The sequence below is a fragment of the Homarus americanus genome, unplaced genomic scaffold (assembly GCF_018991925.1).
Source record: "Homarus americanus isolate GMGI-L3 unplaced genomic scaffold, GMGI_Hamer_2.0 scaffold37032, whole genome shotgun sequence".
Classification (NCBI taxonomy): Eukaryota; Metazoa; Arthropoda; class Malacostraca; order Decapoda; family Nephropidae; genus Homarus; species Homarus americanus.
In genome coordinates, this window is record NW_024731852.1 from 2,661,392 (window position 1) to 2,805,570 (window position 144,179).

Genomic DNA, 144,179 nt, shown 5'->3' on the forward strand with positions numbered 1-144,179 from the left:
CACAGGGGTATAAATTGGTGTGGTGGATAGTAGTGTTGATGGGAAAATGTGATATAGTGAGTTGACTTGGGTATTTTATGAAGGTATTTGATCATTTGTCATAAGGGAAACGAATGAGGAGAGTAACTATGATATTTTGGTGTATTGAATAAACTAATATAACGTAAATCATCTAAATCTTATCTTTAATATCTCACTTAATTAAAATGGATTAAACTATAAAAATACACGATAAAAGAAAATAATTCCTATACTTTTATACTTTCTATCTATATTTTGGTGGGGGGACAGTACAGTAAATAAGGTTTGGTGTAAGAATAGTGTTGTTGTAATTTATATTATCTTACTCCTAAGGCTAGTGTGATGACATGTGAGAAGCATGTGGTCACTTGATGCCTCTTATCTCCTCTAAGACTTCCATCGACACACACACACACACACACACACACACACACACACACACTCCCCCCCCCCTCTCTCTCTCTCTCTCCCTATATTTTTCTTTCATCTCTGTGTTGGTGTTGTGAGCTAGGACAGTTTTCCATGTTCAGGTAAAAGTTACACCTCAAACTCTGGTCAACTTTGTTAGTCTCGTAGTTATTTTTATTATGGTGGTGGAATGTGGGGTTAGGGTGGGTGGAGGAGGGATGGGAAGGGGGGAATGGGTGGTGAAAGAGGGGAGGATTAAGAAAGATTGAGGAAGAGGGAAAGATGAATAATAAGAGATAGAGATAATTGGGACAGGCTGAGAGAGACAAAGAGGAGGAAGAAAGAGAAGAATTAATATTAACCCAACCCAACCCAACCCAAGCCAATCTAACCTAACCTAACCCAACCATGAACTTAACTAACATAACTCTGCCATTTCCAACAGTAAAAAAAAATAGGACATATGAAATTAGGTCACTGATAGGGGAGGCAATACAAGGGGGAGTTGTTATTTTTTTCCTGACATTTTCTATGAGTTTATTTCACCAGGTTTTATCTCCCCTCTAGGCATTACTTGGAAAAAAATGTCTTTGTTTTGGTCGATGACGTCAGCACGCATTTTGGTGTTTACAGGTAGCGAGAAAAAGTAAGAGTCACAAATTGTAAACTTTCTTTACTTAATTAAATTAATATGTCTATAAAATCAATTATTTTAACAGTCAAGTGGTAATAAAAGTTGCTCGTTTGATATTGTTATAAGTTTCAATATAATATCATATTTGTATTTATTTCACGAATGAAAATTTAAACAGAAAGACAAGTCACATTACCCCGTCCTTAACTAATATTTCATAAAGTATTCCTTGTTCCTGCACGAATTTTACGACCTGATTTCCTCTCGTTTTGCGTTCCGTCGCCAGTGTTCCAACATTTTGCATCCCGAACTTATTTTTTTTTTTTGCAAATTAGATTTTCTGATCACGGTCAATGTTATCGGGTAATATGCCAGAAAGAGAGAGAGGAAAAAATGAACTGATTCTTTCGTTAAGTTTAATCTTGTCAAGTGAGACAGAGGATGCAAGTGAACACATCTTTACGAGTTGAAGTTAAGAATTGACTCACCAAAGCTACTTAAATTTGTTGGGGGACGAAAAATAAGCACAAAACGAAACAAACTGCATCATAATTAACACTAAAAATACAGAAATGAAAAAAAAAACAAAAAAACAAAGGAAATCAAGAGTGAGAAATAATAAATACGCTGTCCTTTCATTTGATTGAAATAAATTTGCTATCAGCTGTGTAGACTAAAACTGTCTTGTATTTTAAACAGGTTATAGATATTGATATAAAAGTATTCCCTGTGTATGTTTAGATAAGGAACTCTTAACTCCAAACCTAGAAATGTCTTACTTAATAAAGATACAAGTTAAAATAAATATATATTCTCTGAGGGAAATGATAGAGGTCAACGCACAAGGTAAGACTCCTGATTGGTCGTTTCCTTTCATTAACTTGATCCAATGAGGTCATCACGCCACTCCAGGTCAAAGGGGAGGAGCTTAGAGAGTGTCCAAATGCCTACCTGGAATGGCTCTAACGTGACCAAATTGACGATACGCTTTTCTCCTTTGAAGTGACATCATGAAGCACTAAGATGGCTGACTGTGACAACTTAACTAAAGAAAAACATAACATACAACGTCTCAGAAGGAGTTAGTGGTTAGGTTAGGTTAGGTTAGGTCATCATAAAAAATTAAATCTATGAAATCAACGATATTTTATATATAAGTGAATAAATAAAATTTGTATCATTCGTAAAACATCATATTAAGTTATTTTTATTATATATTTTCTATCTAATTATTTTATATACGTGTACAGTTTAATATTAATATCGTTGGGTTGTGAACGTAATATAAATATTTAGCTTACGTTCATATACATACTTTTATTAAACAATTTTAATATTGTAGGAGCTGATAAAATCTCTCTTTAATATAAATTTTCAACATAGGTTAAACTTGATTCATAAGCTCGTCTCCGTAACATATTCGTGTGTGTGTGTGTCTGCAAGAGAGACACATGAACTAGCACACCTCTGAAAACCTTCTCTGCTAAGTCTGCAAAACATGAATGACAATTGTCTTAAATCCAGTGATAAGCGTCCAGGTGAACAGGTAATCATTTGCACCTGTACAAGTTTGTGTCTTAAATGACGTCGTTGACACTGATGTTGATACTGGCTATCTTGTCTGACACTGAAACTGATACTGACTGACACTGAAATTAACTCTCCTGTATGACACTGAGACTGACACTGATATTGACTCTCCTGTCTGACGCTGAGGCTGAGGTCGGTAATGATGCTGATATTCGCTGTCACATTTGGCTCTGGGACGTACACGAGGTCAACACAGCCGCCGTCAGGTAATCACTGCTCCTGACAGCTGCTCGTTTTGTTAATGGTGTTTTTGTCACGGTGAGAGAGAAAGAGGAAGAAAAGAAAGAGAAAAGAGAGTGGAATAAAAGAGGATAAAATAACATTGGTGGTTAATTAAACGAGATGGAGAAATTTCACCTGATTATTTTTTTTTGTGGAGTGGATGATTTTAAGAATCTGTGTCGGTGGCAGTTTTGTGTTTAGAATTATCTCAACGTCATCACAGTCATATTATATAAGATAGAATTCTTCTCCTCCCTGTATTGCTAACTTAACCTAATCTAACCTAACCAAACCTAACCTATCCTATCCTAACCTAACCTAACCTAACCTAACAACCTCACATGATATCAATATTGTGGGCCTCGAAAGCAGCAATTAACTTACATGGAATTTACATAAATATAAATACAGTCAGAAAGTCCATGAATATTTAGTTTTAATTTAATTATGTATTTACCTCATTAGAAAAAAACAAAACAAAACCAAAAAACCTTAACCAAAGGGAAATCTAACCAATCAATTTCCTACAAGACTAAGGATTAAATCTTGTTCCTCTCCCTCCACCCCACCCCCACCCCCCCCCTAGGTAGGCTAATGGACTGTCACCTGCTGAGCCTCCCTAGACATCTTCATTCACTTCTACACCAAAAAAAAACAAAAAACAGTAACATTTCTCTTCCTTTTTACAGTCTGATGAATGTTTTGTCTCTCTGTCTTAGCCCTGTCACCTGTCTCCTGTATAATACCTTCACGTGTACTAGTCTCCGTCTATAGTTATAAGCTCAGCTGTTTCCGTTCAAGGTCGATGAAGTGAGACAGGCAACAACAGGAAAAATATAGAAACGAGAGATAAAAAACAGTGGAAAATTGACTTAGGATATAAATAAAGATGGATGAAAAGGAGAGAAAAGGTATGCAGATAAGGGAAATATCTAGAGGAGAGAAGGAGGAAAAATGAAAAGAAACAGATAAATTGAGGGAGTGAAAAAGAGCATAAACACCTATTTATTTATCTTCGTATATACATTTGTCTCGGTTGATTTAGGTGTGAAATATTTCCCACCTGTTGTTTATATTATCTCCGCGGAAATTAACTCACAAAATAATAATATCTACATAACTAACAAAAATTTATCCCCGTGAGAGATAATTGATAAAGGTTCACTTCCAATTAATTGACCTTACAAAGACTTAACTCCCTCTGAACTAACCCACAAGACGTACCTTCATATTCTATGTTAACAAAATTTAATTCACATGGGATATGTAATGGAGAATTTCCCCCTAGTTATATATTTTAGTAACAAAAACTAATCAAATTTTTATTCAATCAAGTCTGTGTGACTGGCAGGCCGTGAGTGAAATAGTCAGGGAGTGAGTGATGATATTTGGTGTATAGATTCTGGGATGTTAAATGAACTAAAACTCAACGATAAATATTCAACAAACTATCAAAATTTCCTTCTTTATATTACTGTTAACATAATGTATAAATATAAACAACATAAGTAGAGTTCTTAGTTACAACAACACTTACATAAACGACTCCAGTCTGTCGGAAAAAACATGTGACTGAAGAAAAACAAAATTAACTGACTTTCTAAAGGAGAAAATATACAATTACTTTTCTACAGTGAAGTATGAATGACTTAGAAATACTTGAAGAGTCTTCAGAAAGTTCCTCATAAGACGTTAAGGTAAATAGATTGATGTAAGACGGTCATAATAAAGTCGCTTCACACAGCCTTTTCTCTCTCCTTAATGACTCTACAACCTTGAGAAATTCCTCGATACAATTTCAAAGTTTCATGCCCGTATATTAAAAGTTTCAAATAAGATCATCTCTAATATATTATCGACGCTGGAAATATCTCTGAACTGCATATATATATATATATATATATATATATATATATATATATATATATATATATATATATATATATATATATATATATATATATATATATATATATATATATATATATATACATTAACAGGTAACATGGAATAAAACAGGTAATAACAGGTAGTAGTATGGTCGCTGTTGTACCACATTTTCTATTAAATAAACTTTCATAATTACGAAAGTATTAAGAGTTTTCATCTCACAAAGCCTTAACATCCTCACTTTTAATAAAGTTTTAAGTGCACAACTCTATATAAAACACATTCAAAATATTAATTTTATGTTTAATTACTTGCCACAATTATGTAATTATATAAAAATAATATTAGATAAAAAAACGATATAATACATTTCCGTATAAACCTTCCTGTAATGCAGTGGTTCTTGACCTTTTTTGAGTCACGGACCCCTTTGAGAATCTGGTGAAAGCTATGGACCCCCTCCCTAGAAAAATGCACATAAGCACATAAACACAACTTTGCATGCAATGAATATACTCTATTTTATTGAAAATTCATTGCCTCATACAGTGTATGACATACACAAAGTATAGTGAATATAAATGTTAAATTTTTATCTGACCTTCACGGACCCCCTGAAGCCCATCCATGGACCCCAGGTTAAGAACCCCTGCTGTAATGTATATAGTGGCACCCTCTATCATAAAAAGTAAGAAATTATTAAACAAATAATTATCGAACGTAAATTAAAGATAGAATGTATATAAGTAAACCAAGAACTACATAAAATAAACCACTTTCTTAAACGTTAAAATGTTAAAATAAATTCAACAAACGTCAAAAGCAAAAACCTCAAACGCTGAACAGTGTGTCAGTACAGTTATGAACACGAGAGACACACTAAGAACAATTGTCCATTTCACGTTAGATTAACTTTCCGGACATTAACCTTTACTGCAGCATCTGGTAAATATTTTTATGTTATGGGATTATATAACTTTTTGTGCTGTATGTTCCGGCTGGCGGCGTGTGGCAATTATATGTAATTAGGTGTGGCCCTTTATGGAAAATTTTACTTGAATTAATTATTATACTCATCACGCTGCAAAGAGCTTTTCGCTATTTTGGTAATAGTTACGTTACCTGAGAATTATTATTATTATTATTATTATTATTATTATTATTATTATTATTATTATTATTATTATTATTATTATTGCTAGTCAGACTAATTTCTGGTTTCTTTTATCTTTACACACACACACACACACACACACACACACACCTAAGTTACGAGTGAAATTCAACTAAATATAATTAGGGATCTCATTTACAGGTAAGTGCAGGAAGTCTCCCCGACCTTCAACAAAAAATGTATTAATTCACAAGAGTTCTTATTTTTCCTGAAGATTTACATCGTTGAGTGGAGAGAGAGAGAGAGAGAGAGAGAGAGAGAGAGAGAGAGACCAAAATCCTAACATAAGAAGAACTAAAAAAATATTAATTGTATAGATAAACCATAGAATAAAATAAGTTCCACTGGTAAAACAAAGACCTCTAGCCATTTCAAGAAGGTCAGGTAAGAATAATTATACTGTACTCTACCAGGTAAAACAATAAGAGTTCACCTTAACCTGAAATTCATTGGGGACATTTACGTTCCTCTAACTATTGTACAGCTAACCACAGAGGTAAATAAAAGTGTGAAAAAAACCCCATAGGAATAGGAAAGAATATTAAATAAGGAAAATAAAGTTAATAAATAAATCCACAGCTATATATAAATATTTAGCTTTAGTGTTTTGTGATAGCAAAGGTTTATTATTTCACTACAGCTATGATTTTAGTTCATATATATCAAGATATATTGAGTAATTTGATCCCATATATAGGTTAGGTTAGTGTTACGACCTTGGCCTCTTAGGTTGTAACAAGGCAATTGAAATTCAACTTTGTTTTATTCTTAAAGTTGAGTTAAGTCTAGCATAATGGTTTTCTTTGCATCGAAGGTCCAAGATATAGAGCCCACCAAAATGATCACCTCATTACTATGGGGTGTATTGAAACTCATGAAGTAAATTTAATTACATATATTAACAAACAAAAAATAAATATATCAGTTATGTACAAAAATAAAACAAAGACAAACTAAACCTGATCAAACAAGTGACTCAACCGAGTGACAAAATAATAATGATAAAAGTAATGACTCAACACTTAAACTACCGTGGACAACGAGGTTATCCAACACACCTAACTCATATACAGGTAAGTTATTTTACCGTGGAATTCTGAAATATGACTATCCACAATCTTACATATAAATCACTATATAATACTTGGTGTTGTTAAAAGTCGAGCAAGGTTTACACGTTATACCACAAGAAATATACAATAGGAGAGGAGATACTAATCTTAAGACTGCCAGCCCAATACTAAAATCAGTAGTACTGTCACCCGACTCTGAGAGGTAAAACTAAGCGACCAGAGGTGGGCGGAAATGATGTCATAGACAAAAGACGTTCAAGTTGCGAATCCGTAAATAACTAACAAACACTCACTCATTCATTAGTGTTCGAGACTAATACAATAAACATTACTTTGTTTCACTAAACACATCGAAACTAATGTTACTATATTCAAGTATAACATATAATATCTAAATTTTAACTGCTATCAAACTACCTCAAATAAATCAATGCATTACTTTTTATGCTTCAGTGTCCACACAACGAATCATTCCAAGCTCATGTGCCGACCAGTAATCTATTCATTAGTTCTTATTCCGACACTCGTAACATTAGGTTAGGTTAGACTAAGTTCTTTTCTAATTCCTTCTAAGGTTTAATTCCCATCACCTCACTTAATTAAAACTTTCATTACCAATTTAATTAAATTTTCATGTCTAAAGTTCTTATACGGTTTAAACTTTTTTCCATACGGCCAGGTAATGACTGATGTCTCTCTGTAAATGTTCAACTTGGCCCATTTCGTCTAGATAAATGGCTAGTTTAGATTTAGTGGCCATTTGGGGGTGATGGAAGTGCTATCTCGAAGCGTCACATTCAAATCACGGCGAAAAAAATAACATCTGTGAATGAGTAAGTTGGGTGCACGATGGATGGATGGATGCATGTTTGTGAGCTAGTTGCGTGCACGATGGATGGATATATACATGTATGTGAGCGAACATGATTGATGGATGGATGGATGGATGCATGTATGTAAGTGAGCTATTTGCTTGCACGATGGATGGATGCATGTGTGTGAGCTAGTTGCGTGTACGATGGATGGATAGATGGATGGATTTGTGTGAGCAAGTTGCGTGCACGATGGATGTGTGTCTGCATGTGTTTGAAAGTGCATGAGTGAGTACTCTAAGCAAAATAGGATTCACAGCGTGCCTAAATAAACTGTTTTAAATCACAAATACACACAGACAGATTCAGCGGTAAACACATGTCCCTTATATCAACAGGAGAGGGAGTGTCGCTGTTATGATGAATACGCCAACAACTGTAGTAACTCACACTGTATAAACTTCACACAAGTTTTTTAAATCGAAGTTATGGCGACTGAATAATAGCGACAGTGTGGGTCTCGCTGCCTGGGAGAGACACCGGCTGAGAGAGATACTGCCTGGGAGAAACATTGACCTGGGGAGAGACATTGCTTGGAAGAGAGACATCATGGAGAGACATTGCTTGGTACATATCAGGTACACAATGTGAGTCAGGGAAGTAGAGCCTTACAGTTTATTAGACTGAAATGACTGTATGCACCTCGGGGGACTGTCTCTCTCACTCCCCTAACCTCAGATAAAACTAATAACCTTCCTCTAAACACCAAATTAGATCTGAAAATAATAATAACAAGAGAAATGAAGTCCCAGACAATACTACTATTACTACTTTGCTGTCACTCGGAATCGAGTATGACGATCATCCAGCTATGATACAATGATATGAGTTATTAAGGATGTCACCTAGGTTGGTGATTTCTGAGGTGACTAAAGAGGCCGATACGGGACCGGAAGAGTCGATCACAGATGTTGCACATATGGGGGCTACATCTACTGCGGGAAGGGAGGCGGCAGCATCTTTCCGGCGTTGGCGCTTGTCTGTCTTGTTATGCCGTCGAGCTAACTCGAAAGTATTGACATTTTTTTGTGTGGTGATCCTCCAAGCATTACGGTGTGGAATAGTCGACTACCAGGTGAAGGGGTCGATTTGGCACGTTTCAGCTTTGTCTTAAGACTATCCTTATACCTTTTCAGTTGCCTGCCAGCGTTACGTTTACTATTCGTTAGGTGACTGTAAAGTAGCTGCGTTGACAGTCTACTGTCGTCCATGCGGGTAACATGGCCAGTCCAGCGTAGTTGTTCATGAATAATGGTAGCCTCGATGCTTCTGCAGTTGGTGTCAGCAAGAATACTGGCATTCTCTTGTATTCCCAGTGAACTCAGAGGATGAAACGTAGACTACGTTGGAGAAAAATTTCAAGTGCCTTGATGTGCTTCCTGTATGTGACCCATGTCTCGCTGTCATATAGCACGGTGGGGAGGACCACTGTTCGATATACGTGTAACTCAACTCTGTAGATAATTTCAGCTCCCTACAGCTGAAGAGACGGTATCGGATTCTGCCAAAGGCTTGAGATGCACATCTGATCCGATGCTGAATCTCTTTGTCGATGTCTGCGGTGGTGGACAGGTAGGAGCCGAGATACCGAAAGTGGGTAATATTAGAGAGGGTAGTACCGTTAAGCTGGGTGGATAGTGAAGGTGTGGCTGAACCAGGGACAGGCTGAAAGATAAATCTGAGTCTTACGTACATTCACCTCAAGGCCGAAGTGTGCATATGCATCTGCGTAGGTATTCAGAAACTCCTGTAGGTCGCGTTCAGTGTGAGCAACAAGGGTGAGGTCGTCTGCATACTGAAGCTTAGTAATGGAAGCTGATGACACCTTTGTTCTTGCCTGGAGTCGGTTTATGTTGAGAAACAGGTACATACACCTTGTAGCTACACCATACACATTACATTGTAAATTCAAATTTACATACATTCTTACATATCATGATGGCCCTTCAGGTAATCTTATAGGAAATGGACGGTGTCTCCTTACAAAAGAAACTCATCGCTTCGAGTGGGAGTCGTCTTATGTCAAAAAGACCCTCATCCGGTACTTGATGTCCACCCCGCAGGCTAAATTGACGCCGGCACGAGTAAGGAAGGCAGCCAAGAAAATAGAAAAGAGATTTGGTGCAAGTACACACCTCTGTTTAATCCCTGTTTAGCTGGAGAAGAACTCAGACTGGGTGCCGTTGTGCGGGACACTGCCGTTCATGCCATCGTGGAGTTGCCTCACAATGTCGATGAATTTTGGTGGGCAGCCAAAACGGCTGAGGGTTCACCAGAGGGCTTCCCTGTTGACCGAGTCGAAGGCCTTGGTTAGGTCGATGAAAGCCATTTACAGGTCATGACGCTGTTGTCTGCAGTTTTCCTGTATCTGGCGGGCAACAAAGATCATGTCAGTGGTGCCAAGTGATGGTCTAAAGCCACATTGGGATTATGGGAGGAAGTTTTCCGCCTCAGGGAGAAGTCTGTTTAGGAGGACTCAGGCGATAATCTTGCTAGCTACGGGCAGCAGCGAGATCCCGCGGTAGTTGCCACAGTCTGACCGGTCTCCCTTGTTCTTATAAATATTGACGTTGGAGGCGTATTTAAGAGTATTGGGGATTTCTTCCTTTTCCCATATATTCTCCAGAAGAGAGTGGAAACGGCTGGTAAGCAGAAGTCCTCCTGCTTTATACACATCGGCTGGGATTCCGTCAGGCCCTGAGGCTTTGTTTTTTTTTCATTTGTTTGATGGCAGTAGCTACCTCATCCAGGGATGGAGGATAGCTGAGGGGGGTCTGCTCTGGATGCTGATGGACCTGCTGGGTAGTCAGGACATCCACATCGGTGTTTCGGTAGAGCAGTGAATGGTGGTGGTGCTCTTTCCAGCGCTGAAGGAGGCCTTCATAATCTTTAATTATGGAGTTACCGTCAGATGAGCGGAGGGTGGCTGAGCCACGAGTGATTAGCCCATGAAATGTTTTTGTGGAATTGAAAAATTCGCCCATCAGGTGCTTTATCTGCAATTGTTTTGTGTTTCACATGTTTTATTTATCCAATCGTTCTTCAGATTGCGAAATTCCCGCTGGGCCGCCGCTTTCTTCTTGCGGAAGGTATCAGCTATGGTCCGAGACTGACGGTTGTTCGTCCAGTCAGTTAAAGCAGCACGTTTATCATCGACGAGTACATTGATTGTCGGGTCATTTTCATCAAACCAGTCCTGGTGTATTCTTTCGATCTGGCCGAGGGTCTCTGCAGGTTTTTATCATGACAGTGTCGAGAATATTTCTTTCGACACTGGGATTTGGATTGTTTGTTGTCGGGTTGTTTATCAACCCAAGTTTGAGCTGCTCTCTGAAAGCATGTGCAACCACTTGATCCTCCAAACGCTTAATGATCAAACCTCTTCTGGAGGCTTCCTGCCTTTGCCGTTTAGGGGCAACGTGAAGTGAGATCTTAGCTCTGACGAGCCGAAGATCAGTGTCACAGTGGTCTGAGCCACGCATGGCACGGGTAATGAGTACATCTGAGCGATCTATTTCTCTGGCAATGATGTAGTCAATAAGATGCCAGTGTTTAGATCGTGGGTGTTGCCACGAACCCTTGATCTTGTCGGCCTGCTGTTACAACCCTAGGGTAGATCATTACACAAACACAATTCACCTAAGTCTTTCAAACATATCAGTATTTAATATTTATTCTTAATCCCAAGTTCTCCCATCAAGGTCAAGTTAATAGGTCAAGACCTAAACAAGTCAATAAAAATATGAACCTTTATTAACTGATTCCCACTACCACATATGTACATAAAGTTAAATAAATAACAATCATAATACGATAAGATGTTTGAAAGTGGCTGAGTAAGGACTGAAGGTCCAACAAGATCACACAAAATCAATATCAAGCAAAACAAATCTCAATAGTCAAATGGCAACTCCCAAGACACCAGAGAGAGAGAGTATACTACTTAACTTAAGACAGCTGTGCCTAGACTGACTACCGACTACCAGCCGGTCACAGACGTCACCTCTCTACTGCCAAATACTGACGTATCATATCCTGATTGGTCAAAACGTAAGCTTTATATAAATTACCCTACTAACATTAATTCCACTTATCTAACCTATATAAAATCTTAATACAATCCAACAAAATACAATTAAACATAATGCAATAAATACACAATGTAATAAACAAATTTAATACTTAAATGATGACTCAGTCAGTGTGGGCGAGTAATGAGCGAAACTGCGCGAGCCAACCACACACCATCCGAACCAACGTATTTCATACCCAAAACAGAAACTTATGGCGGACACTCGTAACACTGCCTAAATAAGGTATTGGTGATAGTGAGATTGTGTGCAGCACACTTGCTGAGGAGGAGTAGGCCGTTGGGATTACACTTGCCTAGTCCATTTCTCCCAATGATTCCCTGCCAAATGCCAGCATCTCTGCCTACTCTGGCACTGAAGTCACCAAGGAGCACAACCTTATCTTCTCTGGGGATAGAGGTTAGCACTCTGTCGAGGTCGGCGTAAAAGGCCTCCTTGACGTCATCCTCTGCATCCAGTGTTGGGGTGTATGCACGGATGAAGAAGGCATGTCGTGAGTGATTCAGTGGGTCTCGGAGCGTCATAAGGAGCTAGCTGATCCCAATAGGTATTACAGTTAGCCTGTGTAGGATGCGTTGGCGGATGGCAAAGCCAACTCCATAAATGAGGTTTCTCTCCGCAACAGGCTTACCCTACCAGAAGAAGGTATATCTACACCCCCATTCTGTGAGTTGACCCTCGTCTGGGAGCCGGAACTCACTAATGGCTGCTATGTCGATGTTATGCCTAGCCACCTCTTTTGCCACAAGGGCGGTTCTTCATTCAGGACGCTCATTTGTGCCAGTATCCAGTAGGGTTCTGACATTCCATGCAGCGACCATAAGAGGTTGTGTAGTTTGTTTTTGTTTGGATCTGTGATTTGGGTTGTGTTTTCGACCGCATAACGATGACCTTACTGTGTGCAGTTGCCCATTCAGGTTGGGTTTTTAGTCAGGCTATGTTTAGGACACCTTTTCTAGCCCCCTCCTTAACCCTTTCACAGCGGGAGGTTACCCTAAGCTGTAAAAAATCGTCTGGCGGTAGCTAGAATAAAATGGCCTGGCGGTAGCTAGAATAAAATGGCCTGGCGGTAGCTAGAATAAAATGGCCTGGCGGTAGCTAGAATAAAATGGCAAGTGCGTGCCAAGTGGTGAGAGGGTTAATATATGAGTGTATATATATAGCTCACAGCTGTCTGATAACACGTGGCTGTAGCTTTTTGTTCTTTTCTTATATTTATTTTTTTCTCCTCCTCCCTCGTTTTTCTTCCTCCTCCATTTCACCAGATGCGTTTCCTTATTATTATTCTTCCTTTACTCCCTCATTCTATGTAATATTTTCTGATTATCTCGTTTCTTATCGTCATTATTTTAGCTTCTCCCTCCTCTCATTCCCTTTTTCCCCTTTTCTTCATCTTCTTTATCTCGCCCATTTTAATATCTTAAATTTTACGTATTTTTATATATTTTTTACTATCCTTTTTATTTCTCTTTCCACTGTTTTCTCTTTCATTCTATATTCCACACTTCCCTCCTCTTATTTTCTGTTCTTTTATATAATTTCATTAATTTTAATTAGACTTCCAAACATTCTTTATATCTAATTTTTCCTTTGTCTCCCTCTCTTCGTTAAAATCTTTATGGTAATTTTTTCCTCTCCATTCTGATTATAATTTATCATTTTTACCATCTCCCATTTTTATCTTTCTTCTCTTTTAGCTTATTTTCTATTTATTCCTTACTAAACTTGAGTAACTGGTAAGTGGAGAGGCCTCCTTTGGGACTGACCTGCCACCACCATACGCCACGCCTCCGAATCGGTCGCCTCATTGCCATTAATACCGACATGAGCAATGCAACTACAATCCCACAGAGCTCAGCCGTAAAATAAATGGTATTTGGTGTTTGTTTATTGTGACGATAACTGTGCTGTCAGTGTGGACGACCTGCCTGAGGTATGATAATGAGGTAAGCAGAATAAGAAAGCGGGTTCGTCAGTAAATAAAGTAGGTTTCATTCTTTCTCCATCATTCTCTCACCCACTCACTCCTCTTCTTAGACACTTTCACCAGCTTTCCCTCTAATACACTCTCACCCACTCTTCCTTCTCTCACCCACTCTCCCTTCTCCTCACCAGCCACCTCTCTCATCCGCGGCGACACAATCATAATAAAATTCAGTCAAAGATCTTCCTCGGCAGTGTCCTATCAAGGTGGAGGTCCTTTGTGTGTGTGTGTGTGAGAGAGAGAGGGTCATTGTTGTTTGATCTGAGTTTTCTGTATGGTATGTTCCGCCTTTGTGCATTAATTAACTCATTATTTAAGTTGTTGTGGAACTCGTCAACCTCAGATCTCGTAATCAGGTCATTCTCAACCGTCAAGTCTCCGGGTAAGGAGAGGTCGCCCTCTGTTGGTACATTGTGTGAGGTCACCTCATGTGAGATCATGTAATTCACCCACAAGGGTGATAGCCCTTCTATCTGCTGCCTCTTCAAACTATCAAAGTTTGCCCTTCTGAAATCTGGGACTTCAGTGTAATTTTCCTTGCGTCTGCTCTGAAATTCTAACTGGAATCTAATTTCTTTGTGATCGCTGTTAGCAAGTTCGTTCCCTACCTCGACATTAATAGTGAGGTTTTCTCTGACACAACTAAATCGAGTATATTATTACCCCTGGTGGGTTCGGTTATATGTTGGCTTATGAAACAGTCCTGAATTGTTTCAAGAAAATCCTCTGATTCTGAGTTACCCGCAAGGTCAATCCAATCTATTTGGTTAAAGTTAAAGTCGCCTACTATACAGACTTTGCTATGTATGGAAGCCCTGCTTATTTCATCCTAAATAAGTCGCTCATAAACTCTATCAAGATTAAGAGGTCTATATTACTCCTGCGATTATTTTTCCCTACCATCGATTAATTCTATCCAAATTGTTTCTGTTTTCCGTTCAGATTGTATTTCCTTATTTATTTCACATTTCAGATTATCCCTGACATAGATTGCTATTCTGCCTCCTTTCGTAATCTGCTTATTGGTAAGGAATAATTTGAACCTGCAATTTGGTATTCAACAGGTAACTCACGTGAGTCTCAGTTTATCCATGTTTCGGTGAATGCTATTATATCGATTTTTTCTGTACATACCAACGCCCTGATTTCATCCATTTTGTTTCTCATACTTCTACTGTTTGCGTAGTAGACATTTACAGTAAGTTAATCCTCTTATGAGTCCTCTCTTTGTCGCATTTCGGTTTTAACACCCTGCCTAATTTAGTTTTGTCATAATTCCTAGCACTATTTCCCTGTAACCTTTCACTTTGTTTACCGGCTCCCACTGCAGTCTCCTCCACCCCCGTGCTTATATGTTCCCCTAGCAGTTTAAAGACTTCGACATCTTTTGAACTGCCCTCTCGAGAGAACCAGCCAGGGTTGCCGCCCCATCCCTAGACAGAAACACCCCATCCCTAGCATAAAGGTCCCTTCTGCCATAGAAGTTGTCCCAGTTGGCAATGAATGGGACTGATATTGACTTGCAATATCTGTCAAGACGGCCGTTGACACCAACTGCTCTTGACAGCCATTCAATGCCAACTCTCCTTCTGGGCAGGACACCACATATGATAGGGATCCCTCCCTTCGACCTAATACGTTCAATAGCTGCCTTGAACTTATCAAGAAGCTCCTCACTCCTACACAGGTCAATATCATTGCCTCCTGCACTGAGGCAGATAATGGGTTTATTCCCATTACCATACAAGATATTGTCCATCCTGTCAACTATATTCCCCACCCCAGCTCCTGGCAAACACACCCTCATCCTATTTTTGTTTTTACAACAAAAAGCTCTGTCCAGGTTCCGTACCGGGGAATCGCCAACAATTAAGGTTTTCGTACCTTCCTTGTCAGCCTTGTCCCTGACTATGCTAACGTCCAATTCGTCTATCAAAGGACTGAAAGAGGTGGTACACTTAGCTGTTGTTGTCGTATCCTTTGTGTCTTTTCTCTCCACCAGTTTGGTCGTCCCTCTCCTCACAACCTTCCATTCGCCTGAGTTTTCCTTGTCTCGTTTCTTCCATCATCCTCGTTATCACTTCCTTGAATTTCAAGATTTCTTTCTTGGCCCTCAAGTTTTCTTCCTTGGTCCTATCTAACTCGGCCCTCTGAAGGGTACACCCCTGTTCGCAAGTAGCTGTCGCCAAAACAACAACCACACCCTTGGTTAACGAACTGCATGATCCAGTGTCAAGGAATAGTCAGAGAAGACCGGACAACTCGCCGACTGCACTGGTTAACCATTACTCCGGAATACGATACGCAAATCGATTAACATCCAGTTTCCCAATTACTGCCGGGTAGACAGAGCCAAATGTCGTAAAGAAACTTGTTCATAGTCTCACCCTGCCCGTGGATCGAAAGCGGGTCCGCTCGCTTGCGAGGCGATCATGTTGGCCATTACACCATAGGTCAGCACAAAGAAATGTAATATACATGCAGACACACACACGCGCGAGCGAATGCACTCATATTAATCGTGGTAATAAATTCTACGCCAGGCCTCATCATAATTTTTAACAAAGTTTCATTTAAATTTTTCAGCGAGGCGCGTGATGTATGGCTCTTCACTGTTTATAATTACTCTACCATAAACCTGAACCTCGAAGTTGTTTAATAATACTTAAGCAGAAAATAAATATTTTTATCCATTAATGGATTTAGTAAAGTGCAAGGCCGGGGTGAAACTGAGCCTTGAGCCTCACACTTACCAGCAACTTTCTATGTTTTTCTGCTCATAGACAAAAAACTAAATTGACAGATTCAAGAGGACGCAACAAGTCACTTATTTTTCAAATGAATGCTTTCGAAGATGTCCACAGATCACCACGAAAACAATGAAATAGACAAACCATATAAAATTATTCTCTTGTGAATAACTTCAGTGCTGTACTAATGTGGTATACAGACTGTAGGGTAAGCTCACGACTGTAGGAGGAGACGACAAGTCACACTTATGTCAACAACTCGGTCTTTCAGGTATACGTGCACAGTATTAGGAAGATCGACATAAATGGTAAACTCAACCGATTGTTTAAAGCCATTCAGCTATTCAGTAAGATCGTGTAAAAATAATGACAATATTTCAGTAGTTCCAGGAAGTCCCTGAATGAAACTTAATTACATGAAATAACTGAAGTTTTCAAGGAGAGAGAGAGAGAGAGAGAGAGAGAGAGAGAGAGAGAGAGAGAGTGTGTGTGTGTGTGTGTGTGTGTGTGTGTGTGTGTGTGTGCGTGTGTGTGTGAAATAAAGAGATAAGCAAGAAAATCAATAGAGAAAGGCTATAACAGATGTCCACACAATTCACATAAGAATCTCAACACTCTTTTCTTCTCACTGTTTGTTGTCTCTGTGAACCTTTGCCTGAGAGAATGTTATATTAATGAAACTTTAAAGAAATCTGTTTTGTGAGGATTTTTAGTGAGAGTAGTAGTAGTAGTAGTAATAGTAGTAATAGTATAGATCTGCCGCATAGATCTGCGGCTCAACTAATTCAACACAGCTAGGGTTGCTACTTATATATTAGGATATCTAATTTTAAGGTAATAAAATGGCGGCGAAGGTGTGGCTATTGAGGGAGGCTGGAGGCCACTTAAAAAAACAAGAGTAGTAGTAGTAGTCGTGGTGGTGTTGTGGAGGGAGGATAGTGGTCATGATATCTCAGGGTTTTTCGTCAAAACACCGGGGTCTTAATAGGGACAACCAGCCAGAACTACAGGAATTGTTACTTGTGAATGTGTAGTGCGTGAAGTGATCACAGTGTCATCCACCTGTGGTTCTCCTGAGTGGATATTGGTGATAGTTATTGGAGAGCTAGTGACTGTATGGCAGGTGGTGTTGGTGTTGGTTAGTGCCATGTAGGCTGAATTTTTTTACAGATTGCCCCGGAGGGGGCTAGTTTATTGGGCACCCCCTTACATCCTGTGCAAGGTGAAGCACAGAAGCGTTTAAAGTGCCCAACTGGGAAGCATACGGAGTTCATGCTTGCCTTTATGACTCATGCATTAAGGGCGTGGAAGCCTGAAGGGTCATGGGTTTTGTCAGCAAGTTACATAAAGTGACAGTATGATGAGTGTGTGGGGGAGGGGGAATTCCCGGTACATTTCATCTGTTTATACCAAAGCGTGGCAGGTCCCTAATAATGTCAAGTGCCAGGCCTGTGACTAGGAGGAGGGATATCTGGTCAGGGAGGGAAGAGGTGTTGGTAACGGCTGGGGACCTGTAGGAGGAGGTCATAGGGCAAGTGAGGATGTAATGACGGAGGGTGTGAGAGTCGGGTTGGCCACAGTAGCCATGCACAGTAGGCCGTGGCGTGTAACCATAGCAGGTCAAGGGTGGTCACGGTCGCCCCGTCCCCAGCCCTGGTCAGTCCCGCCCAGCTCTGCCCCGCCCGGCCCCGCCCGGCCCGGCCCCGTCGGCCAGTACACCAAAACTGACCCTCTCTCCCTCCCCTCCCAAACCACATACCTCCCCCACTGCTCTCTCCTTCCCAGGTCGACATCATGGCTGGCGGAATAAGAAATAAGGCCCTTAAAACTTGGAAAAAAAAGTAGCTATAGCGCAGGAAGTGGGCACCTCGAACTGGTTAACAATGTTACCGATAAGGGCAAAAGGCTTCATCCTTAATAAACAAGAATTCACAGATGCCATTGCTCTAAATTACGGTAGGCCAGTACAAGGTTTGCCCTCCCAATGAGTGTGTGGCTCATCCTACGACATCGACCACCCATGGTGTGCAAGAAAGGGGGCTTCGTATGCATGAGGCATGACGAAGTAAGGGACCTAACAGCAAATTTACTGAAGGAAATCTGCCACGACGTCATGGTGGAACCGCCCCTACTTCCACTGGACGGTGAGATCCTCCGTAACATGACTTCAAACACTTCCAACGAAGCCCGTGTTGATGTCAGTGCTCGAGGATTCTGGACGCGAGGACAGCGAGCCTTCTTAGACATAAGGATTTTTGATCCCATGGCCGCATGTCACCGAAATCTACCTCTCGATGCTGCTCACAGGAGAAACGAGAACGACAAGATTAGGACATATGGGGAGAGAATTCAGAATGTTGTTGATCAGGGCAGTTTCACTCCTCTGGTGTTCACAACCTCTGGTGGGATGGAACCAAGTGCAAGATGTTTCTATGCCAGACTCGCGGAGGTGTTATCTGAACGGAAGCAGTAGTCCAGAAGTTACGTCGCAGCCTGGTTGAGATGTCGACTGTCCTTCTCTCTGCCTAGGTCTGCATTACTCTGCCTCGGGGGAACGAGAGCATCGGCCTCAACGCCGATAACGGTCGCAGATAATGACTTTGAAGCAACGGTCACTGAATGCCGCATAGATCTGCGGCTCAACTATCTCAACACAGCTAGGGTAGCTACTTATGTATGAGGATATTTAATATTAAGGTTATAAAATGGCGGCGAAGTTGTAGCTATTGAGGGAGGCTGGAGGCCATTGTAAAAAAAAAAAAAAAAAGTAGTAGTAGTAGTAGTAGTAGCAGCAGCAGCAGTAGTATTGTAAACATTAGTCTCTCTTCTTCGTCTCCGTCAAGGACACAACTTTGCACCTTGTCGTCGTCACTTCCACCTAATTAACTGACTGTGAGGCAACTTTTGGTCATTAGTCGCCAGTGCCTTCTTAAGAAACTGCCTCCCTGCCAAGTAAATGGATGGTTCTTGAATAAATAAATACTCCTTTTAAGCAATTACTGGCACACAACATAATTTTAGCTTCTGAAAATAGAGATATGACAAATTTTGAGTCACTGGATCTCCCTATAACGACGTCATAGTCTTTGTCATTTATAATGACGTCATAACAATGCTTTCATTGATGATATTATAGCCAACATCCCATTAATGACGTCACAGTCAAGTTCGCTTTAATGACGTCACAGTCAGCTGGTGTCATCATCATTACTGGTATTATTTGACTGATAGAGATGTCCTTAACAAGGCGACTGTGTGTTTGTGTAGCAGTGTAGGTGTTTGTGTGTGTATACGTGAATTTGTAAGTCCATTAGTATACATGTATGAATGTATGAATATGTGTGTGTTTATGTGTGTGTGTGTGTGTGTGTGTCTTTGTATATGTAGATGTAGACAGAGTCAAATGGCGTAGAGAAACTTGCCTCTGTCTACCCAGCAGTAATTGGGACCTGGATGTTAATCGATTTGCGTGATTGTGTTTCGGAGTAATGGTTAGCCAGTGCAGTTGGCGAGTTGTCCGGTCTTCTCAGACTATTCCTTGACACTGGATCATGCAACTCGTTAACTCAGGGTGTGGTTGTTGTGTTGGCGACATCGTCTACACTTAAACAAATTCACGCCTAGGAGGCCCTAGGACCGGCCATGCTCGTTACACGAGAGGCAACCATTATTTGTATATGTGTGAGAATATGTAACTAAGTATATATATGTATGTGAAGTGTGTGTGTGTGTGTGTGTGTGTGTGTGTTTTCCATTTTTCATGTACTCAAACCACCCAAAACTCTCTAGAATAAAATACCATCCAAATTTATATTCTAAGTTATTTTTGACAAAACAAAAACATGAAGAAAAACCCCACGAAAACCTAAAACAAGAACAAGGTGTAAGTGACAACCATAATCTCGCGTAAAATAACGTAAAACTTCTCTCGAACACCTGGAACCACCAATCAAAACTTAGATCCCCGGTAAAATCCCACCTAATTGGTTAGTGATCGCACAAGAAAGATGGGATCTGCCAATCATTGCACAAAAAGGTGGTCATTATGCTTCTTACAGGGCCCTTTATTATGGTTCATCAGCTGAGAGGAACAGATGTCGAGTGGAATTAGGAGAACAGGTGTACAAAGAGGCAGGTGTGGCGCGTTAAAATGACAGGTAGGAAGAGTAACAGGTATGAAGTGTTGGATGGACAGGTGTGGATAGTAGCAGGTATATGTGAAGAAATAATAGGTATTTATATAAAGAATTAATCAGTAGTTTCACCTTTCTCTCACTCTTATCTTATGTCAGGTTTTGGGGGAAAATACTTGACTAATCCTTCGTATTACCTGATCTAAGGACTCTGAATGGTGGAAGATAAGCTAAAGATAAACGCTGATAAAACAACAGAATCAAGGACATCAATACAATAAAACATCATTATAATCTTCATATTTTCTGATTCGGTTTGGTTAATATCTGATTTATAATGACATTGATTTATGTCGAGTTGTCTACGTTTTAAAGATATCAAATACTATGAATATACTTTTATTATTTGATATGTATAGTTGGTTATTCTATTATCTCTATGTTCTTAAAATCTCTTTGTATTTCATGTCTCTAAATTTATCTTAATTTATCTTCGTTATTGCTCCTCTACAAGACAATGTTCCTTTCAACATCTTCAGGATATTTAAGTTCAAGTATTGTTCGCGTTCTTGTCGTCAACTGCGGCTTAATGGCCATCTTGTGTCACCTCAACAACTCTCACCATGGCTACACAAAGGCTGGATGTTATGTTTTCCTTTGTATCAGAAGACGAGAGTGTTCCTGATTACAGCATAAGAACACCACAATATAGACGCTAAAGAGAGCCAATTAGGTGAGGTAATTAGGTCATATCTACCCATCAAGAGACGTTGGGGAAAATAATATGACTTAGGAACCTTTGAGAGTCTGTTTTTTTTTATTTCTCTTTTGGTGTTTGTTTAGGATTATAAAGGAGGAGGATTAGAACAACAGGACCTGAAGGGAAGTGTCGCCCACATCAATTAACTTTAGCTTCATTGTTTAGAAATTTGTGTGTGTGTGTGTGTGTGTGTGTGTGTGTGTGTCTGTCTGTCTGTCTGTATCTGTCTGTATCTGTCTGCCAGTTGGTCTTATAAATATACAACAGACTGTAGTATAGGTAATGAGGCTTATCTCCAGCTCTTGGTCTGACCAGCAAAATAAAAACATCATCATCAAGAAAGTGCTAAACTTTACTCTGGGAAGTTGCTGGACGTTGTATAATGTTGTATAATGTTGTATAATGTTGTATAAGTTGGTCGGCGATGGCTTCTTACTGCCTGGGTAATAACAAGACGGATATTCCTCAAGGATTTGGAATTTCTGTATTTTGTGATAATTTTGATAATTTTTCGCATTCTTATGGTACATTTATGGTCTGAATACACTATTTCAAATTGTTAATATAAATGATAATAGGGGATATATGAGGAAGAAAGAGAGAGAATGAGAGAGAATGAGAAGGAAAGAACAAGAGAGAACCAGAAAATCGATAGAGAGAGAGAGAGAGAGAGAGAGAGAGAGAGAGAGAGACGTTCACACAATTCACATAAAAATCCCAAAAGTCTTCTCGTCTATTTGTGGCTTCCAACATTCTCTCCAATACTCATAAATAACCACCACTTCACGAGACGACAAAAAAACTCAATACAAACGCGCGCACACACACACACACACACACACACACTTTGAGAAACCTATTTGACAAGGTTACCCGGACGAAGGAAGGTATTGGATGTTCTGAAAGCTATTAGACTTAGGTTGAAGGACAGAAGATTGATAGAAAGCCTTATAGTGGTCAGGCTGCTGTCATAAGTCCACACAGTATGATGGTCGAGGAGTGGGGCAAGGCTATACCCTGTCACCATCGATCTTCAACACCTTCGCTGAGAAAATGGAGAGAGAAAACCAGCAAGAGGAAGGAATTGAAGATAAAGTTGAAGGTGAGGCCATGAAGTCTTGAGTTAGTTCACAGTAAGACAGAAAAAAAGTAGAAGTCAAGACATAATGCAAAGATGTATAGGTGTTGTGATTTCATTCGCGGACGTATATAAAAAAACGAATGGATGTGAAGAAAACGCTACTAACGACATGTAGAGATTAAACTACTACATTTAATATTTAAGTCAACGGTGAAGAGTTTCAACAGGAATTTTTCACCTACTTGGATGTATTTTTTTCAGAATCTTTAAACGTAATTACAAAAAAAAAATGGTATAGTTTCATCAAAGGGGACGTAATGGTGAAGGTGTTAGTGAGATGCTGGTATTCTCTGAGGATGTCTTTGGTAAATAATGCAGATCATAACATCGTGGACTACACACACACACACAACACAGACATCACACACACAATCTGACTGAGGCTGTCTTAGTCAACCTCCTCTAGAGTTATATTAATGACAAATGTCGTATAATAAATTGATTCCAGGTGTACGAAAGAGCCACTAAATCAGCATAATAGCCCAGGGCGTCACCTCTATACTGGCGGAGGCGGTCCAAGTCACCAGATGTTAGGTCCTCAGACTGTCCCAGTTTAGGAGTCATTCTACCCTGGTATTAGTGAGTAAGGTGGTCATTGTTATACTGTTGACCTGTGATTATTGAAGGGGTGGGCGGATATACTCTTGACATAATTATTGATGAAGCCAAACTCATCTGTTACACTCTTGACGGGGCCAGGTGTCAGGTGTCATCCGATAAGACAGGGAGAACAATATTTTGTACGTATCATCTACAGATAAACAAATTGAGAGTCCAAAGTGTGTGTGTGTGAGTGTGTGTGTGAGTGTATGTGTGTGTGTGTGTGTGTGTGTGTGTGTGTGTGTGTGTGTGTGTGTGTGTGTGTGTGTGTGTGTGTGTGTGTGTGTGTGTGTGTTTGTTTTATTTAACATTATTGTCAAAACAGAAATAGGAGCCAACCACCAAAAATAAAAATAAAACAATGCCAAGGTGTAAGTGACAACTATAATCTCACGTGAAATAACCTAAAACTCTTCACAAACACCTGAAAACACCAATCAAAACTTAGATCCCAGGCAAAATCCCACCTAATTGGTTAGTGATCGCACAAGAAAGATGGGAGCTGCGAGTCATAACACACAGGTGGTCATTATGGTACAGAAAGGTACAGAAAAGGGCCTGCAGAATCATGCTCGGCGCAGAATACTTGGCTACATCAAAGCTCTCTCCACCCTGGAAATGCCACCCCTCAGTGACCTCCACCACCAAGCACTGGAAAGGTTTGGCAGCCAACTAATGCACCACCCTCGTCATCGCCACCTCCTGCTACCGGCAGCCCCCCACCCACCTCGAGCAGTCCGCCACTACAACAGCTCGGCCAGTTCTTCTTTTTCAAGATGTTCAATCTCGGTGTGGGAGATGACTCCCAACACCAAGTTGTCCTCTGTGCGAGCTTCCACTAGTATCTGGATCCCGTTAATTTCTGTTATGTTGGCTATTTGCTGGGCCTCTCCCCATTCCGCGAAGGTGACGATAAGGCCACCACTGTCTCTGCGGACGACTCTTGTTACCCCCGTGATTCCCGAGGAGTCAAAAAACTTCCTCAGGACAAGGAGGTTTAGTTGCTTGCGCGAAGGGCATGTGACTGGGTACAGTCTTACGACCTTCGCCTGGTTACAGGTGAACATCGTCAGGTTCACGTAGTACCTCGGGAGCAGAGAAGATCTTACCTCGCCGAGGTGCAGTTCTCAGAGGGGACAGGGTAAACATTTTCTTTCTTATATACCTCATTGGTCAGTCTATCAGCACGGTCATGATACCTGATTCCAACATGGGACGGAATCCACACAAATTTGATACGAAAGTTGTTCTCATTGGCAGTTATCACATTCCTTTTAATATCACATACAACTTTAGACATAGAACCTGACGGGCTGTTCATTGATTTCAAAGCACTTTGAGAGTCACAGAATATCACCCTACCTCCATTTTCTTTAAGGTAGTCTGTGGCTAAGTAGATTCCAGTTAGTTCAGTTTGTGTTGTGCTGGACCAGTTGTTCAGTCATTGATTGTTTGACACTATCATCTCTTTTTCTTTATATATTACAATTGCACAGCCTGTTCTACCTGTGTTTGTCTGCACAGATAATTCTTTTTATGGTAGTGTTAGAATGGAACAGTTCAACAGATAGGGACATATTTTTATCAGCAATAAATATAGTGCTACAAAAGTGTGTTGGTCTGCCCACCTGTGTATCAAACTGAGTTACTGTTATGTATGGGAGGGAAATATTGTTCTGTATTTTGTCCATTGATGTTTGATGTGATGTACAGGACGCCAGTAGTTGTTTATGTATAGCCAATGATGTTTGTGATGCAGGTATTCGTTGTGTTAGGGACTATTTTATTTCTGTATATCCAAGTAGATTTTAGCGAACTTTATTACATTATTACATACGAGGAAAACATAATAATCAAAGAAAGTCGACTAATTCAAACCTCTTAATACACACGACTACAATGATGCTGAATTAAGACACTGTCAGTATACATTAATTAATCTGACTCTCTGCCTCATTTACACACAATTGCAGGGTCTCAATTGTTTCTCTTACTATTGACAACACAACATACATATATTGTTTCTCACTTTTTATTTTTCCTTTTTGGGGGCTTTATTATTATTATTATTATTATTATTATTATTATTATTATTATTATTATTATTATTATTATTATTATTATTATTATTATTATTATTATTATTATTATTATTATTATTATTATTATTATTATCATTACATTCTCGCCCCCCAGGCCCCGATGTGGGTCAGTGACCGATGCCCAGACGAGCTAATCTCCGTAAAAAAAAAAGATAATAACAATAATTGATAACGATAAATATAATGTAGTAACTCATCATGAAATAAAACTTGTTAGTTCCCGATACAAAAAAAAAGAATCTTGTAAATTAAGAAGATTCGGTCGTCTTAAGTTGCTGCCCCACACACCAACCCTTGACTAAAATACCTACAACTTCGGGCCAACACAGTACTAAGACCCAGAATGCTTTAAGGTCGACAGTCACACTTTGCAATCAGGAGGAATATGGTCCTTATCCACCAAGGGACGTTAAACCTCTCACCCCTTTTAGAGTCTATTAACACGAAGGACAGAGAAAGACATCCCCTCCTCCTACTCCTTCACTCTCTTGTCTATTATCTTTCTCATCTACTTATCTATCTCACCAAATCTCTCTCTCATTGTCTCTTTTCCTCATTATTACTCCCTATCATAATCAGCCTTCAATTACCGCCTTGTGCCGAGTAATTCATATATGTAATAAACTTCTATACTCTACACTTCATTGTGGAGGTAAATTTTACTGAGGTGTAGTGAGCTCGTTGTTGGGAAATAACTGAACTATTATTACCTCTCATTAAGCAAAGGTAACTAACGATAAAATCTTGTTCACAAATTCAGACGCAATAGTGGCGTTAGTTCAGTGATAATTACCCATCGTTGAGGTATAATTAGCAATACTCTTAGTGTAAATATAAGGTGCATATAATGAATGGTTCTTTCTTGATATATTCCGTAAATTATACAGTAAATGATAATTATATACTTAAGATTTATTATAATGACATGATATATAAGTATTGTGTAGCAACTGTACCAGGCCCCAGTAATGCATAAAATAATAGCAATCATCTTTTTACCTGTTGCAAGTTGGACATCGAGTCTCCCAGGAACATCCAGCCAACATATGAAGAGAGCAGACAGCAACTAACAGTAAACAACAGTGGGACATCAGACAGCAGACTACAGGTTATATCCAGCAACCAACGACACTAACGGGTGGTTAACGAGCTTACGAAGGTAGTCAAAGTATAACGAGCTAGATAACATAGCTTCAACGACCTGTGAAATTCCTGTGTTAAGAACCTTCTCAGTAGTGTTTTCTTATTTCTATGACAAAATGACTTAATCTGTTGCAGCGCTTATGAGATGTATCAGTGGTGTTGATTCTCGTAAATAAATGAAGCAGAGTTGATGAGGGAAGGTTTGTCTTGAGTGTTATTACAGGTTCTTGGTACACAAACACAAGCTATGATATACATCTATAGATATAATATAAAGGGGTATTAATATAACGTGTCCATTACACCTGAGAAACTTTATCACAAGTTATTATTATTATTATTATTATTATTATTATTATTGTTATTATTATTATTATTATTATTATTATTATTATTATTATTATTATTATTATTATTCAATTCTACTCTTTACCAACAAATATCTACTCTTAAGAAAAAATACATTTCAATGCAAACAATTAAAGAAATTGTTTTTCATATGTTGTGGAAAATATTCTCATCATCACTGTCGTCTCATATTTTTATTTAGAAACTATGTCGTGAGATATATGAAACTGACAACACCCGGATAGTGCCTCCCTTATATTAAATACTACAATGTATGGTATATTTCATATATATACATATATATATATATATATATATATATATATATATATATATATATATATATATATATATATATATATATATATATATATATATATATATTGTTTTAGAGAGAGAGAGAGAGAGAGAGAGAGAGAGAGAGAGAGAGAGAGAATGTGACGGGCATGCAGTAGGTAATGTTGAAACTAAGATAGAAGCAACAAGACAGTCAAACATGGAAGAGACAGAAATAAGAGATTAATTATAAGTTACCGTCTGACAGCCACTGAAGGTGAGGTTTGTTCCTGTCCAATTATATTTTTTTAATGCAGCAGGTAATTAAATTTGTCATAAAATGTAGAGAAAATGTTAATTACCTCATTCAACACAAATACCAATCATGTAAAGTTGTGTAGTTAATTAATTTGGGTTCCGCAAAATCATTACTAAGTTAATGAATGCAAGAGACATTTTGTTTGGCGAGAGATGGACACATTTCTGATTCGAAACAGAGGTCATAGTTGTAGTGTATATATAGAGAAAGCATTAATGTTTCTCAGTATATATAACATCCACAAGTAGAAATTCGTCTGGGTAAAGTAATGAGTGTCTTATAATTTAAACATTATTTCTCGTTTTATAGAACTGAAAAAATCCGGATAACTGAGAAAATCCGGATAACTGGGGAAAATCCAACAGACAGAAGGAAGAAAAAATCCGGAAACTAAGAAAAATCCAACAGACAGAAGGAAGAAAAATCCAGATAACTGAGAAAAATCCGGATAACTGAGAAAATCCGGATAACTGAGAAAACATCTGCATAACTGAGAAAAAATCCAAGAGTCAGAAGGAAGAAAAACCCGGATAACACTATATATATATCTCAGCCTTGTCAACAGAGAAGTCTTAAGTATGAGATTTGAGAGACCAAGAACCACATTGTCTAGGATCATTTGTCTCTCGGTATAATTCCTAAATGCCAGACGGTGACGAGAAAGGTTAAGTATTATAAAAAAAATGACATGATAGGGAATGCATGTGTGTAAAGTCTATGATCTTGTCTCCTGATGCGTCCCCGGGTGAACAACTGCACCAAACACAGCTTGTAACCACGTCATCTTAAAGTAATTGGGTGATTAAGAAACTGTTATGTGAGATAATCAACAAAGGTGTTTAGATTCTGCCTCACTTTACTGCCTCAATACGTTGTGTGTGTGTGGGGGAGAGAACTGTGAACAAGGTCATCCAAACCATGTAGTTCAGAGGTAAATGGGGGTAGTTATACCCACAGTAATGGTACTATTATCACGAAACAAAAAACTCCCTGGAACAAGAATGTGAATATGACCCTGAAGTAACGAGCCTCTGTTACAGTGTTGATGTTCTCGTAACCTGGATAACGCTGCCTCCACGTGACTAGGATAAAGAGTGTTACTTTGTGTCCAGGAACATAGTAAATATCTGTTACTTTGTGTCCAGGAACAAAGTAAGCGTCAAGCGTCATCAACGACTTATTTCTGGTGAGTATAAAGTGTCATGGCTTACGTTATTGGATACAGGTCTTATGTGTTTGTCGCTATTTTAACCAAAGCTTTTATCTTTGGAGAACTTAATGTGACGGTGAAAGATTCTTGACAGTAAACTATTTCACGAAATGACGTCCAGAATGTTTTGTTTTATTCCAGCGAGTGACAGGAAGCGAAATGTTTTTCTCGGGATACTTGACAACTTTGTTTTGACATATTGTTTATTTTTTCCATCAGCTGACTTTCATGGGATGTTGTTTTTGTTTTGTTTTCAATCAAGTAATACTCTTGTAGTGAAAGTACTCTTGTGTATGTAATTCAGAGGACCAGGGAAGTGTATCATAACTCTTACATATGAACGTATGGCCTTTTATTAAAACATGCTCCAGAAATATCAACATGAAGATACTTTGTTTGATTTACCACCATAAACACAAACAAAGGTACGGAAATTTGTTTATATAGCTGGACCTCCGACTCTGTTTTTATAATGATCCGTATCAAAAAAATATGCGGAAGGGAAAACACCCGAACCATTGTTTCCATTATTTTTACACTGAGGCTTAATGCTGTTGTTTCCTGGGAAAAATAGACATGACCGGAAACTTTTTTGTTTTTTAGTTGTTTAAGGACAGTGGCCATGGCTAACAGATGTCATGTTCATTATATAAAAAAACCACGAAAAAACTGAGTAAAGGAATTGGTGAATTTTACCCACAATGGACGGGAAAACTTTTAACATCACGTGTGTTTGTGTGTATGAATTTCTATGCATGGAATTCCACATTATACTATATATAAAAAACTAAATCACTAAATATTGTTTTTCTGATAAGGCAGATTTTTTGGTTCATTACGTAAGGTCAAAGGTCATGACACAAGATAATGTTTATAACTTATATACAGACCAGTTCACAACAGGTCACATACATGTTAAAAAGGTCAAGGTTATCGCAAATAGTCAAAATCATGCAAGCATTTACCTGTGTGTACAACATGCAATATCATCACAATGTCAACACACACAAGTCATCCACCCATCACTAGAGAGTCGTGTCATTACACAGGCGGATTCAATTTAGACTCCAAATACGAACTGGTCGAGTGAACGTGACCAAACACCTCCATCCTACACGTCATATCAACATACACACACCTGGGATATTACCTGTGTTTTTACCCAAATTCCTGGATGTAATTACCGGACGGGTGGTGGAGTTATCTTGCGTGTAATACCTGGTGTCCTGCCTACGTCCAATGTTGTGTTGACATTGTTAATATTGTTGTGAAATAAACGATCACGTGACCTCGAATGACGCAGTTATCTGGTGTTTTTATGGTAGTGGTTCGATAGGTGGGTCTCCATTCAGTTTATCCCCCACCCCTGCAACAATCTCCTCCCCCTGCACCAGTCTCCTCCCCCTGCATCAGTCTCCAGTCTCCTCCCCCTGCATCAGTCTCTGGTCTCCTCCCCCTGCACCAGTCTCCTACCCCTGCATCAGTCTCCAGTCTCCTCCTGCATCAGTCTCCTTCCTCTGCACCCAGTGCACCAGTTCCAGTCTCCTCTCCCTGCACCAGTCTCAGTCTCCTCCCTGCATCAGTCTCCAGTCTCTCCCCTGCACCAGTCTCCAGTCTTCCTGCACCAGTCTCCTTCCTCTCCTGCACCAGTCTCCTTCTCCCTGCACCAGTCTCCCCCACCCCTGCACCAGTCTCCTCACCAGTCTCCTCCCCTGCACCAGTCTCCCCCACCCCTCACCAGTCTCCCCCCCTGCACCAGTCTCCCTTCACCAGTCTCCCCACCCCTGCACCTGGTCTCCCCCACCCCTGCACCAGTCTCCCTGTCTCCCCTGCACCAGTCTCCCCACCCCTGCACCAGTCTCCTTCCCTGCACCAGTCTCCCTCCTCCCCTGCACCAGTCTCCCCACCCCTGTACCAGTCTCCTTCCTCCCCCTGCACCAGTCTCCCCCACCCCTCCCACCCCTGCACCAGTCTCCAGTCCCCCACCCTGCACCAGTCTCCCACACCCCTGCACCAGTCTCCTCCCCTGCACCAGTCTCCAGTTCCTCCCACTGCACCAGTCCCCACCCCCTGCACCAGTCTCCCCACCCCTGCACCCCCCACCCCTGCACCAGTCTCCTCCCCTGCACCAGTCTCCTTCCTCCCTCTTCATCAGTCTCCCCACCCCTGCACCAGTCTCCTCACCTGTACCAGTCTCCTCCCCTTCATCAGTCTCCCACCCCACCAGTCTCCTCCTGCACCAGTCTCTCTCCCCCTTCATCAGTCTCCCCACCCCTGCACCAGTCTCCTCCCCCTTCACCAGTCTCCTCCCCTGCACCAGTCTCCACCCCTGCACCAGTCTCTCCCCTGCACCAGTCTCCCTCCTCCCCGCACCAGTCTCCCACCCCCAGCACCAGTCTCCCCCCACCCCTGCACCAGTCTCCTTCCTCCTGCACCAGTCTCCCCACCCCTGCACCAGTCTCCCTCCCCTGCACCAGTCTCCAGTCTCCTCCCCTTCACCAGTCCTCCCTCCTCCTGCACCAGTTTCCTCCCCTGCACCGGTCTCCCCACCCTGCACCAGTCTCCTCCCCTGCACCAGTCTCCCCCACCCTGCACCAGTCTCCCCACCCCTGCAGCAGTCTCCACCCCGGCACCAGTCTCCTCCCCCTGCAGCAGTCTCCCCCACCCTTGCCAGAAGCTCCCTCTCACAACTTTCTGAATTGGAACTTATTTACATCCCAGGGACTTCCATCTTGAGAGATCAGGCATGAGATGGACTACACTTGTAAGATGTTTACGGCCCTCGTGTTCTGCTGCCTGGCTGTGTGTAATAATAATAATAATAATAATTAACGGTTTATTGAAAGAGCATGGCAGCCAGAGGCTGAAAATATACAGTTACATATTTGGGGAATGGGTTACGAATTACAAATAATATACAAGTAACATAAGTGACACAAATAAGACATATAATAACTTAGATGGGGATCAGCTCAAACTACAGTTCATTTCAACATAGTGACAGTGTAAGGAGCAGTGTCTACCGGGAGTGAATACACTGATTTATTACATGTTATTGATAATTTTTACAATGGTTGGGACTGGGCTGTTCTTATAGCGATCAGTTCGTGCACGTATGGGTTGGATGCGGTTGTGGTGTCGAACAGCAATTCTCGGACAGGGGATCTCAGGTGGTAGTAGGAGCCGGTGTCGGGGATGGTGCAGAAGCTTCTTACCAAATTTGCAGATGAGGTCGTGGTGATGGTCAGTGAGAGTCGAAAGGGTCAGTGTGTTGAGCGCTTCTTGATATGTGGAGTAGGAAGGGGAGAGAATAATCTTGCATGCCCTCTTTTGTGTGTGTGTGTGTGTGTGTGTGGAAGAATCACTACCCTCGGCACTGCCACCCTGGGAAGCTGTGTCAGTCTGTAATCAAGTAACATTAACACTGAGTAGCGTCAACATAACATGCCTCCTAAAGTTAGTAACATCTTGTTGGGTTATTGGTTAGCTTGTGTTCTTCTCCCTGGACTCTGGTGGTGATACTGGGGGAGAAGTTTTAGCACCGTATCTATAGTTTGTGGTCATTGTTACCATAAGGATAAAATTATACGAATGAACCACATTGAGTTAACAATGTGCGTAACAAAGTCGAGTTAAAATTTATAGAGAAGTTATGAATTATTTCTTATATCTGATGTAAAATAAATATATTTAAAAAAAATAGCAAAGAAAAAAACATAATTACAGATTGAAAAGGTGAGATAACTCCAGGAAGGAAATAAAACAACACCTAAAAAACCAGATAATTTACACGGATGAAAAAGAAATATAGGTGACAGTAAAATTAGATAATAAGAGAAATATTAACACGAAGGATAACGAGGCTACATAACTATAGATAATGACAAGACAGGAGAGATGACAAACGAGAGAATTTGATGTTTTATGTGGTGAGGTGAATGAATGGAGGAGATGGGAAGTGGAGGGAGACATCGGAGTGAGGAAACATAACATCAGCAACATCAACACGAAGCTTCACAGAACACTAAAATATGAAGTTATTGTTATTAATATTTTAACTATGTATACTGTACTCATAAGATTCAAACACACCGAAAGAAATAAAGTGCATGTTTTTAATTCGATCTAAAAACACAGAAAAACATTTGAAATATAATTATAATTTGTAATAGGAATTAAAAAAAAAAGTTACAACTAATAATGGCAGAAAATGGATAGAGTTTCACGATATAACGAAAATTATACTGGAATATTATGGGTTTTTTCTTTCAGAGGTAAAAATCCTGAATTCAGTGACTTATCAAACCGAATCTCTCACAGTCAGGCTTAGCAGGTGTGGCCCAGTGGATCACTCAGACAAGTGACGTGATAATGGAAGACTTTAGATATGCAAATTATATCATGTAGGAACACTAATGACAAAGATTATTAGGAGAGTGTTTGAGATGGCGTGAGAGAGATGGAACAGAGATATGAATGAGAGATATAATACCTATTTCTCTCTCTCTTTTCCCCTACTACAGACACCTCATTTCTCCATTTTCCCTCACCTAGAAACATTCTCCACCATCCTACTGTCTCCCTCCCTCCCTCCCTCTACCTACTTTCTCGACAGGTCCCGACTTAAAACTCTCCCAAATAAACACTCTCTAATATGGAAAATATCTATACGTCACCAACAAGCTGTTACGAGTGTCCGCCATAAGTTTCTGTTCTGGGTATAAAATAGGTTGGTTCGGACGGTGTGTTGGTGGCTGGGGCAGCTTCGATCACTGCTCACCCACACCGACTGACCCCTCGTTTACGTATTAAATTTGTTTTATTACATTATCACTTTGTGTATTTATTAATGCAACAATTGTCTTTCATGTGATATTGAGTAGTACGTCTGTATATAGGTAAGATAGTGGAACAAATAATAGTAGGGTCATTTAGGTGTTTTGTGGAGTTGGCATTTGACTATTGAGATTTGTTATTGCTTGATATTAATTTTGTGTGATCTTGATGGACGTTCAGTCCTTACTCAGTCACTTCCAAACATCATAATATTATTGTTGTTTATTTTATTTTGTGTACATATTTGGTGGTGAAAATAAGTTATTTAATGTTCATATATTTGTTGACTTGTTTAGGTTTTGACCTGTTAACTTGACCTTTGTTGTGGGAACTGGGAATTAATAACAATAAATAACACTGATATATTTGAAAGACTTGAGTGATTTGTGTTTATGCAACGATCTACCCAAAGGTCGTAACACAAGCTCAGAGGAGATGATTCCCCAGGAGCAGAGGGGCCAAAGGAGCCACCTTTCTCACCCTCACAATATCACAGTGGCTGAGGGTCTGTTGTGTTGTCCTGCGTCTGAGCATCAACACCTACGTCCTATACCCGCGATAACTCTCTCTCTCACCAACAACATAAAAAAATCAATAAAAATCAATACAAAGTTAAATTACACATTAAATTAACATATTAACCCAATAAGACCCGCCAGCACATTATAATATTTGATGTCTTCTCCCCAAATAATATATCATCATCATCTGAGACTTAATCTAGCGAGAGAGAATAGCGATCCTTTCACCGCCAGACGTTTATCCCGCCAGATATTGAAGGTGGGAAGACTTGACTCACACAGGCCTACTTTCACGAGCCATTTCACCTATTATGTGTGTAGGCAAATCAGCGTCTGGCGTTTATAAAGGAATTAATAAATTGTCCGAACGAGAGACGCTGCTTACTGGGTTTAAGGGGCGCCTCGCTGTGGTTAATTTTGTAGTTTGTAGGTGAGGGTGTGTGGTTGTTGGTGTATGAGAGAGAGAGAGAGAGAGAGAGAGAGAGAGAGAGAGAGAGAGAGAGAGAGAGAGAGTATCTAAACCAAAGACATCATCATAAGGTGTTGAATCCTCTAAACGATAATACAAAAACAAATGGATTCTTGCTGTTCTGTCCTGTCCTGAGCTCATCATGATCAAGGACTCTCACCATCACACACTCAACTCGGGGAGGACAGAGAGTGAGTTCATTCAGCCAGTCAAGGAGGAACAATTCAATAAGGAAATAGACTCACAAGTTTCCTCTCTCTCGACGCACGCACACACACACACACACACACACACACACACACACACACACACACACACACACACACACACACACACACACACACACACACACACACACAGTCACCTGGAAACTTCTTCAACATAATTTACTTTACATCAATTGCTTCCTGACAGCAAAACTTTATATCGAATGAGTTTCTAAGAAGAAATAATAACTTGTTTCCTGTGGCCTTAACTTTATGATTTCGTAGATAAAAAAAATAAATCCTGAGAGAATATCTTCCTTGAGGTACGATCAAAGAGGAGATATTACCTGTAGATAGGCCTAAGTTCAGGTATATAGGCCTAAGTTCAGGTATATAGGCCTAACGTTTGATCCTTCAGACTCCCCTGGGTCCCAAAGCAGTAATGAACAGGAGAACAAAGTGTAAAGTTAGAGGCACTGGTGAGGAGGAAGAGGAGGAGGAGGAGGAGGAGGAGGAGGAGGAAGAGGAAGAGGAAGAGGAAGAGGAAGAGGAGGAAGAGGAGGAGGAGGAGGAGGAGGAGGAGGAGGAGGAAGAGGAGGAGGAGGAGGAGGAAGATGAAAGATTATCAAGTCGTAGATTTATGTATATACTTCATCATGGTAACTCATCACTCATACAGGTGTAAATATGTATACTGTATATGTATACTGTATATGTATACTGTATATGTATACTACTACCCTGAATCTGTCTCTTTCTCACATTCTCTCTCCTTTATTTACATTCTGAATAACATAACAATAAACATACAAAAAATATCATATATTTTAGTCGAGTTTCATAATTCAACTAAATATAATAGAAATATGAGAATTACAGTTTAATGTTGAGGTAATAAAGTTAATTAACAGACGGGAAAAAATAATAATATACTTTTATTTATTTTATAGTCAGTAATTTCCCTCCAAACATGCAGTGCTGGAGAGTATTGTGATATTTTACTGAGAGATAGAATAAGTTATATATTTTATCATAATTTAAATAAAGGTTTTCAAATAATATTCTTTTAATTTACCGAGGAACAAATTTGTTTTCGTCGAATTAGAGAGAGAGAGAGAGAGAGAGAGAGAGAGAGAGAGAGAGAGAGAGAGAGAGAGAGAGAGAGAGATTTTCCCCCGCGGCTGTGTACTAACTACCCTGGATAAACGATTCTCCTAACAACGAGAGATTCGAGTCATTTTGTAGTTAACTCAATGTACTACTTATACATCTATCACCTCATATGGCAGTAATTCCCTTTTGTAGGAGGATAATGAACTAAACCTTAATCTCAAGGGGCACTACTCAGTCAAGTGTCCTCACCTGTAGCTGGCGGACGCTCGCCCCACAAGGGGTCACAGCTCAAGATTGAAGAAGCCGCAAGTCCAGAAAACTGTGAGGGCAAACTTTTTCGGAGTGAGAGTTGTGAACTCTTGGAACAGTCTGCCAAAGAATGTTGTGACGTCACCGAGTGTGAGCTCTTTCAAGACCAGACTTGACCAACACTGGAGCGGGTTCAAATACATTCAGGAGCCGGTGCATGCCAGGTACTTGCCAACAGTGTGTAATAGAGACGTAACCTAACACCCATGTGGCTAACGAAACGATCAGTGGTGAAGAGAATAAAAGAATGAAAGTAAAAGTTAACCTTGATGGGTGACAGACTGGCTGGAGTAGTTATGTAAACATTAACCAAAGTGTTGAAACCCACATCTGGTTGTGTTCACTTGTAGATAATTTCACAGGTGTTTGGTACCGTTCCAACATTTATTCCAATAAGTTTGAAAAGGTTCATAGATGATATAAAAAAGGGCAAATAATTTAATAAGTGGAAAGTACTTGAATAAATCATCACACAAACTTTATTTCTTTAGTTAAACTTTAAATATAATTATAATATGTATTTAAGGCTGGCAGGTAGTCTTGCTCGCTAATAAAACAGTTAAGTATTCAGCAGGTGTTTAAGCTGAAAAATCATTAATTAACACTAATGACCACCATAAATAAATCCCCTTTGGAGTCTTTCACAGCATAAATAATCCCCTTACCTTCTCTTGTCACCACAAACACACCGCTTATGTCACTCAGCATCAGATTCCAGGTATTTTTCACACTCGTAGGTCGACATCAAAGTGATTAACCTGGTCACTGACCTCCTTGGCACACAGTTCACTCTCACCGTCACTCTAACTCTCTCCCTTGTGCCAACTTAACTGCTTCGGTGACACAATTGCATATTATAACACCTGCTCATTTTAACAACAACAATAAAGTGTAAAACTATATTTCTATTTATAAACAAATCTACGGAATTTTTTTTGTTGATTATTTTATATATAGATTTTTTCAGGTAATATGAGTGGCAGGTGTGACCAGTGGAGGTGAATATTGCACGCACACACGCACACACACACACACACACACACACACACACACACACACACACACACACACACAGGTAAATAACTTTATCCATTTGCTTCCTTTTCTCATTTCTCCTCTTTTCTCTGTTGATTATTCTATGCTTGTACACCTTTTCTTCTCCTCCAACTTGTTTCCCTCTCTCTCCTTCGTTATCCTTCCCTATCTCTCACTTCGTTATTTCTTTCTCCTCTTTTTGTTATTCCCAGTTCATGTTTATGTATTTATCGCGTTTTACTCCTCTTCTCAATCCCATTTTGACTTCCCTTTTCTTCATCATTTCCCCGGTTCACGGCAGGAATGTGATCCCAAATAAAACAGTAAATATTGGGGTTTATTTACGCTTCACGTCAACTGGACTCTATAAACCCTTTGTTCTTATCAGGATTTTTTAACACAATAGTTTAAAATGTTTAAATAAGATCTTCCTAAATGGTTATCCAGTAATAATTTTTATATATATATAAACGTTTCAACTTTTAACGTTTTACTATTTTAGTGATAAATTTTATATGTTGGTTGCTTCTTGTGTCTGTGTCCTGAAGCCATTAAGTGGAACAGTATTGTGGTCATTGAACACATTCTGGGGTAATGGTTAGCCAGTACAGCTGTCCGGTCTTCTCGGATTGTTCCTTGACACTGGATCATGCAACTCGTTAACTTAGGGTGTGGTTGTTGTGTTGGCGACAGCTTCTACACCTTAAACAAATTCACGCCGAGGTGGCCTTTGGGCCGACCATCCTTGTTACACGAGGGACATCCATTACTATATTTATTTACCTAGAGTCTAAATAATGTTACATCTTAATTTTTACTTCATCTTATGCTACCTATTTGTATTTAAGTTCCTGAATTATTTAACTTTCGTGTTTAGTGTCCCATTAAACTATTTTATAGATATTAATTAGCAAAGAGGATTATTACATGACAACGCCATCATATGAACATGGTTTTGTAAATATCCCCATTAACCAAGTCTGTTCAGACACCCAATACAATATTAAAAAATGGTCACATAAAATCACACGCTATCAAGTTTTAATAATGACATACGAGTATACTATTAAATATATACATTATAAACTGGATAACTGCATCACTGTGTTAGCTCTTGTTCCTGTTGAATAAATAATACGTTTACCATGAAAAAAAGAGTAAATAATTCATGTACTGTTTATGTATTTTTCTACACGAGGAGACAGAAGGGTTAAGCTGCAGTTCTTGCTGTTATTATGGATATTGAAATTGAAATTCTTATGGTTGTATATTTTAGTTTTGTATTTTAATTAGTTTCTTTGTTTTTATTAATAGGATTTCATTATACATTAGTCGATTATTAGTGTTTGTGGAATTGTACATTATTATTATTATCTTGCAATATTATATTCTTACATTTATGATCCCTTAAGATATCGGTAAATGACTTTATATCATTATATCATCACATTATTACTGCATTTTTCCTTAACATTTCCCGATATTACATAATTTCAGGATTACACTTCACCCCCCAAAAAAATCCTTGCCATCAAAACTTTCTTGAAACTAAAACATCAGAGGCTGTTCTCTCTCTCTTTCTCTCTCCAGTTGTCAAAGAATGTTTACAAAATCATTCAAAGATTACTGTATCAACCTCGACCCTCATCTGACCACTTGGGGACGACTACTTATATAATTCCTGACGACAACTGCATTAAAGGAGACACTTATTTAGACACTTAATACGACCATCTGAGATCTATTGTGTTTAAGTACTTACTAATATGATTATCAAAGAGCTGTTGTATTAAGGCAAGCACTTACATGATCCTCAGAAAATTATTGCATTAAATCAAAGGTTCATGTGAATTTTATAAGTCTCTAAGAGGTACTGTATAATAACTTAAGCCTTATATAATCCCCTGAGAGTTATTATACTGCATTAATGTAGTCTGACATATGTTCGACCTAGAGTATTATGAATAGGTCCAATAGTGCGTGTAAATATTCACCTGAAGGAAGACAGAGTATAATGATATTTTTCTTCAGTGAGAAACCAAATGGCGAGATTTATATTGATAAGAAATGATGGAGAAGAGATTTAATATAAGAAACGCACGCACGCACACGCACACGCACACGCACACACACACACACACTATGGTTTCTAAAATGATTCCCACATAGAGTCTTAGTTGTAGAGGGGAGTCATTAATATTCAGGGAAGTTCCCCCGACCTTTTATATAAAGTATGATTATCTGATTACTGTTAAGTAGGAAAGTTCCCTAAACTCTGGGAACCTTTATTATCTGTCACTTCCCTTCAGAACATTTCTTCCCCGGCCTCCACACTCGGGAGATGTCACCCTGTCATATTTTCCCCAAACTTTACCCGAAAGAAACATTTTTTCCTCAGATGGCTAGACACAAATATTCTGAGTGTGAACAAAAGCGACTTCTATAATTTCGGGATATATTTCATTTTTTTTTAATAATCGTATTATGTATTAACACTCAGGGGATATCTTACAAGATCTTATAAGAAAGTCATTGTGAGCAACGCCAGACGAACGCTCTCCCACCCTGACACATACACCACTATCACTCAAACATAAGATAACTTTAGAGTCTAAGTTGATTAATGAGCAACACAATATCCTGGACTATAAGCGAGAGATTCGTTTAATCTGATGTTTTCAATTAATATCTCAGCTTTCTTACTCTTCATTGTTCCGTAAATAAAACAAAATATAAAACAAAACAAGAAAAACAAAACATGAAAAGATATGAATGTTTCTCACTCTTCCAAATCCACTTGTCAAGGATGAGTGACCAACTGAGGCCTCTGAATCATCTCACTTAACCACAAGTTGGGTTCGAAGCTTCGACTCTTTTTAAATTCGTTTCCCAGAACTCAATTACGTCAGAACTGAGACTCGTGAAGCTCCCCCGAGGACCTTACGGTGGCTTAGGTGGTTCATCTCTTACCTCACCTTACCTACATCACTTACCTTACCTAGCCCACTCACCTAGCTTACCTCACTTACCTTACCTAGCCCACTCACCTAGCTTACCTCACTTACCTTACCTAGCCCACTCACCTAGCTTACCTCACTTACCTTACCTAGCCCACTCACCTAGCTTACCTCACTTACCTTACCTAGCCCACTCACCTAGCTTACCTCACTTACCTTACCTAGCCCACTCACCTAGCTTACCTCACTTACCTTACCTAGCCCACTCACCTAGCTTACCTCACTTACCTTATCTACCTTACCTACAACACTTTCCTCATTTATTGTGTATCCTTCCCTTATTAACCTTACCTTCCCCACTATATGTATATATTTTTATTCCGCACAATTAGTCAAATAAATACTGAAAATTAGGAAAAAACATTTAAATAAATTTGCTCGTCGTATTATTTAACTTCAATTTACTTAAAAAAAATACTGACATCCTCTATTTTTTCTTTTCAAATTCTCTTTCATTGACAGAATAAGTTTTAAGTTTTCCCCTCCATCATATTCTATAACATTATTGAACACGTTCTCGGGAAATCCAATTTTGTCGAAAAAAAAATCAGAATGTAAAATGTTGGAACACTGACGACAGCATACAGAACAGGAGGAAACTGTGTCCTTAGATTCATGAGGGTAACTAGCAACACTTCATAAAGGATTACGTAAATACAGTAAATGGTGGATGTAATTTTCTCTCATAATCATCAACCATGTTTTCTATTACTGCACATTCAACATTAGCTAAAATATAAATATGAAGGTAAGGCAATCATTTTTACTCATTATTTAGTATTGTTTCAAGATATAAAAAAATATATCAAAGGACTTACATTATGTACGTTCGAGTCTGGGAAGGTTGAGTATAAACGAAAAAAAATATAGACGAATTAACATTATCAAGTTATATTGGTTTAGAAGGATTTGGATAAGATAAAGAGAGAGAGAGAGAGAGAGAGAGAGAGTCAATAAATATGTTAAAGAAACTAACATATATATATGCCATACCAAAAAATGTAACTTAGGATGATAATATAACTAAAGATTCTGGTCAGCATTATTAAGTTCACATCTGAAGTATTTAAGTTTTTCCCTTTAGGTTCCAGGACACGAAAGGCATTAGGACAAGGATGGTATAAGTTTTGATGACTCCTAAAAAAAGAAGTAAAGCTGTACTGTGTTTACTTTTGTTTGTGGTCAATAAGTCACCGAAGAAATAATATTATTATTTTTGTTGTTGTTACTGTTGTTATTGCCAGTTATTGTTATTATTACTATTATTATTATTATTATTATTAACACCCCTAATACTTCTTACTACTTCATTTTACAGCTTTCTTTATCACGGAGGACATGTAAGAATATCTTGTATCCTTTCTGTCTTACTCTCATATTCACACTGGATAAGAATCACTCGAAATTTAAAACAATGGAATACCGCAAAGTGAAGCATCAAAAACACAGAGAGTTGGTTACCTTGTCGGGAGTTTCGTTCGGGCTTCTCCGTGTTTAATGCATTATAGACTGGCTTGTCGTCCATAAGTGAGTGCCATTGGGCTATACAGTAAGTCTGTCTGGGATGCGGCTCTTGGATATTGACTTTTAACAGACACCTTAACTTTCACTGTCTGTCTGTCTTTCTTCTCTGTCTGTCTGTCTGTCTGTCACACACGCACTAACATACTCTCTCAATCTCTATCTCTATCTCTGCCTGCCTGCCTATTTGTACTTTCTGATTGCTTATGTAAAGTTTTCGAATAAAGTTACAAAAAGATCAATCGATTAACATAATAGAGTTGTTCAAAAGATTATAAAACTCAAATCACAAAAAAAAACATAAATTTATAACAACAAAAGATCTCGCTCGAGCGGCATAAAAGTTTAAATTAAAATGATAACTTTCACACTGAGTTCACAAACCTCTCTAACTCCTCCGTGTGTGTGTGTGTGTGTGTAAGTGATAAAGGTAGAGATAAGAATATTACCTAAACATATACGTTAGAAAAAACAAACAAATAAAGTTAAGGAAGCGTAAAATACCAAAAAAAAAAATGATCGTAAAAACTGAAATAAAAAAAAATCCTAACAAAACAAACAAAGAAACAGTATATGACAAATAAAGTGAAATATATCATAACAAAAGAAGAAAACTGTATAACGTCTGAAAAATATTGAATGAGAAAAGAGGGAAGAGAAAGTGAAAGAGACGGAGAACAATAGACGGGATACAACTTGAATAGACAGATATCAGGTTGTACGGCTGCCTTAATAATTGACGAGTTGTGACAGGATAGGAAGGGTGTGTGTGTGTGTGTGTGTGTGTGTGTGTGTGTGTGACAAACTTTATAACGCATATAAAGGAAGAAAAAAAAATTGCGATAAACTTTCTATCTAACTTAAATATCGAATAAACTTAAAAATGTAATTATCAAAAACATCCTCACAAAACATTACTAACATTATATAAATATAACTGTGAATAAAAGAAATAACCAAGAACAACAGAACAATGAATCACAGCATAAAAAATCAATCCCAGAAGTAATCACACCTGGGAAACGGTTGGTGATTATGACTCTAATTGCTATCATCATTATAGTCATCATTCTAAAGTAAGCTAGACCACGAATATATGTAACAAGTGTCAAAAAAGGGTAAAAGCGACTCTATAGTGAAGGGAATAAGGGTAAGAATTATGTACCAGTGAATTTAACAAGCGGTGAGCCTTGTGTAAAGTGTCAGTGCTGTTCGTTTTACCTAAAAAAGAATATATATACAGTTTATATATATAATTTTTTTAGGCGAAATCCTGCTCCATTGTGTTTAGGTTACGAGAGAAACAAATTAACAAAATATTTTTCAACAACAGCCGTTCACTGATATTGTGATACTGAGCTCTGCAATATGTTCAGATTGATGATGTTGCATAAATGTTGCAGAAATCGTAACTAAACTTGAAACATCCTCGTTTGATATTTCTTAGAGGATCTATCGTGTTGTAACAGAGGTCAACGATCGTCAGGAAGCAATAATGTAGAGTGGTTTCCTTTCCCTTGTGTTATCAAAAAATTAAATTGACTTTTTTTTGCTTTTCACTCGAGTATTTTTTTCTTTCGTTATGTTGCACAGTGTCATGGCTGAAAGGAATATTGTATAACCGTATATATCATTTTTATTTACTAAAAGTAATTAGCTGGAGGTAGTCGGAAAGCAATTTTTTTTAAAAATATATATGAAGCAATACTGATTTCATTACTTCTGGAGAAAGGAAAGCGAAGAGAGAGAGAGACTACATCTGATAACTCGACAAAGTAAAGATAATTGAAATTTTTTTTTAGTTAATATTCAGTTCTTAATTATTCATTTCGTAACAACATAAGTATGTGATAGATAATGATGTTAGGTGAATACATCAGCTATCCTGTATGTTGTCACCTGTGGTTTAATTAAAGAAACACGGTATTGGTATGTACAGAAAGTCGCTGGTGATAAGGTTAAGTCTTGGTTCACACTTATGATTGTCGTGTGGGTGATTCGTGACTACAGGCAGTTCTCTGAGGGCCTTCACATAATTCTCTCTACATTCCGGATAATAACTCCCTGTAATGTAAGTGTCTCTGAAGTAATTATGTGTTGACAGATAGCCTAGCCTGCGTTACTGACTGTATAGAAATTTGTTTTTATTATGGATCAGGAGATTATGTCCGTGTGTGTATGTGTACATTTAAAACATTATTCCTCCCCCTCACCCGTCACATTCCTCTCGTCACAATTCTCCTCTTCACCCGTCACATTTCTCTCACCCGTCACATTCCTCCCACCTCACTCGTCACAATCCTCCCCTTCACCTGTCAAATTCCTCCCCTCACCCGTCACATTTCTCCTCTTCACCCGTCACACTCCTCCCCTCACCCGTCAAATTCCTCCCCTCACCAGTCACATTCCTCCCCGTTACAGCGTCACACCCGTCACCAGTACCAACATCCAGTCATAACTCGTCCTGTTAATGAGTTTCTGTCTGTTACTCTACGTGGCGAGACATCCCGGGTAACGTCACGGTGAAATATTGCGGCCATTAAACGTGCCAGGTGCCGCTACCTTGTCTGTGGGACAGTTGGGGCCATCCTGCACCTACCTGTAATTGGGCCAGCCTCACCCATTTACCTATTTGGTGTGAGGAACGAGTTATGAAGACCCATTTACTACAGCTTGTGAGTAGTAAGTCTGATCCTTGTGCTTATAGGTGGTGGTAGTGGTGTGTAGGTGGTGGTAGTGGTGTGTAGGTGGTGGTAGTGGTGTGTAGGTGGTGGTAGTGGTGTGTAGGTGGTGGTAGTGGTGTGTAGGTGGTGGTAGTGGTGTGTAGGTGGTGGTAGTGGTGTGTAGGTGGTGGTGGCCTAATGAAACAAATATTAATCCCTGATACTCATTTGTTGTTTACTGGAGACAAAATACGTCGCAAACATTAATTTTATTTTGTTTATTTCTCCGTCTCTATCTATCTCTCTGTGTCTCTCTGTGTCTCTCTGTCTCTCTCGTCTTCTTTATCATTGTGAATATTCTTATCAATCCACTGTGGCTCAGCAGATAAGATAGAAGAGGAGACTATGCGAAAGATGATTAAAGATAAATAGTTATGACACGTAGGAAACTCTAATGATCACCACTGACCTGAGATGACCTGCTGTGTTAACAATGTATACGTTACTATGACTTTTAAAAGGTTAAGACTAGATCATTAAAGAGTGAAATAGTTTGGTTATTCACACAGATATCAGAAATCAACACAAGGAGACAACAAGATAATGAAAACAGTTAAGTAGATAGAAGACTTATGGTGGTCGCTGGTAATTTTTGGGGTAAACAATAGTGACGTCATCGATCTTCAGTGTCTTGAGTTCAGTTAATAGGAAAGAGTTATTTTTGTTTTTGTTTATAGTTACTTGACTTGTTAACCCTTAATCACAAAGATCTTCTGGTTGTCGCGAGTAACACAATAGAGTCATTAACAACGTCACAACACACCGAGAAAAACGTCAAACTAAGAATATAGATTTTTCCCAGACGGTCTGAGGAAACAAAAGAGCTGTGAAGGAAGTCTATAAAGCGCTTCTAAACCTCACTATTGTGTCCTTTTCATCAACACGGAATTGGTTTCTGCTCGACTCTCTCGCTATTTTACTGAACCAATCACCAGTTGTGTTGTATATACGTGTGTTTCCGTCGTTCCTAGAGTCCACAATAGAGAACTAAAAGACACAATCTTAGAACTATTTTTTCTTAAGCTGACGGACGTTGGTTCGATTCCCGGGCGCTCCAAGGTGTGTGTGTGTGTGTGTGTGTGTGTGTGTGTGTGTGTGTGTGTGTTCAGTATTTCCTCACAATAACTGAAGAAATTATATAATACCACATAAATTATAACACTTAAATCCCCCCTGTTTATGTATTTTATAATTTACAGTTGAATCTTTGTGTTCTCATATATATATAGTATATATATATATATATATATATATATATATATATATATATATATATATATATATATATATATATATATATATATATATATATATATATATATATATATATATATATATATATATATATATATATATATATATATATATATATATATATATATATACACTACTTTTTTTCTCATGTAGATCCACAATGGAAACGTGGATACGATAAATCTTGATAAAATCACACAGGGAAAAGGAAAACAATGGAGAACCTCAGCTTTCGTCTTTATTCACGACATCTTCAGAAGCAAGCTAAGGTTCTCCATTGTTTCCCCTTTCCCTGTGTGATTTTATCAAGATATATATATATATATATATATATATATATATATATATATATATATATATATATATATATATATATATATATATATATATATATATATATAATGATAATAATTAACAATGATTATTATATACACAATTTTGGAAACAAAGAATAAAAAATAATATTTGACTGAAATATTTTTTTAGCGGATATTTTAACCTGCCATATACACTGTGCAATATATTTCGTGTGACTCTATATTCGCCCATATAGCTGGCGAGGAATTCATTTTATTACTCCATATATTTTGTGACATTTAAATGAATATATATTTGTGTGTATGTGCGTTTATCTGCTGCCGTTTGTTCATTGTGTGTTAGTGTTTATGTATATATATATATATATATATATATATATATATATATATATATATATATATATATATATATATATATATATATATATATATATATTAAATCCACAATGAAAACGTGGATAAGATAAATCTTGATAAAATCACACGGGAAAATGGAAACAACGGAGCACCTTAGTTTTCGTCGTTATTCAAGACATCTTCAAAGGCAACTGAAGATGTCTTGAATAAAGACGAAAGTTAAGGTGCTCCGTTGTTTCCATTTTCCCGTGTGATTTTATCAATATATATATATATATATAACTTCAGCAATGGACTTGTTACGTGGAAAGCGTAGTTTTATAACGAAGAGGAGAACCAGGCCAGTTAATCACACAACCACCACATTCAGCTATTCGTAACCACGCCCATCAACATGACCACCCGTTTTCGCCGTCCGATTTCTCAGTTCTTGGCAGGAGCGACTTATACTACTCTGCCACATAATCTGAAGTGTTTTGGTCTGGCAGTACTGTAACTATTTCATGGGTCCTGACGTGAGGTGTGTTGATGTTATTTATCTCTGGATCTGTGAGCCTCAGAAGCTGTCTCTGTCTGTATGTATGTCTTTCTGTCTCTGTCAGTCTCACTCAGGGGTAGTACAGAAAGAGAGATTCCTCATACCTTCCATGTATAAAACCGGCCGGAATTGCACAAGAAATAGAATATAAAAAATGGAACAGATGAAGAATTTTTTCCATAAAACAATCATTCCAATTCACTACAGATGTTAAAAAATACGGGGTTTTTTTCTTTACCGAAACTACTAAAAGCCAAGTCTTTCACCCACGACCTCAGAGTGTTTTGTTTACTTGCTGAAAAACAATACTTGACTTCCTCTTTAAGAACCTCAAGGATGTTTTCATATTCGACTAAGCTTCTTAATGACTTGCGATAATTACTCGTACATGAGCAGTGCAGCAATCATTATAACTACATCACTCTGCAATACGGATTAAGGGGACTCTACATATGTTCTAGTTAAGACATAAATGATTTATTAATATAAACATGAATATGAAGTTTTGAGTTTGAATTAAGTTTTGTTAGAAATAAATTTGTATTTGTAATTATAAGTATAGAAGAAGTTACTTGAGAAAATATAATGGGAAAAAGAGACGCACAGACATATTATACATACATAGTACCTTTTAGACCTCAAATTATTAAATACCAGTGGTGTTGAAGCTAAAAATTTCTCTCTAATGCACTGTTTTGTGGGCGTCTGTGGCATGACATGTTAATACCCAGAAATAAGGAGGCACTTCCCACAGTAATTCTCTCGAGGCAAGAATATAACTCTCCTGGTGGTAAGTTTAGGGCAAAAAAGCTTAATCTATTACTGACGTTTGCACTCCAGGTATAATGCTCAGTGTTGTGTCTCTTAATACAACGTTCACTGCTTATTAATATACAGTAGTGTACTGTTGATGAAGCTACACTATCTTTTAAAAAAAATTTGAAAATAAATGATATGTGTATAAAAGAACGAAAACGATAAGGATAATAAATAAAAAATACAAAAAATATCGATAATTATGGAAACATTGTTAATACTGTAAAGATAAATAATGCAATAATGTTAATAGGTTAAATGGTTTATGGTAGTGATTCAAGATGGCTCAGGGTAGTTCATGGCAGTGGATCAAGGTGGTTCATTATAGTGGAACAAGATGGTTCATGGTAGTGGTTCATAAGGATTTTTGTTACTGGTTCATACATTATACTTCGTAGCAGTGGGTCATGCATGATGGTTTGGTGCAGTAGTTCATCATATTACATGGTAGGGGTTCATTAGTACGAGAACTGGTTCATGCAGTGTCACACATACCTCAAGGAGTAATTAAGGAATTATTCTCAGGTTCACGCGATCTTAATATTTGTTACTCTAGCTTATTTTTAGAAAGATTTTTACCAGAACAAAATATATTATCATGCTTTCCGGTAGAAACGCCAATTACTACGATCTGCAATCAGTAATATATTATCACGAGGGTGTTTCTTATCGGCTGAAATAACTAAACTCAAGATATACAGTACAAATACAATATAGTAACAAATATATCTTCTGTGCCACAAATGGGGTGAGAGAGAACCCTAGTGTGGGTCAAAGGGGTGAGAGAGGACCCTTGTGTGGGCCAAAGGGGTGAGAGAGGACCCTTGTGTGGGCCAAAGGGGTGAGAGAGAACCCTTGTGTGGGTCAAAGGGGTGAGAGAGGACCCTTGTGTGGGCCAAAGGGGTGAGAGGGACCTTGTGTGGGCCATGTGGGCCATAGGGGGCCTTGTGGGCCAAGGGTTAGAGAGGACCCTTTGTGTGAAGGACCCTTGTGTGGGCCAAAGGGTTGAGAGAGGATCCTTGTGTGGGCCAAAGGGGTGAAGGACCCTTGTGTGGGCCAATGGGGTGAAGGACCCTTGTGTGGGCCAAAGGGTTGAGAGAGGATCCTTGTGTGGGCCAAAGGGGTGAAGGACCCTTGTGTGGGCCAATGGGGTGAAGGATCCTTGTGTGGGCCAATAAGGAACAGCAGCCAGAACCATAAGTCAGGGGTAATGGGTGGGTGTTGAGGCGGGCCGCTTGCCTAAGACTTCTTTACATATATAATGCATGATGAAGGCCCCGGAGCCCCGCTCAACGATGAAGGATTGTTCCACTATCAAAATCCTTCCTACATCACCTGCTTATGTGAGAAAGGCTGACGCCACCGCCGGATGACCTCCTCTTATCACCTATACTGAGATATTGATGAGCTTTATCTTACGCCTTATTAAGGCTTCAACATGTCTACTTTATCATCAAAACTGGGTCATGGTAACACCATCACTGTTATACCGTACAAAGTTACAAACGATTCCTGTAACACGTGAGGATAGCTTCTAGATCAGCTGATGGAGGCAAACAATAAGTGTTGTCAGTTGTCTATATTTGGCCAACACTGGACACAAGATATTCTCTTGGCCCTCAGCCTCACACCGTCACGCTAAACACTCGATGCAATATTCTTCCTCATTACCGAGTAACTCTGAGGCTCCTGTGCCATAACAGATGAAAAATGGAAGACATTTTGAAGCTAAATTGACGGAGAGAAAACGAAGGAAGTTGCCAGAGAGGGAATGTTTGAGACAAGTCTTGATAAGTGAGTGGATTACCGCGATTTATTTAGACAGCATTAACAGTCTGGATTGTGGAAACATTTCAAATTAAGTTGTATGAAAATATATGTCTGTTTCATGTTTACTCGAGTTGAATTGTGAAGCGTATCAAAAACACGTAAATATTTCAGCAGTATACATATCTAATTACCTACCTGTAGCACTAACATTTCCATCTACCTATACAAATAATAATTTAGTCATGGCTTTCCCTCTCCCACTCTACAACTCTTTCACATTCTCTCTCTTTCCCCCTCCAATTATTTCTTCTATTCTCTTTCTCACATTCGTTTTCTTCCCAATGCTCTCTTCTTCCTTTCTTTTTCTCACTCCTTTTTGCTCTCTAGATATATTAGGTTGACGTGGGCATAACAGTTCGACGTACAGGAGGAAGAGTGGATGGTAAGAAGGGTCAGGAGGAGAGAACGAAAGTAGGAAGCAGAAGGACGAAATTTATACCACGAACAAGGTCTATCTCTCTCTCTCTCTCTATCTGTATCTTTCTTTGACTCTGCCTATCTCTCTCTCCTATGTGTCTTTCTCTCTCTTTAACTCTCTGCCTGTCTCTCTCTTTATTCTCTCTTTCTGTCGTCTGCCAATGTCGAAACAACGATCAATGGGGAGCGAAGTCCTTGGTGTGCTGCTGAAATAGTGTTGGTGCCGGGGTATTTGTATTATGATATAGAGTTTTGTTGTGGCAGCATACACTCATCCCGTTTTCCTCCATCACGTTTCTCCTCATCCACTCACGTTCTTCCTCCTCCTCCTCCTCCTCCTCCTCCTCCTCCTTCTCCTCCTCCTTCTCCTCCTCCTTCTTCCCACTCCTCTTCCCCTTCCCCTCTCTTCCTCCTTCCCCTTCTCACGTCCCCCTGGAGAGACACCTGGCCCGCTCATCACCAAATGTAGCACCAGGTGAGAGCAGCGGAGTCTTTGTGGGCACCTGTCACCACTACTCTCTCGGTTCACACGCTCTGTCCTTTTCCTTCTCCTCCTTCATCTCTTCTTACTCCTTTTCTCATTTTTTCTCCATCATCTCTTGGTATTTTTCTCCTTTAATGTTTTCTCTTTTATCATCTCTTTCGCACACCCAAAATAACTCTTGGTCGATATGATAACCACAGTGCAAATAAGCATGTGGGAGTAAATGCTTAGACGTCTTCACTTACACTTAGTACAGTGGCTGGTACATTTTGTGAGATAAGGCAACTCTGTGTTTGTTTACATGGTATTAAAACCCCCGGAATGGCCCTAAGGAACCTCACATAGTAGCCAGATTAAGGATACAAGATAAGCATTCCACAGAATTGCCACATCTCACAAAGCACACCAGCCACTGTACCAGGTATAAGTGAAGGCAACTGTACCTCACATTATCCTCACTTGCTGGGGAGGGAAGAGGATAAACTTGTGTGTCTCACCCTCTCTCTTACCCCTCTCACCCTCGTCATTCTTTTCTAGTGACCACTACAGAGAGTTCATGGTCTGTTTATTATCTCCCCCGACCAACTCAACACTCCTCTTTCCTAGTACGAAGGTGGAGTGTCGCGAGGACACTTAAAGGTATACTGTACCTTGGTAGAAGTTTCTTCTTTGACCAGATGTTCTGTAGTGAGGGAGAGAGATAGAGCGAGCGAGAGAGTGAAGCGACCTTTAAGACCCCATCATCCAGCAGGAGATACAAGGTATGACATTTACAAAGTGTTATAGTCGTTACAAAACAACTTGGTATAAAAGGTCAGTTGCTTCTAATACTACCAAGAATAATGAAGTTATAGAGAAACACGAGGGAAAAGTTTAACATAATCTCAAAGCTTAGTTTTCTTACTGGATCTAAAACATTATGTATTTGTAAGTCTCAGATGAGGGAGAATCATCGTTTACTGTGAATTTAAGATGATATTTATATTATTCTCTCATTGTAAACAGAGAAAATGTATATTACGAAATTTATAGGCAAGAAAACTGGTACATAATAAATCATAACTGCGAATTGTTATGTTTTCCTTCGTCTCTGCATTGGCATTTAATGTTTTATAGAGAAATGAAGCTTTTATTCTACTATGCAGAAGGTTTAACTTGAATGAAATCATAAACTAATGAGTTGTTTCCGCGTTAGAGCTAAGTTCATGTTACTGAAGAAATACATCATCTGTGTTTTATTAAAAAGAATCGTACAGAATTTTTTTTAACTTCTCAATAGCTTTCATTCCTTTCTTTTCCTTCTTACACAATTTCTTTGTCTTCCGCTGTGTGTGTGTGTGTGTGTGTGTGTGTGTGTGTGTGTGTGTGTGTGTGTGTGTGTGTGTGTGTGTGTGTGTGTGTGTGTGTGTGTGTGTGTGTGTGTGTGTGTGTGTGTGTGTGTGTGTGTGTGTGTGTGTGTGTGTGTGTGTGTGTGTGTGTGTGTGTGTGTGTTTTACTGGAATTAGCCCACTCGGTCACAGGTCAAACGACCCACAACGGGGCCTCGGGGGCGAAAAAAAAAGAACAAAGAAATTGAAAATATAGAAGAAAAAGGTTATACTGTGTTAATCTAAACCACGAAGATGCCGGAAAACCAGCTTTTTAAAGTGAGACAGAGCATTCCACAATTTGGCTGTGTGAGGAAAGAAGGAGGTACTATAACGGGTTATTCCCGTGTGACCGACATCCACAGAGAAACGGTGGGCACCGCGGGCAAGACGTGTGTTACGAGCCCACGGCCTTGCTGGCGGTACACAGGATGCCAAATCCACCGAACATTGCCCGTTAAAGTACCTGTAAAACAGAGAGGGTGAAGCAACATTGCGGCGGAGAGAAAGGGAAGAGAGATTGTCGACTAAAGGAGGAGAGTTAATAAGATGAAATGCCTTTGATTCCACCCTATCTAACGGTTGGACAGAAGAAGAGCCACCCCAGATATGAGAGCAGTACTTATATACTTGGAGCAACTGCTCAGGAGTGAAGTAGGGCATATGTACAGCATTCCCAACTTTCGGGAGGCAGCATTAGCTTTATTAAGGATGTGTGATTTCCAGGACATATTGGAGGAAATGGTGAGGCCTAACATATTTATTTCAGAATTTGGCAGAATGATAGCGTCCTATACCCCCAAAAGTCCTATGGCGACGGTCGATTGACGACGGGGACAGGCAGAGATGACTGCCGGGAGTCTCTAGTCACAACTCTGCACATGGGCGGCACAGACAAGATGGTCGTTTATGCACTGGGATCTAGGGAGCAGTGCAATCCGGTCCTGTCTTTGTGACTGAGCAGCCCTTTCGGGGAGCCAGTCTGCTCACCCCACATAAGGAGGGGGCTAGAAAAGGTGTCCTAAACATAGCCTGACTAAAAACCAAACCTGAATGGGCAACTGCACACAGTAAGGTCATCCTTATGCGGTCGAAAACACAACCAAAATCACAGATCCAAACAAAAACAAACTATACAACCTAGTATGGTTGCTGCATGGAATGTCAGGACCCTTCTGGATTCTGGCACAAATGCACGTCCTGAAAGAGGAACTGCCCTTGTGGTATAACATCAACATAGCAGCCATCAGTGAGTCTCAGCTCCCAGATGAGGGACAACTCACAGAACAGAGATCTATCTACAACTTCTTCTAGAAGGGTAAGTCTGCTGCGGAGAGAAACCGCATTCATGGAGTTGGCTTTGCCATTCGCCAATGCATCCTACACAGGCTAACTGAAATGCCTATTGGGATCAACGAGTGCCTCATGACGCTTTTCAGTCCCACTGAATCACTCACGACATGCCTTCTTCATCAGTGCATACGCCCCAACACTGGATGCAGAGGATGACATCAAGGAGGCCTTTTATGCCGACCTCGACAGAGTGCTAATCTCTATTCCCAGAGAAGACAAGGTTGTGCTCCTTGGCGACTTCAATGCCAGAGTTGGCAGAGATGTTAACATTTGGCAGGGAACCATAGGGAGAAATGGACTAGGCAAGTGTAATCCCAACGGCCTACTCCAGCTCAGCAAGTGTGCTGAACACAACTTCACTATCAGCAATACCTTGTTTAGGCAGGCCGAGAAGTTCAAGGGTTCGTGGCAACACCCACAATCCAAACACTGGCATCTCATTGACTACATCATTGTCAGAGAAAGAGATCGCCGAGATGTCCTCATCACCCGTGCCATGCGTGGCTCAGACCACTGTGACACTAATCACCAACTTGTCATATCCAAGTTCTGACTTCACGTCGCCCCAAAAAGGCGAAGGCAGTAAGCCTCTATAAGAGGTTTTAATACTAAGCGTCTGGAGGATCCAGCGGTAGCACATGCTTTCAGAGAGCAGCTCGAACAGGGGCTTACAATCAACCCAACAGCAAACAACGTGAATCCCAGTGCCGAATGGGATACTCTTACTACTGTCATGACAAAAACCTACAGATATACCCTCGGCCAGGTCAAAAGAATACACCAGGACTGGTTTGATGAAAATGACCCGGCAATCAATGTACTCATCAATGATAAACGTGCTGCTTTTACTGACTGGCAGAACAACCCTGAGTCGGACCAAAGCAGATACCTTCCGCAAGGAGAAAGCTGTGGCCCAGTGGAAAGTTCGTAATCTAAAGAACGACTGGCTTAAAAATAAAGTATGTGATGCACAAAATCTTGCAGAACAGCACAAGGTGAGCGAATTTTTCATTTCCACTAAAATATTTTAAGGGCCAGTCACTCGTCGCGCAGCCCCCTCCGCTCACCTGACGGTAACCACATAATTAGAGATGATGAAAGTCTCCTAGCGCTGGAAAGAGCACTACCATTCAGTGCTCAACCGAAACACCGAAGTGGATGTCCTGACTACCCAGCAGGTCCCTCAGCATTCAGAGCTGACCCACCTCAGCTATCCTCCATCCCTGGATGAAGTAGCTACTGTCATCAAACAGATGGAAAATAACAAAGCTAAGGTGTATAAAGCAGGAGGACTGTAACAGCACCATTTGTATTATATAAATATTTACCCAAATGTATAATACCAAATTAATCAACTGTGCCTCAGCTGTTGACGTTATGCATGGCTGAGGTTGCTGTTCCTCAGGGGAGCGAGCGAGGGCAGGCTGAGGTCAGCACATAACAGCAACAACAAGATATCTGACGCGTTTCCTTTTATCACACTCACGAGGCCTGCTTCGCTCTCTCTCCCTTGGTCAGGGAGATGAGACTCATATCACTTGTTACCCAGTGAACGCCTCACTTAAGTGTTCTCCTATAAGTGCCCTAAGACACTTCCCTTAGCAGAGAAGGTACAATATACTCTCAACTGAACTCAGTACCTGTGAAGTTAAACTATATTTTTCTACAATAAAGAAAAACAAACAAAGTGTTTACTTCAGACCTGCCACTTATCAATTCCAGAATTAATATATAAATATATATATATATATATATATATATATATATATATATATATATATATATATATATATATATATATATATATATATATATATATACTTTTACATACTTTTAGTACTTTTTAATACTTTTAATAACTTATATTTGCTTTCTCTTCATTTTCATAATTCATAAATATTTTTGCATTACTCTGAGTGGGCAACGTAGTGAGTCTTTATACAGTGAGTGAAGTGATAAATAGTCCTATACATCTAGTAATTCACAGGAACTAGTGGCAACTGATAGCGAGGAAGAATTACCACAATTTAGCCAAATAGAGTTAACACCTATCGACACTTTAGGTCAGGTAACATTTACCCATTGCCTTCACCTGTTACTAAAGCTAGTGCTTTAACTAACACAACAAAAATGGCAACAGGTGGTTCTACTAACCCACAGACTACATCGGCCGGTCAAACGGTAAGGCTACTTCCAAATAACACTAAGGTACAAGAGTTTACTGCCGAGGATCCTGATTATACTAGTTTAGCATTTTTGCGTAAATGCGAAGATGTTATGAGAAATACCGATGTTACCAATGACGTAGATAAAATTTCATACGTCCGAAGCCTTATCAATACCGGTAGTCGGGCAGCTAGAGGTATCTATGCTTCAGCCATTGACGAAGAAATGGATGATTATCAAACATTTAGGAAGCAATTCATTTCTTTTTTTGGATCAGGCGCCAAAGGAGGTCCACTTACTTGGATTTTTAGGATGGCAGAGAGGACAGGTGACACTCTGCTCGCACATGAAGCACAAGACGCCCAAATTTGTGCAGGACTCACTAAGATAGATCTTAAATCTTACATGGATTCCTCAGATTGGTTCGAAAAAAATGACAACTTGTCTAAAGTAAATTTCTACAGGATTATTGAATTCCTTCAGTTTATCTTGTCATCAAATGAACCCTTACGTACGAAAGCCCAAAAGAAAGAGTTTAAAAAGGGACTAAACTTGTAAAATACGTAGAAGAAATTGCAGAACCCAAGGAAAATATTCCTAGGGAGATGTCAGTGGCACCAGTCACCAGCTTCAAGGAACAACCACAGTCTGTCATGGAAACCAAACCAAAAAAGGTACCTTTTTGCAAAGTCTGCAAACGTAAGGGACATGCCACAGAAAAATGCTGGTTTGCAGGACAAGCAGATAAGTCCCCAGCCAGCCAGAGGCAAGATCGAAGAAAAGAATCTTCGCAGGACCTTAAAATTTCATATAGTCCTGCTAAACCAAAAACTCCAAAGGGACATTACATAGGAAATTAAATGTCTCCAAACACTAAAGGCACTGCAATAAATGGTGTATAGTACATCAGTCTCCATACCACAACACAAAAGAATGTAGAAATATACAGCTTATGAGGCAAGAAATAGAAAATCGACGGGAGACAAGTATACAGCCTTTGGGGGAAGAGGAGCGCGTCCAGCAACACGATCTAGGATAGCGTCAACGGTTCAAGAAAACAACGCTTCCATCACCGGCTCATTAATCGCCGCGTTAAACAAAGTGGAGGTGTTGACTGTACCAGCGAGGATAGGTAACAATCGGTTATCCCTAGATATAGATACGGGGGCCTGTGCCAATGTTATCTCATTAAAGTCGTTCAATGAACTCCAGCGGCGATATCCTCCAAATAAGTGGCCAATAAGACCTACAGACATTCCTCTGTCCGGTGTGTCGGGAATCCAATTAGACACAGCGGGTGTGATAACACTACCAATCCTTTTTTCTGGGTCCGGTACAGCGTTTTTGGCGGAATTCTACATAGCTAAGGCATTTTCTTTGCCAGCGGACGGGTTACTTGGTCTGACCACTCTAAGGCAGAACAACATTAACGCTCAGCCACGAGATCAAACAATCATGCATCATTGTAAAACATATCACGCAATGCAAACTTCACATCCATTGCTTACTTCAGGTGTTCTGGAATTGATAAGTGGTAGGGCTGAAGTAAACACTTTGTTGGTTTTTCTTTATTGTAGAAAAATGTAGTTTCACAGGTACTGAGTTCAGTTGAGAGTATATTGTACCTTCTCTGCTAAAGGGAAGTGTCTTAGTGCACTTATAGGAGAACACTTAAGTGAGGTGTTCACTGTTTAACAAGTGATATGACTCTCATCTCCCTGACCAAGGGAGAGAGGGAGAAGCAGGTTTCGAGGTGTGTGATAAAAGGAAATGCGTCAGATATCTTGTTGTTGCTGACATGCGCTGACCTCAGCCTGCCCTCGCTCACTCCTGGAGAATATATGAGTAAAGGAGGAAATTCCCCAAGCTCTTACAAACGCTTCCATTGTCAATATTTATAAGAACAAGGGGGACCAGTCAGACTGTGGCAACTACCGTGGGATCTCGCTGCTCTTCGTATCTGGCAAGATTATCGACCGAGTCCTCCTAAACATACTTCTCCCTGAGGCGGAAGACTTGCTCCCAGAATATCAATGTGGTTTTAGACCATCACGTGGCACCACTGACATGATCTTTGCTGCCCGCCAGACACAGGAAAAGTGCAGAGAACAGCGTCGTGACATGTACATGGCTTTCATCAACCTAACCAAGGCCTTCGACTCGGTCAACAGGGAAGCCCTCTGGTGGACCCTCAGCCGTTTTGGCTGCCCACCAAAATTCATCGCCATTGTGAGACAACTCCACGATGGCATGAACGGCAGTGTCCTGCACAGCGGCACCCAGTCAGAGTTCTTCCCCATCCAAACAGGGGTTAAACAAGGGTGTGTACTGGCACCAACTATCTTTTCCATTTCCTTGGCTGCCTTCTTTACTTGTGCCAGTGTCAATTTAGACGGCGGGGTGGACATCGAGTACGGGGTGAAGGGGGGTCTTTTCAACAAAAGACGACTCCAGGCAAGAACAAAGGTGTTGGCAGCTTCCATTACTTAACTTCAGTATGCAGACGACCTCACCCTTGTTGCTCACACTGAACACGACCTACAGGAGATCCTGAACACCTACGCAGACGCGTATGGACACTTCGGCCTTGAGGTGAATGTAAGTAAGACTCAGATTCTCTTTCAACCTGCCACTGGTTCAGACACACCTACACCATCCATCCAGCTTAACGGTACTACCCTCCCTAATGTTGCCCACTTCCGGTATCTCGGCTCCCACCTGTCCACCACTGCAGACATCGACGAAGAGATTCATCATCAAATCAGATGTACATCTCAAGTCTTTGGCAGACTCCGAAATCGTGTCTTCAGCTGTAAGGAGCTGAAATTATCTAAAAGCTGCACGTATATCGAGCAGTGATCCTCCCCACCCTGCTATATGGCAGCGAGACTTGGATCACATACAGGAGGCACCTCAAGGCACTTAAAACTTTCGCCAACATAGTCTAAGTTCCATCCTCCGAGTTCTCTGGGAAGACAAGAGAACAAATCCCAGTATTCTTGCTGACACCAACTGTAGGAGCATCGAGGCTACCATTCTCTATGAAGAACTACGTTGGACTGGCCATTTTACCAAAATGGACGACAGTAGACTGCCAAAGCAGCTACTTTACAGTCACCTAACGAACAGTAAACGTAACGCCGACGGGCAATTGAAAAGGTATAAGGATAGTCTTAAGATAAACCTGAAAAAGTGCCAAATCGACCCCCTCACCTGGGAGACTATTACTCCACACCGTAACGCTTGGAGGAGCACCACACTAGAAGGTGTTAATACTTTCGAGTTAACCCGACTGCAATCCGAGGCAGACAAGCACGAACGCGGGAAAGACGCTGCCACCGCCCCTCCCGCAGTAAATGGAGCCCTCCACATGTGCAACGAATGTGAACGACGCTGCGGGTCCCGTATCGGTCTCTTTAGTCACCTCAAAACTCACAAACCTAGCTAATATCCCTGATACCTCATATCATTGTATCATAGCTGAATGATCGTCAAACTCGAATCCAAGTGACAGCAAAGCAGTAGCAGTAGTATGTGTGTGTGTGTGTGTGTGTGTTTGTTTGTATGTATGTGTGTGTGTGTGTGTGTTTGTTTGTTTGTTTGTATGTATGTGTGTGTGTGTGTGTGTGTGTGTGTGTGTGTGTGTGTGTGTGTGTGTAAGTGTCTGTTTGTATGTATGTGTGTGTTTCTAAGAGGTTGCACAAGTGAGATAATAACTGTGTACCGCGTGTCAAACATGAAGGGTCATTTACATACACACAGCTGCCTGGTTAAGGGCACTCTGGTGTGACCCAGCTTTTGTACGTATGTTTGTGTGTTGTGTGTGTGTTTACTTGACTGTAAATTTACAAATTTAATTACTGTACACACACACACACACACACACACACACACGACATCGATGACGGTGGACAAAGTAAATTAGTTTATATTTTTTCCAACTTATTCTCTATAAGTCATGGTATATTTATACCCTGTTTCTGTTTATTCCCGTTTCTCTCTTCACCTGTCACCTCCTTATAACTTATCTGGCGCAGTCTGTTTCCGTCTCTGTCACTCTTGCTATTTCGATCTGTCTGTCTGCCTGTCTGTCTGTCTCCCAGCTTTAGTCATAATTCGGTCACTGCCTCTACTCACTGGTCTCGTCACAAAGGATAATCTCTTGTCATCACTGGTCAATTCACCTCCTGGGCAACATTTCGCTCTAACGCAATGACCTTTTTAGAATTGCATTGGCGGCGACTCCTTGACGACACAGGATACAACACTCAGAACACTCACCTGATGTTGTAGTAATTGTGAAGTAAACAAACCAGACCAGCTACACTAAAGGTGATTATGACGTATAATGTTTATGAGTTCTTTTGTGGACCATATCATATCTCCCATTCCCATACCTTACCTCGTACTCCTCTTCTTTTACTTTACCCCTCACTCATCTGTCTCTACTTAAGATCTACCTGAGCTAAGGAGTAATCTAAGGGTAATACCTAGTTAGGGAAATGTATTAAATATAAGTAATAACACGTGTCCAAAATGCACCAGGTGTATGCAATATCTGGCCAAATATATGTGTCCACTATATGCAATATCTGTTACACAAAATGTTCTGAATAAATACAATACCTAGCCTTTGAAAATGGCCAGATACATACAATATCTGGCTGTCTAAATGCACCAAATACATACAATATCTGGCTTGTGCAATGGACCAAATACATACAATATATGTCCCGCGAAATGGAACAGGTGGACGCGGGCCACGACGAGGTACAGAACTGCATATTGAGTCACCATCTGGAGGGAACATCGATCCTTCCTTGGTTGATGATCCAGTTTACACTCTACAATAATATTGTTCACATATATTATTTGTTGTCATAGATACGAGGGCGAGAAAATATTGTAGCGGATGATAGATGTAGTGACATTATTTTTTCCTTATAGATTTTAGCAGAAAAGTAAAATGCAAAAAGCAGAAAACAACATCACGACACGAGAGTAGTAGAGGAACAGAGGACGGTATCAGGGTCGAGGAAAGACCATGGTACGGAATGAAACGACAACCAGGGGACTCTGTTTTGTACATGGGAATGTACTGGAGTGACCATATGGGAAACACTGTGGACAAGGAGATAGATGGAAAGGGAGGAAGAGAGACCAGATAGATTTTAGTTTCACAGGTGACCTCTCCAAACCCTTTAAAAGAAACATGTTGTTTTAAAATGAGGTGGTAACAAAAGACGAGAGAAGACAAAGAAGGAAGGAAGGAAGGAAGAAGAGAGAGAGAGAGAATCATTATCATCTTTACACGTTTCTCTCCTTTCTTTCTATGCATTATTCCATGTCTCCTGTTATCTCTCTCCAATAGGTCATTCCAAGAGAAGTTTCAGGATCTCTAATTAAATTCAAACAATAACAACATAAACAAAATAATTAAAGCTTTTATTTTTAGTTACGATTGTTAGTACCTGTATGTTAATTCATTTTATCCGTAACGAAAAATGATACAATGGTTATAGATACGATTGAGTCTTAATACAAATGATATGGAATTTTTCAACAACAGCCACAATAATAAATAAAACACCTGGCCTAGGAATATGTAAAGGTGTTACTTGTCAACACCTTCAGCCTGTGTGTTGTTGACAGTGGGCTGGGTGGGGAGGGTAGGAGAGCGGCAGGACAAAGGGAGGGGTGGATTTGGTGGGGTTTGGGGGGGATGGGTACGTTCTGGGGGGTGGGAGAGGGTGGGACAGACGTGTGTTACAGACAGGAGGAGGATACAGCTCAGTAGGGGGCAGTGAAATTTTGCTCAAAGCTGCACTCTTCAGGCATTGTTCCTTATACATATCTAAGACTCCATGCCAAATTTGAAGCTGATATGTCGAGGTTTATTCTGCCGCATTTTCTACTGAAATTTTTAAATTTACCTACAGTACTAGCCAAACAGCCGCTGTGGCGGTGCAATGTTCTGTTCAGTGTTTATCAACTTTTTTTTCATATCTCTTATGGCATTATCACAAAGGATGACAAGAGTCAGGTTATTGGACCACATAAGCTGCGGGATGCGAGACAAAAATACCGATTTAAGAGGCAAGAAATTGAGATGGCTAGTTTAGATAATTTGACGTCACTCTATTTTGATGGTAAGAAGACCGCCACTCGTGTGATGATAAAGAATGAGAAGACCGAGAAATGGAGTTCGAGGATGATGGTGAAAGATCATTATGTCATCATGGTTGAGCCTGGCAATGAATATCTCACACATGTGACTCCCAAGACTGGACACGGAAAGCAGATTGCCAAAACTATTCACGAGTTTCTGGTGGAGAAAAATCTAACCCAGCAGCCCATTGTGTGTGTTGGTTGTGATGGAACCAATGTAAATGTAGGATCAGAAAATGGAGTCATTCATCATCTTGAAATGTTACTTGGTCACCCGCTCCATTATTTCATATGTCAGCTTCACGGAAATGAGCTGCCTTTCCGCGCAGTTTTTTATCACTATGATGGTAAACCAAGTGGTCCTGAGCATTGGCGTGGTCCCATTGGAAAGCAGATCAAGGAGTCTTTGTCTGAGCTTCCAGTTGTCGCCTTCCAGTCAGTCAGTTTCCCTGATTTCCCTGTGTTTAATGATGAAGTGGAGAAAGATCTGTCCTGGGATCAGAAATACCTGTATAGGATTTGTAAAGGAGTTATCACAGGTGTTGTTGAAGATGACTTGGCTGCTATTGAGCCAGGTCCTCCCTGTGTGTCAAGGTGGAACACCTTATGGAGAAGAATCTTCACGCTGTATGTAGCAACATCAAGACCCAGCCATGAGTTGAAAAGAATTGTCATTACAATAATAAAGTTCAGTGCTCCAATGTGGTTTTACATCAAGATACACCCTTACGTAACACACGGCTCAAGGAACGTATTCCAGTCCCTGCTATATATGAAACACCTGAATAGTGAGGAGGAGACGATAGTGAAGAAGGCTGTCCAGAGAAATGCATACTTCGCCCACACAGATCAACTTCTTCTTGGTATGTGTGCAGATGAGGACATGACTGTTAGAGAAAAAGCTGTCTCAATGATAAGAAAAATTAGAGAGGAGAATCAGCAAAAGGAAGAATGCACTGGCAGATCTGAAGAGGAGAAGGAAGATTCTGATGCTGCTGTTGACGAGAATTTGTTAAACTATACTGATGAGGAGGGTAAAGATGGAGATGGGAATGAGGATGTGCCTCCTGTAGTCAACATGAGAAAGGTGGTGACTCCGAAACTAAAGTGGCAAGCAAAAAACTATCATTCCATGATTAACTGGAGGAATGAACTCAAGACTGAGCCTCCTTACATTGCTTCTCTGTCAAATCTACAGGTTAATGACATTCTTGAGACACCATTAGTGGTGCCCAAGTGGCCAAACAGCACTCAGGCGGTCGAGAGAGGCATAAAAGTGATGACTGAAGCTTGCACTGAAGTGACGGGATACGAATCGAGAGATGGATATATTAGGCAAAGATTATTGTCTAGGAAAATGATGCCAAGGTTCCGCACAAAAAAGAATTTCAATATGAACTTGTAATGATTTTCTATACGGTGTACCTGTAAAATAACATGTGAATTAAATCGATGTCACCCATGTAAAATTTATCATTATCCTGGAAAACATTAAATGACACCTAATTTTTGGTATACACTAAAAGTTGACAAAAAGTCGTTCGCGATGCGGCAGGGTAAGTATGCATGAAATGACATGAAATTTTGCACAGGTGTTTGTTACAGCCATACAAACGATGCCTGAAAAGTGCAGCCTGCAACTCAAATAAAAGTGTTTTTTCCCTGCCCCCTACAGCTCAGTGTATCTGTCCTTCAGTTATAACTCAAAATATACATCTTTCTCTCACCTTTACTGACATTTCATCTCTATTTCCTTCTCCCCATTTCTCAATTTCCGCCCCTCACTCTCTCTCTAGTCTTCAATTTCCTCTTCTCGCCTCCTCGTTACCTCATCCTTTATGTGTGTACGTTATGATGAAGACAATTGTTCCTAGGTGGAGTTAATATTTTGAATTTGGTTTTAAATATAGTATTTTACTCCCTGTATGTATAGCTAACGAGTTGCCTGTTATGTTGGTCAGTCGCACAAATGATATTCGATGTTAGAAATATTTATTAATAAGTCCTGAACGTCGAGCACTGGCAATACTACTGGTGAAATACTTAAGTCGAATATTAAGAAAGCTCGTTATCAAACTTTCATTGTTCTCCATTAACAATATTATCTGTGGAAACCTAAATTATTATATTTTGTAAAGTTATTCATCAAACACAAATCATCGAATATCAACCACAGTGCTAACCATCTGGATGTGGCTAAGGTCCCAAGTGAGGGAGATCGTCACTCTCATAGAACTTGACTCTAATTGCTTTGTTGTTTTATGTGATTATTAGTAGAAGTTATAAAAACGAATGAATAAATAAATAAAGAGTTTATAGAAGTGGAAAAAATTCGTCAATAATACAATATAAATATACAGACACACTACACAACTGTGGTGTTCGTGGTGCGGCATAACGCTGGTTAGTACTCTCAATGTGCCAAAGACCAGGTATATAGCCAGGAGCCGCGTTGAATTAGCCAAGTCCCTCGCCATTATTCACGCCACACTGGCTACTTTATTGCGCTAACCCGTCGCACCAGGATCACACTATGATTAATGATAGTTCTCTGCTCTGTTACGTCCACCAGGGCAACTCTCCACTAAAGGGCCTCAAATAACACGCTTTTCTACCTGGTTGGGGAGCGTCATTCTTACTAATAGTGACGTTGATTGCAGTTTATCATAGTCTCTGTTATTACCAAAGTCGTGACCTGTATCATAAGACAATCTCTCTGTCGTTCCCAATAGTATGTTTCTCAATCTTCCTCATATCTGACACATCTGAGAATCATAATATTTTATACCTACCGTGAGGTATAGATTGATCACGATACATCATCTTGGTGAGTGTTTCTTTGACTAACAAAGATTTTTTATGTAAGGAAGGTCTCGAAGAAAGGAGGGCAGTGGTGTATGTGTGTCAGGTGTGGTCGGTGGTGACCTGAGATGTGAGTGTGGGTGCTTCTTGAGCGTTGACATGTACTGTGCGTCTTTTTCTTTGTCTCTTCCTATATGTCTGTACTCTCCCCCCCCTCTTTCCTTATCTTAAAAGCGCAACAATATACGTTCCCATGACACAAGATGACCTCCTCCTCCTCCTCCCCCTCGTCAACATATTGGACAATATTCCCATGAACTACTCCGTGGAATCCAACTCAAACACAGGGGCTCAAGGGGAAGATTGAAGGCTCTCGCGAGGCAGTTCAACTGATGGATTGAGTTAGTGAAAACACTTGGTTTGTCTCTCACCACCTGGAGGACCACCTGAGAGAGAGAGAGAGAGAGAGAGAGAGAGAGAGAGAGAGAGAGAGAGAGAGAGAGAGAGCAGTAAGTGTGAATGAATAAAAAAGGGAGTAGAGGAGAGAACAAGATGTTGTGGAAAAAGAAGCGTTGAATATCATATAAAATGAAATTTACACTAAGACAAATATGACAGGAAAAAAAACATAAGCAAATAGACATACAGACAGACAAGTAAACTAAGAGAGAGAGAGAGAGAGAGAGAGAGAGAGAGAGAGAGAGAGAGAGAGAGAGAGTAATTCAGCAGAGGGACTGAATAATAAGAAGAGTCTTATGGACAGCGTGAGAGAGAGATTTACAGAAACAATTTGCGCCAGGAAGAGACTTTCCTGGAACACTTTGTATTCGAGGTTTTCAACATCCTCGGTAAATGAAAGCTTTCCCAGCCACTATAAGTAAGACACTGCTTTAGTCAGGGCGTTCCCGAGCTCCTGTCTAGAGTTTGTGTATTATTACAGTTGTCTAATTCAGAGCCAATACTTTCATCGTGTTGTCTACTACAGAACTAATATATTACAGGTATCGTATAAACTGGAGTCAATATATTGCAGGTATCGTGTATACTAGTCAATATATTATAGGTATCGTGTATACTAGAGCCAATATATTACAGGTATCGTGCATACTAGAGCCAATATATTACAGGTATCGTGCATACTAGAGTCAATATATTACAGGTATCGTATAAACTGGAGTCAATATATTACAGGTATCGTGTATACTTTCTATTGATTTATGTCTATGTATTTATCTATTCTATCATTTCCTGTTCCCACACACTAACTTAACCTCACTTGTTCCATTATTCAGTCCAGCTTCAGAGGATAAAAGAAGGAAGATATTTGTACGCAACATTCCAGCCACATTGCTCCTACGTTCTTTGTCCTGCGTTACACATGAGCCCCGTCTTTGATCTAAATCCCATGACTTGGTGCACCAGTTAAGTGGCAAATCGTCGACGGTGGAACAGGAAGCCCAGAGACCTAACTTAACCCTTGCTCAGTCGTGGCGGTGATGACTTCTGAAAAATATTTTACCATAGTAATAAACACGATCTGGTTCACTGATCATTGCGAATAGAGTTTGGAATCATTTGGTTTACTTTTGTTTGGGCTGTGAGGGTTTGTGTGTAAACCTTAATTTTTTAGAGGGAAAGACAAGTCAAGGTGTGTTACTGATTGATTGATAATACCGTGTAGATGATGGTGAATATAATGCTGTACAGAATAACTCAAGGAATGTATCTATAGTTGGTTTATGAAACAGATGATCGTTTGTGTACACTAGTTCTGACATGATTAATATAATTTCAATTAAACTTAGCAGCCACAACCAACGTACCTGGCGAGACAACAACAAAACGGTAGATACTACAGTAAGCTCTCCTCTCCTCCAACCCCCCAGCCCCTCCCCCACCTTCACCACAGCCTACCTCCTTCCTAAGCTCTCCCCTCCTCCAACCCCCCAGTCCCTCCCCCCCCTTCACCACAGCCTACCTCCTTCTAAGCTCTCCTCCTCAACCCCCAGCCCCTCCCCCTCCCACCTCCTCCTCCGCTCCCTCCTCCAACCCCCCAGCCCCTCCCCCTTCACCACAACCTACCTCCTTCCTAAGCTCTCTCTCCTCCAACCCCCAAGCCCCCCACCTTCACCACAGCCTACCTCCTTCCTAAGCTCTCCTCCTCCAACCCCCCAGCCCTCCCCCACCTTCACCACAAGCCTACCTCACCTTCCAGCTCTCCCCTCCTCCAACCCCCCAGCCCCTCCCCACCTTCACCACAGCCTACCTCCTTCCTAAGCGCTCCCCTCCTCCAACCCCCCAGCCCCTCCCCCACCTTCACCACAGCCTACCTCCTTCCTAATCATCTTACGAGTTGATCCCCAAGATGCAGAGGCTCTAATCTACCGATACAAGCGTCTTAACTCTGTCAATCCTTTAGCCGCGAGACACATCCAGCGCCTGTATTGTAGACAGCTCCTCCCACCTCATAACAACGACGGTATATGACGCCAGGATGCTAATGAATTATCTGTGTTTACTTATTTACTACTGATCTTCTCTTGCTGTGCGTATGAATGTAATATAGAAACAATACCCGACTGTGTGTGTTTGTGTGTAATAATAATAATAATAATAATAATAATAATAATCAACGGTTTATTGAAAAAGTTCTGCAGCCCGAAGGCTGAAAACATACATTGGACATAAATGACTTAATACATACATTGGTGGTTTAACAAAAGCCTTCATTAGAGAAAGGTAAAGGAACATACAGTGAACATACAGATTAATGTAGGCGTTAAACAGCAAACACGTAGTGTATTAACTCCCTCCCAGATGGTGTTATGAGGGATCTCACGTGGTATAGTAATTCCCTCACAGATGGTGTTTTGAGGGATCTCACGTGGTGTAGTAATTCCCTCACAGATGGTGTTATGAGGGACCTCACGTGGTGTGGTAATTCCTTCACAGATGGTGTTATGAGGGACCTCACGTGGTGTACTAATTCCCTCACAGATGTGCGTGTGTGTGTGTGTGTGTGTAAGCGACAACTCGAATAAATACGCGCATATTATATAAATATTATAATATTAGTAGGTAATATAATGTGTAGAGAATGTATGGCTATAAGGGGAGGTTGGAAACTATATTAAAAAATATATATTATTATTATTATTATTATTATTATTATTATTATTATTATTATTATTCTTTGTAGTAGTAGTAGTAGTAGTAGTAATAGTGGTGGTGGTGGTAGTAGCACGGCCAAAGTTATAAGCTGCAGCAACTGATGCTGCAAGTACCAGAGAATTTGAAAAAAAAGTAGCTATAGCGCAGGAGGTGGGCGCCTCGAACTGGTTAACTACGTTACCGATAAGGGCAAATGGTTTCAGTCTCAATAAACAAGAATTTACAGATGCCAATGCTCTAAGGTACGGTAGGCCAGTAGAAGGTTTGCTCTCCCAGTGCGTGTGTGGCTCTTCCTCTGACGTCGATCACACCATGGTGTGCAAGAAAGGGGGCTTCATATGCATGAGGCAAATATGTTGAAGGAAATCTGCCGTGATGTCAGGGCAGAACCGATTCTCTTTCCATTGGGCGGTGAAATTTTCCAACATAGGACTTCAAACACATCCAACGAAGCCTGTGTTGACGGCAGTGCTCGAGGATTCTGGACGCAGGGACAGCGAGCCTTCTTCGACATCAGGATTTTTTATCCCATGGCTGCATGTCACCGTAACTTAGCTCTCGATGCTGCACACAGGAGGAACGAGAACAACAAGATACGGGCATACGGGGAGAGAATTCAGAATGTTGATCAAGGCAGCTTCACTCCTCTAGTGTTTACAACCTCTGGTGGGATGGGACCAAGTGCAAGACGCTTTTACGCCAGACTAGCGGAGGTGCTATCCGAACAGAAGCAGCAGCCCAGAAGCTATGTTACAGCCTGGATGAGATGTCGACTGTCCTTCTCTCTCCTTAGGTCTGCTTTGCTCTTCCTCAGGGGAACGAGACCATCGGCCCCAAAGCCGAGAAAAGTTACAGATATTGACTACGAGCAAGTCACTGAATGCCGCACAGATCTGCGGCTCAACTAACTCAACACAGCTAGGATAACTACTTATGTATTAGGATATTTAATTTTAAGGTAATAAAATGGCGGCGAAGGTGTGGCTATTGGGGAGGCTGGAGGCCACGTTTAAAAAAAACAATAGTAGTAGTAGTAGTAGTAGTATCATCAACCTCACGATCAAACTTTACTTCACATCTAACATACAGTAAGATCCACTCCTATGTTATATTAAAGACTTCACTTTCTTCCTCAGTTAATGTCTACTGTAAATATTTGCTGGCTCCCTCACGTGGGCAGACACTCATGTGCTTTATAGATAATTTATATATTTTCGAAATATTTATTGATGAAACCAGAAGAGCAGACAACTTTGTTTTTTACGATAATATTACTTTGCTCTGTTAACTTTCTCCAGCTTACAGAACACAATATTTAGGTTACGGATGATGAATAAATTACATGTAAAGTGTCGACAGTAATCACTACAGTGTGTTTGTCTCGCTGTTACAGATATGCATTACCTTGACATCACATTCGACTATCAATGAAATACACAATTCTGTATTTCTTACCAACGTTTGTGGCAGAGGTCAAAGGTCGCCTAGGGAGGTGTTAGCAACATTAACACACAGCTTTAAGCCTCACCAGGGAGTGATACAGCTCAGACCGGCTGTGGTAAATATTGTGATGCTGTGGTGCGGAAATATACCTTTGTTTCCTGCCTTAACTCAGGTGTAAGACGAAGTGTGAGAGACAAATCGTGCGTAATAACATCCGGGGAAGGAGTTGCTATAAAACCCGCTTGTAATATAAGATTGATAGCAAGAGAAAGAAAGTTAGTGTTAGTATATACGTGTGAAGAAATGGTTGTAGAGGTATTTATACAAATATTAAAGAATAATTATTACAATTAACCTTTCAAATAGTAATAGAGTCCACAATCTCTCTATATTAATTCAGTTTAATAAGTATATACATAGACAGACTTATGTGTCACTGGCAGCAGTACGGTACAACACAATGCATCACTGGTGGCAGGACAAAATCAAAGTATTTTGTTCCTATCAATACATCATAATGTAATAGATAGAAGGTAAAGCTAGACATATGTCTGGATATACTGTTACACGTTCAATATAACTCATGTCATGGATAATTAAAAATAATGTATTGTAATCATTTTAATTTAGATAAACATAATTGCTCGCGTATCTGCATATTGAAGGCTTACAGGATTTACCGATCGTCTATTTTTACTTCACTCTGAATATTTGGTTACAGGACGACGCTTGTATCAGTTAACCAATATATAGTTGTGGCAGTGATGTGTCCTGGGCCAGTGTTGGGACGACCCACTATGTTCTGAATTATATATTTATTTACATCACAGATATCAATAAATAAATAAAAAAGATTTCATCCTACAGCTTTCGTGAAAATTCATCCATACATCCATACATACACACATACATACATCCATACATACATACATACATACATACATACATACATACATACATACATACATACATACATACATACATGAAGGTAAACTGCTGACTAACACCAACAACAATTTCACATAAAGAATATTAATATCGGACCTTACTGATTCAGGGAAAGATTGAAGGCGGTGGAAAGATCTAAACTTCTTATAAACGAATGATGAGATTAAATCCTTCAGCCAAAAGAGACGAGGTGAAGGCTGGGAAGTACTGGTAGTAACAGTAACACTAACATTATAACGAACTTTAGAATCTGTGAACGTTGTTTCAGAGAGGGATGTTTAATGGATTAGATTAGATTAGATTAGATTAGATTAGATTAGGTTAGGTTAGGTTAACTTTGTTCTTCAACCCGCCACCGTACTTCTCCTTCCCTTCTTTCCTCAACCAAATCCCCCAAAAAGCTCCTCAGAAGCCCTCTTGAACCCTTCGGACACAAGCTGCCAAAGTGAGCCACAATATAAGGATCATTGCTAGACCAACCGATACACCGATACACCAGAAACAAACCGATATTTTTTCCCCTCCGCCGTTACGTCTCAGGCAGGACCCAACGACACACTCACCCAGGGCTACCAACACCCCCTGAACACATCCATAGAAAACAATTACCTATCATCGCATTAAATTCCATGCACTCTTTAAAAAAATACAATAGTTATCACGTAAATACAACTAATTGATATTGTATTCATAAACAAAAACAAAAGAGAAATGTATAAGTAAATGATTATAACAACGATTGGCAGTCCTGAGGCGTAACATAAAAACAAAAGAACACCAGATCAGCTAAAAGTCGACCCAGGAGCCATCATAAACATTACTAGGATATCAAAGTTTAATATTTCTTTACGCCTATTTTAGTATTATTTCCTGTTATAAACCCTTTCTTGTTCTAGAGGTGAAAACACTATTTCTGAGACTAATTTCCTCAACTTAATTGATATCTTTCTACAGGTATGTTATTATTTCCTATTAAACACATTCTCTTAGTGAACGTATAAAGAAGATATAAAAAAAAAGTATTTATTTCGCCCATCAAGTTTATATTTTCTTTCAGCCTCAGCCCTTACAGTACAGAGGACACACACACACACACACACACGCACCACAATACTTTCACTCCCCTTCCAGTTACTAACTATGAAATTTAATGTGTTTTTTTTTAATGTTCATCCTTCGCCTACAATTACGTTCACTACATAGTTACATACACCTCTAAATACCTTGAAATATCAAACCATATTAGTATTCCTAATATTTGTTTTACGAAGTTTGACGCCCAGGAAGTCCAAGAGACGAAAATAAAGACATTCTAGACCTCTGTTCACGACCATATGGAGCTGACTCAATGTGTTTCTCTTCGAACTGGGATATTAATGTCGACACTGAAGACAGGTCTCTCTCTCTCTCTCTCTCTCTCTCTCTCTCTCTCTCTCTCTCCTTCTATCTTTCTTTCACATTCTGTAGCTGATGTAATATTTTTCAGAGACATTCTACGGAACCACTACGAAAACGTGCAACCATAAACCAGTACGAATCCACACACTGTCAACATCACCACCTTTACCGAGAGAGAGAGAGAGAGAGAGAGAGAGAGAGACATCCTACACCTGTCTCACATGTGCTGGAGGCTGGGACGGTCACCTCAGCCTGGAAGTGTTATTGAATATGTGTGTGTGTGTGTGTTAGGGGTTCTCTTCCCTGAAGTCCGCCTGACCTCCCCTAGTTGCAGCTCCTACCTCCCCTAGTTGCAGCTCCTACCTCCCCTAGTTGCAGCTCCTACCTCCCCTAGTTGCAGCTGCTACCTCCCCTAGTTGCAGCTGCTACCTCCCCTAGTTACAGCTGCTACCTCCCCTAGTTGCAGCTGCTACCTCCCCTAGTTGCAGCTGCTACCTCCCCTAGTTGCAGGTCCTACCTCCCTCCTCTTGTTTCTATTGTCGTTACTTTCTTCTTTTCATTGGCTTTAAAAATAGGAATTCAATTGTTACTTCTCGGAGTCGAAATTATTAGTTTTGTTTATATTTTATTTTCTATTATTTCATTATTTTAAGGCTTTTGGTTCATGAATTTGTTTACCTGATTAGTAAATTATTTAGTTGTTTTTTTTTGCATATTTTTTTCGGTTGTGTTTTTATTGGAAGGATTAAATTTGACCATACTCGTATACACGTTGAACCTATGTATATATATGGACGTGTATGTGTGTGTGTGTGTGTGTGTGTGTGTGTGTGTGTGTGTGTGTGTGTGTGTGTGTGTGTGTGTGTGTGTGTGTGTGTGTGTGTGTGTGTTTGTGTCCACTCTAGGATATCTTCATACTGTTAAATCCATCCTACTAGCTCCTGCATTTGCTACTCTAATGTTAACTTTAAAACAATTCGAATTTCCCTAATTATCCCCATTTTTTTATACATCTTATATCTTATTCACCATTTCTTTACGCGATCTTTATCATAGTTCCTTCTTGTTTTCTCTGTTTCAGTATTTATAAGTTTGGAGCTGGTGTTTGTCTGTGTGTGTCTGTCGCTTATTTTTATTAAGGTAATTGTGAGATGGTTGAAGGGTCCACCAATATTTCCACCAAGGCGACTCGGCCCCTGATTGCCTCTCTGAACGTAACGTCACTTGATAAATTGGCGCCTCGCTCTGAAAAGTGAAAAAAAACACGACCAGATTATTCTTAAGTCTAGCAAAATCAAATACTCTTATATAAAAATCTATCCCACCAATGCTGCAATATATCCACTACAATTTCCTCGACTATAGTTAATTAAGTATCAACACAGTACCTTCATGAATTTTATTATTATTACCAGAATGAGTTAAGTTTTTAAGAGTGACCTTCCCCAAGCTCCTCCTCGCCTGGCTTTGCGACTATGGGAGTGACAGATGAGAGTTAAACAAATTAGTTATGCCGTCTAATACCTCTCTACCTTACTGTTTCATTAAAGGTGAACACTATATGAAAGGTCTGTTTTATCCGTGAATTATATATGTAAAATATTGTAATACTAACCTTTATAATTACAATTAAAAAAAAAACGTGTAAAAGTTATATATACCATTGACCTTTAAAATACGAAGTACTAAGTAATGTAAAGGTGCTTAACTATTAATAAAACTGACAATCAGACAAGACATAAATGACATTATTACACTCCAAACAAATGTGGTGAACATATAAAACACTAATAAGACGATGCATAACTTATCAGAATCGCATTACTAGAAATTCTTTACAGTATTATAGTGACGAGATTATGAGGTGAAGGATCTGACAGCGATAAAGACAAACAATATGATAAATATTAGTATCCTCATATAGTCATTACATGGGTGTAGCCTCCGTGAACAGAAGGTCCACACACACCTACAGGTACTACAGGTGTATGTGTGTGTGTGTGTAAGTAGTAGTAGTAATATAATAGGAGTACCTGTAACTATTCGACTTAATCGCACGATCTACCCTATATGCTTCCCTCATATATGTGCGGTCAAAATGGACAAATGCATCTATTCTTATGTGAGAGTTAAGTTTAATTTATGTCGGCGCTATTAAGCGTTTTTTTTTTTGTTCTGTAAAGAAACATTAAACATGTAAATTTATTCAATTAAGTCTTTTAGATCAGAGTCTGTTCTAAAAAGGAATCTCTTATCTTGCTTTATTCTTATTTAATCTTCGGTTATCATCCCGTCTCTCCATTTTCTCTTTCTGTTGCTTTCACACTCATTTTCCCCCTTCTCTTATTCCTTTCCCTTACAGCAGAAAGGACACACACACACACACACACACACACACACACACACACACACACACACACATACACACATCACACCACCTTTGGGATATATGACCTTCACTACTCTCTAAGGAAGGGCAATACTTCGTACACATAAATAAAATAAAAATAGTAAAATAAATTGGAGTTCACTTAACACCATCCCCAGAAATCAATAAGACAGTCAACTTGAAAGGTGAGATTTAGTAGCACACGAGAATTTCCTTCCATGGTTCAGTGGGCGGCTCGCAGGTTGACAAAAATGAATGAATGAAAATAAATAAATAAATGAATTCCAATCACAGTATAACATTGAGAAGCATTTCATGTGTCTTCTGTATCAGAGTTTGAAGTCTTTGTGGAATTCTACAACAGGAGTATAAAACACTACGAGACATCACATTACGGTCATCACTCCTGCTGTATGTCTAAGCAATTATTTTCAGTCTTACATAAATTTTAAACTTTCACCACTAAAAAAAGAAATAATAGAATACTTATATATAATTTGAATCCCCCCCCCCATACCCCTTCTGTGTACATGTTATAATTTTGTTAAGTATTATATAAATATGAAACATTATAGCACCCTGAGGGATTTCCTTACCTGATAACAAACACGAGTATCTCTATATATAAATCCTTATCTTCTATAGCAAAACAACTATGAGAACCAGAGTGTAATATTGTTTACTCTTTATTACTGAGTGAATAATGATGAAGACATGACGTATCTAAAAAAACCAAAATATAGACAGACAGGCAGACAGACAGACGGAACCTAGAGCTAGACGAAGGCACTGTGGGAACCTTCGTCGACAATGGCGCACTGAATGTTAGCGAGTGAGTGAATCTGCACAAAGGGATTCAACCTCAATAGAACATCAGCCACAAAGTAACAGGATTGACGTCATGTTCTAATTCTTCAATATCCCGGAAAATTGAGATCTTCTACTTGTCAGGAGCCATTCTAACTGTTGGTGGAGTGGGCAGGGTGAGGAAAGGATTGGAGGGAGGGAAGGAGGGAGGGAGGGAGGGACAGGCAGGCAGACAGATTTAATATATAGATGGCAACACGTCAGGATATAATTAATCTTGACGTTTTAATCTTCAAAGAGTCACCGGAATAAGTAATTAGCAGGTAAATAGAAACACCAGTGATAAAACCTTTGGCCAAAAATTCATTCCACAAAAAAATTACCTAAATTTTATGCATTGATTAAATTATCAAATTATATAATGTAATGGTAGATAAACAGATAATGAAAGCTATAATTAATCCAGGTGAATTATATCGGTTATAGAGTTAAATGCAAATAGGCGAAATTATATGCCATGTATGGGGAAATTTTATGGGGAAATTTTACTTTTTTTCGTGAATAATTTGATTTTTTTCACAAGTTTCAGTAGATAGTTTGGAAGTAATGACCCTCACGTGTTTACTATAGTCACTACTTCATTCTCCGCCATTTACGCTTTGTAAATTATTATTACTAAGTATTATAGGTATATGACACACACACACACACACACACACACACACACACACACACACACACACACACACACACACACACACACACACACACACACACACACACACACACACACACACACACACACACACACACACACACACACACACACACACACACACTTATTAACATGTATTTACGCAAACACATACGTATACACACATATTGTATATTTTCATTAACATACATTCACACCAAGTACATGCACATACATCTATTTACATTAACATACACATATATACATATACACAAACAACAAGTACACAAGTCTATTTACGTACACAAATAGCATACCAAAATCACTGATTCCAACACTTAAATACAACACTCACCCTCATAACTGATAACAGAAACACAACACAACACAACATCATCTAAGGTATTTCTTCCGGTATATAAAACAAGAAGGAAATAAACAGTATTGGCCAAGTCTTCCCTCTGATGCTTGGCTAAAACTTGGCCAATACTGAGTGCGTCCCAGAGATCCCCCACACACAGGGATCTGGTCACGCTAGAGCCAGAGATGCCCCCACACAGGGATCTGGTCACGCTGGAGTGTGACCTCGAGAGTAGTGGTGACCTGAGAATGTTTGTGTTTGTTTGTCATATACAGGGTTAGTATATATGTTTGTTTATATTAGTGATATGTTTGTTTTGTACAGGCACACACACACACACTCCCCGTACCCCTCCAACACCCCCCCCACACCCCCACACACACACTCATGCCCTCAACACCCCCACACACACACACCTCCCCACACCCCCAGCACCCCCCCACACACACACCTCCCTGCCACAACACCCCCACACACACACACACACTCCCACCCCCTGTGCCAACACCCCCCACACACACCACCTCCCGTGCCCCTCAACACCCCCCACACACACACACTCCCCGTGCCCTCAACACCCCCACACACACCTCCCATGTGCCCCTCCACACCCCCCACACACACACACACATGCCACAACACCCCACACACACACCTCCGTGCCCCCAACACCCCCCACCACACACACACACCTCCCATGCCCCTCAACACCCCCACACACACCTCCCCATTGCCTCAACACTCCCTCAGCACACTCCCATGCTCCACACCCCCACACACACCTCCCCATGCCCTCAACACCCCCCACACACACACACACCTCCCATTCCCTACACCCCACACACCTCCCCCCCTCAACACCCCCCACACACACACCCCCCCATGCCCTCCAACACCCCCCACACACACACACACACACACACACCTCCCATGCCCCTCCAACACCCCCCACACACACCTCCCCACACACCCTCCACACACCTCCAACCCCACACACCTCCCGTGCAACACCCCCTACACACCTCCCGTGCCCTCAACACCCCACACACACACCTCCCCCCCCTCAACACCCCCCACACACACACCTCCTGCCCCTCCAACCCCCCACACACACCTCCCCGTACACACACCTCCCCGCCCTCACACACCCCCACACACACACCTCCCCGTACCCTCCAACACCCCCCACACACACAAAACCTCCCATGCACCTCCAACACCCCCCACACACACTTCCCATGCCCCTCATACCCCACACACACACCTCCCACAACGCCTCCCCCCACACACACACCTCCCTGCCCCTCCAACACCCCCCACACACACACCTCCCACCCCTCAACACCCCCACACACACCTCCCCACCCTCCACACCCCCCACACACATGTGCCCTCCAACACCCCCCCCACCCACACACACACACACACACACACACACACACCTCCCCCCTCCAACACCCCCACCTTGCCCTCAACACCCCCCACACACCACACCACACCCCTCCAACACCCCCCACACACACCTCCCCCTGCCCCTCCAACACCCCCACACACACATCCCCCTGCCCCTCAACACACCTCCCGTACCCCTCAACACCCCCCACACCTCCCACCCCTCCAACACCCCCTCCCATGCCCTCAACACACCCTCCCACACTCCCTGTGCCCCTCCATACACACCTCCCACACACCTCACCATGCCTCCCTACCCCTCCACACCTCCCCCCCCACACACACCTAAGTGTGTATTTTTGTTAGAGGTGGGAGATAAATGGTTAATGGTTGTTTATTGCCAAGACTGCAACTGTGTTTGAGTGTTAGAGGTATGGGAAATCTTTGTGTGTAACGTACATATACCAGTAGCCATACTGGTATAGTGTGTGAAGTTATACACGCCAGAGTACATACGAGTGTTGGTGTTTAAGTCAAGTAGGAACCCTCTTAAGTTTTCCCAACATCAAAGTCCTTCACTAAGAAAGTTTCCTCCACGTCAAGAAAAACGACTGAAAACATATCGTTCCTTTACATAAAATCACGGAGGAGGAAAATCACTTCCTAGCTTTTATTCGTCTTTGTAATCTAATGTCCTGAGCAGCCGGGAAATACATCGAAACTTTGTCAACAGCGATAATGTTGGCATATAAATCTCCAGCGTAAATTCTGCCTCCCTACCCCGTTCCCCCTACCCCCTCTACCATCCCCACTCGTCCCTCTTTCCACCCTTTCCCACGCACCCACACCTGCACTACCCCTACCCTCTCTGACCCTCACCCCACCCCATCCCCATTCTCCACGACACGCTCACGAAAAGCCTGTTTCCAGTTCACTAAACATAATTTTCTCTTGTTTCCAATGGCGTAGAAGTGACAGTGTGAGAGAAGTGGGTCAGAATCTCGTTTCCATACTAATGTAAACTTTTTTCTTCACAATTTTACCTGTTCCATTTGATAGCTTCCAATTTATTTAACCTGTATTCTAGCTTTTTGTTGTATTTCCTTTATAGATAACATCGTTTATTCTTAATTCCGTGCTTACTATTACCTATTTACCTGTTTTCCTTTATTGTTAAATCAATTTACTACCTGTCTAATGTACTTTTTCCTTTAAATAGGTAAACACTTATGCCTCAATCAACCAGCAATACTCACTTCCATTCTCCATCTCTTTTTCCACTTTATGACTTATAAACTTTCACCTTCTATGTCTAACCACAGACTCGTTTCCTCCCTCCTTCCCTCCCTCAATAGTATCTACATATCATTATATCTGCCTATACATTTGTATCTATCCACCTACATACCTACCTATCTATCTACCTCTTTCACCTCCTCTTATCACACTGCACCTTCCTTTCATCCCTTTCTGCTCTGTCTAAACACCTTCTTCCTTCTATGTCTGTCTGTCTCTCTGTCTCTCCCTACCTCCCTATTTACAGCCGTCTTACCCCAGCACAAAGGTAAACACCAAGACACACACACCTTACAAAAGGGCTCTTGAGTCTCCAGCCATCATGTTGAAGAGACTTAGCTCTCTATGTACACACAACACACTTACACTCCTCCTTTGCCAACATAAAAGGGGCAACTTGAAATGTCTTTTACGTAGTCACTGTAGAGGATCTTCATCTAAACTCAGTGATGAAAGTTTAGGTCAGGTTTTTTCGACAGTTAAAAATAAGTTGGTGTTCTTCATGTCTTCCTTTCAAGGGTCATAAGATGATAATTCAGAAGAGCTTATCGTGGATGTTAAAGGGCTGCAATCGTTTACCTCTGTAGCAGAATATGGATTAAACTTTCATTCTGATAAAAGTAAAAACGGGGAATACAAATCTTTGAAAATCTGAACTTTGCCATTGCACTAGGGCTGCCCACCAACCTGGTCTTAAGGCTCACCGATTTCCTGAGTGAGCGTCGTCAGGCAGTCAGGTACCAGGGTTCTGTCTCCACATTCCAACACCTCACCTGCAGTGTTCCCCAGGGGACCAAGATGGTACCACTGTGCTTCCTGATCCTGATCAAAGATGCTCTATCTGACACTCCTCACAGGTGGAAGTACGTGGACGACTGCACTGTGGGGCCTGTGGGGGTTACAGTGGACAACACCTCACAGGACTACTCATCACTACAAGGCACCCTGGACAAGCTACAGGCATGGACTACGGAGAACAAGGTCACCATCAACCACACCAAAACTGTAGTCATGCTCATCAATAACACCAGCATTCCAGTGCAAGCTCCAGCAGTTACAGTGGGTGCCCATCCTCTCCAGTTAGTGCAGTCTGTCAAACTCCTGGGTGTTACCATAGACCACAAACTGGACTGGAAGGCCCATGTAAACAACACAATCAAGGCAGCCTCATACCGACTATACAGGCTACAACGACTCAGGTCACTTGGGGCACCCATGCAAGCGCTGAGGACTATCTACAACGCCTTTATTCTCCCCAAATTAACGTATGCGTCGCCAGCCTGGTCGTCTTCTCTCAACTCCACCCAACAACGCCAGCTAATGAAGGTACAGAAAAGGGCCTGCAGAATCATGCTCAGCGCAGACTACTCCGGCTACAACAACGCTCTCTACACCCTGGAAATGCCATCCCTCAGTGACCACCACCACCAATCACTAGCAAGGTTTGGCAATGGACTACTGTACCATCCTCGTCATCGCCACCTCCTGCCACCAGCAGTCCCCCACCCACCTCGCGCAGTCCGCCACTACAACAAAATTCAGCCCATAAGAGCCCGCACAGATAGATATACGAACAGCACCATCCCATCTATTGTTAAAAAAATAAACAACTCCTGATTTATGTACTGTACAGTCCTGTAAATGTATTGAACGCATATCATTATGTCTAAATCACATGTAAGTTTGCATATTTTCAGCCACCGGCTGCAACTCTAATAATAAACCGTTTAATATTATTATTATTACACACACACACACACACACACACACACACAAAAAGAAGGAAATAGACTATTGTCTTTAAGAGTTTTACCTTCATCAAATTAGTTCATACATCACTGTCACAACTCCCTTATTAGGGTGCTTAGGGCCACTTAAGCCACTGATGAGGACACTCAGGGCCAGCTCTCTCCTCTTCTCTTACCCCTTCTCTCACCCCTTCTCTCACCTCTTCTCTCACCCCTTCTCTCACCCCTTGTCTCACCCCTTCTCTAACCCCTTCTCTCACCTCTTCTCTCACCCCTTCTCTCACCCCAACCCTCACCCCTTCTCTCACCCCTTCTCTCACCTCTTCTCTCCTCCTTCTCTCACCTTCCTCACCCCTTCTCTCACCTCTTCTCTCCCCCTTCTCTCCCCCCAACCCTCACCCTTCTCTCCTCTTCTCACCCCTTCTCTCCTCCAACCCTCACCCTTCTCTCACCCCTTCTCTCACCCCTTCTCTCACCCCTTCTCTCACCCTCTTCTCTCCTCCTTCTCTCACCCCTTCTCTCACCCTTCTCTCACCTCTTCTCTCACCCCTTCTCTCACCCCAACCCTCACCCTCCTCTCACCCCTTCTCTCCCCTTCTCCCCCCTCTTCTCTCACCCCTTCTCTCACCTTCTCTCACCTTCTCTCACCCCTTCTCTCACCCCTTCTCACCCCTTCTCTCACCCCTTCTCACCCCTTCTCTCACCCTTCTATCACCCTTCTCTCACCCCAACCCTCACCCTCCTCTCACCCTTCTCTCCCCTTCTCTCCACCTTCTCTCACCTCTTCTCTCACCCCTTCTCTCCACCTTCTCTCACCCCTTCTCTCACCCCTTCTCTCACCTTCTCTCACCCTTCTCTCACCCTTCCCTCACCCTTCTCTACCTTCTCTCACCCCTTCTCACCCCTTCTATCACCCTTCTCTCACCCCTTCTCTCCCCAACCCTCACCCCCTCCTCTCACCTCTTCTCTCACCTCTTCTCTCACCCTTCTCTCACCTCTTCTCTTCCCCTTCTCTCACCCCTTCTCTCACCTCTTCTCTCACCCTTCTCTCACCCTTCCACCCCTTCTCTACCCTTCTCTCCTCTTCTCTCCCCTTCTCTCACCCCAACCCTCACCCTTCTCTCACCTTCTCTCACCTCTTCTCTCACTCCTTCTCTCACCCTTCTCTCACCCTTCTCTCCCTTCTCTCCCTTCTCTCACCCCAACCCTCACCCCTTCCTACCTCTTCTCTCACCCCTTCTCCTCCAACCTCCCCTTCTCCCCCTTCTCTCCTTCTCTCACCCCTTCTCTCACCTCTTCTCTCCTCCTTCTCTCACCCTTCTCTCACCCTTCTCTCACCTCTTCTCTCCCCCCGTCTCTCACCCCAACCCTCACCCTCCCTCTCACCCCTTCTCTCACCCCTTCTCCACCTCTTCTCTCACCTTCCCCACCCCTTCTCTCACCCTTCTCTCACCCTTCTCTCTTCTCTCACCCTTCTCTCACCTTCTATCACCCTTCTCTCACCCCAACCCTCCACCCCTCCTCTCACCCTTCTCTCACCCCTTCTCTCACCCCTTCTCTCCTCTTCTCTCACTCCCTTCTCACCCTTCTCCACCCCTTCTCTCACCCTTCTCTCACCCTTCTCTCACCCCTTCTCACCCTTCTCTCACCCTTCTCTCACCCTTCTCTCACCCCTTCTCTCACCCCTTCTATCACCCCTTCTCTCACCTTCTCTCACCCAACCCTCACCCCTCCCTCACCCCTTCTCACCTTCTCTCACCCTTCTCTCACCTCTTCTCTCACCCCTTCTCTCCACCCCCTTCTCTCCTCCTTCTCTCCTCCTTCTCTCACCCTTCTCTCACTCCTTCTATCACCTTCTCTCCCTCCTTCTATCACCCTTCTCTCACTCCTTCTCTCCCCCTTCTCCTCCCCTTCTCTCCCCCCTTCTCTCACCCCCAACCCTCACCTTCTCTCACCCCTTCTCTCACCTCTTCTCTCACCTCTTCTCTCCACCCCTTCTCTCACCCCTTCCATCACCTCTTCTCTCACCCCTTCTCTCACCTCTTCTCTCACCCTTCTCTCACCCCTTCCTACCTCTTCTCTCACCCCTTCTCTCACCCCTTCTCTCACCCCTTCTCACCCCTTCTCTCACCCCTTCTCTCCACCTCTTCTCTCACTCCTTCTCTCACCCTTCTCTCACCCTTCTCTCACCTCTTCTCTCCACCTTCTCTCACCCCAACCCTCACCCTCACCCCTTCTCTCACCCTTCTCTCACCTCTTCTCTCACCCCTTCCTCTCACCCTTCTCTCCACCCTTCTCACCCCTTCTCTCACCCTTCTCTCACCCCTTCTCTCACCCCTTCTCTCACCCTTCTCTCACCCCTTCTATCACCCTTCTCTCCCTCAACCCTCACCCCTCCTCTCACCCCTTCTCTCACCCTTCTCTCTCACCCCTTCTCCTCACCTCTTCTCTCACCTTCTCTCACCCCTTCTCCACCCTTCTCTCACCCCTTCTCTCACCCCTTCTCTCACCCCTTCTCTCACCCTTCTCTCTGCTCCTTCTCTCACCCCTTCTCTCACCCCTTCTCTCACCCCTTCTCCACCCCTTCTCTCTCACCTTCTCTCACCCCAACCCTCACCCCTCCTCTCACCTCTTCTCTCCCCACCTCTTCTCTCTCACCCCTTCTCTCACCTCTTCTCTTACCCTTCTCCTCACCCCTTCTCTCCTCTTCTCTCACCCCTTCTCTCACCCCTTGTCTCACCCTTCTCTAACCCCTTCCTCTCTCTTCTCTCACCCCTTCTCACCCCAACCCTCACCTTCTCTCACCCTTCTCTCACCTCTTCTCTCCTTCTCTCACCCCTTCTCACCCCTTCTCTCACCTCTTCTCTCACCCTTCTCTCCACCCCAACCCTCACCCCTTCTCTCACCTCTTCTCTCACCTTCTCTCCTCACCCCTCACCCCTTCTCTCACCCCTTCTCTCACCCCTTCTCTCACCCTTCTCTCCCTCTTCTCTCACTCTTCTCTCACCCTTCTCTCACCCTTCTCTCACCTCTTCTCTCACCCCTTCTCTCACCCCAACCCTCACCTCCTCTCACCCCTTCTCTCACCCCTTCTCTCACCTCTTCTCTCACCCCTTCTCTCACCCTTCTCACCCCTTCTCCACCCCTTCTCTCACCCTTCTCTCACCTTCTCTCACCCTTCTATCAACCCTTCTCACCCCAACCCTCACCCCTCCTCACCCCTTCTCTCACCCTTCTCTCACCCCTTCTCTCACCTCTTCTCTCTCCCCTTCTCTCACCTTCTCTCACCTTCTCTCACCCTTCTCTCACCCTTCTCTCATTCTCTCACCCTTCTCTCCCCTTCTCTCACCCTTCTCTCATTCTCTCACCTTCTATCTTCCTCTCACCTTCTCACCCCAACCTCCCCCTCCTCTCACCTCTTCTCTCCACCTCTTCTCTCACCCCTTCTCTCCTCTTCTCACCTCTTCTCTCACCCTTCTCTCCACCTCTTCTCTCACCCTCTTCTCTCACCCCTTCTCTCACCCCCAACCCTCCACCCCTCCTCTCCACCCCTTCTCTCACCCCCCTTCTCTCACCCCTTCTCCTCACCCCTTCTCTCACCCCTTCTCTCACCCCTTCTCTCCCTCCTTCTCTCACCCCTTCTCTCCACTCCTTCTATCACCCCTTCTCTCCCTCCTTCTCTCACCCCTTCTCCTCCTTCTCTCACCCCTTCTCTCACCCCCTTCCTCTCCCCCTTCTCTCCACCCTTCTCTCACCCCCTTCTCTCACCCTTCTCTCACCTCTTCTCCCTCTTCTCTCACCCCTTCTCTCACCCTTCTCTCCACCTCTTCTCTCACCCTTCTCTCACCTCTTCTCACCCCTTCTCTCACCCCTTCTCCCTCTTCTCTCACCCCTTCTCTCACCCTTCTCTCACCCCTTCTCTCCTCCTTCTCTCACCCTTCTATCCCTTCTCTCACCCCAACCCTCACCCCTCCTCTCACCCCTTCTCTCACCCCTTCTCTCACCTTCTCTCACCTCTTCTCTCACCCCTTCTCTCACCCCTTCTCTCACCCTTCTCTCACCCCTTCTCTCACCCTTCTCTCACCTTCTCTCACCCCTTCTCTCACCTTCTCTCCCTCCTTCTCTCACCCCTTCTCTCCCCTTCCTCACCCCTTCTCTCCACCTTCTCTCACCCCAACCCTCACCTCCTCTCACCTCTTCTCTCCCTCTTCTCTCACCCTTCTCTCCCCTCTTCTCTCACCTCTTCTCTCACCTTCTCTCACCTCTTCTCTCACCTCTTCTCTCACCTTCTCTCACCCCCAACCCTCACCCCTCCTCTCACCCTTCTCTCACCCTTCTCTCACCCCTTCTCTCACCTCTTCTCTCCACCCTTCTCTCACCCCTTCTCTCCTCCTTCTCTCCTCTTCTCTCACCCCTTCTCTCCTCCTTCTATCACCCTTCTCTCCTCCTTCCTCACCCCTTCTCTCCTCCTTCTCTCACCTTCTCTCACCCCTTCTCTCACCCCCTTCTCTCACCCCCAACCCTCACCCTTCTCTCACCTTCTCTCACCTCTTCTCTCACCTCTTCTCTCCCCCCTTCTCTCACCCCTTCTATCCACCTCTCTCACCCCTTCTCTCACCTCTTCTCTCCCCCTTCTCTCACCCCCTTCTCACCTCTTCTCTCACCCCTTCTCTCCCCCTTCTCTCACCCTTCTCTCACTCCTTCTATCACCCCTTCTTTCCTCCTTCTATCACCCCTCTCTCCTCCTTCTCACCTTCTCTCCCCTTCTCTCACCCTTCTCACCCTTCTCTCACCCCTTCTCTCACCCCTTCTCCTCCTCCACTTTACAGTCTCTCTCACCCTTATACTCCTTAGCCTGTTTGACTTTCCACCAGAGAAACGTTGTAGAGTAAACTGTATCTTAAACCTGTTTACTGTGTATGGTTTCGGCCCAGGCTTGTGTTTGTATGGATACACACACACACACACAGCACACACACACACACACACACACACAAGCGCACACACACACACACACACACACACACACACACACACACACACACACACAGTCAAGGCAGCCTCATTATCGTCTCTGCTACGACGGGTCACTGGGACACCCACGCCAGAGCTGGGGACTATCTACAACGCTATTCTCCCCAAACTAACGTATGCGTCACCAGCCTGGTCGTCTTCTCTCAACTCCACCCAACAACGTCAGCTAGAGAAGGTACAAAAGGGGCCTGCAGAATCATGCTCGCACAAGATACTCCGGCTACAACAACGCTCTCACCTGGAAATGCCATCCCTCAGTGACCTCCACCACCAAGCACTGGAAAGGTTTGGCAGTGGACTACTGCACCACTCTCGTCATCGCTACCTCCTGCCACCTGCAGCCCCCCAACCAAGCAGTCCGCCACTACAACAAAATTCAATAAGGCCCGCACCGATAGATATAAGAACAGCACCATCCCATCTATTGTTAAAATAATAAACAACTCCTGATTGATGTACTGTACAGCCCTGTAAATGTATTCAGTGCATATTATATCATTATGTCTAAATCAAATGTAAGTCTCTATATTTTCAGCCACCGGCTGCAACTCTATTAATAAACCGTTTATTATTATTATTTATTATTATTATACACACACACACACTGCACAATCTTTTAAAAAACACATCACTCTTAAAAATAAAGTCGGTAAATCCCCATCCAACATGTACGACCTTCTCTAATCCCTGACTTTTGACTAAGCAACTTGGTACATCTGCAAGTCAAATATAGGAAACCTCTTGCCCCCAGGGCGTCCAGCAGGCAAGAGAAGGACACCTCAGAGGCACCAGTCCCGTCTCAGGTTGTCACAGTATGCTATTACCTGCCTTTCTATGGCTCTCAAGATCAACAACTAAAATACTGAGTAACCCAAATAACTCCGATGATTTTAAGTCCATTTACCTGTTTTAGTTTTGGTTTATGGGTGAATTTATTTGGTTTAGCAGTAGATGGTTTATTTATTTGTTTGTGTGATATAACAGAGGGAAGGTGAGTATGGTGTTATCGGTACTGTGGGAAGTAAGAGTGATGGAAGACTGTCAAGTAGCTCTTCTCAACTTTATCACAGGGAGTGAGGGATGGAGAGAGGGATTAGAGAGAGAGGGAGGTAAGGATAAGGAACAAAGGAAAGGGGAAGAGGAGTAAAGGCAGGAAGGAAAAGAAGAAGAGACTGTGGGGAGAAAGGAAAAGGAAGAAAGGAACAATAGCTTGACGAATGGAGAGATAAAAGGAGAATGGAAGGAGACAGAGAAGAGAAAGAGGAAGACAGTTATGTAATGTATTTATGATTCGGTAAACATGAATATAGTTCTAAGTGGTACAGCAACATTATCTTCAACCACAAACCTAAACTAAATATAAAAATCGTGTTTGTAAGATTAAAAAAATATATATAACAAAACTACTTAAAATGTTAAAACACTTTCAAGAACGAGACAAGAAGCTCTTCACCATCACCGAAGTATTGTAGGTTAGCATCGCTCTATTGCACTCTACAAGTTCCTGTTATTCTGTATCTCGTTATTTTGTTTCCGCTATTCTATATCTCACGATTTTGTTCCCGCCATTCTGTGTCTCGTTATTTTGTTTTCGCTATTCTATATCTCACAATTTTGTTCCCGCTATTCTGTATCTCGCTATAAATTGTTCCCGCTATTCTGTATCTTGTTTTTTCATTCCCGCTATTCTGTATCTCACTATTTTGTTCCCGCTATTCTGTATCTCGCTATTTTGTTCTCGCTATTCTGGTTCTCGCTTCTTTCCTCAATTTTTGTCATAAATTACCTGTTGTTATCCTAAGTTCATCCTGGGTCATACGTCTGTTGTCTTTATTACAGAAAATTGTGGTCTTTTTTACAAATTTCTTTTCAAACTAAATTTTATCTTGTAGCTGTTAGTGTGGAGAGAGGAGGAAAGGTTACTGTGACTAGATTGTGTTAGAAATGATCAGAAGAATTTACTCAGTGTTGGTAAAGCGAAGGAAGTTCTTGCACTGTGTTGTAAGGAGGAGGGAAAAGTTGTTGGTACTCCATGGACGAGAAGATGCTATACTCCGTAGTTGTAGGGTTATGGGGACTCTTTGCCAGGGAGGAGGAAAAGGAGATTGATGTCTTGAGCTACTACAGAGACGAGGTTGTAGTTCTCAAGTGTAGTAAGGTGGAGTTTGATGCTCCATGTGGCAAGGACAGGAAAGTTAGGGTGTCGAGTTGAGAGAAAGATAGTGTGAGACCGAGACAAAAATAAAGAGTGATCAGAAGAGAGACAATTGAGGATTATAATAATACTCTGACAACAAGAGATGAAAATTTAAAATAAACTAACGTACTGAAAAAAAAACTAAATATTTTTCAACTTACAAATAGAGACGTTTGAAATAGACAGCAGGCAAGAGACATAACACTAATAATACGGAGATGAAAAATAACATATAATTTAACACTGATAATATGACAAGGAAAAAAAATGGGGTAACAAGACAACAGAGAAGTTAAAAGTAAAGGTTAACATGGCATCTAAGAGGAAAAAAAAGGAAATGAACTGGGATTTGCTTGACACTCGACAACTAGAGAAAGAATATATTTTAACATCTCTCTTTGACAACTGGGAAACAAAAATATAACATAACAATGGCAACTGGACAAAAAAAAGAAATGCAGCAGTAACACGTGAAAGAAGGAGAAAAAATACATTGACTGACAAAAGAAAAAATAAACAAGGTTACGAGGAGATGATAAAATGAAACATGGAAAAGAGATGGGTGGAGAATATGGCTCAATATAACATCATTTCGGCTGTAACATACTTTTACGATACTTAATACTCTGTTGATATTGCTGCCTCTCCTACAAGGTCATGTCAGGTCATCTGGACACTAACCCAGGACCGAATTAAGTGACTCTCATTTTAGTCCTGTCATATGTGCACTGTATGCACACTGTTAACAGTGACAGGTAATACATCAACATAATAAGGATTTTGATGGTTGATGGCAAGAATAAGAAAGATTAAATAAGCTATGATCTGCAATTGAGCGAACGCAATTAGTCTATAAAATGCGGTACAATATTTCCTTTTGGTCAACAACAGATATTTATCAGTGACAATATATCCTGATGAAGAAACACATAACAAACCCGGTCAGTGGAGGTGAAATGTTGTTCATGAATTATTTACGAAGTTCCCAGGTGGCTAACGGAGCTCTCGCCAATAGATCTGTGATCTATTTCCAACAACTGCACCTGCATTATAAACAACGTCAGCACGAGTAATAATAATATTCGGGTGTTTTCCTCCACTCACAGTAATACACTATCACTTCACTTGACATCAACGAGCAATTGGAACCTTTGCTAAACGTTCACTCTCCTTCTTCCTGCAGCAATGTTCCTTTACGTTCAAAGCATATAAATTCAGTCGCTGTTACTTCCCGCAGTCACAAAAACAAACTAATTTATCAAAGCAAATAAAACTTACTAGAATTCTGCCCCAAACACATACTCGTCATACCTAATACATCAAACTCTCTATTAAGGCGACAGTCGACCAGTGCTGTGTTTTATGTTGCTCACCACGACAACAGTTCACCAAATACTGTTGTTGTTGTTGTCGTCGACCAGAACGTGCTGTCGTGTTTGGAATGCTCACTATGTTGAAATTATACAATAATGAATTTATAACATTAGCCAAACTATGCAATTAGCAGCCACGGTGACATGGCTTCATGAAATGTGTAAAAAAAAATATATATATATGTATTTGTACATCATCGAATGGACGTAAAAAATTTGGCCATAATTAAGGAGAAAAAAATATCTTATCTGTCAAGAAGAAAATGAGGTGAATAGTCGGTGGTGTCGTGTTACTGAGTTACAATATAAACTCAGGTAAACGTATACAAAGACTCTACCTGGATGAAACATAATCAAGTGTAAACAGGTGAGTGTGATTGAGAAACAGATGGAATACTCAATATACTAGGATCAATAATTGTTTACTTGACAGAGGTATATTAGTGTTAATAAACAATAAACAATAAGTATCCCTCATGTTCTATAATGAAAGAGTTACGTGATCATTTACTCACAACTTCCTGTAGATGAAAGAGAAGAAGAATAAATCACTAAAGTATTACAGATGAGGAGAAGAAATACTCCAGTCAAAAAAAAGACGAAATGATAATTAGTGAATTGATTACAAACGACACAGGTGACCCAGACCTTGCATGAGTGACGTGTATTTTGAGAGACCTTTGATGTGGCTAGATAATGAGTTACATGCAACTTGGTAAACTTTCGTTGTGATTGGTGAGTTACATTCAGCTTAAGGAATCTTGGTTCTAATTGGTGAATGTTATTGCTTCAGTAATATGTGAAGGAGAGTTCAGAAGATAAAGAAAGAATTTGATATATGTAAAAATAATATAAATTACACGAATAAATGGATAAAATTTGACGTAAAATGGAATAAAGAAAAACAAAATGTGTGATAATAAAAAAATAAAAAATAACAATGAGTGATTTTACTTTAAAACAAAATTGTAATCTGACGTCACTCGTACATATATGATTCAGTAATGTGATTTAAAAGTTGAATGAATAATAATGAAGCACATGCTGATGATTACGAGAGAGAGAATGCAACACTATAGTCCTCTGCGTTATTGGTTTATGAGCTGAATATGTATTTGTAATTTGGAATGTGTACTAATGAACAATCCTCTAAGCATACATAGACGCACACGCACACACGCACACACACAAACACACATACACAAATGATAAATACATACACAGATAAACAAATATTCATATTCCACACGATTATCAAATCTTTATCAAATTCCAAATGCAGTTATTCATCTCTATAACTCATATTAACTCATTGTAAGTGTAGTAATAACCGAGCTTAACCATTAACAAAGTATCACAACATGCAGAACTAAACCTTAAAGAGTTAATCCACTCTTTTTATTTCCCTTCCTCTCTTAATAAACTTTCTTGTAAGTGTTCGACGAGCTACACCTCACACTAAGATTTAATTAGGTAATATAAATGACAAAAGAAATCAGGTGAAAATGGTTGAGAATTTTTTGCACATTAGAGTTCACTTTAATTTAATTATGATCTCAGCCAGTTATCTTTCTTTTTCTAAAAATATATGTTGTTTTTTTCATTCTTTAAAGGTTGAACGATTTTTTTTCTCACCAATTACCGAGTTTTATGTCGTTTCTTAAATGGAGTTGGATAAACTATATTGAAATGCACTTTTCTTTTATTCTCCGACTCATTTTATTAACGGCTCAAACATTACGTATTAAAATATCTCATTAAAATAGAGGTTTTTCATATGAATTTCACCATGAAATAAAAATATTTGTTTTTGCATAAAATCATTTTGTTTACGTTGTTAACTTTATGAAGGTGACTGGTAAGGTTAATGGGCAGCAGTTTATTACATTTAATTATGGTAATTAACCAAAGGTTATTAACCAACACAATCTCTTCAGTTTTGGACGCCAGAACTTTGATGTCTGGTTGTTTGTCCTAACGTAGTATCTTGTTTGTTCAGGAGACGAGGTGGTGTTTGGCTGTCACGGATTTCTCTATTATACACCCAGCTAAATACCCTGTAATAGATGCCTCTTACATCACGCTATAATCATCCTTGTTGTAGTATGTAATTAAAATCAAACTGGCACGTCACGCCTGACCACCCAAGGTCAAAAACAAACAATACACTCAAGTACAGTATAATACATGTTGTAGTTTGTGGCCAGTATTGGTCCTTGACACACTGATTAAGGATCCGGACAAAGGATGCTATTCTGATAATTAAGTGCTCTCATGGTAGTTAGAAGATTAATTACCAAGAAGAAGAGTAATTATAACGAAGAAAAAGTCTTGACATCCTACAATGTCTTATGATGGAGATCTGAGTGTTGATGACGTCGTATACATGAATCTGGTAATAAAGTCTAATCATTCCGTCATACTAAAGAGTTACGTCAGAGGCTGGTGAATGGATCCCTCTCCTGGTGTCTAGATTGTGACCTATTTAAACCAGAACCCATTTGACCTGCAACTCCCTATTTACTCGTTCAATGTAAATGGTCATGACGCTGTTACTATGTACTGTTATCTACCAGCTGCCATCTCGTTCACTTTAGACTTACCAAAATAACCTGAACCATGAAATTTGTACTTTACTTAAATAATTAAATGTTCCATCACTGAGAAACATTGTATCCCTTGAGGCCGTCACTCTGACCTAATGTAAGTGATAAAAAGAAATTAGGAATACATGTAGCAGTTGAACGTGACACAGTGAGGTAATTCCCCGTAGTGGTCTCTTGGTCTGTTGCCATGAGCTGAGTGACATGATGTTTGTGGTGACAGTATAGGGTCCAATATCATGGCAGGGGAACTCGATTCTCTCGCTTGTGGGATTAGGATGTCACGTTGTCATGCCATGAGAAAAAACAAAACAGCATCAACTCTCCTTAGAATCTAGTGATTTCCTCCACTTTCCATTTACTCATTATGTTAACTACGCCAGACGAACCTTTGCCTGTAGTCTGCCTGCAGTGGCGTTATTTTATGATAAACTAATTTCATCAAGGCCACTGTATTCTTTGTGTTCTTAATTAAACACTCGCTGAGGAAATCTGGGAAATCTTAAGAAAAGTTAGAGGCAGGTGAGCATGTCAGGCTGCGATAGTCATTATCATAAAGATAACAGACAAAGACGAGCACAGAGAACCCGTTGTTGCTGGACCGTTGAATACAATTAAAAGATAATTTTACATCTGCTTTTTATTTTTGGTCTTAATAAACGACTGAAAATTATTTAGTACACTGCATTGTGTGGGCATAATTACCACCTATAGTACTCAAATAATCTTTATATAAGTCTTCTGTCACCTCACGTACCAACAGAAACACGACCAACAAACTGTGTCTTATAACGTAACATCAGTACAGACAGGTGACTGGTGTTGTTGTGATAAATGTTACCTAAAGTGATGGAAAGTTGGAGGAGTGACACACAGCCTCCCTTCCCCTCGTACTAACTTTGCTTCTTGTTTTAGGAGGGAGAGGGTGAGTCAAGAGGCTCTTATGTTTCACCATCTGCAGTGTTGAAATAGTCACTCAAGTCTAAAATGTAAGATGTATTTACCTTTGTGTATGAGAACTATTGTTAGGTATCTCGTGAATTTATCTAGACTCAACTATACACTAAAGCTTAAAGTTAAAAGCTTACAGTTAAAAGCTTAACATTGAGGTAAGATAAAAATGATATCCAAATCCTTCTGAATTTATCTTGTAAAGGTTGTGTTTGCGATAATTATTTACCTCAGTGATAGCAATTACCTTTCCTAACACATTTTAGTCCTACCTCCTTCGCCACTCACCCTCCTCCCTCCACACATAAAAACACGTTTACATAACTGCTAATAATCACAAAATGCACTCAAACTCTAGTAAACTTTTCTCTCGAAGGCTTGGAAGATTGAGGTGACGCTCAAGGGGGAACTTTGACCTTCACACTTCAGCAAAACTCTATTCAAAGTTAGGTCCTGGGGGCAAAATAAACATGGCGCTTAGGTGCTTCTTCTCCATGTTCCGCTTGAGTGCTTGTTGCTGACTGATACTTGGTTGTATACTGACTATATTTAATCCGGGGCTGAACACTGCCTGACGGAGAGGAGGGAAGGGAAAGACAGAGAAGAAGGATGGGAAGGAAGGAGTGATTGAAGAAAGGAATGAAGGATAGAGGGAAGGAAATGTGAGAAAGAGAGGCAGAAAAAGACCTATATGAACAAGAACAGTGATATATACGACACACACCTACCCACCCACTCACCCATCGCCCCCACCACCTCACCTCCACCCCTTCACTTTCTCTCCTCCTTGCGCCTCTCCCAGTAACCTCATCTCCTCTCCCACAACTACACTCACCATCCCACCTCTCCCCTACCCTGTATGCCCATCCCTCCCCACGCCTCTTCCGCTCCCGTCCGCCTCCTTCTCCCCACGCCTCTTTGTCTCCCCACCCTTTTCACTCCCCATTCTTCTCTCCACTCCCTCAACAACGTACTACTCCAAGATGCCATCCATCAACGAGTATTTTCCTCACCGCTGATAAAGTTTATTCCTTACTTCCTCCCGCGGCTTGATAAATACCTTCACATTTATATCAGTACTATCTTGCTCTTCCATCTTCCCAGTAATTTACTTTTTCCTTTCCTCCAGTGAAAAAAAAAAATATTCCACTTTCATAAATACTTGTTATTTTTTTATGGACAAGTATTTTAAATGGATTCTCAATAATTAATCCACATTGTGACAAGTTATCCGGATAATTATTATAAGTTTTAGCCAATATATTGAATTATTATCGATTATCCAGAAAATAAACTACATAGCTACGAAAATTCAGATAATTCATTTAAAACCAAATTATCTAAAAATAATTCAATAAAAAAATTATTACAAAACGCTTTACATAAATCAGTGACGCTAATTTCGTTTATTTGTTACTAGAACATTTAGTACAACTGGTGTAAACATTGAAGGATTTACTCTCTTATAAAATATATTAACGAGATATAAACACGATGAACCAAACAATGAACTTTTTTTAAACGTGTAAAAGCTATTAGATTAAAAAAATATTAATTAAAATCAACGTACTCTAAATACTTCATTAAATGGTCCACTCACAGTACACACACATGAAACATTTGAGTTAGGTTAGGTTAGGTTAGGTGTGTGAGGCTTTAATGTTAACAGATAATTCTTAATAAAATGTAGGGTATTACTTAATATGGTTACATAACTGAAATTTCCAGGTACTGGTTCTAATTATCCAGGTGACACGTTAACAACATGATGAAGTCCACCCTCAAAGATTTATCGTACCTGAAGTGTTCAAATTAATCTCTAATCTAATATTTTAATTGTTTACTAGATACAATATATCACTTGTCAATACAGAACATGCTTGGGTTTACAGCCTCGGAATTACTTAAATTATTGTAAGTGTGAAGTGAAGGAAATAATTTTAAGTAGTTGCAGAAAGTATTACAGTATTATGGTCTTCAATTATGTATCATCCTGGAGTGTTTGAATTAGTTGTTTAAATTGCCTCACGACTTTCAATTGTATGCTTAGAGTAATAATTACATCTGATCCGTAATTAAGTTTTTAAATGTTTTAAAATTTATGGAGTGTTTCACTTAACAGCTTCAGTGTGTATGTGTGTGTGTGTGTGTGTGTGTGTGTGTGTGTGTGTGTGTGTGTGTGTGTGAACATTTAATGGACTACATGAACTACCTGAGCGATTAAATTAAACTGTGGCTGTTTTAAATCAAGCGTTAACCGTACATACACCTGTTATATAGATCAAGTGTTTAATCGAACGGGTTGGGGTAGGAGGAGCTTCAATGAAGTGTTTACAGTGCTTAATTCAAATAATTACTTTTTTCGATGAAGTGTTTGAAAATTAATTAGATTCTTAAGTGCATGAATGTTTAAGTTTATATTCCACAACCTTGAAGAATTTTTAATAAGTGTTTAAAAATCCATAAAGTGTTAAGTGTATAAATGCGTTATTTAAAGTGCAGAAACTGTATATAAACTTGATCCTAGTTACCTCTTAACCATGTATCAGTAACCAGGAAGGGCACCAGCCACCGTTTGTTTCACACAGTTTACTAAAAAAAAGGAAAAAAAAAAACACCGCGAGTTTAAGAGGCTTGTGTGAGACCATCAGCTATACCAACCCCTTTTCTTCCCCACCTGATTCCCTTTTTATAAATCTACTTTACAACACCTTTTTTCCAGGATATTCTTCTCGAGGTTTATCCACAAGGGAAATCAAGAAGTTTGTTTATATTTCCGTTTTTTATTTGATTTACTCATTATTATGTATGTATTTTTTACGGTATTTTTTCTCATCTTTTGTCTTTCTTTCTTCTTTTCTCTTTAGAGTATCTTGCTTGTCTTCTTTTTCTTCATTAATGTAGCAGTAGTATTTCAATGTTTATTATTATTATTATCATTATTATTATTATCCACTCATTTTATTCTTATTATTATTATTGATATTATTGGTATTATAGAAAAGTAATGATGAAAGTAGAGAAAGACAAAGAGAGAAAAATATTAATTTCTCTCACTTAGGCCTACACACGTTTGCTAGTAATTATCATCTGTATATGTTAACAAGCTTTATATTTATATCATTCAGGTAATATTTTTCGTATATGCCTGAAGACGTGTGACGGGCAGCTTATATTGAGACAACATCGGGCTGAATTATAAGTAGCCAGAGTACCACAGTCTTATCACGTTACACAACAAAGTTATTCATGGTTTACACAGACAAAAATTGTAGTTAAGTTATATTGTTTATAGATGACTTCCTTTGCTGGCTGCCTGATTTTACATTCTTCATTTTTATACTTTTATTGCATTTTTCATACATATCTCTCTTCCTCTACAGTGTCTCTCAGTCTCCTAAATACATAATCACACCATGGATAATTGTGTATGACTATTAAGACAAAAGGTCTATTGCAATAAAGAATATATTTAGCATCGTTCTGTTCACTACAAAATTCCTCCATAATGTTTATTGTATCATTAAACCAATACATATGATAAGTTATTATCTTTATGTTAAAAATAACTCAGTTTTGTAGGAGATAAAAACTTAGGATGTTATATAAATTTATTTTGATGATTTCTCTAAAGATTGAGTTAATATACTATTTGAGTTTAGTATTTTTGTTAGCTATTTTAAAAAACTACGTATGTAATAATATCGCTCGATAAACACACACACACACACACACACACACACACACACACACACACACACACACACACACACACACACACCATCTGTGAGGGAATTACTACACCACGTGATACCCCTCATAACACCATCTGTAGGAACTACACACCATGATACCCTATAACACCATCTGTAGGAACTACTACACCACGTGATGCCCCTCATAACACCATCTGTGAGGGAACTACTACACCACGTGATGCCCTCATAACACCATCTGTGAGGAACTACTACACCACGTGATGCCCTTCATAACACCATCTGTGAGGAACTACTACACCACGTGATCCTCATAACACCATCTGTGAGGGAGTTAATAAACTACGTGTCTGCTGTTCAACACCTCAGCACAAGATCTACGTGACCTCCACTGTAAACATTAATCTGTATGTTCATTATTCCCTTTACCTATCTCTAATGAAGGCTTTGTAAACCACCAATGTCAATGTATGTAATGTCATTTATGTCCAATGTATATTTTCAGCCTTGGCTGCAGAACTTTAAATAAACCATTAATTATTATTATCACACACACACACACACACACACACACACACACACACACACCAATAACCATTTCGCACTATATGCCAGACGCCCCGGCTTGACACAACCACTCCCATGCTTACCTACCAGCCCCCTTCCCACTGACTAAGTAGAAGAATTTGAAGTCGCAAAACGCCTGGACAAACTAAAATTAAAACGCATCACCCCCATTGACTTACCAATGAAACTCTTCAAGGAGTTCTCGGAGTTTGCTAAACCCCAATGCTCCATCATCAATGCTTCTCTCAGTCAAGCCAGATGCCCAGCTGACTGGAAGACCTCTTATGTATCACCAGTGCCCAAGTCAACCAGCCCACAATCCTTAAATCAGCTACGACCTATTGCAAACACCCCAATACCCAGCCTAATCTGTGAAAGTTTTGTGTTCGACTGGGCTTATGCTGATATTGCAGGAGTCGTATGCAGGTTATGTATCTATGCTACTGTGTCGAGTAGCAACCTTGTAAATAAGCTACTGTGCTGAGTAGCAATTATATATGTAATTACGTGGCAACACTGCACGTGTTATGTGGCACCATTGCCCCGAGGCTGCCATATGGCAAGGCAGTCTCAGTCTGACTCTGTGGGTCGTGCAAGTCACACGCTAGTCACCACTTGTATTGCTCCTATCCGTTAATAAATGGACTTCAGTGTTACCCGGTGTTTCCCTACCCATCACTGCCTTCTTCAGGGAACACTTGGGACCTTCATCGTAGACCCTCAGCAATTTGGCAATATGAAAACCTCCTCCACCACTCACTGTCTTGTCAGCTTTCTCGATTACATATAACGCCATCTCGAGAAACGAAAAACGTCTGTAGCTGTCGCCTTTATTGATTTCACTTAAGCATTTGACCTAGTCGACCACAATATAATCATCAACAAAGCTATTGACCTCGGGCTTCGGAGAAGTCTTATACCATGGCTTACATTCTCAGTGACCGACACCGCTGTACGATTCCGAGTGGCTGTCTCCACCATTCAGTCACTCACCTGTGGCGTCCCCAAGGCACCAAGATGGGACCACTCTGCTTCCTTATGCTCATCAATGATGCCCTAAGAGAAACCCCTGCTCGCTGGAAATATGTAGACGACTCCACCATTGGGATCAGCGTCAACAATTCTGCCCCGACTATACCGCCCTTCAGGATTTATTGAACAGTCTCCAAAACTGGGCCACCAACAACCACGTCACCATCAACCATACCAAGACCATGGTTATGCACATCAACCTCTCCTCCGACATTGTCCCACCTTCCATTACTTTAGGTCCGAACACACTCCAGGTTGTAGATTCCACGTAGCTCCTCGGCGTCACCATAGATAACAAACTAAATTGGAAACCACACGTCAGTGAAGTTGTCAAATCCTCCAGTTTCCGTCTCCACCTCCTCCGCCGACTCAAGTCCCTCGGAGTTCCTGCACCCTAGCTCCTCAGTGTATACTTAACATTCATACTTCCCAAGCTTACCTATGCCTCCCCTACCTGGTCTTCCTCCCTAAATGCCACACAACATAAACATTCCAGAAAGAGGCATGCAAGATTATTCTCTCCCTTCCTACTCCACATATCAAAGCGCTCAACACACTGACCCTTTCGACTCTCACTGACCATCACCACGACCTCATCTGCAAATTTGGTAAGAAGCTTCTGCACCATCCTCGACACCGGCCCTACTACCACCTGAGATCCCTAGGACAAGAATTGCTGTTCGACACCACAACCGCATCCAGCCCATACGTGCACGAACTGATCGCTAAAAGAACAGCCCAGTCCCAACCATTGTAAAAATTCCGTAAACTACTTCTTGCACTGTCACTATGTTGAAATGCCCTGTAGTTTGAGCTTCTCCCAGTCTAGTTATTTTATATCTTATTTATATCACTTATGTTATTTGTATATTATTTTATTTGTAATTCGAAACCCATTCCCCAAATATGTAACTGTATATTTTCAGCCTTCTGGCTGCCAAGCTCTTTCAATAAACCGTTGATTATTATTACACACACACACACACACACACACACACATACACACACACACAACTATAGCCATATTTTCTACCAACAGTTACGGTGACTTTTTCTCCTGAAAGTTTTCCCCAGAAAGTTTGTAATTTCTTATCTTTCCTTCACCTGTATTAAGAAAAAGTTGGCCAAGCATCATTTTTATTTTCACCGAAAAGAAAGTTAACCTGTGAAAGTTTACACGGGATGTCAGTTTTGCTTGTTTATTGTAAAAGTTATGAGAAATTTAATATTTGTAGTTGTGGTGATGTAGTGAGTGTGTGTGTGTGTGTGTGTGTGTGTGTGTGTGTGTGTGTGTGTGTGTGTGAGTGTGTGTGTGTGTGTGTGTGTGTGTTGAGGATGTGTGTTGGTTACCACTGATAACAGCCACGTGACGGAAACACTTATCAACATGATTTCTTGATGCCGTTATAATGAGGAGAGAATAGGAGAGATAAAAATGAGAGAAAATAAAAGAGGAAACAACAGAAAAATAAAATTAAAATATTGACAGACACGGTATCAACTTACACATGAACACATCCAGAACAGCCACGATTTGACACACACACACACACACACACACACACACACACACACACACACACATCATAATTTCCCTCACTAATGACTATTTGATAGAATTTACCTTCAGTGATTGTTGATCAATTGACCATTAACTCTGATACTAACCATAAAACACTAATCAAGCGGCATTTCTATTCAGTTGTTGTATCTCGCTTTTGTGTCTCTTGAGTAACACTTAAATTCTAAAATCTCGTAGCACTTAAATTCTGAATCTCGTAATACTTAAATTTTGAATCTCGTAACACTTAAATTCTGAATCTCGTAACACTTAAATTCTGAATCTCGTAACACTTAAATTCTGAATCTCGAAACACAAATTCTGAAATCTCGTAACACTTAAATTCTGAATCTGCAACACAAATTCTGAAATCTCGTAACACTTAAATTCTGAATCTCTTGGCTATTTTTGTCTTTCATTTACATAACCATAAAGTGCAGGGGCTATCCTTTACCGGAGCTAATGACGGTAGGACCTTCCCGCCACCCGCCGCGATAAACTATGATAATGTACAATAAACACGCCAGAGCTCGCTAGTTTTTCTCACCAAAGGCCTGACTCATACATCACCTTGGGGGGAAAGTGTGATAAATGTCCACCAGCACTAAAATACTGCCATAGTTGTATCTTCATATCGTGGTTGTATTGTCTCTCAAATTGGTCTTATGTTCTCGTGAGGGAATAGGAACGTGTGATACTTAACAAGTAGAAAATTATGTCAACGGGTGACATAATGTTACAGTGTCACGTCATTATCTAGGTAATAACCATTAACGTAATATCCAGAGTGTGTGTCACTACGGGAGCTAGTTGGTGTACAGCTCGTTATCACTACCATCCAGATATGTCAGATGGTTCCATATTTGTCTATTAATAACTCAGTGGGCGGCAGTTGGCGCCTCTTCGCCAAACAGAAGTATCGGGAACAATTTACAGACTAATTTTTGAAAGTACTAATGACTTCCTCGTAAACACTTATACAACTAGAAATATAATTCCTTATAAACAGATAAACACAATCATTCCTGGATCTTAGATATCTATCAGCATTATTCATGACTTCTGGAATTGATAACAAAAATGATAATTTGAAGGAATAAACATCTTTCATTTGGTCTTCTGTGTTTATGGACGTAAATAAAGATAATATTACAAAATGTTACTTCTATATTAACCATTACAGGAACACAGGTATAATGTGCACATCCTCACTACCTACACCAAGGCAGTAATCCAGCACAGTCACACTAGTCACCAAGTCTTCTGCCACAATGATGAAAGAGCCGTAAATTATAGACTTGTCGGCCACAGTTTGAAATCGCTTTTGGACACAACCATTCATTCCACTCTAATAACCAATGAATTAACTACCGGCATCCGAATAAACCTTCTGATTGTATCTTAATGACTGTTAGTCAACAAGCAATTAGTGAATATAAGCGTTATTAACGTTGGCTAAAAGGGTACCAACTCATCAAAGAATTTACACAACTCAATCCTCGGTAACAAAGAACATGAATATATATGTGTGCTCTCCCTCTCTCTCTCCTTCTCACACCCCCTTCTCCTCTCTCTCTCTCTCTCTCTCTCTCTCTCTCTCTCTCTCTCCTCTCCCTTCTCCCTCCCTCCTCTCTCTCTCTCTCTCTCTCTCTCTCTCTCTCTCTCTCTCTCTCTCTCCCTCAGTAAGTCAAAGCCACTTAAGTCAACAGCAAAATTCCTTCATGCATCTATAACTCTGGCGTTCTCCTCTACCTCCATAACGATACATTAGTGAAAGCTGCGCCGTAGGAAAGTTTGTCTCCTTGTGCTTATATCAGTGTTCCTTTACGTTACAAGTAGTTATGTTAGCTATCTATACAGTTAAAATATTATTGATACACTTACAGTAAATAAACATAACTATCTTTCAATTAAATATAATAAATTGGATTAAATAATATAACTGATGTTGTCCAAGAAGCGGATTTAATTCTTTAATGAAGTAAATCCCATCAAAGCCCCGGATTACCTCTAATATACTACAAGAGAAAAATAACCCCGAGTGAGTTGCTTTATTACTCCTCACGCTGAGTCAAGATAATGCTTCATAACGGGAACATATGGAGACGGAAGACATGGAAGGAAGAGAGTAGATGGTGTTAGAAGAAGAGGAAGAGGAAGAAGAATAGATACAAAATTAACACTAAAAACAAATGAAGAAAGAAATCGAAGAAAAAATAATAAATAAAATAAACAAGCAAAATAGAATGACAAATAAAAGAAGAAAGATTTAATAAAGAAGGAGGAAGAAAACGCATCATATATCAGGACTTTCCTTAATGATAATGTGATGTGAATGAGGGTTAGATTAGGTTAGGCTGGGTTAGGTTAGGTTACGGTAGGTTAGATTAGGTGAGGTTGGGTTAGATTAGGTTAGGTTAGGTTAGGTTACGGTAGGTTAGATTAGGTTAGGTTGGGTTAGATTAGGTTAGGTTCACATATTACCAAAAATATCTACTGAAAATACTATAAAAAATCATGAAATAAAAAAAAAAAAACAATTTTTTTTTTAAACATACAAACTACACGAATTATTCCCATTAAAATTTTCAGTGTTTAAATGTCGTATATAATTATTTAAAGCCGCCAAATTGTCCAAATTTACATCTCAGGGACAAGTTATGTACATTGCAGCAACTTACTGGAAGTTGTTAACAGATATTATTTGTTGAGATAATAAGCTATTATCACCACTGTGTAATTAGTAGATAATGATAAGTCTTGTGTTGGCAAGAATAATATGCACGAGGGAGTTGACTCTCTCTCTCTCTCTCTCTCTCTCTCTCTCTCCTGTTGGAAAGGTGAGATTGTGTTTGTTATTGTTTTGGAGAAAGAGACAGACAGACAGCGCAAGAGAAACAGCCAAAGAGACAGACAGACAGATAGACAGACAGACTGACAGACAGAGACAGACAGACAGACAGAGATGGTAAAAGTACTGAAAACCAAAAAAAAAAATATAAACCAGGGAGGTAGAGGCAGGAGGTTGATGACAAAAATATCGCTGTTATTTCTACCGTCACACTTTTATTCTCAGTTTATTTCTCCGCCAAAGTTGGAGCGAGCATTTTGGTGGGGAATATTAAAGTTTGGTTAAGAGTGATAGCGAGGAGGAGGAGGAGGAGGAGGAGGAGGAGGAGGAGGAGGAGGAGGAGGAGGAGGAGGACATCTGTGGAGGAGAGAACGTCTTAACAGAGGAGAATGGGAGAGGCCTGTGGGAAGATAAGGAGAACATCTCAACAGGTAATGAGGAAAGGTCTTGTCATTTGAAACCGGAGAGAGAGATGGAATCGATATAGTAAGTGAGAAAGAACTAACAACCATTTCACACATACTCAACAAGACAAGTTATCGAGACTTATAAGAGACACAAGTTCGCTCATATCTCTGCAGTGTGTGTGGTGTGTGTGTGTGTGTGTGTGTGTGTGTGTGTGTGTGTGTGTATCTTTGGAAAAGAGCCTCTCAACCTAACCTTAACCTAACCTTACCTTAACTAACCTTACCTAACTAACCTTTATATAACCTAACTATTTGACCTATCTAAAGATTCATTGTTATGTGTTAGGTTAGGCTAAGTTGAGATTTCATTAGGTGAAAGAAGAGAGATAAAGGAAAAAAAAGTAAGAAACAGATATAGAAAAATAAACATTCTTGGTTCTGTTTAGTATTTAACCTGTCCACGGGGGTACACCTGGCCGCCCACACAGCCAGGGGTATATCAAGTACTACCATCATTCATACGAGCTGTAATCAATCACCGTCTCGATATGAAATAAATTATTCCGGCCATTTATGTGATTGATTCTTATCACACAATAATTTCTCCCCTCGCAACCATTAATGACGAGTTGACATAAAAGCGCAATATATTTGTTTCTATAATCTAGTTTATTTTTGGGTATAATTTATTGGTTTAATTATAGATACTGTAATAGTTATAATAATGGTTGCCTCTAGTATAACGAGAATGGCCGGCCCAAGGGCCTCCTAGGCGAGAATTTGTTTAATGTGTAGAAGCTGTCGCCAACACAACAACCACACCCCAAGTTAACGAGTTGCATGACCCAGTGTCAAGGAAAAGTCCGAGAAGACCGGACAAATCGCCAACTACACTGGCTAACCATTACCCCTAACACGATCTGCAAATCGATTAACATCCAGGTTTCCAATTACTGCTGGGTAGACAGAGGCAAATGGCGTAAATAAACTTGCCCATAGCTTCACCCTGCCCTCGGATCTAACCCGGGTCCGCTCGCTTGTGAGGCGAGCTTGCTGACCATTACACCACAGGTCGCCACGATCATATACCTGGTGTTTCAAAGCTGTTTTCAGGCACGATAGGAATTTATTGCTAAAAAAACAAAACACTAAATGCAGTAGGCGGTGAAGGTCTCAAAAAAGTAACAAGGACCTCACTGGGGATAGTCTATTAGGTAAACATTGTACACCAACATGAAAGTCTCGGTAACTAAATTTGCAGCTGTGTTCAGTTCCCGCACGCATGAGTACCCGGCCGGAATTGGTAGTACTGTACTCTACCTGTACACTGTGTTGGGTAGATATTTCCTGTGTTTTGTTTGGTGAAATGTGTTGTTGTTTTTCTTCTCGCTTCTCTGTTCTTTTCTGTATAACTATCCTGTTGTTTTTGTCTGTCTGTCTGTCTGTCTCTACAACTTATCTATCCACTATTTATTCACCTTTCAATTCCCCTCCCATTGTCATTATTTGATTACCAATACAGTATTTTCCCACACATCCTAACGCATTTCTAACATTCTTCCCAACCAATCTATTCCCCCAAAACAAAAGCAAATTTACTTTTTCTTGTCACGACCTTCCTCTAAACAAGTACCAGAACCGTCCTGCTCCACTGTTGACCTGGTTATGTGGGGGTCACACTTCCTTGTTCTAGCGTGGGAGATGTGACGGGAAAGTGGGTGAGTGTTTGGGATAGCGTGTGTGTGTGTGTGTGTGTGTGTGTATGGTGGGACGTGGAGATCAATATACAGACCCACACCCTCACTCGTACATAGCCCATCCTCACCCCCATGCCCCCACCCCCCCTCCACTCGTACATTGCTCACCCTCAGCTCCAACTCTCCCTCACCCTCACTCCAACACTCCCTCACTTGTACTATCGTGCACCAAAGTCGTGTCCACTACCCAGCCACAGTGAGGGTTCAGATTGCCTTGAGTCTGAAGTTTCGAAACAGCTGGGCGAAATGCTATGGTCGCCCAACCGATGACGCTCACTGTAGTGTGTGTGTGTGTGTAAGGGGGGGGGGTAGGGAGGTGGGGTTAGTCTACTTACAGGCTGTGTAGGTGGAGCATAACATCGTGAAATCCCCAATTACTAATAACAATAAGAATGTCATGAAGATAGTCAATATTATTAAGCATGAGAGATGTGTAACGGGTAAACAAAAAGCACTACGACCACATCTCTGCCGTTCATGGCTACGACGGTGAGACTGATGGGCACACCAATTAATTCTCCGTGACTACCATTACTGGGAGTCACGGAGAATACTGAAGTTGTTACCAAGGTTGGCGCCACCCACACCAGGGGAAGGAGGTGATGTCGAACACTGAAACATGCCGAGGTCTCATTCCTATCCATCGTCGTCACCAACAGTTAAGTCACATTAATTTGTCAGCATAACCCATGTTGTCCTTATACTATTGCTTTTTTTATTGTACAGGGATACCTAGTGACAGCACTAGGATCCCGCTTCCTCTATCAAGGAATAAACAATTGAAATTGAATTGAATTGATCCAAGTGACGCGCTAGGTATTTACACTATTAAGGGCAAATAATTATATTGGAAATGTTGGTTAGTGATCCCATTACATAATTTACTTCAGCAATAGCAGCATATGGGCCCCGGTGACGATACCTACCACTCTTACCCAAACAAAAACTTCAACTGAACAAGGTGTTTAACATGACATAACCAGGCCGATAACCCTCATGTATGTATGTATGATTTTTACTCAATAAATTCATACAAAATCAAGGTCCCAGTACAGGTGGATAAGTACCCCGCAATGCAACAACAATGTATCGATACTAATTCTCGGATTTTATTCAAATATCCACATATTAGCTTAGGTTAATTGCCATTTTAATAGCAGTATTTTATGTCTATCCACATGATAACTTTGGTTAATAGCCATCTTAATAGCAGTATTATCTATCTATCCACATGCTAACTTTGGTTAATAGCCTTCTTAATAGCAGTATTATCTATCTATCCACATGCTAACTTTGGTTAATAGCCTTCTTAATAGCAGTATTTTCTGTCCGAGCCACGGCATCCACAACTCCTGTTCACACGGCGGAGAGCTACACTACCGCCGCCTCCTCCTCCCTGGACCCCACAGTACAACAACACAACTTGTTATCACCTTACCTTCACTCAACTGCTAATAACCACAACGTAGAGTCCTGGAAGTCCTCACGACGCCACAAACACCTGAAGCAGACCAACATCAGTCAATGGTATGGTAAGCTTAAAGAACTCTGTGGACTAAACAATAAGACACCTCCTTCCTTAGCCATCTCACTAATGTTGACGCAGCTGAGCAAACAAATAACCATTTCGCTACTATATGCCAGACGCTCCCACGGCTTGACACAACCACTCTCCTGCTTACCTACCAGCCCCCTTCCCACTGACTTAGTAGAAAAATTTGACGTAGCAAAACGCCTGGACAAACTAAATTAAAACGCTCTACCACCCCCAGTGACTTACCAATGAAACTCTTCAAGGAGTTCTCCCGGAGCTTGCTAAACCCTCTGCTCCATCATCAATGCTTCTCAGTCACAGATGCCCAGCTGACTGGAAGACCTCTTATGTGTCACCAGTGCCCAAGTCAACCAGCCCACAATCCTTAAATCAGCTACGACCTATTGCAATCACCCCAATACCCAGCCTAATCTGTGAAAGTTTTGTGTTCGACTGGGCTTATGCTGATATTGCAGGAGTCGTAGACCAGCAACTTGGCAACATGAAAACTTCCTCCACCACTCACTGTCTTGTCAGCTTTCTCGATTACATATACCGCCATCTCGAGAAACGAAAAACGTCTGTAGCTGTCGCCTTCATTGATTTCACTAAAGCGTTCGACCTAGTCGACCACAATATAATCATCAACAGCTATTGACCTCGGGCTTCGAGAAGTCTTATACCATAGCTTACAGACTTCCTCAGTGACCGACGCCAAGCTGTACGCTTCCGAGGGCTGTCTCCACCTTTCAGTCACTCACCTGTGGCGTCCCCAAGGCACCAAGATGGGACCACCTGCTTCCTTATGCTCATCAATGATGCCCTAAGAGAAACCCCTGCTCGCTGGAAATATGTCGACGACTCCACCATTGGGATCAGCGTCAACAATTCTGCTCCCAACTATACCGCCCTTCAGATTTATTGAACAGTCTCCAAAACTGGGCCACCAACAACCATGTCACCATCAACCATACCAGACCATGGTTATGCACATCAACCTCTCCTCCGACATTGTCCCACCTCCTTCCATTACTCTAGGTCCGAACACACTCCAGGTTGTAGATTCCAGAAGCTCCTCGGCGTCACCATAGACAACAAACTAAATTGGAAACCACACGTCAGTGAAGTTGTCAAATCCTATACTTTCCGTCTCCACCTCCTCCGCCGACTCAAGTCCCTCGGAGTTCCTGCACGAGCTCCTCAGTGTTTACACAACATTCATACTTCCCAAGCTCACCTATGCCTCCCACCTGGTCTTCCTCCTAAATGCCACACAACGTAAACGCCTAGAAAAAGTGCAAAAGAGGGCGTGCAAGATTATTCTCTCCCCTTCCTACTCCACATATCAAGAAGCGCTCAACACACTGACCTTTCGACTCTCACTGACCATCACAACGACCTCATCTGCAAATTTGGTAAGAAGCTTACACCATCCCCGACACCGGCTCCTACTACCACCTGAGATCCTTGTCCGAGAATTGCTGTTCGACACCACAACCGCATCCAGCCCATACGTGCACGAACTGATCGCTATAAGAACAGCCCAGTCCCAACCATTGTAAAGATTATCAATAACTTGTAATAAATCAGTGTATTCACTCCCAGTAAACACTGCCCTTACACTGTCACTATGTTGAAATGAACTGTAGTTTGAGCTTTTCCCCATCTAGTTATTATATGTCTTATTTGTGTCACTTATGTTACTTGTATATTATTTGTAATTCGTAACCCATTCCCCAAATATGTAACTGTATATTTTCAGCCTTCTGGCTGCCTTTTCAATAAACCGTTAATTATTATTATTATTATTATTAAACAGCAAACGTAAAACATGGAAATAGCGATCAAATACTGTATGACCACACACACACATGTTGCCACCACCACTGCCGTACCGCTAATGATCATTGGCGAGTGGCGAGCCCAAGGTGCTTCGATTCCTTAATTCATTGGTTCGCTTTACTGATTCGTATGAAAATAATCGACTGGACGGCGGAAAGAACACCATACACGATTGGTCCGTCATCTATAATCTCATTAATTTTCTTAAATCACTTCTATCCACCAATAGCTAAAATAAAACTGAATTATTAACGATAGTTAGTCATGAGTTTCGAAGCTTCGTCAACGATCCGCTCTTACCTCACTAAACTAGTCCACAACCAAACAAGCAGTTGGCTTCCACGGTTAGCATAAGCGTAATACTTCCATTACAAATTTTATTATTATTACTATTATTATTATTATTATTATTATTATTATTATTATTATTATTATTATTATTATTATTATTATTATTTGGGGTTTTAGGCCGTGAGACGTGAGTTAATAGGCCGGATTGATAGTCATTACGAAGCACAATGCCAATTGATAGTGTTCGTGCTGGTCTATTAATAGTCATCCCGATAAACGAGGTATCGGAAGGGAACCGTACGCATATCCCTGAAATGTTGGAAACAATATCGGGTGGCTACCCCCACCCGATAGCTGCCTTACGACAAATAATAATCATCATTATATTTTATGAAAGTTCTTCCAGCACTTTATATTACAGATGTCTACGTCGAATTATATTATTTTTTGATAAGAACAATTAAAGAAGTGTTAATACGGATAAATGAACTTTCACAACACTGTTATGAACTTGAAACATTATTGAATGTTTACACCACAGCTCCGACTTCGATGACGATGACTTCTGTGCTGTGAGCCTCATCTTCAATTAACAATTACTTCTGTTATCATTTGGTATGTTTCTTATCTTTATTCATTCATACAATATTTTGTCGTAGTAGTAATAAAATTTCAACCATCTGAACCACGAAATTCACTTATGTTTTCCGAATGAGGCAAGTAGGTACTACCGCCTGGGAAGATATTGGAAGCATAATGTGTTGTTCAATGGTAGACCATGCTGCCATATGTGACCAAGTCCCAGGTTGATGATCTGACTTTCTGCCTCATTTACACACAACTGCAGGGTCTCAATTGTTTCTCTTACTATTGACAACACAACATACTGTACATATAGCGTTTCTAACTATTGATTATTATTATTTTTTCTTTATTATAAGCTAAGGTTTATGATCTACAAGGTCTTGTGTGTGTCAGGCAGAAATATGACGACATAAGTAAGCATTAGATTTCATTTTCTTTATTCTTTAACTTAAATATTTACTGCCACTAATAAAATAAAGAATAAGTACAGCTTACTATCAATACAAATAATTTGCTCTAAAATTCTGCAATACTCGGCTACATCACAGTTTTAATAATACACACAACACCACTCTTTGGTTAAAAAAATCTATTTACTTTTAATTTTTACAATTGATATTTTCAGGCCTTTCTTTTCCTATCATTTATGGTGTTGCTTGTAGACCTGTCTTCAATGATTGGCCTTTGCTCAATATGGCGCTAAAGTGCCATGTGTTGGGTTTCAGACAAAGCTGCAGAACGTTTTCTTACTACCTCCATGTTTGATAACCCGCGCGCAAACATTGTTGCCAAGTACTCAGATGAAAAAATTATCTATTTTGTTTCGAACAGATAATAAAGTTCAATTTTATAAAAAAATATATTTTACAATATATAATTGTGCAGGTATAAAATAACAACTAAATATCTCTCTAAATCGTCTTTCTAATTATGTGAAATAATACATTTGGCACACGCGCATGGCCAAAAAAAATTTTGCCATCCGACACGAGCTGCCGTGTTTACACGCTCATGTAAGTGCCTAGGAATATGGCACTCAGCGTTGGGTGGTTGCATCCCGACACACGATCATCGAGATGATGATCGTGATCGTCATTATCGTCGTAATGACTATCAATACGGCCCAATGTTCGACTGATGACTCGCTCTTTGCTCATGAAGAATATCAAAATCATCAAATATTAATTTATTTTTCTTTCTAGGGTGTGTAAAAGGGTAGGAAGGGTGTGTGGATTGGAGGTAGGGTATGTGGATGGGAGGAAGGGTGTGTGGATTGGAGGTAGGGTATGTGGATGGGAGGAAGGGTGTGTGGATTGGAGGTAGGGTATGTGGATGGGAGGAAGGGTGTGTGGATTGGAGGTAGGGTATGTGGATGGGAGGAAGGGTGTGCTGTAATGGGCCCCTGTCTCATCAACAGAACACATTATATAAATGGGTCAATACATCTGATATTATATTCAGATTCACCACCCTGTAATTTTCCACTGGCTATGAGGTGACATATTCAATGCACGTGATAAGGTGTGCCCACGGGAAGCTGCGTCATACTATGCTGAGTAAAGGCATAAGGTAGCCGGCTCTCTGGCCACCTAAAGCGAGCAGTAGTTTGATATCCTTGACTAGAGGAAGACGTTATTTGAGAGCCGCAGTAGATGGCTCCGTCTTCCCTCGAGGGGGAACGACGTACCCATACCGTTCTCCCTCGTTGGGTCACTACTCATGAGTCGCTCACAGAAAGTAATATCGTAAGGACGTGACCTAACGTTTATAATACATCAACGCCGTCCCTTTCTCATTCACTCCTAAACAGTGGAACTTACGGTCGATCTACACTCAGGAATTATATATACAACCCTTTTATAATAAAACAAGGAACTACCGTTTGGGTTTCGTTACTTAAACCCAAATAATAAATATATGTGAACGGCCTGGTTAATTGCACAAGCAGCCAATTCAGTGTGGTTGGACGTAGGGTGTGTGGATGGGAGGTAGGGTGTGTGGATGGGAGGAGGGGGTGGGTGGGAGGAAGGGTGGTTGGATGGGAGGGAGAGTGTGTGGATATGGGGAAGGGTTTGTTATATCTTTTAGATTGTGTGACTCTCTGAGGCTGGCTTGAGGTTTACGGCTGACTAGCTGGAGTGAACGGCTGGCTGGCTTAGGTGAATGGCAAGCTGGCTGAGGTGAATGGGTGACTGGGCTGCGGCAAATATCTGGCTGGCCAAGAACCCCACCAAACAGATCCTCATTGCCAGACAGGCTGCATGTCGTCATTGGCAAGTACTGTGCAAGAACTGGCTCCAGAATGTATCTGCACCTGCGCCAGTGTTGGTCAAGTCTGGTCTTGAAGGAGCTCACTCTCGGTGCTGTCACACTCTCTGGCAGTGTGTGCCAAGAGTTTACACACTCAGAAAAAGTTTACAAACTCAGAAAAAGTTTGCCTTGACAATTTTCCGAACTTGTGGCTTCTTCAACCATAAGCTGTGACCACCCGCTCCGCTAGGCTATTGGGCACGTCCACCAGCTCCAGGTATGAACCCTCGACTGAGTAATGCCCTCTGAGTTGTTAATGAACTTCAATTAAGTCGCCCCTTGACTACCTGTAGTATAAGCTAGGCAATTCCTGTAGGGGGAGGGATATAAAATTTGCCTCACTTAAGAGTTTGATAAAAAACAAACAAATATGAAGCACTATGAGTGTATTGTATGTGGAGATTAAAGATTCACATGGTACACTGTGCGTGTAAACTGAGAATATGAAACAAGTACTGTGTGTACTTGTACTGTACGATCGTACACCAAAGTAGTGTCCACTACCTAGCCACAGTGAGGGTTCGAATTGCCTTGAGTCTGAACTTTCGAAACCGCTGGGGGAAATGCTATAGTCGGCCAACAGATGTCGCCCACTGTAGTGTGTGTGTGTGGGTGGAAGGAATAGAGGAGGTGGGGGCTGGATGAGAGGCAGGTTTATTTATTATTTATACCACCATAATTTCATGCTGCCTTTTTAACTACGTTTTGGCTTACAGTTGTTTCTTTATGGTTACGAATTCATGGAACAGGTGCAGTGCCCTGGGTGCTTATTGCCGCTCAGGTCACAATGATACTTTAAAGAATGGAATATACTAAGGATAAAAGTGAAATATGCAAGGATCAGGGTGAAGGGCCTTGGTCAGCTAGTTTTACTCAGCGACCACGTCACAATTTTGTTGTTATTCCGACAGAGAGATTATGGTAATATTTATTTATATTCCACCCATCCCTTGCTTAATAAATATATGATAATATGCAATATTATATAATTATATACTTATGTTAAAAAGAGTGGAGTGAAAAAGTTATCAGTATTGTAAAATAGTATTCAGACTTAATCTAGGTGACTGTTCCAATTCTTCCAAGTTCCAGTGTTTAAACACTCCACCACAATATGCAAGCTTCATATATTTTGGAGTGTGCTCAGTTACCGTTAATATTGTGTGCTGAACATCATGAACATTTCAATGATGGTAGCAATTGTAACTATATAATTACATTGTGTTATAAGACAACACATTCCACGACGTGTCATACAGATTATTGTATACCACACAATACATAATTTGTGGCTATTAAGTTACTTTGTTATGAATTTTCATGCAATATAGTTTAAGACATCATTAGGGACATGGATTTAAGATAACACTGTAGGTGAGTTAATATATATTAATTGCATTTACAAACAATACTAAAATCCAAACAATACACCAATACACACATCTTAGTATTTGGTCCAGCCACCCATTGCATTCAGGACTTCATCAAGGCGATTAGGGATGGAGTCGACCAGCTTCAGGCACACCCCTGGTCGTCGACGTATACTCTCCCACACGTCGTAAGCTTTGGCCTCTATTGCTGCACAGGTTCGCTGCTCCCCAATATCCCAATCACGTTTCATCATGGCCCAAATATGTTCAATCGGATTAATATCACATCCTAGTGTTGGCCAGTCGATGACCTCAATTTCAGGGTGATCCTGGAGGTAGTCCTTCACTATGTTGCTGGTATGAATGGGACTGTTGTCATGAACCAGCCTGATAGTGTGGGGGGCTGGAACTGCCATAGCCCGGACTGTAGGAATTAGCACTTGCTCCAGGATGTCTACATACTGCTCACCAGTGAAACGGCCATTGATCTTGACCAGTTCACCTGGCCCATGTGCCCACATCCACCCCCAGAATGACACTGACACCCTACCACTCACTGCGCGATGTTGAATGTGTTTCTCATGGTAGTGTGTGTTGGGGAGCCGCCAGCACTGCCTTGCTTCGGCTTCGTGAAGTCGGCGTCTCGTCGTCATGTGATGGCAGTTGAGGCCCAGATTTCTTGTATGCTCCACTAATGTTCGCATTGGATATGCCGTTGCAGCTGCCACGATCATGGCGTCCATCCTTGCCGACGTTACTCGTGGCCTCCTGCTTCGAGGTTTCGTCTCCACTGAGCCCTCTTCCTCCCACCGGCGGATCCACCTCCTAATCGTCTTGGTGCTCCTCCCCACTTCGACAGCATTGTTCGGCACAGTTGCCCCGGCTCTCCACATCCCGATGATTTGGCCTCGCTCAGCAATCACTGCCGACGAATTTGCTCGTCCTGCAGGCATATCTGAAATGGCAGAGTAATATTATGTTGTGGTAACTGATGCAGGCTTTTATATACTAGAGTAAATTAATGGTATTAGTAACACCTAGGTTAAGTATTATTACTCTGACATAACGTTTTGGTAAATCTTTTTGGATCAACTGCCCAAGAAACCCTTCCTATTTCATGTATTCATAGTGAACTGCAAGTGGATCCTCCACCCCCACCCCCCCCAAACCTCCACCACCACCCCTGCGACTGTAGAGTGAACATTCGCCGATAATCATCATCATCATCAAGATTTAGTTTAACCAGACCACTGACACCCATTTGAGTCTTTCCTAGGGCTGGCCAGAGGGATTAGTTAACATATATTTGTGTTTCTATAATTTAGTGTTATATTGTTTGGAGGAGATTACAGTATTTCAAAAAGGTCAAAACTGAACTTAAGGAAAATTTTGGGGTCTCTGCTAAAATATCTTACATTGTAGGGTTAGTGAAGCACATTGTTCGATACCGATTATAAATAGGGCATTCAATGAGAATATGTTGGACTGTTATTTGTGTTCGGCAGTTGGAGCATATAGGTGGGGCTCCATTAGGGGAAGACATGAGTTGGCCATGCGTCAATCGCGTATGCCCAATTCTTAGACGATTCAGAATAGTTTCGTGATGTCGAGAGGATTGTTTTGATGATGACCAAGGATAAACTGATAATTTGATCATTTTTAGCTTATGACTTGTTGGTTCATTTTCCCAGGACTTTTGCCAATCGTCAAATATTAATTGTTTATAGGTAGTTAGCCTCGCCGATAATCAAAATATATGGTTTTCCACTGCTTTACATATTTCTTTGACAATTTTCAGCTATGACATGTTCGTCCCAGATTACATATAACTGTAATAGGTTACATTACGTTAGGGTTCGTTATATAAAAACGTTTTTCTTCATGTTCATTGAGTCGTTCTGAATTCCATTTCTGCTCAAAATACTACATTACCCAACCCAAACTCCCAGGTTGCAACTGGGGGTGTAACATAACCGAGTAAGGTAACGTGCGGCAAATATGACCACCAAACGCATAGCACATCAAACACCATATTTTTATGGTGAAGTTAACTAAGGAGCTCATATAACAACTGTCATATAATTATAGTAGGGTGTCCAACTAATTACAGCAGATATTTGTAGAGGTGAAAGAATATGTGATTCTGAGTATAAAACTTCAATACATATATGGATTTTTCGGTTTACGTTTAGCCGTGAGGTGGATTTTACAAATTACGCAAGGCAACCATTACAAATGGCGGAGTCGAGGCGGGAGACACAGATAGAGATAGCGAAATATAGGAAAGGGGGAAGAAGGTTTAGTAGTGAAAGAATGTGGGTTAAACGGAACAGACTTTTAGGGGGAGAGAAAGTGTGTGGCCTTCTGCCCACTGCATGGTATTGGGTGGTAGGTTGGGGTGACTGAGGCGATGGGAGGGCGGAAAGGATGTGGAGAAAAGAAGGGGAAAGGAAATGGAGGGCCCATCTCTATTTGGGTGGGGTGCACCTCATCTTTAATTTGTTTGGAGGGCCCAGTCATTATTTTTTCTGAGTAGGGTTACACTTTTTATTATAGATAGAGGGAAACGGATGGAGATAGAGACGTGGTGGTTATGATTTTAGGTTGGGGTAGGGGGTTGGCCATGGGTGTTGCTTGCTTTTCCACATATCTTAATCAGGCTCAAGTTACGTGGGATTGACCTTTGTTGCAAAGGTTTTAACTCTAAATACAAGGGGGAGGAGCCACGTCGTCGGTTCTATGACTGTTCATTACAGTAGTTCAAATCATCGCCATAGGTAGAATAGGGGGAGGGGGGTTGGGGAATGCAGGGTAAGGTAATGTGATGGGATGGAATGTTCGATTGACGTTAGTCTTGGGGGAGGGATGAAGGGAAGAGGTGGGGGAGGGAGGAGTGGAGTGGGGGGATGGTGGAGGGGGAGTGTGGGGAGAGAATAAGTAGACGATTAGTGTTTAGGTGTGGTAACCCACGATGCTCAAATTATGAGGTTTAATAGTTGGGTGGGGGGGGGAAGGGAGGGAGGCTAGGCGCGGAGTTGGAACTCGTGAACGTATGATGTTGTTTAATGCAAGTTATGGAACATTACAAAATCTTCAAACGGGTTTTCACGCTATTAATAGGCCTTATGTAATCCACCAATAAGGATTACAACAGCACACAGTATGGCTGCAATTGGCAAGGAAAATAAAATATAACATGGCAAAATTTTTGCCCTGAGTAATTTTTACAACCCACCTCACGCCTAAAGAATAAAGAAAAATGCTTATGTGTATAGAAGATTTTCAACTCAATATCACATATTCTTTCACCTCTACAAATATCTGCTGTCACTCATGGGACACCCTGCAATAGTATAAGGACAACATGGGCTATGGTGACAAATTAATGTGACTTACCTGTTGGTGACGACGATGGTAGGAATGAGACCTCGGCATGTTTCAGTGTTCGACATCACCTCCTTCCCCTGGTGTGGGTGGCGCCAACCTTGGTAACAACTTGTGTATTCTCCGTGACTACCAGTAATGGTAGTCACGGAGAATTAATTACTGGTGTGCCCATCAGTCGCACCGTCGTAGCCATGAACGGCAGAGATATGGTCATTGTAGTGCTTTTATTTACCCGTTACACATCTCTCACCATGCTTAATAATATTAACTATCTTCATGACATTCTTATTGTTATCAGTGATTGCGGAATTCACGATGTTATGCTCCACCTACACACAGCCTGTTACTAGACTAACCCCCACCTCCTCTATCCCCCCCCACACACACAGTGGGCGACATCTGTTGGCCGACCATGGCATTTCCCCCAGCTGTTTCGAAACTTCAGACTCAAGGCAATTCGAACCCTCACTGTGGCTGGGTAGTGGACACGACTTTGGTGCACGATAGTACATACCCCAACTTCACCCCCAACACTCCCTCCTCCCCACACCTCGCACCTGAAGATCAAGGTAATCAATATTCGCCCGGAGGTAATTAAGGTTGCTGCCATCAAAGAGTGCTACGCCTGTCCGAAGGCTGGAGATCGTACGTTTGATGCAATATTCATAAACGTGTCATAATTGCGTGGAAAGGTTGTTCGCCAGACGCTGTTGGTTGCTCGTGTTGGTATTGTGCAAGTAGGCGAACAAGACCATTCATGTGTCGCTTTACTATAAATCACTTGAAAGGTCTTTTACAATATCTTATTGACTTACCGATAAGCACAGTGACATAGAAGACAACATTTTTTTTGGCAATATTTCATGGTATTTTCTCAAACCTTCATCAGGGAGGGGAGATAACACTCTCTCTCTCTCTCTCTCTCTCTCTCTCTCTCTCTCTCTCTCTCTCTCTCCTCGCCCTTATTAATGTTACCGTCACTCCTTACCAACTCAACGTGTATCATATGAGGATTTAATGAACTTATCCTAATCATAGGTTTATTATTATTATTTTTTTTACTCTTTGAAAACATGTTGATGCAGCCCGAAGCATAAGTACATTAAAACCTGTGATGTTGTGATTATAACCTAAATATCACGGGCGATTAATCCGCTTTCTTAGCCTTAAATGATTCTTGGTAACATATTGACTTTAGATCAAGATGGTGCTTCACATTACTCTTGATCTATGCTCTTCCAATAACTTCATCAGTGAAATACATGATTTAGCTTTCATTAGAAAATTTATGAATAATAAGAGTGTATTATAATGAAGTGTATATTATACATTTAAATATAGGTTAGAGAAATGCATGAGGTTTGAAGAAATGTTTTTATCTTTAACTGAACTGATTTTCTAGGTTTTACTATTATAATTAGAAGCAGTAGTTGTCGTGATATCAATATAAATATTTTACCCTTAACATTACCATTAATGTTATTGCAGTTTCTACACACTATTATAGATATCAGTTATCATTACCGTCACTCTTATTCACATTCTTCCCCACGAGTGTTGGTAACTGTAGGTTCTTTTCACCAAGTATCGAGGAATGTTTAAACCACTTACTATATGTACACAGCTCCACAAAGTTTAAAATATATTATTGAAAGTTTACATAGTTTAAATGTTTTGGTGAACTGTTTTTTTTTCTTTTTTGCGCTTTGCTATAAATATTTTTTTTTTGTTTATTGAAAGATACAAAAAAATTATTCAGAATTTTGTATACCAGTCATATTTGGTCAATTTTACCGAGTTAGCGGTTATGAATTTATTCCATTATTTAACAAGTAACTATATTATACTCTACATATTGTATACTGTATCACACCCTATATATGGCTCATAAAACATTTGTACTCTTGTTACTATATGGACTAACAAGTATAGAGGTATGATAAAACACCTATACTCTACCTCTACACTATGTTGTCTCAGGTTAACAGACATGCAAGCTGTAGTTCCATCATCACCCTCGCCTCCACCACCATAAAGGTACGTCAGGTATAATTATGATCTAACACACACCTGCATGTTACTTTATCTTCAGATAATAAACCCTCACACTCATTATAGACCAAAGTGCCGAGACAGTAGTACAAATAACTAATATAAATACATATACGTTACAGTTATACAGTCACAATTATACAGTTACAGTTACAATTATACATTTATACAGTCACAGTTATATAGTCAAAATACATAGATTGAAACTTCCTGAACAGGTGGGAGTGAGGCAGCAGATGTTGGGTGACAGCGAAAAGAAAAACAATATTTGTTCAACAGTGAGAATTAGAAGGAGGAATTCGAGATAGGAAAAATAAAGAGACACCAAGAAAAATACGTAAGAAGAGATAAAACAGAACTGGAAAATATTTTGGAATGATAATAAAAGAGAAAATACGAGGAAAAACATCGGAAAAAATAGGAAAAAATAAATTAATAGAGAAAGAAAGGAAGGAGATACAGAAACGAAGATATTAAGAGAAAATTAAGAATTCCTCGATAACCAAACAAATAAGAAAATTAAAGAAAAGAGATAGAAGTAAACAGGAAACGAAAATATACAATACAATGATAAAATGTGGAGGAGGAGAAGAGAATGTGATATAAGGAAAAAGAAGCAAGAAATGTTGACAGAGAAACAGGACAGAATAGAATGCCTCGCAGGAGATCAAAGTAACATTAGTGTTTTTAAATGAAGATTGTCATTAAAAGACTTTAATTGTGTTGTGGAACTTTACTCTCGCGCCACTATTTATCTTCTCCCTTGAATCTTATTTGTTTTTCCTAATTCAATTCTCTCTTTCCAGTGTGTGTGTGTGTGTGTGTGTGTGTGTGTGTGTGTGTGTGTGTGTGTGTGTGTGTGTGTGTGTGTGTGTGTGTGTGTGTGTGTGTGTGTGTGTGTGTGTGTGTGTGTGTGAGTCTGTGTGTCTGTGTGTGTGTGTCTGTGTGTGTGTGTGGTAGAATGTTCACAGTTACTTCATAAATTATCCCCGGGCCCACGAGTTTAACCCCGGAGTTACGGTAAATAACCTGACCAATAAATAACTCGCCCTTGTGTTTATAGCTCACTGTTTTACTCATAGCGGGGATCAAACCTGGGGAACATTAACCTTCTTTCCCTGAACTCTACTTAGCTAATCACTTTAACCCGAGATGTTAGTTTCATATAACATGTTATTGATGCGAACTACACGACGTAGGTGGAACTAATACACAGTAAATAAAGTTGGAATTACTGTCTATACGTATACATAAGCCAATTAAATTTCTTTCAAACATACATAGACTCAGATGTATACATACCCAGAACCAGAGGAACTTTATGTTTTGCTGAAGATATTTATATTAGGTGTGACGATGTATTAAACAGCTACCATGATTACATTAAGCTTCACCATTACAAGATCAAAAGCTCCTGGTGATTTTAGTAGCAGTATGTGTCGCCGTCGCTCTCAAAAGGTCTTTAATTAGGAAGCTATCAGGGACACCTTTTTGCAGGTGCAGTATTTATAGGTGTGAATAGAGCTCCTCTCTTACCCTCCACGTGAACAGGTAATGTAGTCAGGTATGCCAGTCACTCATTACCTTCCACTTTCTCTGTGAATTACGTTCAGTTTTTTGTTTCTATGTCTCCCTTTCTGTATTCCTGTGTGTGTGTGTGTGTGTGTGTGTGTGTGTGTTTATCTCCTTTCGTTCCTATTCTTCTGTCTAGTTATTTTCCAGACAATTTATCCAGAAATAAATCCATCACCTCCTGTCTACCTCTCTCTCTCTCTCTCTCTCTCTCTCTCTCTCTTGTAAAGTCCAATTTCCTTTCGAAATTGGATACAGTTTTTCATCAGAGAATTTTCTTTACAAATCTCTCCACAATTTCCCTGGTGAATATTCTCAGAATATAAATTCCAGCTCTGACTTCATCAACTGTAACGAAAGCTTTAATTTCACTTTTGGTTACGTTAGGTTAGGTGGATACACCCCTCGCCTTCTATTAAACAGTCTCTGGTTCGACCTTAGTGTACTCCCAGATCACCTAAGTTCACACTCATACATAATCATAAGATACAAAGGTTGTGAACTCTATAAGGCACAAAATAATAGAGTCAGTTGCTCTATATCACACGAACATGAATTAAATCTAATACATTTATAAAACTTATGAAGGAAAATTTAAGTTAATGTGTGATTTTTTTTTTACTTGTGAACAAATACATAAAAATTGAATGTAGCTTTTTATTTGTTTCTTATAAATTAACACACCCATAAAATGGTAAAATGTGGACACAGACACAGGCACACACACACAGACACACACACACACACACACACACACACACACACAGAAATAACAGGGAATTTACTAGATTGAAGATATACAAGATGTAGACACGTGGACTAAAAACTTTTAAAATGATCATAAACCAAAAATAATGACCCAAGCCCCAAAACATAACTTCTAATTTACCCTAAAAAAAAAAAAAAACTTAATAACTAACTATACAATGAAAATTTTTAGAATGCTTCCGTGGTACTTAAAACATACACACTACGTACAACACACTACGTACAACACACTACGTACAACAACGGACAAATGTGTAATATGTACCGTACAATCCTGTATAATCGTATAATGCAAATATTACCTGGTCGGAAAGAGAAGCGTGACAGGTGTTGATTAGTTCTGTGTCGACCAGAAAACATCAGAACTTAATTAGGACTTAAATACAAAACAAAATATCTTCCTAGAGTCAGGCAAAACTTACACACACACACACACACACACCACACACAGTCATCAGAAAAAACAACCATAACCTCCACAGATAAATGCCACACAGAACACGAAGAAGATAGACGAACCACTGGAAATATTAACCACAACCAGGCAGCCATGAGGTGAACACAACCCTGACGGAGGCTCCTACAACACTGACGGAGGCTCCCACAACACTGACGGAGGCTCCTACGACACTGACGGAGGCTCCCACAACACTGACGGAGGCTCCTACGACACTGACGGAGGCTCCCACAACACTGACGGAGGCTCCTACAACACTGACGGAGGCTCCTACGACACTGACGGAGGCTGACTCCCAACACTGACGGAGGCTCCCACAACACACAACTTTCACCGCATCATAAGAAACAAGAAAAACAAACTAAAATATAAACAAAAACTCTTGAGATCACAACACTCTGAAAAACGACCACACACACACACACACACACACACACACACACACACACACACACACACACACACACACACACACACACACACACACACACACACACACACGCACTGACCAGTTCCAGCTGAAATCTGGTGCTGGCTATCCCCTACCCCACACCATCACTCTACAAAAGGCGCTGAGAATCATTCACAACCGCGGCTGCAGATGAGGTCGCCGCATTCCCAGACGAATCCTTTTCATCACGCCGAGCAAGAATAAGAAAGTTAAGCCAGCGCCAGTAAGACAGTGTGCTCGCTATGAAGTGCCGTGACTATGGTACAGCCTACCATCCCTATTGCTATCCATTGTCACATCTTTATGCAACAAGGTGGAGGAGGTCAGTGTCACAGTGAAGTCAGTTGGTGCAGGTATTGTGGCGATTACCGAGGCGTGGCAAATTGTTCCTGAGATCTGTGCCATAGAAAACTATGAGTTATTTCACCACCTTAGAAAGGACAGGAGAGGTGGGGGTGTAGTTCTGTACTGTCCCAGTGACCTCAAACCATCACCCCTAGTTGTTAATGTACCTGAAGATGTGGAAACTTTGTGGGTTCAGGTCACTCCCACCTCCCACCCCGGCCAGCTTGCCTCCCTCATTGTTTGTGTTTGTGATATACTGTATATAGAATTCGTACTATACAAATTTTTATAGGAGGAATTTTTACTGTATTCTTTACTTACGAGAAATGAGAATTTGAAGAGGTAGAGGGATGGTGAATGAGTGGAAAGGCGGATGGAAGATAAAAAAGGAGGAAAAGGAAATGAGAAAGGAGAAAGAGGAGTAGAGAGAGAAGACGATGATTAAAAAGAGATGGGCATTTAGGAGGGAGGGGGGTGTAAGGGTGACACGTCAAGGAAAAAAAGTGAAAGAGGAGGACAAAGGGGGGGTAGAAAGATGAGAATAAGGGAGAGACGGAGGAGGAGAAGGAGTCCTCTGAGGAGAAAGGATGAGAGGGAGAGAAAGTGTGAATAATATGAAAGAAGAATTAAAATAAAAGGCTGAAGCAACAAAAAAGAAGAGATAACCATAGAAGAAAGGTTGCAGGAAGAGGAAGGAAGAATAAGGAGCGATGGAGGAGGAAGAGGAAGGAAGAATAAGGAGCAATGGAGGAGGAAGAGGAAGGAAGAATAAGGAGCAATGGAGGAGGAAGAGGAAGGAAGAATAAGGAGCAATGGAGGAGGAAGAGGAAGGGAGAATAAGGAGGAGGAAGAGGAAGGAAGAATAAGGAGCGATGGAGGAGGGAGAGGAAGGAAAAATAAGGAGCGATGGAGGAGGAAGGAAGAATAAGGAGCGATGAAGGAGGAAGAAGAAAGAATAATGAGGAAAGAAGGAAGAAGAGGGAGGAAGAAAGAAGAAGTAGCGGAGGAAGAGGAAGACACAAGATGCACTTCATGTAGGGCCATCTGTCTTAATACCTCGGACACGTGGAAGTTTTCGGCAATAAATGTCAGCCAGTGACGGCATAAGATGATGCATTAGACTCGTAAGTGGCAAGAATCCCTCCTACCTCATGATTCTTACACCATTAAGAGCTACGAGGCCCATCCACCAAACCTCAAGCATAAATATTATACAGTTATATAATACTTTTTCTCTACTTCCTCGGATAGACAAACAAAATATGATTTATATAACGGAGCTAAACTGAGTCTCATATAAGGAATTTATTCAAGTATATATTTTGGGTTTCATCAGTGAATTGGTCTTATTGAAACCTAGATTCTTATAGGAGTAACTAGCTATAGTCATTTTGTATACATATAACATAAGAACATAAGAATGGAGGAAACTGCAGCGGGCCTATTGGCCCATACTGGGCAGTCCCGTTTACACCCAACCCCTATTGCTCATATGAGCATCCAACCTATGTTTGAAGCAATTCAGCGTATTCGAGTTAATGATGATATTTGGTAACTTGTTCCATTCATCCACTACTCTGTTTCCAAACCAGTGTTTACCTATTTCACGCCTAAATCTAAATTTGTCCAATTTAAAACCATTGTTACGAGTTCGCTCCTGGTTGGATAATTTGAGTACCTTTGTAATGTCCCCTTTGTTTAGTCCTGCCTTCCACTTATACACCTCTATCAGGTCGCCCCTCGCTCTACGTCTCTCAAGGGAGTGCAGATTAAGATGCTTTAACCTGTCTCTATACTCAAGGTTCCTAATGCCCGGGATTAGTCTTGTCATTCTCCTCTGAATTCTTTCCAAGGATTCTATATCCATTCTGTAATACGGTGACCAGAACTGAACTGCGTAATCCAGGTGTGGTCTCACAAGAGCAAGATACAGTTTTAGGATGACCTCGCTAGTCTTGTAACTAACACTCCTTTGTATGAACCCAAGTACTTTATTAGCCTTGTTACGAGCAAAAACACATTGTTTACTTGGCTTAAGGTTCCTACTTATCATTACTCCTAAATCTCTCTCGCAGTCGGATTTCTCTATGGCATCGTTGTTCATCTGGTATCTGGTTTCCCTGTTTACATTTCCTATACTGAGTACTTTACATTTGTCGATGTTGAATTTCATCTGCCATTTTTCAGACCATTCGAAAAATTTGTTTAGATCCTCCTGTAGTTTTGCCGAGTCCTCGTCAGATTTGATAACACGTCCTATTTTAGTATCATCAGCAAATTTACTTATGTTGCTGTCTATGCCGATATCTATGTCGTTTATGTATATAATAAACAATAATGGTCCAAGTACTGAGCCTTGGGGGAACTCCACTTGTGACGTTGCTCCAATGGGACTTAGTGCCGTTAATGCTCACTCGCTGTTTCCTGTCCTGTAACCACGCCCTAATCCATTTAAGGATGTCACCTTTGATGCCATGAGCTTCTACCTTTCTAATTAGTCTTTCGTGGGGACTCTGTCGAAGGCTTTGCTAAAGTCGAGATATACCACATCATAATTGTGCCCCTCGTCCACCGATTCGAAAACTGATGAAAAGAATGTTAATAGATTAGTTAGGCAAGAACGTCCACTTGTGAAGCCATGCTGGGAATCATTGATCAATCGGTGCTTCTCCAGGTGATTTCGAATAGAGTTTGAAATGATTGCTTTCAGTAATTTGCCTACTATTGATGTTAGACTGATTGGGCGGTAGTTAGAAAGATAGTGATCTATCCTCTTCTGAAAAATCGCATTACATCTTCGCTATCCTCCGTGATTCTGGCACTTACACCTGTTTTTAAGGACATGTTAAAACAACTTTGCTATGGCATACAAGCTCTTCCTTACATTCCTTTAATACTCTGGCAAATATCTCATCGGGACCAGGTGACTTATTAGGGTTTAGTTTGTCTATTTGCTTACTAACATCGTTACTAGTCACTACTATCTCACTTAATTTGTTTTCTTCACTATCTCTGAATAGAGTCGGTGCCTCGGGTATCATGTTTAAATTTTCGGTGGTGAAAACAGTTGAAAAATATTTATTCAAATTATTGCTCATTTCTCCGTCGTTATCAGTGAGCTCGCCGAAGTCTGACCGTATTGGTCCAATCTTTTCTCGTGTTTTAGTTTGATACATTTGGTAGAATCCTTTGGGGTTTGTCTTCGCCTCCCTTGCTATCCTTACCTCATTATTCCTCTTTGCTTTCCTTATCTCGGTTTTAACCCTACTCGCCAATACCCTATAATAGTCCCGGAGGTGAATTTCGCCACGATTTATCCTTCTACCTATAGCCTTCCTTTGGCCAATGATGTTCTTTAAATAATTATTTATCCTTTAAATAATTATTTATATGGTTGATAACAGTACAAATAAAAATAGATATTCGTATAGCGTGAGTAAGAGATGAATACATATATATATATATATATATATATATATATATATATATATATATATATATATATATATATATATATATATATATATATATATATATATATATATATATATATATATATATATATATATATATATATATATATATATATATATATATATATATATATATATATATATATCACAGATAATATAGGAGAGAAATATATCACCTTGTTACTGCCCACCACGATCTAGGTCAAACGAGGCTACATTAACACATCAAGATATATAGTCGAGTGATAAAAAAAGTGCCCATCCCACCCCACCCCACACTACACACACCCAGCCTACATATTTCACAAGGAAAAAAGAGAAGAAAATATGGAACTATAAAAACGAGAAAAAAAACATGAAAAAAATATATACTGTATATAGATTACAAAATAAGTACAATAGGATGATATAAATGCAATATTCAGATATTTCCGTGTGTTATTTAGAGACGTTAGTACGTAAATAACCAATGTGCCGATATGATGAGTCATCAAAACCTACGTGACAGGTTGACTGAGCGAGGGTGGCACTTACCCACACGTAGTGAGAGCTTTTGGAATTAAGCCTATACGATATTAAATGTACTCTAGCGAATTAACATGGACGCGAATGATGAAATTAAATGACATTTATTAAATTTAAAATTATTAAAGATCGTTTCTCAGTATAAATATGTTACATGTGTCCCAATAAAGCTATTAGTTATGCGGGTAAATATGTCACTAGGCCCAAGAGTACGCCTTGGACGATCACGAGCCTCACAGGCCTCAGTCACGTGGAAGCAATCGGACAGACAGGACGTCTGCGAGTCCAGGAAAAACAATCACGTGGTCTGGTCTCTTGCGTGCACAGTTTCATCAGTGTTGCAAGTAAGTTTATTCGATCTCATACAGGGTTTAGATAGGGCAGAGAAGAAGTTAACAATAGGTAACAGAGAGTTTATTGCAGGGCTTCGGCAGAACCCACTTGATTTGACGACTGCTGAGTGATGATTGGCGATTGACACGATTGGAACGATCGAAGCAGTTTTGTCACCGGTGAGCGAGTTTTAGCTGGGACTTCCCGAAGTGAAAGAGGGCCCCTGACAGCTAACTACGTGGGACCTGCACCAGCATTGGTTGATCAGTTCTTCCCTCTTTGGTTCACAATACCAAGTGTCTTCGGTCAGTCAGAAAATTTCGTTACAGGACGGAGAAGTAGAACCTTTCCCTCAGCTGGACAGAGTTTCATCGGCTGGGAGTCACTCTCTTCCGGTTCATGGATGTACCGAGTGTAAACTGAGGCAGCCTTAGTGAATGAACGGTCACACACTGAGACCAGGAGTCTAGTGGGTACTTAGAGACAGTTTATCTCCCCAGTATGGGTGTGCTCTGAGCATATGTGTGATGCATGTTATGGGAAATGGTGGTAAGGTGTGTTTAGTATTAACCAAGTCCAGGTGTGGAAACAGCGCTCCTCATGGTTGATTTCCACACTTGAGACGTAAGAATTCCTATCCAAAGTCACGTATTCAAGAGAAATTAACTAAATTATACGTAAGGGTTAATAGGTTGGTATTTACAAAAGCTCTTGACTGTATAATAGAGCAAACATTAACTTATAGAATATACTTACACTTAACAATAAAATGAACACGAGTGCAAATTTAAGAATAACAAATTACCAACTGTAAACCATTATACAAAAATAACCCAAGAATTAAACAGTCATGTATACACACTGTTTGTATGCTAAAACTAATGTATAGTCAAGCAACGTCATAAAAACAATCCAAACATACACACCTGTTTGGAATGTATATGTGAACGTATGTCAATTTCATGGACTGCATATTGACATTATATGAAAGTGAATACATGAATAACGTATGTGTGTATGTGGAGTATATTGATAGTGACTTACAGAGTTATACCTCCTCTACACATTGTCAGGCAACCCACACTCTGATTGTAGGATTGTTTACATGCTCTGTCCCTCATGTCATCCACAATGTTATATTAAATTAAGGTTTCACATTGTCAGTAATCTTTAGCTTGGCTTGTACAGTCGAGGACAAGAGTTCGCTCCCCGTGGTGAAACTGAGGCACGGGATTGAGTCTCCGAACTGACTTACCCAGACTGTTTCATCTCTTCTGGGGTCGATGCTGCTTCATTTTGGCCGGGAGCGAACTTTTGACTGCGACTGTACAGCATTGTTTACTATCAGCTCAGAGTCACAGTATACCGACTATGTAATAAGTTGACTATTAAGTAATGTCAAGACATACTTTAGTGAATCATTAAACATCATCAGATCACAGACGTTGTATTAAATAAACTACTGTCAACATCAAACTGTAACAGAACATCATAGACTTTAGGATGAAATGAAAAAACGACATTACAAAACTCTGATTTTTGCGAGGTTAGAAACCATTTTTTACATAAGTTGATACACGGCAGGAGTTTACGAGCAAAAGTTGGCGTCGCTGGAGGTGATTTACAAGGGTAAATACATCCCCTCCGCCCTCCATCACCTCCGCCTCTTGCCTTCAGCATAAATCGTTGCAGCAAGGCGATTAGTTGTGGCCGCCAACGACAACATCCAATAAGGTTCCTCGACAGAGTGAGAGATTTAAGTGACGGCTCATTGTAAATGCCGCCGGTACTCGCTCACTTGTGATATTCCACGGATGATAGAGTTGATATATTTACTTGAAGTTGTATTGATATCACATTACTCCACCTGAGTACCTAACCTTACTCGTATCATTCGTCACTAACACAACCATTATGTTACCCCGGTAGCATCCTGGACAGACTTAAACATTGCACAGTGTTTCTTTACTAAGGAAAAACTCTGTTTAGACATTTCTATTGATGGCAGTTTTCTTTTATTTTTGACACTAAGTAGTGTGGGAAATATCTTGGTGAAATACACTGAATTATATCGTCAAGACAAAAAACGTGCACAGCACATCTAGTACACCTCGTATATGAGACACCTGTGCTCTACCTGGTTATTGATTTCCTCAGAAGTACAGGAACGGAGTAAAATTCCCGAAAGAATTTTATATTATTCACCAAGTTACCTCACACATTGATCTGAGCTGACGTCACTGCCAACTGTTAACTGTAAACCAATTATGTCATAGAAATAGTCAGTAACAACAGACAAAATGACATAGATGCCTTGGTTTATCTTCTGTATATAAGAGTGTATCATGAAAGACAGACAGCCTCTTGGACATACACCAGACAGACACACTGACATGCCCTGTTGCGTGTATCATATTCACATGAGTCAGACATAACATTAAGATTAACTCGGGAAAAACAATCTGTCTCACTGAGCATCTTCGACTCGGCGTTCAAAGCAGCCTCAAAATACTTCCCCTAAGGTACTCTACCCCCACATATCCCGGGAAGGATTCGAACGTGTGTATTCAGGCTATAGAAACCCAATATTGTCCTCGTCATCCAACTTGCCCGCCTCACCACTCGGCCACTCAAGTGTTTATGTTATGATTGATGTCCGCTCGGGTGTGAGATTCAAGGAAGTGGGTTTGATCAGCTGGCAGACCCGCAGATAGTTCTCGGGAATTCCGCGACGTAAGAGGAATTCCATAGAGAAGTTCCCTGTCGATAAGGCAGCTTCGAACAACAATTTAACGCATTTTTTTTCAATGTGGTGGTTAGGTTGGATTATAACAGGAGTCTCGGTGTTCATCTCCTCCCCAGGATGAAATAATTACGGAATATACGCGAAACAAAAGCTCACTCACCGGTTGCTGGAGTGTCTGACTTTTATTTCAGTAGCACGGAGTGTCAAGCATTAATACATGACACTACCACCACATGACACAGCCAGCTGCAAGAAGCACATGACACAACCAGTCAACACCACCAGCGGTTCATCACAACACAAATGAGTGAGTGCCTGAGTTAGCCAACTGCTGGAGACATTACTCCTTCCCTCGCTAGGATTTAGGTGGTGGCACAATGACTCTTATTGACCATTTACCCTGCATCAATCACCAGTAAGAACGTAATTTGTCCTTACATGACATTGACGGTCAGGGGAATGGTTCTCTATCAAGGTTATTGAAGAGCTGGCACTGAAATATGTTTTGTGGGGCGAGGGCAGGAAGGCGAGTGACTGAGAGGGTGAAGAAACAGAGAGATAAAGAACACGATAAGAAGAATTGACAGCTGATAAGTATAAATAATGGAAATAATGGTTAATAGTAATGGTGAATGAATGCAGTAGAAGAGGAAGTGAAAACTAATAACCTCAGGCTATATCGTTAATGTTTATTAATGGGGCAGTAGTAGTAGTAAGGGTATAGAAGTTATGGTAGTAGTGGTGGTGGTGGTGGTAGTGGTGGTGGTGGTGGTGGTGGTGGTGGTGGTGGTGGTGGTGGTAGCACCAGTAGTAATAGTAGCAGCAGCAATAGTAGTAGTAGTAGTACTTCAAACACATCCAACGAAGCCAGTGTTGACGTCAGTTCTCGAGGATTCTGGACGCAGGGACAACGAGCCTTCTTCGACGTCAGGGTTTTTGATCCCATGGCCGCATGTCACCGTAACTTAGCTCTTCACACAGGAGGAACGAGAACGACAAGATAAGGGCATATGGGGAGAGAATTCAGAACGTTGATCAAGGCAGCTTCACTCCTCTAGTGTTCACAACCTCTGGTGGGATGGGACTAAGTGCAAGATGCTTCTACGCCAGACTCGCAGAGGTGCTATCCGAACAGAAGCAACAGCCCAGAAGTTATGTTACAGCTTGGATGAGATGTCGACTGCCCTTCACTTTCCTTAGGTCTGCTTTGCTCTGCCTCAGGGGAACGAGAGCATTGGCCTCAAAGCCGACAACAGTTGCTGATATTGACTATGAGGCTACAGTCACTGAATGCCGCACAGATCTGCGGCTCAACTAACTCAACACAGCTAGGATAGCTACTTATGTATTAGGATATTTAATTTTAAGGTAATAAAATGGTGGCAAAGGTGTGGCTATAAGGGGAGGATGGAGGCCATTAAAAAAAGTAATAGTAGTAGTATTAGTACAAGTCGAGGTAGAGGGTGACGTATATATAGTTTGTTTCAGTTTAATATGTATCACGCGGCAGCAATGTTATACTCACTGTTGTTCCCGGGAATATTACTGATCCTCGCTGTTCTGCTCTCAAACTTTGTTTTTATATTACTTTATGGTAATTATCCCACGCCAGAGAGGAAGGGTGGGTGGTGAGTGAAGGGAGAGAGAGAGAGAGATTCAAACAGGAACTAACAAAACTTGACCCTTCTCATTCCTCCACCCAAGTGTCCTACCCCCCCTTCTTTATCCATACAATCACCCCCCCTAACACCACATACCCCAAGTGTCCTACCCCCCCTTCTTTATCCATACAATCACCTCCCTCCTAACACCATACCCCCCAAGTGTCCTACCCCCCCTTCTTTATCCATACAATCACCCCTCCTAACACCACATTACCCCCAAGTGTCCTACCCCCTTCTTTATCCATACAATCACCCCCCTCCTAACACCACATACCCCAAGTCCCCCACCCCCTTCTTTATCCATACACTCACCTCCCTCCTAACACCACATACCAAAATGTCCTACCCCCCTTATTTGTCATACAATCACCCCTCCCTAACACCACATACCCCCAAGTGTTACCCCTTCTTTATCCATACAATCACCCCCTCCTAACACCACATACCCCAAATGTCCTACCCCCCCTTCTTTATCCATACAATCACCTCCCTCCTAACACCACATACCCCAAGTGTCCTACCCCCCCTTCTTTATCCATACAATCACCTCCCCCCTAACACCACATACCCCCAAAAAATAACAAAACAAAAATCAAGACCTAATGTACGGGAGTAAAGGAATTAATTTACGCGGTGATAAATCTCGGGGTGGAGGATGGATGGCATGAGACGTATTGAACCGTCTTGAACGATGCGTTGAGCCTTAATGAGGAAAAAATTTTATATGAACTTAAGATGTCAAACTTCCATAGTCGAATTTAATGTGTGTATGATTTTTTTTTTTAAGGTGAATTGAAGTTGGTGAATCATTTTAAATTCCATAGTCGAATTTAATGTGTGTATGATTTTTTTTTTTAAGGTGAATTGAAGTTGGTGAATCATTTTAAAATCGACTTATGGGTGTGAGTTTTTTTTATGGGTTTAAGATGTAAGGATTTCTTAATGGATTTGGGATGCGAGAATTTTAAGTTCAATTTCATAACACACCTGTAGTAATTATTTGTGTATGTGAATTCAAGAGGTTGGATATTTCGTAAGGGGATTATTTACAAAGAAAAAAAGAAGGTAATTTTGAGATTGTTATAGCAACCGAATAGTTTAATTTATCTTGTAATCTATAAATTGACTAGAAAGAGATCAGGGATATATTTTAGAAAGAGAGAGAGAATCAGACAGACGGAAACGGAAAAAAGGAGAGTAACAAAAAGACTTAAAAAGAAATAGGGATAAATTGAGAGACAGATGAGGTAGGAGAGCAGAATGTGAACTGTTTGGGTGTGGTGAAACTTGAGAGACGATGAGAGTAAAGGGGTGTTATTGAGAGAGAGAGAGAGAGAGAGAGAAGGAGGGAGAGAGAGACAAAAATATTTACCACCATACTCTCCCTCTCTCTCTCTCTCTCTTTCAGTCATCCCATTTATCTATTTAACAATTAACGTAGTCTGTCTATATAGTGTCTATTTACTAACCTAAGGACAAACTAGAGGGTTTGGCTATAGAAATATATGACTAGAGAGAGATGCCAGAATCAAGAGAGTCATGGTGAGGGTTTGGGGAAGGAAGGAGAGTGGAAGAGAGCGAGGAAGGGAAGGAGGAAATGTGTAGTGTGGTAAAGAGAGGGAGAAAGAGAGTCAACGTGATTGGATTTGAAGTCATGGGAAGTAAGCAAACAGTGGGTGGACTTGTGTGGACGTGGTTGCCTGGGGGAGTGGTGTGAGAGTGTGTGAGTGTGTGTTAGGGTTAGTGTGTGATAGGTCTAGGTAGAGTGAGAACTTAAATGTGAGTGCGAGAGATTTTTTTTTCTTTACTACCGGTATATATATATAGAAGCAAATCGTTCGAGAGTGTGAAAACAATTAGTGTGAGATTATGGAAGTATGTGCGAGCTTTTTGGCATGGAACAGACAAGAATGAAGTGTGTGAACTCGGTATGAACGAACGTGGACGCAGAGAGATAAAAAAAACCAGACAAGTACACAGTATAACGGGACAGGCGGACAAGTGAGGGAGTTGGTGTACTGGAGGGGTGTCTATAGGGTAGGGTGGGTGGCGGATAGGGCGGGTAGCGAGTAGGGCGGGTAGCGAGTAGGGCGGGTAAAGGGTAGGGCGGGGGTTGGGTAGGGTGGGTGTAGGGTAGGGAGGGTGTAGGGTAGGGCAAGGAGGAATCTACAGTATAGTCATATGGGATTCGTCACAGGTGAAAGATACCCCTTCACCCGAACCACAGCCGAGGTACATTGGCACCTGAGAATAAAACCCATCAAGCAGCAGCTACACACCCTGGCCAGCAAAGTCAGGTAAAAGATAGAACGGTCAGAGCAAGAACTCCTTCAAAAACGCCCACCAGACAACGACAACAACCATACATGGTTCCCAAAGAGTTATCAATTCTCAAAAGGTCCCTTACCACCCCCGATCTATACGGCCAGGCAATAGACAATCTCCCGAGACACTATTCGCCAGTAGGGTCGGCGGAATATGAAATAAGGCCCTCAAAACTCCCATATAGGATAGGGTAGACTGTCTAGTGCCTGTACCGACAGACAATAACTAACTCATGACAACCCTAACACACTATTAGCTCAACTAACCCATGGCAAACCGGTCAGCCCGCCCTCTGCTACCTCCTCCTAAACTTATTCAATATCCGAACTATAACTTCCTTCTTCTATCTCTAATCTTCCTTCACCTCCTCCTTTCTCTCCAAAAAAGTCATATGGCTGTGGTAGACCATAAGATAAAGCGTGGGAAATATTCACACTTATTGTAATCGTAGAAAATGGCTGCTCTGAGGATGATTACGTATAAGATCATAATAAAAAAAAAGGTAACAAAATCTCACAGTTCCTCAGATTAATCGGTTGATAACAGTTGGCTTATTACCTTATCTACTTCTATTTAACGTTAACTTTCACAACTATCCTCTCACACTGCACGATGTATTTAGACAAGCCTGTGTGTCGTATTTACCGTCGCCTTCGAGTATTTGGGTGAATGTATACAGCAAGTTGTCGTTTAATGGCTCTGTGTTTATAAAAGTTCTTTTCCCTTTAACGTTGAGAGTCTCGGTGTAACATTGGTAGCACCCACACAGTGTTCTTTAAAAGGTTTGTGTTTGTAAATAGTCTTGGGTTTATGCAGGCAGCGGAGGTGAGTATGGCCAAGCTCACCAGGTCCTCTTCGGCTAATATTTACCAGACAAAAACAACAAACAGACACCACCCAACACACTGACCACAACACAAGCTCACTTTCTTCTCATTCTTCCATTTTTCTTCTCTTTGTCTCCTTGTTTCTCTCTCTCCTGGTCTCTATCAATCAGTCTTCCTTCTTTTCTCCTTCCTTCTCTCTCTCTCTCCCGGTCTTTATCAACCAGTATTTATTTACACCGGCTAACCTATCCAGTTGTATATCGATCTCTATTTATGTAAGTGTGTATACATATTTGAGTGAGGTTTAAATGTCTCGCTGAGTGCTTCACAGTGTGTGCATTTGTGTGTGAGGTTTTATTGACCCTCATCAACTGCCATGTTTACGCGAATATTGGAGAAATATCAAGTATGTAAGAAAGAGGTTACGAGGTGACAACTGAATAAACCCGCCATGTGTGACCTCTTAATTACTATTAGTTACTGTGGGTGGTTCACGATACACGACATATATCATACTGACCTAGAATATACAATAGTTATCCCAGAATGAGACATGTATCTAGGGCACTGTATCTGGAACACGAGACCAGATATCATCATTTTGATCAAAGGCAATTAATGAAAAAAATGGAATTAAAGAACTTGGAAGCAAACGTTGATAAAAACCAGATAGCAGTAGAGGGGGAAGCCATCAATGACTCATAAAAAAGAAAAATTGTCCTGAATGGCAAGAAAAGGACAAAAGTTCAAATGTAACAAAGCGACAAGAAAACAGACAGGTTAACACAAAAAAATTATCAAAGGGCTTCTCCTCCCCGTCCAGCTTAACAACAAATAAGTCATGACCTGCCTACTCCATGTAATACTCTCACAACTAGCCAGAAAAATATCCGCTAGATATTTTGTAAAGGACGTAATACAAAACACGTAAGGACAAGGATATTTACGATGATATTGACTTGTATGTTTCTGTAGGAGCAATTCTCGAAAACAAAGTAAATAAAAATCTTAATTTAACGAAGAGATTCCTAAAATTTCAAAAGACAAAAATAATGCCAATAATGTATGAAATATGAGAGCAAAGAATACTGGAAGACAAAAACAATGGCCGCGAAAACAAATAGATTTAAAATAATGTCCCCCACTAAAATAGAAAGTAAAATCTAATATGAGAAAACCTAAACAATTTCCTCCCTGTCAGTAATACTACAAAAGCTGAGGCAACTGTGGGAGAAAACCTTTAGGAGTTAAGTAATTTGGCTGAATTATTCAGGGGAGGCAAAGTGGCGTCTTCAGGAATCTCTGGTGAAGATTAGCTGCCGAGCGTGAAGTTACTGCGGCGGTAAATTGACCAGACTAACGACCCATACCACCAATACCAGGTGTTGGTCCTTAACATGTAAGGATGATTCCGATCTTCAACATGGAAGGTAACAGCGACTGACTTACTCAGCGGAGACATAAGACTCCCGAGCAGGTACAAAGACATTGATAACTGACATAAAGATGACTTTAAATACCTGACATTTAAGAAGTGTGATACGGTCCCTCGAGGAGCTGTTAACTTTCGCCTCCCTGGAAAAAAAAAATCAGATTACTTTCCATCCCGCTTTACTTCTACAAAAAATTCTTAAAGGTTAAGGAGATGGTTGCCACTTATAACATGATATATGTTGGACAGATCTTAAGAATGTGTCTTTTAAAAGAAAAATGCTGACTATGATTATGAACCTTCAGTAATACCAATAGAACGTATGTAGTGTTGTCAAAGTAAGAGAAACAATTGAAACCCTGCAATTATTAGTAGGTAGTCGGTAGTAGGCAGCTACCAAACAGGGAGGTACTACCGCCTGGGAAGATATTGGAAGTAAACGGAAGGTGTAATAAAGAATGGAAGATTTACAGCTGTTAAAGTGTGAAGATGGTATAAATCTTCCGTGACGCCATATAGCAGCAGGGTCTACTATTAGACATCACATTTACTTCCAATATCTTCCCAGGCGGTAGTACCTCCCTGTTTATTTGGCATGTGAAAGAATAAGTTTATAACAAGTGGCTATGCATTAGTAAGCTAAAGATTTATACCATCTTCACAGTTTAACAGCTTTAAGTCTTCCATTCTTTATTACACCTTCCCTTTACTTCAGTCTCCTGCTGTCATTCTAAACATCTAAGACACTTCTGTTTAGTGTGTGAAGGTCCAGGTAGCAACAGTTACCAGAGAACAATATATATATCACATAATACACGCTGGTGGTGATAAATGTATATGCTCTCTGACTTTAATTTAGATTTATTACGACAACACACACATACACATTCATAATATACACGCCTCCCCATGCAAACAACTATCCACATACAAATACACCAATACACCGGTAATCACGCACAAACAACACAAAATCACAAAACAATCAACTAATCTCCATAACACAGTGACAAGTAGAAATCATACCACATCTTGAGATACTTTGCCATAGTCAGCTTATCATTCACCTTCCCAACCACCCAAACCTAACACTTACCAAAGCAAGAAACAAAGCAAGATGTTCTCTGATGATTCTTCACTGTCAATTAACTTCTCGGAATATACCTGAGTCAAGACAATAAACTCTTCTTAATCTTTTCTCTCACATTCAATTAACAACACTGATTAGCCAGTCTCGCGGTTTAAGGCTTCCATTATATGTAAATTCATTCAATTACTCTGAGTCCTAGGTTAGTAATCTTGGCAACATTGTTATTCATTCCGCATCTTTAAAACAGTCAAGTTGAATTTACCATTGTGGAGAGCCAGGTTGTGTCTAATTTATGTATTATGCAGCTGACAGTCGAGGTGTTGGTACTGTGCTGGTCCTCTGTTGGTGAAACTCGTGGTGTTGGGGAGTTGTGTTGCTGTTGTGTTGGTGAAACTCGGGGTGTTGGTGCTGTGTTGGTGAAACTCAGGCTGTTGGAATTGTGTTGCTGCTGTGTTGGTGAAACTCGGGGTGTTGGTGCTGTGTTGGTGAAACTCAGGCTGTTGGAATTGTGTTGCTGCTGTGTTGGTGAAACTCGGGGTGTTAGAGTTGTGTTGCTGCTGTGTTGGTAATGATCATGGTGTTGGTGCAATATGAAAACTTCCTCCACTACTCACTGTCTTGTCAGCTTTCTCGACTACATATACCGCCATTTGAAAAAACGAAAAAAGTCTGTAGCTGTCGCCTTCATTGACCTCACCAAAGCATTTGACCTAGTCGACCACAATTTAATCATCAACAAAACTATCAACCTCGGGCTTCGAAGAAGTCTTATACCATGGCTTACAGACTTCCTCAGTGACCGACACCAAGCCGTACGCTTCCGAGGGGCTGTCTCCACTTTTCAGTCACTCACCTGTGGCGCCCCCCAAGGCACCAAGATGGGACCGCTCTGCTTCCTTATGCTCATCAATGATGCCCTAAGAGAAACCCCTGCTCGCTGGAAATATGTCGACGACTCCACCATTGGGATCAGTGTCAACAACCCCGCTCCCGACTATACTACCCTCCAGGATTTATTGAACAGTCTCAAAAATTGGGCCACCTACAACCACATCACCATAAACCATACCAAGACCATGGTTATGCAAATCAACCTCTCTTCCGACGTTGTCCCAACCCCCTTTCATTACTTCAAGCCCCAACACACTCAAGGTTATAGATTCCACTAAGCTCCTCGGCGTCACCATAGACAACAAACTAAATTGGAAACCATACGTCAGTGAAGTTGTCAAATCCTCCAGTTTCCGTCTCCACCTCCTCCGCCGACTCAAGTCCCTCGGAGTTCCTGCGCCCGAGCTCCTCAGTGTTTACACAACATTCATACTTCCCAAGCTCACCTATGCCTCCCCTATCTGGTCTTCCTCCCTAAATGCCACACAACGAAAACACATAGAAAAAATGCAAAAGAGGGTATGCAAGATTATTCTCTCCCCTTCCTACTCCACATATCAAGAAGTGCTCAACACACTGACTCTCTCGGCTCTCTCTGATCGTCACCACGGCCTCATCTGCAAATTTGGTGAGAAGCTTCTGCACCACCCTCGAAACCGGCTCCTACTACCACCCGAGACCCCTCGTCCGCGAATTGCTGTTCGACACCACAACCGCATCCAGCCCATACGAGCTGTAAGACCAGCCAGTCCCCACCATCGTAAAAATTATCAATAACTTGTAATCAACCAGTGTATTCACTCCCAGTCAATCTTACCTTTTTGCACTGTCAATATGTTGAAATGACCTGTAGTATGACCTTCTCCCCACCTAGTTATTATATATCATATTTGTATCACATATGTTATTTGTATATTATTTGTCAACCAAGAGGCCCATTCCCAATTATGTAACTGTATATTTTCAGCCTTCCGGCTGCCATGCTCTTTCAATAAACCGTTAATTATTAATTATTATTATTATTATTATTATTATTACAAACACAAACACACACACACACACACACACACACACACACAGTATTAGGCATCATCTGTGAACACGCTTCGTCTGCTCTATTAACTGCACAAATAGTCTAAATTGTTATGAGTCCATCCGAAATGCAATACCATGGGACGGACACTGAAATTCACACGTAATGAAATTCTTATAAAGACAGGAATGTGTTCTGTCTTTATAAATGTTGAAAATTATAATACATGAATGAGTCCTCGCTGTAATATCGCAGAAAATTCATAATTTATACATACAACACAACAGTTGTTTATACTTAAAGTTGGTATAGTGGTATACTATGAAGACCGGCAGTAGTGTTGTCTCATCTCATTTGCATTGCACTTTGTTTCATTAATTGCTCAATGGACTGGATAATATTCACCTGGTATAATTATTTACATATCAGTATCATTTAAGAGTTTATTCAGCATTACATTATTTCAGTCTTTGATGATAACCTCTGCCCAAACTCATTCTCATTTATTTCTTTTTCTCAGTTTGCATTCCAACTCTACTGAACAATATTTGGGTTCATTTGCACTAACAGTTGTTGAGTCTCGTTTGGTAGAAATAAAAATTAGTATTTTAGTTTGTCTCCAAAAGCATTTCCCAATTATTGTGGAGCGATGTCTTGGGTAATACACAGACCTTGTACAGATTTATTTTTCATTGTAAACTTGAACAAATATTTTGTTTAGGTAGCTCTTGTGAGTCATACTATGTTACATCAATACATCGAGCAAAAAAGGTTCTTGTATAATGCTACTAATAATAGTTATCTTAGTTATTTTAAATACAAAAACAAGTGCATAATGATTCTAAGATAATTTTGTATCAATATAGGTAACGATTCAGTAAAGGTCAACCACGGAAATTACTTACAGAAATATGTTTTTATGTTGTATTTTGTGGTGTTTCAAACGAATCTGACCTTTATTTTTGTTGCAGATGAGCCGTTATGGATTTATACCCCCCCCCCCCCCCCCCCAATTAATTATTTTATTTATTACACAAAGTGGGCAGGACTTTAAAGTAGGGGGAAATTATGAAGCAAAGACGCAAAAAACTGACTTAACGAAACCTAACGAAACCTCCTAACCTTAGAAACCAGGACCTGTCCTAACCTCCTGGACTCCCGTTGTGTAAATATAATTAATTAACAAATGCTAGAGGATACAGTGATGGTACATGTAGGAGGAAGTGGTGGAGTATAGTCTTGTGATAGATGTATTCGGCTTGGAACATGTACCGAGTGAAATATTATGGGTAATGTTCCTTCTTATTGCCGGCACGAAGCACCAACTCTTGATATTCTTCCACAATGAACTCCTGTAGCACTTCACAGAGGCTGGCAGAATACCATGAGCTTTAAAAATGTCAATGGCAGCGGCTTCGTTTTCAAATACAGTACACGATGAATGGTTTGCCTGCACCGCAACATACTAGCCTCTGAATATAGAATTCATTTCCTCCGTTACATCATCTTTAATTCTGATTATTTAAGCATGTAGGATATATAATACTACATGTCCGTCTTAACTGCTTCATCTCTCAGTCTCGTTCCTAACTTTACGGTGTGTTTAAATCTCCTGTAGTTAAATACTTCACATAAATAAAGTGGCACTCTTCCTCGCCTTGTGTCTCTCTACCCCCGTCAGTAGACCTGCCGCAGGCCACAACACACACTCCAGTCTCTCAATCCCTTCTCCTCACCTCCTCTCCTCCTTCTCCTCTCACCAGTCTCCTTGACCTCGCTTCATTCAGTCACCACGCTCTCCCCCCTCATCTTAATATATGCACGAAGCATTTTTTTTGTGACTTCACAACACTTTATTTGCCATCACTATAGTTAACATCACTATAAAAGAGGGACCTGACTACGACTTCCCTCTAGCCAGGAGTAGCGGTAGAGGGTGCGTCGAAACTATGGCGCGTGAGTGTACATATAACGACTTGTAACCGTCCACCCATCTCAGAGAAGTGAACTAAGATATGTGTAACAGCCCCTGTCTCATAAACAGAAGCATTGTATAAATGGGTTAATAACATTTGATTTATATACTCTATCATCCCCTGTAACTTTCCACTGGCTATGAGGTGACATGTTCAGAGCACGTGATAAGGTGTGCCCACGGGAAGCCGCGTCATATTGTGCTGAGTTAAGGTATTAAGTAGCCAGCTCTCTGGCCACCTAAAGCGGGCAGTAATTTGATATCCTTGACTAGAGGAAGACGTTATTTGAGAGCCATCGTGGATGGTTCCGTCTTCCGTCGAGGGAGGACGACGTACATATTCCGTTCTCCCTCGATGGGTCACTACTCATTAGCATTGTTACTCAACGCCTAACACAGATCGGACGTATAATAGATCTATTCTAAATAGCCTCCGTCCTTCTCTTAACACTCATACAGTGATAAGTTACGGTGATCTACACATTGGAACTGTATTCTAGATAGTTCCACAATAGATGGATAACAGACATTTGGACTTCGCTTCTAAAACACAATATAATATAAATGTTCCGGCCTCATTAACCTAGATAGAATCAGCAGTTAACCGGCTAGAACATATGTGGTTTTGTGAACAATATCTGGCAATTCCCTAATTAAGTGTAAGTCTTCAGAATAAGTTACAGTGAAGTTATAGGAAAGTTACATGTGTACGTGTATCTACCTGTCTTAATTATCACCAGTGTATGTGTGTAAGTTTACCTACCTGTGCTAGGTATTTGCTTCTACTGACTCTACCTCCTTCCCCCTCTACCTTCTCATATCTCTTTCCTTCACTCTTTCACTCCATCCTAGCATGCCTTATATTCTCTACTACTCTCCCTTCCCTTACCTCTCTCCTTTTCCCTTCTCTACCATACCATACACCCTTCTCTTCTTCCTAACCTTCTGTCACCCCTTCCCAACATCGCCTTCCCATCATGTCCTTCATCATTAGACCTTACTCTCTCATTCCTTTCCCGCACATTGTCTTTTTTTCTGTATTCCTCCTACCTCCCTCTTTCTCCCTAACCACAGTATCTCCCTCAGTATATATTTCCCTCCTACCTACCCCCACCTTCATCACACATTCGCCAACACCCATGTACACCTTGTCTCTCCCTATTCAATACTCCGCAATTCTGTCCCTATCCACTCCCTTCTTTCCCACTTGCCCCCTCCCTCAGCCTCCCTCTCATTCGCCCCTTCCCTCCGCCTCCTTCGCACTCGTCCCTTCCCTCTGCCTCCTTCCCACTCGCAACCCCTCCCTCTGCTTCCCTCCCACTCGCTTCCCTCCCACTCGCTCCCTCCCACTCACCTCCAATCAAGAGCCAACCTCAGTTATATCGCTATAAAGTAACGAAGAACCCCCCCCCCCTCCCCACGCTTCGCTCGGTGGGATTAATTATTTATCCTGTACATATACAAACTTACAGACACACGCTCCTCATACCTGTACACATGTGACCCACCATATCCACATACATGATCTAAACAACTACACATCGACCCACACACCCATACACATGACCTACACACCTACACACCAACCCTCACAGACACACGCACACACACACACACACACACACTGACCCACACACAACCCCCCCCCCCCACACACACATGACCTACACACCTGCACATCGACATACACACACACACACACCCATGACCTACATACCTACACACAGAAATTTACATATCATACACACCTACACACTGTCACGCACACACCACCTACACCCCTACACACACACACACACACACACACACTCAAACACACACACACCCACACACACACATGACCTACACACCTACACACACACACATGATCCACGGACTTATACTCATGTCAGACGTGATATATCTACCGGTACAGATCCGTGTTTGTTGACATTATTAGTTCATCATTTGTTCTCGGTGTTTTAATTCCCGGGTGTCAACCACATTTTCATTTACGTATTCTGGAAATATCTGCTTATAAATAGGTTTTACTTTTTTATCATTATTTTATTTATTGCTCGTTGTTTGTCGTGGTTTTTTCTTTGTTATGTCGTTGTTTTGTCGTGTACCGTAATAGCGTAGTTGTTACTTTTGGTTGTAGATCTACACAAGATTACATGGTTGATTATTTAAAATATATTTCAATACAATAAACGTTGAGAAAAAAATATACTGTTGCCTAAAGAAAGACTTCTGAAGCGAGATAGTAGACTGACTTAGGTATCGACAGTGTTATGTAGATATAGTTGTCTTTACCTTATGAAGTAAGGGCCTTAGACTGCTTCACTGGCCTTCATAGTCACCTCATTACGTGTTCCAGTCCACCCAGTGTTGGTTAAGTCTTATACTCAAGCACTGTCCCGGAATGAGAGGGCTTTTAAAAGTAAATTTGAGGAATAAAAATATATATCAAATTCACCTTTCTTCCATAACTAAAAAATACTTATGAGTTATTGTGTGCAAAAGACTAAGAGCTTTATAATCTGGGTACAAAAACGAGAGAAAATATTATACCAGCTTTATGAAATCCCATTAACCTGAGCTAAGTGTTTATGAATGGAAATAGGATCTGGGGAAAAATCATTTTATATGTTTAATTGTCTCAAGGTCTTCTCCTATTTCTAATGATCTTGACTACTGGAGTTGCTTCTGCTTAACTTATACCTACACTTCGTTACTCCTACACTTCGTTACTCCTACACTTCGTTACACTACACCAAAATATAAAGGAGGGATGAAGGATGAGACAGGAGTAAGGAAAATCTCACATAAAAGATTGAGAATGAACTAACACACTCAAAACATAGGCTACTTTACCACAAGGTTGTATAATAAGGCCGTCAGTGCTGGACTCGTTCACCAATCCTATCATGAGGATCTTACACTGTCTGAGGATGAGCGTAAACTGACTGTGTGGGGTCGTGCTTTGTCTTACCAACTCTCACATCTAGGGAAAAAATGAATCCGGTCAACCACCCTCAAGTAGTTCGGAACAGTGAAGCAGTAATGATGTATTATTAACACAATCTATGTGACCTTTATTAAAACCTTCGTTATTTTGGCTTCAAAATAAATCTCCTGAACTATAACCACTTCTTTCCCTTACATAACTTATAATATTTACACAACTTACAAAAATAAATCAGTCATATGAACACACAAGGCCTCGAATCAGCACATACACACACGCAAGTATTTTTTTTTTCAGGGTGTTTGTAGTTTTCATGGTATGGGTAAAGACACAGTGTCTTCTCTCACCTGTCCTGTGTTCCTCTGGCCGACCACAGCCAACTGAGATATCACAGAAAATCCTTTACTTAATTACTACATTACTACAATCTAAATACTGGCGCAAGATTTATTAGCAATTAGTGTGTGTCTGGGAAGTTCCCGAGAGATAATTAAAAACAACATAAATTAATCATTCCCCCAGAAATATGGTTAACGATGATTTTTTTTTTCATTCAGTAGTAATTGAGGACGTTTATAATGATATGTATTTAACCATTTGAATATTTATTTCATTCCGTGATTTCAAACAGTTAATCCTTTATTTAATCAACGCAATCCTGGACTCTCCTCTGATTACTAAACGGGAAATGCTTTGCGTCATGAGTGTATAATCTGGGTCCTCTGACTTTCATTACTGGCACGGCTCCTTTAACGTAATCACCGTAATCACTTGTTGTAATTACTGAGTTAAACTCCACAAAAGGTCTTCTGCAATCATCCATTAATAACGAAAACTCTCTTAATGTAAAAATTACTATTTGGATATCTGACAAAAATTCCCTTATTTCATGGAACTCAATCTGGGGTGTTGTTGGGGCGCTTACTGTGTGGTGTGATGAACCATTGTTAACCACAAGCATTGCCTGCCCTACACGGTCGAGGGATTGACTACCGCTGCCAGTATTAAGAATCAGAGACGGCCGACATTGTGGAGGGAGTGATGAGCTGTGTTGAGTGAAGCTTAGTTCTCCAGTGGCTTCCCTGCCAGAGTGGCGAGCTGTGTTGAGTGAAGCTTAGTTCTCCAGTGGCTCCCCTGATAGAGTGAGGAGCTGTGTTGAGCGAAGCTTAGTTCTCCAGTGGCTTCCCTGCTAGAGTGAGGAGGTGTGTTGAGTGAAGCTTAGTTCTCCAGTGGCTTCCCTGCCAGAGTGACGAGCTGTGTTGTGTGAAGCTTAGTTCTCCAGTGGCTTCCTTGGCAGACTGAGGAGGTTTGTTGTGTGTAGAGTGAAGCTTAGTTCTCCCGCGGCTTCCCTGGCAGAGTGAGGAACTGTGTTATAAGCTTAATTCTCCAGCGGCTTCCCTGCCATTCGCCATTCGTGTTGTCTCGTGAATTAGGGAGCTGACTTACGCCCAGGTGGCATTTTCCTATTTACTTCTCGTCGTCTTTTCGTGTAGCTTTTTCTGTTTTTGTCTGTCACATTGTCTGTCCTTCTTTGTTTCAATCTGTTTCTGTATTATTTCCTGTCTGTCTTTCTTTCTATATATTTTTCTGCTTGTTTCTTACTCTGCCTGTCCCAGCTTTTATCTGCTTCTCTTTCAATGCGTTTCTAATTCTATAGGTAGGAGAATAAATCGTGGTGAAGTGTACCTCCGAGATTATTATAAGGTATTGGCCGGTAGGGTTAAGACCGAGATAAGAAAAGCAAAGAGGAATAATGAACTGAAGGTAGCAAGGGAGGCAAAGTCAAACCTCAAGGGATTCTATCAAATGTATCAAACTGAAACACGAGAAAAGATTGGGCCAATACAGTCGAATACCGGCGAGCTAACTGATAACGACGGAGAAATGAGCAATAA

At 40.7% G+C, this 144,179-nt stretch overlaps 1 protein-coding gene across 1 annotated transcript; it reads left to right on the plus strand.

The window, feature by feature from the left end:
• Window positions 1-2,792: 2,792 nt before the first annotated feature.
• On the plus strand, window positions 2,793-120,529 carry LOC121867853. The gene is made up of 3 exons (XM_042367977.1): window positions 2,793-2,859; window positions 9,835-10,011; window positions 120,312-120,529. Exons 1-3 carry the CDS (start codon window positions 2,793-2,795, stop codon window positions 120,527-120,529), a joined length of 462 nt encoding a protein of 153 aa, XP_042223911.1.
• Window positions 120,530-144,179: the final 23,650 nt, after the last annotated feature.

What these genes read in the sequence shown, in the direction of transcription:
- LOC121867853 (XM_042367977.1), top strand. Translation starts at nt 2,793, where the DNA reads ATGATGCTGATATTCGCTGTCACATTTGGCTCTGGGACGTACACGAGG. An exon ending in GTCAACACAGCCGCCGTCAG is followed by an intron (nt 2,860 to 9,834) that starts GTAATCACTGCT and finishes ATGGCCCTTCAG; the next exon opens with GTAATCTTATAGGAAATGGA. An exon ending in AGAAAAGAGATTTGGTGCAA is followed by an intron (nt 10,012 to 120,311) that starts GTACACACCTCT and finishes AACCACAACCAG; the next exon opens with GCAGCCATGAGGTGAACACA.